The sequence below is a fragment of the Eumetopias jubatus genome, unplaced genomic scaffold, assembly GCF_037043125.1.
Source record: "Eumetopias jubatus isolate StellerSeaLion01/CBP00866 unplaced genomic scaffold, mEumJub1_p1.0 scaffold_9, whole genome shotgun sequence".
Classification (NCBI taxonomy): domain Eukaryota; kingdom Metazoa; phylum Chordata; class Mammalia; order Carnivora; family Otariidae; genus Eumetopias; species Eumetopias jubatus.
In genome coordinates this window covers 84,267,858-84,379,764 of record NW_028274815.1, presented here as the reverse complement: position 1 = coordinate 84,379,764, position 111,907 = coordinate 84,267,858, and the positions used below count along the sequence as shown (strand labels likewise).

At 45.2% G+C, this 111,907-nt stretch overlaps 3 protein-coding genes across 5 annotated transcripts; 1 reads left to right on the top strand and 2 right to left on the bottom strand.

The window, feature by feature from the left end:
* Positions 1 to 8,642: 8,642 nt before the first annotated feature.
* Positions 8,643 to 17,845, bottom strand: TSLIG2 (tRNA splicing ligase complex subunit 2). 2 transcript variants are annotated; one of them, XM_028104036.2, is made up of 5 exons: positions 17,537 to 17,845; positions 14,951 to 15,117; positions 11,628 to 11,754; positions 11,379 to 11,501; positions 8,643 to 9,229 (listed from the first exon to the last, which is right to left on the bottom strand). In XM_028104036.2, exons 1-5 carry the CDS (start codon positions 17,633 to 17,635, stop codon positions 9,173 to 9,175), a joined length of 573 nt encoding a protein of 190 aa, XP_027959837.1. In that variant the 5' UTR covers positions 17,636 to 17,845; the 3' UTR covers positions 8,643 to 9,172. The 2 variants fall into 2 exon arrangements, with proteins under 2 accessions (XP_027959837.1, XP_027959836.1); XM_028104035.2 differs by having other exon boundaries at positions 11,379 to 11,754.
* A 6,571-nt stretch (positions 17,846 to 24,416) lies between these two features.
* On the top strand, positions 24,417 to 105,316 carry TGFBRAP1 (transforming growth factor beta receptor associated protein 1). 2 transcript variants are annotated; one of them, XM_028103952.2, is made up of 13 exons: positions 24,417 to 24,483; positions 47,626 to 48,326; positions 58,030 to 58,224; positions 60,549 to 60,703; positions 70,424 to 70,506; positions 73,368 to 73,709; positions 75,578 to 75,635; positions 77,463 to 77,606; positions 79,722 to 79,865; positions 80,404 to 80,563; positions 83,503 to 83,936; positions 98,542 to 98,582; positions 101,938 to 105,316. In XM_028103952.2, the coding sequence occupies exons 2-13, from the start codon at positions 47,639 to 47,641 to the stop codon at positions 101,957 to 101,959; spliced, it is 2,466 nt and encodes an 821-aa protein (XP_027959753.1). In that variant the 5' UTR covers positions 24,417 to 24,483; positions 47,626 to 47,638; the 3' UTR covers positions 101,960 to 105,316. The 2 variants fall into 2 exon arrangements, with proteins under 2 accessions (XP_027959753.1, XP_027959752.1); XM_028103951.2 differs by lacking the exons at positions 98,542 to 98,582; positions 101,938 to 105,316 and adding an exon at positions 86,682 to 89,291.
* GPR45 (G protein-coupled receptor 45) lies at positions 102,054 to 103,175 on the bottom strand. Its single transcript, XM_028103953.2, has one exon. It carries the CDS (start codon positions 103,173 to 103,175, stop codon positions 102,054 to 102,056), a length of 1,122 nt encoding a protein of 373 aa, XP_027959754.1.
* Positions 105,317 to 111,907: the final 6,591 nt, after the last annotated feature.

Sequence of the window (111,907 nt, the reverse complement as noted above, 5' to 3'; positions counted from 1 at the left end):
AAAGTCAGAAAGAAGTGACTGCCAATTGACACGAGTCAGACCCAGGTGCTCGGTGGCTTCTCAGCCCCTCCCCTGTCCACGGCATGTGGGAGTGTAGCTTGCCTTCCTGCTCGTGGAGGATGCTCCAAGGACACAGCCTTGAGACAGTGATGTGGTGTTGAGAACACCTGCACAGTATACGTGAATGAACCCAGTTAAGGCCACTTTATGAACTTTTAAGATTTGGAGGGCGGGTACAGGGATCCATTCGTCTTGGGGCCACCCAAGATAAGCCTCGTGTGTAAGCTCCCTCTGCTTATTAAAACTGTCACCTACCCACCTCGAGGGGCCTGCCTTTCTCTTTTCAGTCTGCCCTAGCCCTCCTAAGGGGTAAGGTTTCAGATGACACCCGGAAAGCTCTCACTCACATACCTTGCATGGACCTGGAACATAGCAAACAGCTCAGTAAATGTACCTGCTCTGATACCAGGAGCCCCGGAACTAGGCCAATGACTACAGTCTCAATACTGTCCTTAGTGTCAGCTTTATCTCTGGTAAAACTTCAAAGAAGTGTCTGCAAAAGACCTCAGCGCTGTTGGTGAAGCAAAGAAAAGAAAGGAGCAAAGAAAGCGATGTCATCAACACAGGTGAAGCTAATGTATATTTAGAACACATCAATGATGACTGGCCACAAATGGACACAACCCAATCTGTCAGCAGACTGCCGTCCTCACGTCATAAATCAGCCAAAAAATAAGTCCTAATTCCTTTTTTTTTTAAAGATTTTTATTTATTTATTTGACAGAGAGAGAGAGAGGGGCAGTGAGAGAGGGAACACAAGCAGGGGGAGGGGCAGAAGGAGAGGGAGAAGCAGGCTTCCTGCTGAGCAGGGAGCCCGATGTGGGGCTCGATTCCAGGACTCTGGACCATGACCTAGCCGAAGGCAGACGCTTAACGACTGAGCCACCCAGGGGCCCCAGTCCTAATTCCCTTTGAGAAGATTTTTTTAAAAATTAGCTGTACTAAAGCAGAATAGAAGTGAAATTAACTTGTGTCTCAGTTCATCATATTCCTTTGGGAACTTAAAATACATAAAATATAAAATCAATTTTCAATCATTCTTAGTGATGCCCATTCAGACCCAAGGGCCCCTCTCATACGCTGACAAGAGGAAACGGAAGTGCAGAAAGAATCAAGCTTACTCAAGACTACGCAGAGGCCTACAGGCTAGAACCCGGGTCTCTTGACTCCTAGCTCACCGCCCATTCTGAGAATTTTCTGATGGCAGTAAAAAACCAGCTGTTACACATTTTTGTAGTATATCTCTTCTCTCCAGCAGCCAAGTTGACTGTCTTTCTGAATAACTGCTTTTCTAAAAGCTGGGACCATTGTGCACCTGATTCCCTGGGCAGGGTAGGGCGTGGCTTCTAGAAAGGGACCTGTCTCTGGTTTCCTATAGAAGAGCAGATCTAGGTTTTAGTCGCTGATCTGCCACCAACAAACTGCACGCCTTTAGAGAAGTCACTCTTCCTCTAGGCCTCAGCTTCCTCTTTTGTAAAATCAGAATGTTGGATTAGATTGTATCTACAGTCTGAATAACCTCCACTGGAGAAGAATTAGAAAAATCCATAATGTGACTTACTTGATAAATTTCAGGACAGGTATTATATCTAAAATAAAACACAGATTATTTTCTTACATGTAGAGAAGATTATGGGGGAAATGCCATCTCTGAATAGAGGAGTTTTTCTGAAATACTGAGGAAATGTCCAGGAATGCATATGCCGAAATGTACATAAACTAAGAAACTGACCTTTTTAAGATTGGCAAAGAAACGGAGTAACAAATAAAACCCTGTTACAAAATAAGAGCAGTGTAACTTCATCCCCAGACACCTATTAGCAGTGACACAATTAGAAGCCTACGAATAAAAAAAATCTCCCAGGACCAAAACCAACGGCCAAACAGCAACAAAAACCAGCCACGGACTCATAGATCCCAATGGGCAGTTGCCAGTGGGTAGATGGGGAAAATAGGTGAAGGGGACTAAGAGGTACAAACTTACGAAGTTAGTCAGTCATGGGGATACAATTACGGCACAGGGAATATGGTCAATAATACGTAATGACTTTGTATGGGGACTATACTTATTGTGAGTGTTTTATAATATACATAATTGTCTATCACTATGTTGTATACCTGAAACGAATATAGGTCAGCTATCAAAAAACCACACACAAAACCTGAGCCTCTCTTGCTTCTGCCCTTTTTCTCCTCCCCATCAGAGAGGTGGCAGGGAGGTCAGAGAACAGGAGAGGCTCCTGCTCAGGCCTCGCCCCTCCCCACCCCGTCCCCGCCCATGCACGGCCACACCTGCACATGTGGGGCCTTCAACTACCCAATCCAACACTGTCCTATATTTTTATCTGTTTCAAATAAACAGAGGTCATGTAAATTAATCTTTTTAAAAAAATCCGCCAGGTTCTGAGGAGATCTTCTAAAAGAAAAATCCATTCTGTTTTGGGCTGGCTTCCTCAGGTTTCAAGGAATTAAAAACATAACAAGTAAATTAGTACATAGATACTGTTGACTTAAATTATTCAACGTTCTTCAGATTCCTTCTCAAATTATTTGAATATTTAAACTCAAACAATTGAGATTAATAAAAGGATAAAGCCCCTTGAGAGCAGGGACCATGTCTTATTCCAATTCCTTATTAAGAATGTGAAAATACTATAAACACCTATTGAATGAAAGATGTTTTTCCAGGGAGTTTATTTTGTTTGTGATTAATAGAGAAAAGCTATCATGACATTCTCTTTTTCATTAAAATGGTAAAACTGCAAACATATTTTTTAAGCCATATGACTTAAATGACACTAGAAGTGAGAGGAATGTGTAAAAATAAAGGCAAAAGGAATCATACATAAGCACTGTGCTCCAGTTGATAAAGTTTTTGGTACATGGGTCCAGGTTAACAGTTCTAAAGTTGCTGTACTTGTGTACTGGGATTGAACAATGAAGTAAGTGGATGGTGGATTGATGGGGTGGGAAGTTACAGACAAGAAAGGGAAGTCTAGAATGATCCACATGGTAATGGATTTGACTTGGAGACACCAATATGAACTCACATTTAGCTTACTGTAGATAGTTATGTATAGAAATATTTACAGACGTGTATATATAGGGTTAGTATACACACATATATATTTCCTTGCTCTGTCAGTTGAGATCTAGAAGCAATGACACCCCCACTCCTAGCTTCCAGATCTTGCTTTCTAATACCATTCTTCAGTAAAAGGAACCAAGGCTCTGTGGAGAAGTGGCTGGGTTTAGGACTGGGGCAGGAAATATATAAGATGAACCTGGAGCATCTGGAAGTGCTAGAAAGTAGGGAAGTGCTCCAAAGAAACCACAATGATGAGGTAAGTCAAAGGGACACAGGAGCCAACTTGAGTTTCCAACGGCCAAAACTGGAACAATTTGAGAAAAAGGCATCAGATTATAACCCAAAGAATAAGATTCTGAGTCCACACTGACATAACTTATTAATTAAATAAAGGAAAATAGATAAATCTGCACAGAATTACAAGTAATTTATGTAGATACTTGGCCCATAAGGTGGAGCGTAATTCCCTACTCAAGTCTTCCTTCCAAAGAATACAGTGGAAAGAGGAGGAAAAAGAGTAGCTCTATATGAACCTGACTGACACAGTACCTCAGCCAGGTGACCCTTTGTACGTTGTAAGCAGTAAGTCACGTTGATGGTATGTACCCTTAATATGGGATGAAAGTCGCATTTTACCTCTGCGATGTTCCCTCCAAATTCCATAACCCCGGTCTAATCATGAAAAAAACATTAAGACAAATTCAAACTGAGGGACATTCCATACATATCTCATCAGAAGTAAGTGGATGGTGGATTGTTGGGGTGGGAAGTTACAGACAAGAAAGGGAAGTCTAGAATGATCCACATGGTAATGGATTTGACTTGGAGACACCAATATGAACTCACGTTTAGCTTACTGTAGATAGTTATATATAGAAATATTTACAGACGTGTATATATAGGGTTAGTATACACACATATATATTTCCTTGCTCTGTCAGTTGAGATCTAGGTCATCAAAAATTCAAGGAGAGTCTGGGAAACCGTCACAGCCAAGAGGAGTCTAAGGAGTTATGACTAAATATAAGGTGGTGTCCTGGATGGGACCCTGGGATGGAAAAACAACATTAGGTAAAAACTAAGGAAATACAAGTAAAGTTACAGACTTTGGCTAACAATAATGTACCAGTATTGATTCACTTCCATTGAACGTGCCATACTAATGTATATCAGTAACAGGGGAAAGTCGGTGTGTGGTATATGGGAACTCTCTGTACTATCTTGGTGATTTTTCTACAAATCTCAAACTTCTCTAAAATAAAAGGTTTATTTTTTTAAAGCTTATTTTAGAAAACTACATAGGACAGATTTAACAAAAAGCTTAGCTAGATGTAGTGTTTCTATAGTTATGAAAAATATCTTTTGGCATAATTGGTGTTTTAGTCTCCTAACATTTGTCGAAGAAATATAAAATTTTAGTTCAAATAAACTGAAAAAGAAAACGAAAAAACTTGGATAATCTTACTAGAGAAAAAAGTTCAGGGCTATCATATACTTACTTAGCTAGTCTTACTTCTGTCCTATGGTTAAACTAAATGCTTGGTTAAGTCTGAACATAGTTAACAGCTTCCAACTGCTTGTAGGATCAAATCAAAAGTCCTTACCATGGCCTAGGTAAGATCCTAAATAATCTGGCTCCTGCCTCCCTGCTTTGGCTTCATTTTATATATTCTCCCGGCTCTTTTCACTGACTGTGGAGCCACACACTCTTTCTGTTCTCAAATCCTATTAAGCCGTAGGGCTTTCACTCTGTTCTTGTCTGGTATCTGTTATCTAATGCTGGGTAGGGTAGCAAACCATCCCCAATACTTAGTGTGGCTTAATACAACCCCTATTCTGTTCACTCAGGATGTTCTGAGTCAGATATTTGGTCTGGCCTCACCTGGGACACTCATGGAGCTGTGGTCAGCTGGCAGCTAGTGTGGGGATGAGGGGCTAAGTCACATCTGGTGGTTAGTGCTGTTTGCTGATGTTTTTCTAGCAGGCTTTTTCAGGTGGCTGCAGGAAGGGTTCCAGAGTGAAAGAAGCATTTATTTGATGAAAGCAAATTACAAGGCCAGTCCATATTCAAGCAGTGGGAAACAGACTCCATATCTGATGGAAGGAGCAACAAATTATGTAAACGTTTAAAATCTACCATATATATGATGCTTTTCCTCATAGCTTTCCAAAACTGTCTCCCCTTAAAAATAACCTCTTCAAAGAGGCCTATCCTAACCACTACATTTAAAGTAGCTCTTCACCCTCCCTTCCCTATCTCTATTTCATTTCTTGGTTTTTCTGTCATTACAATTATCCATTATTTCACTGAGCAGGAACGTAATTAACTCACATCTTTATTTTTCCTGCCACAATAGGATAGACAACTAGGTTTAACAAAAACTGGAAGAGCAAAGCACTTCAAGTAAAAAGTGCTTTAGTAAAAACAATGAAAATAATTTTTGTCCAGACAGAAAAAAAATGACCTATTTTTTTAAATTCAAGGTAGAAAGTAAGCTGCAATGTTTCCAAGTCAGTAAATTTAGGGCTTCAGTCTCCAACATTAACATACCAGTTTAGAAGTATACTTTTTAAAGACCACCCCAGACACAAATAAATAATCCTTCAACTGAACCTCTGGTTTGCTCCAGTGTGTAAGAGAACTCACTCGGGATAAGGTTCGAGGGACTTGTTTCCACCCATCAAAGCATTGTGGCAGTCAGTGTGGCAGTCCCTGTGGCCTCAAGCTATCCAAACCCTGGGCCACTCTAGCCCATCACCGCCTCACAGTGGGGGCCCTGAGACGTGGCCAAGACGACTGGCATCATGCCTGATCCCAATCAATCCTGGTACAGAAGGTTGTACTATAAAGCATAACACTTTTCCACCATATTGTCTGCTCAAATAAAAAGAGATCAAGTCGCTACAGAATGTTTTTCCATTTTATTTTTTTATGAATGACAGATCTACTCAATAATTTTATTCAGTTTATTTAAATAAGGCTAAGGCTACTTAAAAGACCTTTTACATACAAAAATGTACATTACAAGGTTAAACTTTCTGTACTGAATTACAAAACCTGCACAAGCATTTAATAAAAGAGCACACTTAAAAACATTTTGACCATTTTGTAGCCTCTAAAAATTACTGAAGTGGCACAGTAGTAAATAGAGGAAGCTCTTAGATACATATGATTTAATCTACTGGCAGTTTTACTTAATGTAAGTTTTTAAAAAGGTCATTGCTATTGAGTGAGTCTCTAGACCAGTTTTAGAATCCTCGCTCAAAGTTTAAGTCAACCAAAATATTATTTCAAATAATAATTACAATTCTGAAGAATTTTAATACTAGCAAAAATATTATGGCCCCATAGTAGTAGTTGAACCAACTTTCCAAAGTGCCTGGTAGCTGTCGAGATTAATAAAGCTATTTTGGTAAACTGTACTGCCTTTACAGCCACTGGGAAGCAATTTAGGGCCCCTGGTGCTGCAGGGGCTTGAGATTTCCAGAATTCACACAGCAGTCTATGATCCCTCAAATGTAAGAGGACCCGGGGTCATCCTGTCTTCACTCCTCAATGAATGCATAGGGCCAAGCATTAGGATGTACAAACCTAAGCCTGATGCTTAGGGTCTGCAGAAAGGAGGATGGAGAATGGAAGCAAAGAAAGTCAAAATATGGGAGAAGGGAGTAAGAAAAAAGAAAACGGGGGACGAAGAAGAAGGGAAAGAAAAGAACAAGACCACCTGCCAATGGCAGGAAGTAGTAAAGTGCCTGTAACTACACCTCAGAAGCCACTCACTCACTGACTTGACCATTCAGTTGCCTACCGAGATAATAAAAAAAGGTGGCTCTGTTGGAATATGAAATCAGTAGCAACAACATTAACCCATGCTAGTGAGTTGAGGGTATTCCAAAGCTGTTTGCCATTCAAATCGAGTCCTTCTAAACTTCAAAGCACACCACAGCAACCCTTCAAAACCTAAGATTCCCGACACTTCTGCTTCAGAGTCCCATCATTCGGGAGGCTTCATCAAGTGGAGGAAGACATTTCAAGACAAGCTCTATCTATACACCTGGAGAAGGCACAGCGCTCTAAGATGTCGGTATTACGTACTACACAGTACGTGGTTTAGCACTTCTCCACATTTCAAACGCAAAATAGCTCAAGAATATGCTGCTCTATTAGCATTGATTCTGAATGTTCATAATATAAACTTCAATTTGAAGCAACAATGTTACACAGTTCAGCTGTTATTACCAACCTACTCTGTAAGTTAAATATACAAATTAAAAATTAATTTTATTGAGTAACTAAAAATAAGTTTCCACTGACGTGAAACTGTCAAATGGCTAACTCTCTCTTAACTAAGAGAGAAATGCAGATGAAAGCAGAAGGGACAACCGAATTATCAAATATAATTTGTCATCCTACCCTAAAATCTGTACTTTTAAAATCTTCCTTAATATACAGTTCTGTAGAGGGTTACAGTTGTCCTTCAGTAATATCACACATATCAGCACTGCAGATAACTACATATTCACTCATCTGGCATAACATCAGTAATTTATGCAACACAGAGTATGTATCAATTTTGTCTTATCTGTACAGATTTATAGTCTGGATAAAGGCAGAATGGGTAAAAACTGTAGGGTTCAAGTTTTAGTACAGTACTTACCTGACAGGCTGAATGAATTTTTTGTAAGGCTATTTAATAGCTGAACTAAAATACTTGTTTTAACAAATCAAAAGAATCATGAGACTGCTGTAAAAAGTTAATGAAAAGGCGAACCCCAATTTGAAGATCAGTCATATAAGGAAAAAAGTATAAAGTATCCTTTGCACTTAGAAATACAAGGCAAAAAAGTGGACAGGAGGACGTGTGGCTCTAAGGTATATCCTATGTTCCCACTGACTTCCATCATACGACTGGGATGATAACACTGCTTTAACCCAAGACCTCAGTGGGTACTGTGTGTGTGGCAGCCCTGTGGGAAGCTGCCTGTTACCCCAGCAGGGAGCCCCGTCTGGCTGGTATTCGTCTCCGACGCGGTCATTCTGCAGTGACTGCTGGCTTCGGCCATCTTCTCTTCTGCCTACTCCAGATCATGCTAAGCTTCCTCTCTCCCCACCGCTATCCCTCCTGGACTCTCTCAAGTGCTGGAATTTCATCCCCCTCCTCCTAGTCTCTAAACCTTCTGCCATCAGGTACCACCTCAGACATGACTACCTCACCTGAAGATTTTAAAGTTGGTTTCTTTTTGAAAGGATGAAGCTCCTAGGAAGGAGTGACACCTGAGCTCCCAGAGTGGGATCACAGACTGCTCATGAAAAGAGTAGTGAGGACTGCTGCATGACAAGGACATCTTAAAGGGTGGACCAGCTCTGAGACTGACCAGTCGATTCCTAATAGACCAATTCTCCTATGACTTCAAGGGAAGGAGCAACAGCGAGCACTGATTTCCCTTTTGATTTTTATGGGAATAAGCAATGTAAGCACTTAAAGAACAGCAATTTCATCTGTATATTCTGAATAGTTTATTGGCAGCACTACAAATATGCTTTTCTTGGTGAACCTTGAGGAGTTTGGCAGTATTTACTAAAATATTGGGATAAACTGTTAAATTCTTTTGCTAGGGAAAAGAAATAAAAATTGTGAACTTCTAAAATATTTTGAGTTTAAACAAAATCTCAAATTTCCCCAAACACTGAAACAGAGTAATGAAAATAATTCCTAAAATTCATCAGATGCTTTATATCAGACTTGCAGCTAATGATTGACTAGGATCAATATAAATGACTTATACTAAGTCATCTGTTTAAAAAGAAATCCTTTCCTAAAAAGGGCACAAAAGGCAAAAATTTAAAAAAAAAAAAAAGAGGAAGGGAGGAAGGGGAAAGGAAAGACTATTATTTTAAACCTAATTTTAAACCTCTTAAGAAAATTCCACAATAATCAGGATCTCTGTAAATACTGTCAATATATGTGAACTTGCTTGAAAAACTACAGTTACAGTTATATTTACATTTTTGGAAACTTTCCTTCAGGGCCATGTAACATGTTGTATCTTCCTCTTTGCTTCTGGGGGCTTCAGGTTATTCTGAAAAGACATGAACAGAGACCAGTTTATACTTGCAGAAATGTCAGAGGATAGCTTGAAATGAGCAGTTTAAACCACCAAAGTTTACTACTAATAAACGAATGGTAGATCACTGCTGCCATCTGGTGGGAGATTTTAGGAGATTAAGTGAAAAAGCAAGTCTCCCCCGCTACCCATTTTTTCCAACTGTGGTTCTCAAATGTTTGCATATTAGAATCACCCACAGCACTTATAAACATGCCCAGACCTGAGCCTTATCCCAGAACCAATTAAGTCAGAATCCACACAAGGTGGCCGGGTTGAGGCTCTGACTTCTGTCTGGGTTTGAGGGGGTTGAGGCTCTGACTTCTGCCTGGAAGCTCCCCCAGGTAATCCTAAAGTGCATTCAGAACTGAAAACCACTGAGGACTCCAGATCCTGCTTCTTCCCTGCCTACCCCATCGCCTTCCTCAACCTCACAATCCAAGATCTTACTACTAGTAAGAAAACAGTAAAATCACACCTCTGAAAGAGTAAAATGTTTCTGAGTAGAAAGATGTGTTTTAAGAGACCGAAAAAAAGATCCTCGAGGCTCTTATTTTAATATTTGAGGTCTAGGTTATTCTTCCTTTTTTTTCCCTTCCCCACCGACACCCTCCTCCTCCTTCCCACAAAAGTGACTGAAGTAAGTAGAGAGGCAGCTTGGTGTCATTAGAAGTTCATGCACTGAGGTCAAATGGGTCCGTATTCAAACTGCAGCCTAGCCACTTACTAACTCTGAAACCCTGGACAAGTTTATTTAAACTCTGAGCTTCTATTTCCTCATCTGTGAAATAAGAAAAAGTACTGTGCCATGTCACAGGGTAGCTGAAAAGATGAACTAATGGAAGAACTAAGCACTGGCCAGATTTACAGTAGTCCTCTTTCTACTATTTTAGAATGTCTGAACTACTCTGAGTTTTGATCCCTTTGACACACAATTCTAAGAGGATAATAATGTCAAAGTATACCATAGAAATACTATAGACTGAATGCGTGTGTCCCCTCAAAATTCGTATGTTGAAACCTAATCCCCAACATGACGGTATTAGGGGGTAGGGTCTTCGGGAGGTGCTTAAATCACAAGGGAGGTGCTCTCATGAATGGGTCCTCAGAAAAGAGACCTCAGAGAGTTTTCTTGCCCCTTCTACCACGTGAGAACACACCGGGAAGCAGCCAAGTATGAACCAGAAAGTGGACCCTCACCAGACACTGAACATGCCAGCACCTTGATTCTGGACTTCCCAGCCTCCAGAACTGTGTGAAATGCATGTCTGTTATGCAGGTCATCTAGTCAGTATTATTTTTGTTATAGCAGCCTAAACAGACTAAGACAAGGAATAAAACCTATAAAACCGCTGGATGTTTAAAAGTAAAAATCATTTTCTGAGGAGCATAGGGAAGAATCAAGTAGGTTTATGTGTGTGTGTGTATATACATATAATACATACATGTATACACATGTATGTATAAACACACACGTATATATACATATACATATATATACCATCTCATAAATTAAACTCTAAATAAACTCTAAATTTATTGCCTATCTGTACCAAATTTGCCAGTATATGAAATCCAAGCATCCAAATGCTTAACTATAATACAGTCTAACACAGTACATCTCCCAAATTTCCCCTATCCCTCCAAGGACAGGTAAATTTGAGGGGAAGGGGAGGTCCATGATAAATCCTGAACACTCTAGTGTGGTTTTAAGGTAAATGTAAAACAGACAGACTGAAGGTCAAGCTCTCAAATGCTACTTAATAAATATATGACTCAACAAATCGCTTAACATTCTGAGCGTTACTAACAAGAATTATTTTTCTCTTTTAGTTCCAAAAATGGTTAAAGGATCGAAATGAGAAAGTCTAGGAAAAGTGCCTAAGACATTTTAAGCAGAAATAAATTGAGTGGACTTGAAAAAACGTTAACTTATCATCATGGATTTTATAATTGCCAAAGTCAACAGGAGAAAGGACACGAAAGAGTCAGAAAGGACACGAAAGAGACCATTTAAGAGTTCAAGACCTGCCTGTGGCCCAGCTCGCCCACCCCGGCTCCGCTACCCGCTCAGAGACTCCTCCATGCCTCTCTCTTCCTAGCACGGAAGCCGCCCCGCACTTACCACAGCCTCAGCTTCTTCTTTAGGGGCCGCTCGCTTTAACTTCACGGGAGTAGCTCCAACAGGGGACAAAGGTGGGGACTTCACAGGACCCAAAGGACTTTTCCTATGCGTTAAGTCATGGTTCTGTTTAGTGTCATTATTATTGTGTTCCATTTTATTGTTCATAGGCAAATTGGAAGACAAAATTAGGGGTGAAACACTTGAAGAGGAATTTGACAATTTTCGAAAGGCATTACTGGTAAAGCTTGCCTGAGGGGGAGGCCTGAGTCGGTCATTATCTCCATTCTCTGTCTTTCTCACTTTGATGCTTGTACTTGTTGAACTTCCATCAAACACAATGAGGGGTCTTTTTCTTAACCCATCTACAGTGCTAGTCCTGAAATCAAAGAGATGCATTCTTGAAAAATACCATCTGCAAAAAATGGCAAACCGTCTGCAGGAACTCAAAGCTAAAACAATGACGAGAAAACATTTATTGGTAAGACTGATCTATTTTAAGTAGGACTACTGGGAATGAAATATTCTATGTTCACCCTAAATGAAATGATAATTTTCTAATGCTTCAAAGTATAAGATACTTATTGACAAGAAACTTAGGTTAGCTTTAACGTACACACAAGATAGATTATTTTTAAAACATCAACTAATTAACCCTAGAACTTAAAATAAGATTTCCTAGTAACTAAAAAAAATTTTAAGTTTTAAAAACCACCCCATCTAATTGATAGGGTTATCCTGACTATGTGTATCAGTTATTATTTAAAAAGGATAATGAACTATAAAGCTATAGCAAGACTACCACAGTCATAGTCTACAATGAAAACATTCTATTCTATTTATCAATGGTCTCTAAAGCCAAGGCACTCTCTAAATTCTACCTATAACATTTGTGTAATGTTAATTTTAAAATTTGGCAAGTCTTCATTTTAGCTTCTGAAAACGTAATTTCCACTCTGAATCAGAAAGATAAATAATAAAAGCATTCACTTGTCCACTATTCATTATACCTCAAGTGAAACAACAGATTTATGGGGGGGGGGAAAACCTTTTAATTAAACATGTAACAAGAACTTGAGCAGTCAGTTATTAGGAAGAACACTTCAGCCTTGCTACTCAAAGTGTGGTCGACGGACCAGCAGCATAATCATCACCTTGGGAGCCTGATAAGAAATGCAGAATCTGGGGCTTCAACCTGTATTGACTCAGAATCTGCATTTTAACCAGATCCTGGGTGACTGGCCAAACTCACCAATTCTTAGGTCACCACTGAACATCATCTGGTAGAAGATATAAAATGAGTTTCCCATATACACACTGCCGCTATGGAAGGGAAACAGAGGGCTCATCAGAGAGAGCAGGGCTCATCAGCTTGTAAGAGTTCAACCTAAGATCCCAGAGGCACACTGAAGTTTGAGAAGCACTGCACTGTTGATCTGGGCCTAGCTCTATGTGACCTGGGGCACATCACAACACTTCTCTAATTCAACAATACCTGACGATGTCTTAGATCCTTCCAGCTTTAATGTTTTGAGTCAAGAGTCAAATTTGTCATTTTTTTCAAAAAGTCACAAATCCGGGGTGCCTCAGTAGCTCAGACGGTTAATAAGCCTCTGCCTTCAGCTTGGGTCATGATCCCAGGGTCCTGGGATCAAGCCCCACGTTGGGCTCCCTGTTCAGCGGGGAGTCTGCTTCTCCCACCCCCTGCCGCTCCCCTGCTTGTGCTGTCAAATAAATATGTAAAATCTTAAAAAAAAAGTGTCACAAATCCTTTCCAAAAGGATACTGAGGAGCTTAAAGGGACTGTCATATGAAGTAACAGATTTGAAGCTTTGCTTAGGACAATGTGCCTGAATGTGCAGATCAAGAAGAAAATACTTTATTAAGAATCAACAAAAGAAAGAGGTGCCTGGGTGGCAAAGCCGGTTAAGTGGCCAATTCTTGGTTCCAGCTCAGGTCATGATCTCAGGGTCCTGGAATGGAGCCCATCGGGCTCTGGGCTCCGTGTTCAGCTCAGGGTCTGCTTCAGGATTCTCTCTCTCCCTCTGCCCCGCCCGCCCCCCCACGCTCTCTCTCTAAAATAAATAAATCTTAAAAAAAAAAAATGAATCAACAAAAGTAAAATGAAGATGTATTTGGCATAATCCACAGATTTACAAAAGCTAACACTAATATGTAGCCTGTACCAATATATAACCATCAAGCTAAAATGATGCCCAATCTGAACTGAATGTGTTCCTGATCAAAAGACACTTTCTTTTCCAAACACCTATGAGCATACATGTTATATTCTTCAACTGTTTTCATACTTGGGGAATACTCTATCAATAATGGGTTCTTCTTTGTAACTAGAGATTAACACCCCTCATCAACTCAGAGCCAGCATTCTCCCTTACCCTCAGCCCTCATTCCACCTTCTCCCACAATCACTGGTGCGCTGCCAATGACAGTACCTTACAAACAGAAGGCTCTAAAAATAAATTCAGTAATTAATCAATAGCACCCACTTGTGATAAAATAGACACAGGAAAAGCAGTAACTACCCCACCCAGGGATCTTAGGACACTTTGTCCTCATTAAACCATTTATCACTGTTAAAGAAACATAACCTCCTTTTAAAAAGGAAATTCATTTGCTTGTGGTTTTATGAAAAATTTTCTGAAATTTAAAAATCTTAGTGTCCCTGAAGCCATATGACAGTTACTTCATTTCTTTATTATTCAAAGACCTTTAAGTCTTGACTCCACTTTTTTCTCACAATTCAGCAAATCTTTTTGGTTCTACCTCCAAAATACATCCAGACTCCAACCACTTCTTACCAAGTTCACTACTTCGGTCGAAGTCCCCACCATCTATCACCTGGATCACAGTACAGCCTCCTGAATGATTTCCCTGTTCCCCTCACCCCACCTTAAATCACTTCTCAGTACAGCAGCCAGAGTGATGCTGTTAAAATGCACATCAGATGATGTCATCACTCTGCTCAAAATCTTCCAATGGCCTCTTATCTCAGAGCAAAGCCGAAGTTCTTACAATGACTAACAAAGCTTTACGCGATCCAACTAACAATCTCCCCTACTCACCTCCAGTAAACCTCTTTTCTCTACTTTCCCCTTGATTCTCTCCACTTTGGCCTTGATGGCCTCTTGTTGTTCTTAGTTTATGATGGGCACACTTCTGACCCAGGCTCTTGTATTCTGTCTGGAATGCTAGCTTGCTTTCCACCATCTACAGGTTTCTCTACTGAACTGTCATTTCTCAGTGAGGTTGTTCCTGACCACTTTACCTAAAATGGCAATCTGTATCCCTGTTTTACTTTTCTCCTTAGCATTTATGTTTATCACTATGTAACATACCATATATTTTACCCATTTTTTTAAATTATGTTTCTCCCAATTAGAGTATGAGCAGGGAATTCTGTCAGTTTTATTCATGCTATAAGCACAGTGCCTGGTGCTCAATAAATAGTTACTGAGTAAATGAATTTTTCTTACCTAAGTTTACCTGGAGAAAAAAAAAAGAAAAGCAAAATTGTTAAGTCATATAAGATAAAAACCAGAACTGCTAAAAATTACCTTTTAGTCTCATTTTTCATCTCATGTTGCTCTCTTTTCTTTTCCATCATTTTCCCCCACCTATTCTTTGGCAAATCTCTTTGAGGCAACGGTATTGCGTGCTGAACATAAAGATCAGTGAGATTGTCTTTGTTTATTCTTATGTCACTTTCAACAGCTATGTTCTTCTGTGGAAAAGGAAACAAAAGTAATTTCAAAATAACAAACTTCATAATTACTACCTACCTAACAGGGTAGAACATTCCTGCTTAAGTAACAAATTTTATAATTATAAAGTTTAATAATTATATATTTTATAATTTATTTGCAACTATACAATTTAATAATTATATAACTTATTTACTTATAATTTATATTTAAAACTTAATATAACTCATAATTTACATTTATAATTCTATTATACAATTATTATGTATTTGCCATAATTATAGAATATGTTATTTAAATGAGTTTGTTATTTAAGTTGTATAGGGACTTATAGGGACTTCAAGTACACTGCAGTCCTACATGGTCCAGCAAGAAGCAGTATCACAGAGGTTAACCTCTGCAAATATTAGGTTCAGCCTCATCTTAAAAGACAATGTCATATGTTCTCAGCGTGACAACGACTGTAGTCCACAACTGGTCAGCCAGTGATCAGGCATGGAGACCATTTCCAGTAGCATCATCTTAATCCATGAAGTAAACTGAAAATGGGAGACTGCCTGGGGAAACCAGACAAAAAAAAAAAGCCAACAACGATAACAATTACTACATGCTGTCAAAAAGTTACCCAGAGTGTGACTATCATGATCAAAGTAGTGGGCTAGAGGTCTCACCCTATATATTGTTTCCCATGTCTCCCTAATAATGCTTCTGAAATTGAAGTCAACTACCAAGATTTCAAATGGCCCTACAGATGGACACTGCAGTCCCCTTACTTATGACCGTACTGATAACAGTGCATCATTACAACCTGCCCCTCATGTTTTCACCAGTCCTTTCAAGTAGCTTCCAGTCACTGTCCAACCATCCCTGTCTAAATTACCTCATTCTCCCACACTTTCCAATTTGCTCTCAACATAATGGAAAACACGTGGCATAAGGAAAAGAAGTAGTTATGGATAAAGAGTTTGGATTTAGGAAGGAAAATGAGGATGGAAATAAGATCATGGACTCTTCATCTGCAATTCAGAAAGGCTTGGAAACATTTGTGTTGAGTTTAACTAGCAAATCAAGCCCATCTACGTCCTCTGATAAACTTATCCCGATTACTTTCTTCTTCAAAATTTAAAAGTACAAATATTACTTCTCTCTCTTATACTTGACCACCATTTGTTATCAGTTTTCACCCTCTATTCACTCAGAGATATGGAAAAACCCTGGAGAGAACCCTGGATAACACTCCCAGAGAATTCATAGGCACCTTAGTTTGGGAAGCACTGCTCCAGGGTGGTGGTTCTCAAGCTATGGTCCCTGGGCTAGCAGCAAGAACGTTGAAAACGCCAATTTTCAGGCCACACCCTGGACCTACTGAATCCGACACTCTGGGGATGGAACCCAGTAATCTGTGTTTTAACAAGCCCTGGGGGTGATTCTGACATACCTAAAAAGTTTGAGAACCGCAGGTGAAAGGTAACAGACCTCAACAAATTCTACTTAGTAGGGCTTAGGGAAATTAGAGAAAGAGTACTGAGGGGTAAACACAAGGAAAGCAACAAAACATGCTATTTAAAATCACAAGGAGGAGCGCCTGGGTGGCTCAGTGGTTAAGCGGCTGCCTTCGGCTGGGGTCATGGTCCCAGGGTCCTGGAATCGAGCCCCACATCGGGATCCCTGCTCGGCGGGAAGCCTGCTTCTCCCTCTCCCACTCCCCCTGCTTGTGTTCCTGCTCTCGCTATCTCTCTCTCTGTCAGATAAATTTTAAAAATAAATAAATAAATAAATAAATAAATAAATAAATAAATAAATAAATAAAAATTAAAAAAATAAAATCACAAGGACACTTTCAGTAATTCTCTACCACTTTAAACCAGTTTCATCCTTCTTTTGTCTTATTTTTTGTTGATTATCTGAGGCCACATTAGCTCGAAAAGAGGAAATGCTGCATCGAGAGCCGGGAGTCCGGAATTCTCCTCCTGCCTGCACCATTTAGCGATATGGTGTCACCTTAAATAAGTCACTTTACTTCTCTGAGACGCAGTTTCATCTTTAAATGAGGTGAGAATATAAACAAAGGGCGATTTCTCCGATGCTTTCCAGCCCTGACAGTCCCTGATTACTACCCTTCATTTCTACTACGACTTTTCCCCCGGCCCTTGCTCACATATAGGCCCCGGGGGTCGCCTAGGACTCCTCTGTAGGAACCATCAAAGACCCAAAAGGGTAAGTCCTGATTCCCAGGAATTCCTGATATCGTAAGGACGTCTCTTTCCCGAATAGGGACGTGGGGAGACCTAGTCGGTCCGTGTGGAGTGGAGAGTGACACAAACCGGGCGGTACGGGCGACGGCGGCGGGTGTGTCCGCTCTCCACTAAGGATTACTCGGGGCCAACTCAAGCCCGAAGCCCTTTCCCAAAAAGGCCCACCCACCCGGGCGCGCCCGACCTGCTCCAAGGTGAGGAGAAGGAACTCCTGGGACAGCAGCTCCGGGTGCAGCAGCAGCTCCGAATCCGTGCAGCTGCGACCGCCCACATCCCCCGCCATCGTCGTCGCCAGGAGACCCCGGCCGGCTACCCACAAGGCTCCACGAAGGAAGCGTCCCGGAAGTGACGTGCGAGCGGAGCCTTAAGTGTGTCGTCACCCCCGTTGCGCCGCGCGTCCCCTTCCGCCTCTGGTGGCGTGCCGGGATGCTGGAATAGATCTTGCTGAGGGAAGACTCCCGTGGCCTAAAGAAGTGGAAGGGACGTCTGCAGAGAAAACGATTGGCATTTGACGTCTTGCAAGAAAAGACAGGAAAAACGAAGTTCCCAAAGCGGGCCACGATTGGTCGCGCTTCCTGTGACGTCTAGTGGCAGAGGCCAAAGGGATTTCTAGGGCAGTCTCGCGGGAAAGAGGCGGGGCAGCCAGATGTCCTTTACCCTATAAATGGCACTGATAGCGTCTGAAACTGTTTTGGTCTTTTTTCAACCTGCTTTGTCTTCTAGTCCTCCTTAAAGACGTTGAAGATCTTAGGCCTGAGACTTGAAATCCTTGTAACCCCATGGCCTCACACATAGTAGGCGCTCAAGTATTCCCTGAAATAATACTCCGACTTAACCTGCTCACGTATGAAAATAGTAAAACCGCCAGTGAAACAGCCAGACATTTGTTAGACATTAACGATGTGCCACGTACTGGATTTAATATGTATAATCTTGCTCCTCAGAACAGCACTCTGAGATATATGTTACGAGAATGCTTATTTTCCAGGTGAGGAAACCGAGGCATAGGATAATTTGCTGAAGATCAGAGAATGAGGAAGTAAAAGACTGGCACTCAAGTGCGTTTTCTCTGCACTTGTAACTACTGTGAAGTAACAGTTTTAAACAAATTCTTGTAGGTTTCAATGATGATCTAATCCCTGGTAATTCACCAAGAAATCTCTTCTACTATTCTTTCATCTTTTGTGGAAGAGATATACATCCCAAAATATTCACATTTAAAACTTGCAGGCATGTTCTAAGTGCTTACTGTTTGCAAACTGTATGATGTATCATCTTACTGGAAATTATTGCAGTAAAACATGTGAACAACTCTGAGGATGCTAAAAGAAACCTTGAAGAAGCATTGGAAAATAAGTGAGATGCTAAATCAAAAAGATAAGGTAAAGCTGAGAGGTGTTTTGCAATTTTTCTTAACCATTTATGTATATGATACTTTATCTAGAAATTGAATTTCAGAACTGGGCAGAAACTTCAGTTAGTCCAGTTCTTTCATTTTAGTGTTGAGGAAGCTGACCTGAAAGACATTTAAATGACTTGCCCAAAATAGAACAGTTTTAGACCCGAGCTGAGGCAGATATTTGGATGTTCTAATTTGGAGTTAAGTGCATTAACTTCATGGTATTAGGATCATGGTATTTTATATCCAAAATCTGATTACCTTTTCATAACAATAGTGAAATTAGTGTGACTGGTATCATCCTCATTTCCTTCTCCAGAAGGCACGTTGTTTAATTGGCAAAAGCAGTTGTTTCGGAAGGAGTCTGGGCTTGAAAACTAGAGCTAAGTTCAAATTTTTTTCTGCTGCAAAAGGAGACCATGGATGAGTTACTTAAGTCTCTCAGCCTCAATCTTATCAGAAAAAAAATTGCTATGCTAACATCTGTGAAGAATTATCAAAGGAGTACAAGATTATATAGAAAGTATTCAACCATAATTATGAGGCAGTTTAGAAAACTGGAGAAAGGGCAGGCTTTGGAGTGGCCCGGACTTGGATTCTGACCTTGGCTCCAGCACTGACCTAGGACAAATATTTCATGTCTCCCCACTGCAGTGTCCTCACCTGTGAAATGGACATTGTAAGGCCACCCCACAATGTTGTGAGGTTGGAGCTAAAGTATGTAAAGTGCCTCCTCTGTTGCCACTATCTGGAGATTTGTTGTAGCCTATTGACTGTCATCAAAGGAAGCAAGTGGTAGGATGGTGGTGTAGGTGGGGAAAAAATTGAGTTTAAGAGTCTGAAAATATGATTATACATCCTTGCTGGGCTCTTTTACCCTGTGGTTTTCTAGACTAATCACTTAACCTAAAGCCTCAAGCTTTTTATCAGCAAAAATGTTTTGTGGCAGGTAAGAACTGTTCTTTTTCTTCTGTTTTTCTTAATTTCCCAGAAGTACTACTCCGGTTTAAAACTGAATCCATTAAGATAATTCCAGTTGCCTCTGAACCAAAATTCTCTAGAGGGAGTGTCCCCTCGGGCAGGGAAAAACATCAAGATTCAGAGAGGAGGAAGTAGAATGAGATTCTAACACTCCCCAAAGGAAAGAGACTATTTGGTAAAGCCTGTCCCACCCCATCCTGGGCAGAGCCTGGGAGAGTGGAGCCTCAGAGAATTTGTGGTCAGGTGACTGTGCTTTAATCAGAGTTCTGATGTAGGAAGTTGGGGTGGTGGAGAATTTGCATTTCTAACAAGTTGTGAGGTAATGTTTCAAATATGTCTGGGGAGAAGGGACACCTCACAGAGATTTCTGCCACATCACAGGGCAAGGAAGCCACAGACATTTCCCGACCCTCAAGCTAGGCAGTCGCCTGGATTGGAAGGACCAGGCCTGTCAGCACTGAAACAATGAGACTGAAAACCAAACACTAGAGTGGACAGAGAACATCTCAGAATCCCTGTGGGGACCAGTGTTGCTAGGACCTGACATCTCCTGCTTCCTATCTTGGTATTTTAGAAATTCCCCAACCTGATTAACACAGCCCAGGGAAAGAGAGAGGGCCTCTGTTGATAAGATCATTGTCACTGCAGCTGAGTGGGGGCTTGAAAAAGAAATAAAACTCAGTTACAGAAAAAAAATTCTATTTGTTACACATTTGAGTTTGTATACTGAAGTTCATTCCTGCTACCCTGTTACCTGTGAGTATTCTATTGTAACCAGCAGTTTTTATGTTCAGTATTATAAGAATTTTCCCTTTACTCGAAGATCATGAGGTCTCATTCTTTAACATTTTTATTTGGTGCCTATAGTTGACAAAAACAAACTGAGGGACACCAACAAACACTACCATGCCTGGCATCATCACCTCACTGGTTTATGAGTTCCTGTAGGAAAGGGTCCATACATTTCCTTGGAATCTCTCACCTGGTCAGTAGCACACACGATGGTTAGTAGGTACTCAATAAACATTGAATGAATGAGTCATGAACAAAATATGTACTGAAAACTTTGGGTGTTGATTCTTCTTGTTGGTAGTGTAATATTCAAGATACTTATGTTACAAATATTTTAGCATTAGTTGTCAAAAATATATTTGAGCATAAATAAAATTAAGGAGCTTCAAAGTGAATATAACAGTTTAAAGAGTACTTCACATTTTGACCTGTGTTTTTAGGTGTTTAGAACCACAGTTCTGCTTTGAGTTTCAAATAACTACTTTTGGTACCACAATAATAATGGTTATATTTTTATTGTCATTTCTTATTCCTTTTACAATCATATCATAATAAAGATGCATTCACCAACTTCAGCTACCCATCCCATAGGTCACCCCTTCATGAGCTCTTTGAAATGGGTTTTGTCTTTGAGTTCTCGGTACCCAGCACAGTGCCTGGCACACTGTATAAGACCAATAGCATGTGGTGAATGAATATGAGCAAACCTTTCCTGATTCCCAGGCACTTCCTAAGTGAGCTCTCCTGTGACCAAACTTCTAGAGCACATTATTTTTTGCCTTAGGATCTGATTAGGTGGGTCTTTCTTCCACATATTCCACTAAATCAGGGGTTCTCAAAATTGAGTATTAGAGTCACCTGGAGAGCTTATGAAAAACTGTTTGCTGGGCCCTACCCTGCAGTTTCTGATTTAGGAAGTTTGGAGTAGGGACATGGGAATTTGCATTTGCAGGTTCTGAGGTGATGTTGATACTGTTGATTATCAACCATACTTTATAAACCACTGCACAAAATTAAGTTGCTGGGGGGGGGGTGTATTCCTCATCTCAGGATCCCCAGCAGCCTCTGCCATAGTACCTGGGACATGGGAGTAGCTCAAGAAATAGTTGGCTTGAATAATAGTTCAAAAAGTTTATTTTACTGAATCTAGATTACAGGTATATGGATATACATATATATATATCCTTAAATGAGCTAATACACGTAAAAGCTCTTAAAACATGGCATGTAGTGAGCTAAGTTTGCTTAAAAAATAATAAATGTTAATCTTTCTTTGCTTAACTTCATCTTCTAAAATGATACCCAAACATTCAAAAGATGTATTCTCAACAAGACTGCTTATAAATGAGAGTAGCAGAATGTTAGCATTAAAAGCCTCTTTTAAAGATAACCTGGTTTATTAATATTGAGCATCAGGAATTTTCAGAATTGGTTACATGCTTCCTACATGCAGATAGACACAGCAAGAACATGGTAGACCCACACTTTGCCCTCAGGAGCTTATAGCCAGTGAGGAAGTGAGGAACCCAGAGGAAGTATGAGGAGGTCTAAGTAGAGGATATTAAGTTTGGGGAATGGCTAGCAACTACGGAAGTATTCACGTGTATCTGTTCAACTCCTAATCATCACTAATCTGTTAGAACTCATCTTTTGCACATTCTATAAAATACTCTTAACATGTTCAGTATGGGCCCAAGGGATATTTACTAAATATTAATAAATGAAGTTGAAAATTCCTTTGAAAAACATATGACTTTGATTATTTCTTCTTCAGTGTAACCAATCAAAACAGCATGAGGAATTTAGAATTATCCTGATGCAGATATTTGCACGTTTATGGAATAGTTATTTACACCCAGGTGTCTGTCATATGTGAAACAGACTTCTCAGAAAGTTCCAGGAAGGACAAATGTTTCTAGGTGGAATCATGTGCACATGTGGAACTTGCCATTTTAAGAATCCTATGGGAAATCCTTTCACAAAGGAAATAATTATTTCTGAATTATCTTTTTTCCCCTCTTTTTTGTTAATACACATTTTGACTTCTAGATTGTTTAAAGCAGAACACGAATGCTCCATCAACTACTCAATAGAACGTAACTTTATAAAAAAATTCACTGTGCTGTTGAATTCTGGATTCTTTTTCCTGCTCTATTCTTACCACCAGAGAATTTGGGACAAGTCTTTGGGACTTTGCCTCAGTCAACTCACCTATAAAACAGAGACATTACTCGTGCCTACATAAGGATATGGCAAGGCTTAAATGAGATCATTGCTATAAGACCAGCATCTGGCATTGGGCAGATGGTCACCTCTGTAACCAGTTTTGCATAGCTCTCCATGTGATGTATAGGGTACTAAAATGGAAAAGCACAAATTCTAGGCCCAGCTGGGTCAGTGATTAGCTGATGACCACTCACATATTCTCCCAGGGCCTGGGTAAAATGAGGAGACTGGGCTGGATTTGCTCTGTCTTTCTGCTCCCTGGCTCCACTGGCTGCTGGCCTCCTTAGATTTGAGTCCATTCACTACCACTTGCCCTTGAAGGGCAACTGCTGGTCATAGCTCTATGCTTCTGGGAAACCCATTCCCCATCTCGAGGCTAAGCTGGTTCCACTGGGCAGAACTGAAGCACTGTTTCGGGGTGGGGCATGTGTGTGGCCATGAACTCACAAAGGAGGTGGGGTAAAGGACAGGACACAGAAGATTGCTTCTTCATGGTTCTTTATTTCCTTCATTTAACTTTATTGGGGTGTGTGTGGGGGGAGGTCATTTGTTCTTCTCCCTTTGAAACAGAAGACCACAGAGTAGAATCCAGTATTTGCCTCCAGATTCAGGATAACGTCTTTGTTTTACAATCCCTTGAGGCGGGGAGAAGAAAGCTGAGGCCACAGGTCACTGGTGGGTTCTAAAGTCTGGGAAAATCATTTAGAAAATTTGCTGTTTATAGGCTGACAACCCTGGAGGGAGCTTCCTAATTGTTTCATCTTAAAATTGGATTTTGAGTATATATTGAAAAGAGAGGTTCATGGATTCATATAGTACCCCAGGATTCTTCACTGTGGCTGGTGACTCAAAGCAATAGCTACTGATGGACTTTTACTAAAAAGAGTAGGTAAAATAAACCCAGGACTCCCTTTTAAAATAAATACGTCATGCAAATATACAACTCTCTCTAGGGATTCCTTTCCGCCCTGGGGGCTCTGGATTAGCCTTGGGCCTGGGGGTGGTGGGCAGCGTCCGCCCAACGGGATATTTCAGCCCCAGAGCGACCACCACCAGCTAGTCAACTCCCGGAGCCCAACTTTGTCAGATGGCAGCATGGTCAAGCCTTTCCAGGACTCATTGATTGATCGGGTCATTCATTCACTCAGCAGGTATTCCCGAGAGCCCACACACTGCCCAGCGCCGGGTCGGTGTTAGAAATTAAGCGGTGAGCAAATCAGGCAAGGCCCCTGTTTTCCTGAGGCTCTGCGTGCCAGTGGGGGAAGAGAAAATACATTAACTACAACAGTCCCCGCCAGCATTTCTGGAGCACCCACCCGGTGCCAGGCGGTGTTCTAAGTGCTTTACATGAATTAACTCATCTGACCCTGCGCACCGCCCCGAGGCTGGCGCTGTGGTGATCCCGGCAGGCGGGAGGAAACTGAGGCCGAGGGGCGGCCCAGGAGGGGGCGGCCCAGGAGGGCACCGCCCGCAGATCAGCGTCGCCCCGGGCCCAGGGGCAATAGGGCGGCGGCGGCCGCAGGCCCGGCTGGACCGCGCGGGGACCGCCGCCCTCCCGCCCTTCACCGGCGCCGGGCGGCCGCCCCACGTGACGGGAAGCGGCGGCGGCGGCGGCGGCGGCGGCGGGACCCGGCCAGCCCAGGAGCGGCGGCCCGGGAGCCGGCGGTGGGCGGCGCGGGGCCCCAGGCCGCAGGGCCGGCGCGGGACGGCGGAGGCCGGCGAGCGCCGCGCCGGTGAGTGCCGAGGGCGGTGGCCCGGTCCGGGCGCGGGGCGCTGGGGGCAGCACGCGGAGGGGGTGGGCCGGAGGGCGGGGGCCGTGCGGGGGGCGGCCGGGGGCGGGGGTGCCTGGGGGGCGGGGCGCGAGTCGGCAGGTGTGTGTGCGCGGGGAGGGGGACAGTTGTGTAGGCGTGGGGGGGGGGGGTCGGGGGCTTGTTGGGCTGAGGAAGTGTGCACGTGCGTGTGGGCTGGGGCAGGTGTGCCCCGGCATGGGGTCAGCGGGTGTGGATGGTGTGGGGTGTGTGTGTGTCTTTAGGTGGGTTAAGATCCAAGAAGACCCAGTCCCAGGTTTGGAGTAGGCTTTCGGTTTTCTGGGGGGAGGAGCCCAGACTCCACCCCTGCGCCCCTAGCCCCGCCACCCCGTGTAAGGAATGGTTTTGTTGCTGTAATTGATGTTTCCTGGAGCTCTTGGGATTTCAGAGTTCAAATTCCGGGTCACGTTCGGGCCTGAATTGTTGCCCCTGACCTGGGAGACTGGGCAGGGGTGTGCCGGGGAGAAGGGAAGCGACCTCAAGGGCTGGAAGCTGCCACCCCTATGGGATTTTTCCTTTCCATTGCCTTCTGGAGGTGCAGATGGAAGTTGGGTTCTCCGCTTGCCTCCTGTGGGTCATATGAGTACGACTTTAAAGACAGAAGCTGTGGTCTCCACTTGTCTGCACCTGCCATTGCTTCTGCCCAGGGGCTGTTGGGTGATCCTTAGAAAGCGCCCCCCCCCCCCCCGGCTGGTGGTCCTGGGGATTCTATGTGGCTGCTGGAAATTGGGGTTCACACAGCTTATTGCTAATGGACTGTATCGGGCGGGCGCTGGGTCAAAACCTGTCCGAGCAGGGTTTAATCTTTGATGAAGTGCTTGTGGGTAGGCGCCTGTCCATCCGGAGTGAGGGCAGGAGGCTGCCGGCGTGATTTTAGTGACACGTTAAGGAACTGACACAAGTGTGTGAGGAGGGCCCTAGGGCAGTGTGAACGGGACGACCTGAGTCAGAACTGAGGTCGTGGGTGGGCCTGCCTGTGCCCACTGCTCCCTCCTGGTGGACTTGCTTCTCTCTGTTGGTCAGGAAGCTCCCAGCGCTATGGTCAGATAGGAAGGAACTTCTGGCTGGCTGCTTTCTTTGCTTTTTCCTTCTATTTCTGCTAGCCGGGCAGATTCAGCAGTCATCGAAGAGGCCTCTTTGATGTGTGGCACCAGAAAGAGTACTGACCAGAATCTCTTGGAACTGTTTGCAACGAGCCTTCCCGGTCTCCAGTTCCCTATAAAACCGGAGGGTGCTGCTCCATGATGGTGATGAGCATTGAGTGGTGGGCTCCTACCCTGCCCCTGCCGTTTCCTAACTGTGAACCTTGGGCAATTTACTGAAAGTTCTGCGTCTCGATTTCCTCAGTCAAAATAGTGGTCATATTGGAAATATTCTAAAATAGTCTAAAATTTTGTAATAAGAAAATATGCATTTGGCACAGGGCCTGACACTTAGTAGGTGCCCAATAAATTATTAATAAATGTAAATGAGGCTCTAGAGCTGTATCTCAGCTCTGAAAATCAGTCGTTTTATGCTCTGAGAAGTTTTTTTTTCTTTTTTTAAGATTTTATTTATTTATTTGTCAGAGAGAGAGCAAGCAAGCGGGCACAAGCAGGGGGAGCGGAAGGCAGAGGGAGAAGCAGACGCCCTGCTGAGCTGGGAGCCCTATGCAGGACTCCATCCCAGGACCCTGGGGTCATGACCTGAGCTGAGGGCAGACACTTAACAGACTGAACCACCCAAGTGCTCCTGCTGAGAAATTGTTAACCCAGTGAATATTTTAATCTGGAGTTAGACTTCTAGTGAGTTCTGAATTCCAATTTGCTGTATACATTCACAGTATACATTTCACAAAGATTTCAGGTGAGAGGTTGGCAGTGCGCCTCGCTTTCAGCTTCTCTGCCTTTCCTCCTGCGCTCATGATGGGGAACAACAGCCCTTGGTCCGGAGAGCCGGTGGAGAGCTTGTCCACCACCGAGGACCCAGGCTGCTTCAGTCTTACCCACCGTCCAGCGACAGCGATTTGTAAGAGGGTGTCTTCCTCTAGTTGATGAGTTTTAAAAGCACAGAACTCCCTATTTTAAAAATGCTAAGTTTTCTAGGCCTGATTTGCAGCTAGCATTTCTGTTCAGGGAGGAAGAAAAAAAAAGTAGTTATTATGGTTTCCTCATTCACACTAATATTAAACAATGTGTGATCCTTTAAGAAAGAGTGAGGAAGTTTTTTCTTACTGGGTTAAACCTCTTCATCTTGGTCTGAATCCAGTCCTCATTAGATATACATTAAAGTAATCATTCGTGGCGGCCAGGTGTTTGGCTACTGCTGGAATAATTTGGCCGGGACTCTACAGCTAATCTCCTCTGTGGCAGACCTGACCCGTCTTTGTTTATTAAAAAATACATAACTCCTAAATGAATGTAGAAGTAACAAGTTAGTTTGGGGCCACCCCAAACGAGCTTGAGTGTTTTATTCAAGAGAACAGGAGCACTGATTGAGCATGTTGTGAAATCTTGCAGAGGATTTGAGCGCAAGATCTTTTCTTGATAGTCAAGCAACTGCTACTGAGTAAATCAAAGACTCAAGAAAATACTGAATGTAAAAGAGGACAACGGCCTAGCTTCCAGCAGGCACTTGACAATTCTTTGTGGATCCTTTGAAGATCCAGTATTAAGGAGACGCTCTAAAGGAGATGCCCTTGAGACCTAATCCCCGCTCTGCTCCTCTTCCACCCCCACCTTCCCTTCCCAAATCCCTTCAGTTATAACTGCTGGCAGTACTATTATAGGATGTATATGATATATACATATGTAGACATACTATGTATATGCATATGGTGTGTGTGTATGTAACTGTATACATACATGGTATATACATACTTGTAGACATCTGCATATCATATATATGCATATGGTGTGTGTCTGTGTATATATGTAGTATGTATAAGTAGTGTATGCATTATCATGTGTACACTTACATATGTATATTTGCATGTATTTGCCAAGGGAAAGGATACCAACCATGAATAGTCACATATAGGTATGCGCCAGGCTAATGTCAAGATGACAAAGGAGACGTTAGACATTAGCTGTGTTTTTTCTTCTTTTTTAAGATGCACATTTGGGTCACTGGAGCAGATTTACTGTGCTATAGCTAGTCTTAACACTATTTCTGTCACATGAGAACAAAGATAACATGAAGTGCTTGTCAGGTAGTGTCCTAATCAAAAGAGGGAAATGTTGTCCATGGTACAAGTCAATACATTTGCTGTTGATTCCTGGCAAATTTCAAGATTGAGTCATGAGACAGATGGCTGTGAGAAAGTGAAGAACATGGGGACCAGCATGGGGTACCGTTTCGTAAGAATTTAAGTCACGTAAGCGTATATTCTGTTTTGATAAAGTTACTAGGTTAGTGGGGCAAAGTGTGAGCATATATATCATTTCTGTATCTGAAATTCAGTAAGGTGGTGCTGACACTGAATCCCATTTGGTCAGAGGCATGTATTTGTGACTAAAGTTGTTTAGGGGGCAGCTGTGCCGGGGGTAAGCCGTTTGGCAGCGAGGGGGTAAGCTGAAAATGATAATAGCGTTCCTCTTCTGGACTCAGGAGGGGAAGGCGAGGGCCCTGCTGGGAACTAGTGTTCCGGAGCTGGAGCTACAGCAGGGCATCGTCTGAAGGCCTCGTACCGTGATGGCCTTGTGTTTGGAGTCGTCGCTTCCTTCAGGAGGACTGAATTCTAAGAGAGGATCTGAAATCAACTTGCCCACTTCTGTCCTTAGAGTGGAAAGAATATGGCCATGGAGTCAGAAACAGGAGCTGGGGTTGAAGCCGGTTTCATCACCTTGTAGCTGTGTAACCTTGAACAAGTCACTGAAAAATGTCTTTACGTCTGTAATAGTATCCACCTCTCAGAGAACTGTGGGAGTGGAAGAAAATCATTTACATCAAGTATGTGTTATCCAAAGCCAGTGCTTAGGGACTTTCAAGGGGTGGCCATCAAGGCATCTGCCAGGGCTGTCTTTGATTGGTGCCCATACTTGGAGCAGTCTTCACCCCTGGGCAGGCTGTGTGTGCAGTGCTTAAGGGTGTGGGTGCTTCAGTCAAGCTACCTGGGTTGGAATCAGCTCTCCATGGTCATTTAACCTTTCTAAACCTGTTTCCTCCCTTGCAGAATGGGATAATGATAGTACTCACCTATAGGTTCCTTGTGAGCCTGGAGATAGCACTTAATACAGAGTCTGGCACACAGTGAGTCTGGCACACAGTGAGTCTTCTAGCAGTCATCGCTCTCCTATGGTAGTGTTATTAACTACCCTTCCTCCAGAGGAGCCAGAGAGTAGTACAGGGGAGGCTCGTAGTCCAGTCCAAATATCTATTTTACAAGGAGGCAACGGGTGCAGAGGCTTTAAGTGACTTGCCCAAGTTCATAAGCAGGTGTCCAAGCTGTGAGAGCTCAGGATCCCGATTAATATTGAGAATGCCTGCTTTGGACCATTCCTGCTTACCATGGTTCACCCGGTTAGCTCTGGGGCCTGAATCCTTACATTGGAAGCCTTCATCTCTGCTCTTTCCCTGCTCTGCTGACCCAAAACCCTACTGTTCTCCATCAGAGCCCTTTGCCTGCGTGCTTCTCCTGAAGCTCATAGTATATCAGATTTTGTCCTAGCGGGAATCAGCTCACATTTACCCCAATTCATTCTGAAGTTGTCTGTGGGAAGAAACACCTCAAATGAGCAAAAGTCCCAAACTCTCCTCTTTGAAATGCGTTCTCAGGAGGAAAAAAAAAAAAAAAAACAACAAACTTAATTTGTAGGTATTATTCATACCTGTCATTTTAAGCTAGGACACCAAACTTGAGAAAAATCACCTGCTAAAGTAACTCAATAAAGCAGCTAGTAAAATCGCCCCAGTGTAGCCTGAGGCTCTAGGGACATTCTGCTGGACTGCTGGTCATTGCGTGCCCCCTCCGTCCTTCTCGGTGAGTGACACCCAGATCATTCTGAGCATCTCCTTTCCTGCTAGCAAAGGAGATTCTTGGAGCTCCCTGTTCTCTTTTCGATTACTTGAAGGCAAGATCATAAACCAATAAACTGTGATTACATTTATCTTTTTAACTTTCTGTTTTTTTTTAAAGATTTTATTTATTTGAGAGAGAGAATGAGATAGAGAGAGAGCATGAGAGGGGGCAGGGTCAGGGGGAGAAGCAGACTCCCCTCTGAGCAGGGAGCCCGATGCGGGACTCGATCTTGGGACTCCGGGATCGTGACCTGAGCCGAAGGCAGTCACATAACCAACTGAGCCACCCAGGCGCCCTTTAACTTTTTGTTTTGAAGTGGCTGTGGGCTTACTAAAGAGTTGGAAAAGAGTACAGAGCTCACATAGACCCTTCCCCAGCTTCCCCTTTTGTGAACACTTTGTGTGACCATGGTACAGTGATCAGAACTAAAACGTTAGCATCAGTACTGTTAACCAAGCTACACACTGTATTCATTTTCAGTGGTTTCTGATCCAGTTTCCCCACATGTGGTTGTTACATCTCCTTGGCCTCTGATCTGTGACACTTCTTAGCCTTCGTTTTTCATGACCTTAGTAACTCATGAAGAGAGTCAGGGATTTTGTAGACTGTCCCTCAGCTGGGGCTTGGCTGTTGTTTTCTCATGATTAGGTTGCAGTGCTGGATTTTTGTCTAGAATACCACAGTGGTGACATGTCTCCATTACATTTTAATTTAATGTTGGGATGCATTCCATATCCCTGCCTCCCTCCCCCGAAACAGCAGGAGAAACTGTGCTGAAACTTTGCCAGGCCCCTAGCTCTGCCTGAGCCCCTGCTGAGCCAGGACAGAAATGACCTCTTCTTCCCCATCACTTCTCTTTTTTTTTTTTTAAAGATTTTTTATTTATTTTTTAACAGAGAGAGACACAGCGAGAGAGGCAACACAAGCAGGGAGAGTGGGAGAGGGAGAAGCAGGCCTCCTGCGGAGCAGGGAGCCCCATGCGGGGCTCGATCCCAGGACGCTGGGATCATGACCTGAGCCGAAGACCTACGCTCAACAACTGAGCCACCCAGGCGCCCTCCCCATCACTTCTTTTGCTTCCATGTGCCCAGTCCCCTAAGTACCCCATTACATTGCCTGGAGGATTTAGGGGAGATTTTTCAGAGGACCCAGTTGCAGTTTAAGAAATAAAAATGTCAAGCTTTCTTATCATTAAGAAATATTGTCTGTGACCACTGAGCCTTTAAGCCCTATCAAATCTCATCTGACTTTCAAGTGGTAACTAAGATAAGTTAATTTTTTTTTCTTGATCTCGAGATTATGTCAATTGTAGTTATAGAATTTATATTCCTAAGAAGAGAGCTGATTGGCTTACAAGGCTCCCAGGATTCATCTTTAAGGTGTGAACTAAAGTTTTGAGACGCTGGTGACGTTAAATGTGTTATTTCTGCAGACTGAAGGCGATTGATTGTCAGCGCCCAAAGGAATTGGGGATGTTTAGCACTTTGTGTTTAGTAGAGGGCTTTGATTAACATTTTATTTTGCTAATTTAGCGCAAAGAAACCATCCGAAGGTAGCTTGCAGTGGGAGAATTCTTGCTAGCAAGATTTTCCTCTTTACCCGAGAGCGAGGTTTGAGTCTGTGACTTGGCTATTCATTCAGTCAGGAACATAACATAGGAAATAGAGATTTCCAGACCAAAGGAAAAATGGGCGGAGAGTTCCACCTACCTGTCCTGCTTGATGCCCACAATGAGCATGTGGTGGGAGGGAGGAGAACGGGCAGGCAGAGTGGTGTTCAGGGCCACCAGGTACAAAGACAGGCTGGAGACCGGGCAGCAGGTCCCAAGCCACTGCCCACGCTGTTTCTGCTTTCTGTAGTAAGCTGGCCCGAGCTGGGCTGGTACCACCTAGCCAGGTCCATCTCCTGACGTTTCTGGCCGGCCCAGTGCAGGCATTGGTCAGCCTCCGTGACTGGGACCACAGAAAATGGGCCTCCTGACTGTCTTCTAACTGTTCCCACCTGAAATGTCCCTTGGGACCAGCCTGAACCAGCATGGTGGTCCACAGAATGTTGTGCTTGCTGCGGAGCCCTCCCTTCTGGATCGTTCTTCCCCACAGTGATGTGCTGTCAGCTCTGCCCTCTGCGTTTCTACTGCCCCACCTGATCACAGGGCACCATGTAAAAACCCGTTGATGTGGAGCTCAGGAGGCTCTGTGTTCCCTCCCACCCCTTTCCAAGAGCGTGAGGATGGATGACGGCTTTGCTTAATTCCCTTCTAGGTTTGGTTTTTAGAGCTGGGGTTTTCAGTTTTCACAAAGATTTTCCCCTGTAATGGGTATTGGTATCTGCTTATGGCTTCATAGTCTCGATAAGTATGTTTACCCAGGGTAAGTGAGAAACTTCTTAAGAAACATTTTTTGGGGGACGCCTGGGTGCCTCAGTTGGTTAAGCGACTGCCTTTGGCTCAGGTCATGATCCTGGAGTCCCGGGATCAAGTCCCGCATTGGGCTCCCTGCTCAGCAGGGACTCTGCTTCTCCCTTTCCCTCTGGTTGACACTCTCCCTGCTCTCTCTCTCTTAAATAAATAAAATAAAATCTTAAAAAAAAAGAAACTTTTTTTTCCCATAGAAATCCTTTATTAAAATGGCAAAAGACAAACTTTTTAAAAGTCCTTGTTTTGTATAGAAATACTACGGGTCACAGGAAGATTCAGGAACAGGAACTCTTCCCCTAATGCCCCAATTCCTCTGATCAACCAGTGTTGGGGTTATGGGTAAGTCTACAGTGTCCTCCCACATGCCCACCTTCGACCCCAGCTTTGACCCTCACACATTACTTCTTTCCACATGTACGCGTGACTAGGGTTGGCAGATGGGCATGAAGCGGTGTTTTTTACTTTAGGGATTATTATGTTGTTAAATTCAAACAAACCATTGTAGTTAATGGTAACTATTTCCTGACTCGTGGTTTCAGACCCTTGAAAAGGTGCTCAGAGAGTAGCTTTGGCTTAGGATCCCTCTTCACAACTGGTGGGTTTGTAGAGTTGCTTGGACACTCGCAGACTCAGATCCTGGCACTTTCAAACTCAAGCAGCTGGCGGACTCAAGAATTTGGAACTGAATGTAGCCGAATAATCATGAAACGAGGGACTCCCGGGGACTGATGTGTTAGGTCAATAGCTATAACTGTCTTCATACATTGGAGTGGGAAGGTTGGCGGGCTTGGATTTTTAAGGGCTGCCTATCTTATGCTGAGTTTGGAGTTTATCTGTGAGGCAGTAGCATACTTTCCAAAGCCTTTTAAGGACGGTGACAGCATGATGGTGTTTTAGGCATGAGGCCCACGTTCCTGCTGGTCCTTGTGTATGGCTTTGAACGTGGCTGACTTTGGCCCAAACATTAGGATGACCGTTTGATCTCTGTTCGCTTATAATGGATTATCAGAAACTCAAAAGAAATTAATGTAAATTGAGAAAAATAGCAAATCTAACTTTCGGTAGAGTGTCCTTTTTAAAATGTAGATGAAGAATTAATCCTCAGCTTGTCATAGGAAGGCACCTCCTGTTAACCCTCTGATGTGATGGATCTCTGGCGCACATATAGCTGATAGGACTCTGAAGAGTTTGTTTCATTTTAAAGTGTTGCTGTAATTCTCCGGTGGGAGATTTTTTGCAGATGCATAGGACACCGTGTCCATCTTGAGGTTGCTCTCATATTCTCTGCACATTCTGTGACAGCAGATAACAGAGCGTCATTCTTTTGGTTCAAGAATAATAATTAGGGGCGCCTGGCTGGCTCAGTTGGTTGGGCGACTGCCTTCGGCTCAGGTCATGATCCTGGAGTCCCGGGATCGAGTCCCGCATTGGGCTCCCTCCTCGGCGGGGAGTCTGCTTCTCCCTCTGACCCTCTCCCCTCTCATGTGCTCTCTCTCTCATTCTCTCTCTCTCTTTCAAATAAATAAATAAATCTTTAAAAAAAAGAATAATAATTAGTGGTAAAGATCTCATCTTAATCAATGTCACTTTGTCATAGCATTCTTACAGCGGAATGTATTCTGTCTCAGATCAGGGGTCCATATATATGTTTTTTACATTGTACACACACACACACACACACACACACACACACACGTACGCACACACACATCTGTATGTTTTTTACTTTAATCTTGTAATGTTGGATCTACAAGCCTCTTTCTACATGAAGATAATCTCTTTCAAACATTGTCTTAGTCCATGTTTATTCTTTCTGTATGACTTTTTTTTTAAATGAGGCCTGGCCTTGGTGGGATTTAGTACAGAGAAAATGAAGAGGGGAACAGGCACTTAGTAATACCAACCTCAAACTGGCTGAAAAATAAGAGTGGAGATACAGATGACTTGAAAAACCCAGGTTTGAACTGGGTGGGTCCACTTGCACTTGGATTTTTTTTCTATAAACACAGTACAGTACTGTGAATGTATTTCCTCTTCCTTATGATTTTCTTAATCATATTTTGTTTTCTCTAGCCTACTTCATTGTAAGAATACAATATATAATACATGTAACATACAAATGTGTGTTAATCCACTGCTCATATTATTAGTAAGGCTTCTGTTTAACAGTAGGCTACTAGTAAATTAAGCTTTCGGGGGGAGTCAAAAGCTATAAATGGATTTTGGATTGTGTTGGGGGTTGCTCAAGGGTCAGCTGTGCTTGTGTGGAAGGTGAAGCTGGGGAGAGGTCCAGGAGGGAAGAGGCTGGCCTCCTGAGAGCTGGGACCCCTGAAGATTTAAATGCCCACCCTGTGCAGGACGTTTACCTTCTTGGGCATCCCATCACGTGTTAGTATTTTCCTCTGTCTTCCAAGAATCTAGGGGGATTTGTGGAAATCACTGATAGGCTGCCCTATATTGGACTTTGTATATATGGGTACAATGTAAAGTAAGCACTGGATTTAGATGAACTGAGAAAATAGAAGTAAACCATTTACATCTATGATATGTTTTCATTAAATGAAATTTTAGACAAGGAACGTGCATTTTGTGAATCTTACCAAGTTTATTAGGCTGAGGTTCTGTGTCTATTTCCACAGTAAGCTGGTTTGGGGAAATGAGTAGATTTTTAGTGTGTGTATATGTACACATATAATTTAATTACTATTCAATACACTTAAAGGAATATTCTGATATAAGATATAAGGAATAATAAAAGCAACCTCAGTTTGGGGCGCCTGGGTGACTCAGTTGGTTAAAGCGTCCAACTCTTGATTTCAGTTCAGGTCATGATCTCAGGGTCCTGGGATTGAGCCCTGCATCAGGCTCTGTGGTCAATGGTGAGTCTGCTTCAGGATTCTTTCTCTCCCTCTGCCCCTCCCCCCCAATAAATAAATCTTTAAAAAAAAAAACAAAAAACAAAGAAACAGAGCATAAGAAACAGAACATTACTGGGTGCCTGGGTGGCTCAGTCATTAAGTGTCTGCCTTCAGCTCAGGTCATGATCCCAGGGTCCTGGGACCGAGCTCTGCATCAGGCTCCCTCCTCCAAGGGAAGCCTGCTTCTCCCTCTCCCACTCCCCCTGGTTGTGTTCCTTCTCTCGCTATGTCTCTCTGTGTCAAATAAATAACATCTTAAAAAAAAAAAAGAAACAGAACATTACTAATACCTTTGAAATCTAGCCTATCCTTATTCTCTATCCTGTCTCTCTGGATTTGTGTTTTTCATTCCCTTACTTTGCTTTATGATCTTAGTATGTATGGCTAAAACCCTAAACATTATATTAGATGGATTGTTATGTTTTTGAGTCTTACAGAGCCTTGTATATCATTCAGTGTAGAGTGCTCTGCAATTTGCCCCTTAGCTTGAGATCCGTCCTTGTTGGTAGCTGCAGCTTTTCTCTCTTGCTGTTTAGTGCTGCATCCTGTCCAGTGATCATGAGCTGCTCCCAGTTTCCCCGTCTCAAACAAGATTGCAGCCAACGACGTTCTTGCTTATGGCCTGGTGAACATAAATTCTGTAGGGCATGTGCCTAGAAGTAGGATCGCTGGCGTACTCCTAATGTCGAGGGCTTCTCCATAGCACCAGAATGGTCTTGCCAGTGTAGAAGCTTCCACCAGCATTGTAGAGAGCTCTCATTGCTCCCATGTTCTTGCAAGCAGCTGATGTCATCGGACTTCAAATGTCTTGTCAGTTTCATGGTATAAAATGAAGTCTCATTGTAGTATAATTTGCAATTGCAGATGATGAATCAGGTTGAGCGTTCTTTCGTTTCTGTTGGCCGTTCATGCTTCTGAGAGACACCTGCTCACGTATTTTGCCATTCATCTATGAGATCATTGTTATTTTCTTTCTGCAGGGGTTCCCTGTATCATCCAGGGATCTTTTTTTGTCAGATATGTGATGTCAGTGTCCTTTCCCATCTTAACTTGTCACTTTCTTCACAGTGTCTTTTGAAGAACGAGGTTTTACATTTTTAACGTGAACAAAGTTATCTTTTTTCCTGGCATTTGTACTTTTTCTTGCACCTTATTTTAGAAATTCTTCCCTATCCGAAGGTCATAAACATATTTTTTCCATATTTTCCTCTCAAAGTTTTGAAGTTATGCCTTCCATTCTTAAGGATCTTAATCCATCTGGAATCATTTTGATACATGGTATAAGGCAGGAATTGAGTTTCTTTTTTCCTTCTACGTGAGTATCCAGTTGTCCTGCACTGATTATTGAACATGTATACCGTATGGTATACAGTGCCGCTCTTGTAGTGCGAGGTTCCAGATGTGCACATCTGTTTCTGGGAGACCGGACGTGTTCTCTCGGGTTCGCCTTGTACCAGTACCTCCTTATCTTAATAACTGTAGCTTTATGTTACATTTTATCTGTTGAGTCAAGTCTCCTTACCTTATCTTTTCCAGAAGTGTCTTGCTTTCTTTGGCCCTCCTCTGCCATATGAATTTCATAATCTGCAAGTTGAGTTACACACACCTGTGACAGTTTTCACTGGAATTGCGTGTATAGACCCTAAGTGCACACCCCAGTGAATTTTGACAAATCTATACACCTGTGTAACCAGTACCCCAAACAAGATCTAGAACATTTCTGTCACCCCAGAAGGTTTCCTTGTGTCCCTTTCCATTTGGTCCTCCTTTCTCTCCAAGGTAAACACCGTTCTAATTTCTGTCACTAGAGATGAGTGTCGCCTACTTTTGAATTTCATATAAGTGAATCTATACCATATGTACTCATTTCTTTCATTCAGTATTTTTTATTTCATTCATATTGTTGCTTAGCAGTAGTTTATTCCTTTTTACTTCCAAGTTGTGTGAACACCCCCCCCCACGCTGAAATGGATACAAATGAGTAAAATTGAGCTGTTTCCTATTTGGGGCTATTATGAATAAGACTGCTGTGCACGTTCTGGTAAAAGTCTTTCTGCAGATACTGATATATACGCAAGAGAACTGGAAACATTCAGAATGGAATTATGGAGTAACAGGATAAATGCATGTTTAACTTAATAAAAAAAACCACCAGATTTCCACAGTGATGGCACCATTTTTTTTTTAATTGAAATGTACTTGACATACAGTGTTATTAGTTTTAGGTGTACAACGTTAATGATTTCACAATTTTATACATTACTCAGTGCTCACCAGGACAAGTGTAGTCACCATCTTTCACCACACAATGTTATTATGATATTTTTTTTTAAAGATTTTATTTATTTATTTGAGAGAGAGGGGGGGAGCAGAAGGGGAAGGAGAGGGACAAGCGGACTGCGTGCTGACTAGGGAGCCAGATGTGGGGCTTGATCCCAGGACCCTGAAATCATGACCTGAGCCGAAGGCAGACGCTTAACTGACTGAGCCACCCAGACGCCCCTACAGTATTACTGACTGTATTCCCTACGTTGTACTTTTCATCCATGTGACTAATTTATTTTATAACTGTAGATTTGTACCTCCGAATCCCCTTCACCTGTTTCTCCCATCACTCCAATCCCCTCCCCTCAGGCAACCACCAGTTTGTTTTATGGTTCTATCTATTTTTTGTGTTTTGGGGGGGTGTTTTTTGTTCTTGTGTTTTGTAGTTTAGATTCCACATGCAAGTGAAATTGTACGGTATTTGTCTTTCTCTGACTTATTTCACGTAGCATCATACTCTCTAGATCCATCCATGTTGTCATAAGATATCATTTTTTATGCTGAGTAATATTGCAATATGTATATTTTATATAGATATGCACACGTGTACATGTAACATGTGTACATATCGTGTCTTCTTTATCCATTCATCCATCAGTGGGTGCCTGATTGCTTCCATATCTTGGCTATTGTACATCATGCTGCAGGAAACATAAGGGTGCGTATATCTTTTTGAATTAGTGTTTTCATTTTCTTTGGGTAAATACCCAGTAATGGAATTACTAGATTGTGTGGTATTTTTATTTTTAATTTTTTGAGGAACCTCCATGCTATTTTCCATAGTAGTTGCATCAGTGTACATTCCCACCAACAATCCATGAAGGTTCCCTTTTCTGTACACCCTCACCAACATTTGTTATTTCTTGTTGTTTTGATACTAGCCATTCTGACAAGTGTAAGCTGACATCTCATCGTGCCATGTCTGTTGGCCATCTGTATGTCTGCTTTGGAAAAATGGCTGTTCAGGTCCTCTGCTCATTTTTTAATCATATTATTTGTTATTTTGGTGTTGAATTGTATAAGTTCTTTATGTATTTTGGGTATTAGCCCTTTCCTGGATATATCATTACAAATATCTTCTCCCATTCCTTTTCATTTTGTTGATGGTTTCCTTCACTGTAAAAGTTTTTTATTTGGCATAGTCCCAATAGCTTATTTTTGCTTTTGTTTCTCTTGCCTGAGAAGACCTATCTAGAAAAATGTTGCTGAGGCTGATGTCCAAGAGATTACTGTCTATGTTTTCTTCTAGGAGTTTTATGGTTTCAGGTCTCACATTTAGGTCCTCAATCCATTTTGAGTTAATTTTTGTGATTGGTTTAAGAAAGTGGTCCAGTTTCATTCTCTTGCATGTAGCTGTCCAGTTTTCCCAGCACCATTTATTGAAGAGACTATCTTTTCCCCATTGTATATTCTTGCCTCTTTTGTCATAGATTAATTGCCCATGTAAGTGTGGTTTTGTTTCTGGGCTCTCTGTCCTGTTCTGTTGATCTGTGTGTCTTTTTTGTGCCAGTGTCCTACTGTTTTGATTACTACAGTTCTGTGGTCTGTCTTGAAATCTGGGATTGTGATACCTCCAGCTTTGCTTTTCTTTCTCAGGATTGCTTTGGCTATTCCTATGTCTGACTGACTGTGGTTCCATACAAATTTTAGGATTATTTAGGATTATAAATAATAATAATATCTTCCACATAATTCTGTGGAAAATACTGTTGGTATTTTGATAGGGATTGCAGTGAATCTGTAGATTGCTTTGGGAGACATGGACATTTTAACAATATTAATTATTCCAATCCATGAGCATGGTATATCTTTCCATTTGTGTTATCTCCAGTGTTTTCCATCAGTGTTTATGGTTTTCAGAGTACAGGTCTTTTACCTCCTTGGTTAAATTTATTTTTCGGTATTTTATTTATGATGCAATTGTAAATGACATATTTTTTAAAATTTCTCTTTCTGCTACTTCATTATTAATGTATAGAAATACAACAGATTTCTGTGTGTTAATTTTGTACCCTGTGACTTTACAGAATTCATTTTATCCTAATGGTTTGTTTTGGTGGAGTCTTTAGGGTTTTCTGTATATAGTGTCATGTCATCTGCAAACACTGACAGTTTTACTTCTTTACCAATCTGGATGATTTTTATTTCTTTTTCCTGTCTGATTGCTGCAGCTAGGTCTTCCAGTACTGTGTTGAATAAAAGTGGCAAGAGTGGACATCCTTGTTTTGCTCCTGGTCTTAGAGGAAAAGCTTTCAGTTTTTCACCATTGAATATGTTGTCAGCTGTGGGGATGGTACCATTTATACATCTTTCAACAGAGTATGAGATTTTTAGTTGTTCTGCATCCTCATTAACATGTAATGTTGCCAGTCTTTTTAATTGTAACCAGTCTAATAGGTGTGAAATGTTATTTTATTATGGCCTAAAATAAAATTTTCTGATGACTAATGATGGTGAACATCTTTTCATGTTTTTATTGGTCACTCATAAATAGGGTACTATTTATTTATTTATTTATTTTTAAGATTTTATTTATTTATTTGACAGAGAGAGATACAGCGAGAGAGGGAACACAAGCAGGGGGAGTGAGAGAGGGAGAAGCAGGCCTCCTGCCAAGCAGGTAGCCTGATGTGGGGCTCGATCCCAGGACCCTGGGATCATGACCTGAGCCGAAGGCAGATGCTTAATGACTGAGCCACCCAGGCACCCCTACCCTCTTTTTTAAAAATTTATTTTATTTATTTTAAGTAATCTCTACACCCAACATGGGGCTTGAGCTCATAAGATCAAGAGTCACACGCTCCTCTGAGCCAGCCAGGAGCCCCTTGTATACCTTCTTTTTTGAATTAAAAAAAAAAAAAAAAGTTTGTCTTTTTTGTTATTGGTTTGTAGAAGTTTTTATATATTCTAGATATGAGCCCTTTGCTGCATATATATTGCAAATTTTTCTCCCAGTCTGGGGTTTGCCCATTCATTTCCCTAATGGTGTCTTTCAGTGGATATAAGTTGTTAATTTTTATGAAATCCAGTTTATCAACTTTTTTTTTTATGGTTAGTGCTTTTTGTATGCTAAAAAGTCTTTATGTACCCCAAGGTCTCAAAGGTATTCTTCTGTGTTTTCTTGTAGAAGCTTTAGAAGTTTTAGCTTTTACTTGTAAAATCATTTGAGACACCTCAAATTAATTTCTATATATGGTGTGAGGTAGGAATATTTCAGGTAAATTTTTTCCCCCTCATAAGGTTATCCATTTGTTCCAGCACCATTTATCAAAATGACTTTTGGTATTTGATACTGGTGCCCTTGTCAACAGCCAATTGAATGTGTATGTGTAGGTCTGATTTTGGACTTGGTCTTCTGTTCCATTGATCTATTTGTCTTTCCTGATATCTTAATTACTGCAATTTTATAGCAGTTTCTGAAATCAGTTAATGTAGGTCTTCCAAGTTTGTTCTTCATTTTCAAGATTGTTTTGACAATATAGGTACTTTAATTGCCATTTCAATTTTAAAACCAGCTTGTCAATTTTTGCAGGAAAGTCTGCTGGGGTTATAATTTAGTTGGGCAATAAGATTTTATGTATTTCAACATAAAGAGCTTTTACATCTTTGTTAGATAATTCCCTCATATTTAATTTTTTAATACTATTGTAAATATCTTTTTTGAAAATGAAAATGTCTGTGGTTGGAAATGCAGATAACTTTGATATGTTGATTTTTTAAATTAAACAATATTTCTAAAATTTTAGTAATTCTAATAGATTGAGTTTCCATGTAAACAGTAGTAGCATCTGTAAATAATTACAGTTTTATGTCTTTGTTTTCAGTTTTTTATAAATGTTCCTTAACTGGCAGAAATTCCCAGTACAGTGTTGAATAGAGATGGTACATTAGTGTGCTAGGGCCGCCATAACAAAGTACCATAAACTGGGTGGCTTAAACAACATAAATTTAAAAATATAAATAAATGAACAACATAAGTTATTGCCTCACAGTTCTGGAGGGTAGAAGTCTGAGGTCAGAGTGTTGGCAGAGTTAGCTCCTTCTGAGGAGTGGGGGATGCTTTGTTGTGTAGCCCTCTTGGCCAGCCTTCTGGTAGCCTCAGGCATTCCTTGGCTTGTCGATGGCCATCTCCCTGTGTTTTCATGTCTTTCTGCTATGTGTGTCTATCTTGTAGCCAAATTTCCCCTGTTTTATAGTGACACCTGTCATATTGGATTAGGGCTCACCCCAGTGACCTCATCTTAACTTATCATCTTCAGTGACCCTGTTTCCCTGTAAGGTCCTATTCACAAGTAGGGAGAATTAGGACCTTAATGTATTTGGGGGGATACGATCTACCCATAACAGATGGTAATAGTCTTGTTCCTTGTTTTGTGCTTTTTCTCTTTTATTTTGTAAATGTGGTGAGTTAAACCAACAGATTTTATTACCTTAAGCCAATCTCACATGCCAACTTATTCATACTGTGTGTGTGTGTTCAGTGTGCTAATATTTAATACTTTTGCATGTTGATTTATAAGTAAGAATGATTAGGATTTTCTTTTCTCCTACATCCTTACCAGGTTTGGATAGTAAAGTTGTACTTTATACTGGCTTTATAAAATGAAGTGGAACGTGTGCCTGCCTCCTTTTTTTTTTTTTTTATTCTCTGGAAGATTTATTATTTAAAATTGGTATTATCTGATTCCTAAATGTTTGGTAGAACTTGCTAGGAGAGCTGTGTGGACATGGTGCTTACTTTCTGGGATAGTGTCCACAAAAACAGAATATAGCTGGTACTCTTGCATTGCTTATAAACTCATCCGAATCAGCTTTCCTGGGCCTCTAGAAGCCTCTATAACTATTGTAACTGATCTTAAGTCAAGAACACGGAAAAACATTTTTGAACCTTATGGTTAACCTCAGAATCGCTGCTGCCCAGCTCAGTATGTAGCAGAAAGAATGGAACTGTCATTTTTGAGCCAAGGTTTAAGAAACGTAAAGAATCTGAGGGAAGATGCCAAAGCAGCAAGAACTTTCCACAATGGCTACAGCCGTGAACCAAAGATGTTTCTGTGCATGCCGGCAAAAGAAAATTCGTATTTTTTCATTAGCATTTTCAAAGACACTCACTTAGATTCTAATGTCACCAGTGGGGGTATGTAGGCTATCAAGGTGCTGGAAAGTTATTACTAGTGTTTTAACTTTGGTCCTTAGTACATACTGCTTTACTACACTGTCATTTGCTTATTTTTCTAGTCCTTTTTCCTTAATGAGATTGGGATACTCTTGGGAAATGGAACAGTGCCTTTTTTTTTTTTTTTGCACCCTTAGAAGTGCTTGTTGCATATGTAATGTTATCCTTATTTAAACTCTTGCCTGTGAGTGTACTAATAATTTTCAGTTTCTTTCCCTCACTAGGTCTGTATTTTGCAGTTTTGAGAAAAATATTAAAATGTTGCCCTTTCAAATGATAACCATGCTTTTAAGGTGACGTTCTATCAAAAAGTATAAATTTCGGTTCAGTTTGAGATCACATAATAGAGTATGAATTGTACATCTTGGAGAAATTTTCAATTTTATTACCATGTTAAAACCTCTCTGACTTCAGACCCTGCTAAGTTGGACTTAACGATAATACAGAGAGAGGCATAGCCTACAGTTTATCTTTTTATGATTCATATTGTCTCTAAGTGAGTTTATCCTATGCATTAGATCATGGAGAACATTTCCCTGCTGCTTAAAGCTTAAAGGAATAAACCACTTTTAAGTACCAGAATGTTATTTTGTCAGCTTTCAATTACCCCTGTGTGATTCTGTTTTAGCAACTGTGAAGTTTATAATACATTGCTGATAATCGGGAGGCTGTGCATTAGCTCTCCAGGACTTATTTATCCCCTAGTTCCAAGTTGGTGCCCTAGACAACATCTCCCCAGTTACTGTCACCTGGCCTCTGCTAAGCACTGTTGAACTCTATTTTTACGAGTTTGGCTTTTTAAGATGCCACATATAAGTGAGATCATGCAGTATTTGTCTTCCTATGTCTGTCTGACTTATCTCACTAACATAATGCTCTCTAGACACATCCATGTTGTTGCAAATGGCAGCATTTCTTTCTTTTTCATGGCTGAATAATATTCCATTGTATATATGCACCACACCTTCTTTATCCATTCCTCAGTGGAAAGACTCTCCTGGCCAGTGAGAGAAAAATGCAAAATCCTTGGATAGCCTAAGAGGGTTTCTTTGAAAGTTACAATGCCCCCCCCCCCCCCCGCTGCTTTTAGAATTTTCTTTATCTTTGATTTCTGACAGTTTCATTATAATGTGTATTTTTGCATTGAGATAATAGGGTGATCTGTTAGCTCTGTGAACTTGGATGTCCAATTCTCCCCCCAGGTTTGGGAAGCTCTCAGCTATTATTTCTTTAAATAATTTTCTGCCCCCTTCTCTCTCTCCTTCTGAAACTCCAGGCATTCCAGTATTTGTTCTTTTGATGGAATCCTAGTGATCGCTTTGGCTTTCTTCACTCTTCATTCTTTTCTCTTTGTCCTCCCCAAACTGGGTTGTTTCAAAATCCCCATCCTCTAACCACTTATTCTGTCCTCCGGATGCTTTACTCTACCGCGATGCTCTATTGCATTTTTCATTTTACTCCTTGAGTTCTTCAGCCTCAGAATTTCTGTTGTTTTTTTTTTTTATGATTTCTTTCTCTTTGGTAAAAATCTCATTTTGATCATGTATTTTTTTCAAGGTTTCATTGAATTGGCTGCGTCTTCTTGTAGCTCACAGAGAGAGCAGCTACTTGGAATTTTTTATCAGCTAGATCACAGATTTAATGCCTTTAAACTCAATTTTGGGGGAGTTTTTAACTCTTTGTGATGGCACGTTTTCTTGGTTTGTCACGTTCCTTGTAACTGTGTTGCTGCATTCACATCTGTGGTAGCGGACAGCTCCTTAAATCTGTGCGAGTTGCCTTGAGATGGGGTGTTCTGTGCTACGGTGCGGGTATGCGGGTTTTCGCTCTCTCTACCTGGATGCGTCCGCTCTGCTCCCTTGCTCTCTCTTGTGGCGGGATTCTTAAGCTTTTATGTCTTTGGTTCTTAGAACTCACCAGCTGGCTACTGGAAACCTCTCCTTTGTTTTCCTGAAGGTGGCGCTGTGGCTCGCTTGTGGTTTCTCCCTGGCCCACAGACCTAGGCCTGTTGTCTGAGCGGCTCTCTGTCTACTGAGCTCTCTCCAGTGCTGCACTTCGGGGCAGGGACAGGAGCTGCTGCATGGTGGGAGAAGGTGTGGGTCTAGTGCTCAGGCATTGGGGGTGCCTGGAGACACACTGGTGAGATCCCCGGGTGTGGTGCTCCCACAGGCTCCTGGTGGACTTTCTGCTGCACACCATCCCCCTAAGGTCCCCTTGAAATTCTCATTGGCCTCTCTCCCAGTCTCCTTCCTTCCCACAGTCATGGACATCCAGCCTCAGTACCGTGGGTCCTGCTGGAGAGCAGTGGAGTCTGCAGCCGCATCCCACACCGCTGGGGTAGCCAGCACTCCTGCACCCCTGTCCTCCGCCCCCCCCCCACCCCCCAGTCTGACAGATCAGTCCTCTGCAGTGTTTCCTTGCAGAGCATGGCTCTGGGAAGGTTTCTCTTAAGGCCACCTCTGCTGGGATTGGCCAGTCTGCTCAGATTGTTTTTTGTGTGTATGCTTTGTTGGCTCCAGTGGCATGCTGGAAGCTCCCCTTGGGAAGACTGGACTTGTGCACATTCTGTCTCTTGTGTGCGTATCCCTGCAGGTCAGCATTCTGCAGGTCTCTCCCCGTTGCAGTGAGAGGGGTCTGGGCAGGTTTGGTGGTGGTTTGGTGGCTGCACTGGTTCCGCAGCCCACACTGAGTTCTGTCTGTCTGTTGCCGGATGTGCAAGGGGGTGAGGCTCCCCCGGGCCCCTTGGTGTATGTGCTAGGTCCCAGCAGCCAGCATGGGGCTTTGGTCTGTGGATGGATGTCTGATTCGTTGTGAAAAAGGGGGATAAAAAGGAGGAACATCTTAGCCACCATGATGCTGACATCAGTCTCCTTCTGCTTCTTACAAACATTTATTTATTTTTTTTTAAAGGCCTGTAGTAGGGAACTTTAGAAAGACTTGAGTAGTTGTAGTTACCACATAGTAAAACAGTATTGCATTTCTTCTTAAATACTAGTAAGTATTGCATTTCTTCTCAAATACTCATACTATAAAGCTTTTTAATAAACCAGATGCTTTTCTTACAGCTCTACTTCTCTCCCTCCTTCTCTGTCCACCCAGCCCTTAGACTAAATATGAGGTATTTGCGTATATTCTTCACCACAGACGTGTCTAGTTTATCTCTTGTGCTTGCGAAGACACCACACCTTGGAAGAGTTAAGTAGGAATTTGCTTATGAGTGCCCGAAGCCTGTTTCTCTGTTCCTTCTGCAAAGCGAGGGGTACAGTTCACACTTGGAACAGTAGTCACTCTATCATGTGATTCTAAAAGCCTTTATTGATCAATCAGTGAAAGCAGAAGTATTTCATAATACTTTGCTTTCACAGACTGAGGATGTCTCAAAGCCTATATTTCAATACCTGTGTTTTATTCTTGGGCACTTAAATGGGAAAAAAAAAATATATCGTCCAGGTTGAGTTTTGTGGTTCAGTTCGGTCATAACAAGTAGATGGTAGTGTTTAAAAACGGTTGGCGTCAGACATTGAAGCTTCCTTTTCCCTCAACCCTGGGCTTTTCCTGGGACCCTGCAAGTTCCTGAGGCCCCAGAAAGATGGACAGGATTCCTTTTCTGTGATGCCTTCGAGCCTCACACCTCACTTTCTTGCCTCTCTTCCACAGTCTTTGTGAGGACGGCTCATGTAAATGAGTATGACAGTGGCCAGGGCGGGGGAGCATGTGTGTGAGTGCGTGCCTGGCTTATGTTTCAGTCTGTCCTTCAGTGTCAACAAGGTGGACACAGGTTACCTAGCTAAGGGCTGAAGACAGCATTATTTCATCTCTTGGTACCCAGCTTGGGAAATAAAGACTGAAAGTAGGCTGGGGCTTTGAGAGGGATGTATTGAAGATTAGATCAAAAACTTTTATCGGGTACTTGCTATGTCCCAGATTTTAAGTATCTTACATGAGCAGACTTACTTAACCCTCATCAAAGTATTGTTATGAAGTAGGTACCATTATGATGCTCATTTTACAAATGAGGAAACTGAGGCATGGAGAAGCTGAGTGACTTTTCCAAGGTCACATAGCCAGTAAGTGACAGGAAGGAAGTCCGATGGTGTCCAGTGGAAATACCTCATCCCCAGACCTGAGATACCTTCCTTCCTGGGGATTTTATTGACTCAGGGAAGGAGACTGGCATTCTCCTTGTGTAGCTGTTGCTGCCCCAGTGTATAGGGAGATGTAAGAAATTATAGCATTCTACATTCTTTCTTGAATATTTCCAAGAGGTCTTCTAGCCTTGGCTAGAATGCCTCAAAGGATTGAGGAATTTAGTCTCTCTAGAGGCGACCTTACTTCTGGACAGCTCAGAGTGATGGAAAAGTCCAGCTGGCCTCCCGTAACTTCCATCAGTCTTCTGCAGACCTCTTTGGAGCTACATTTCTCCCTCCTGCTTGAGTGGATCGGGGAGCCTGTGTGATTGCCTTCCTGCAGGCTGAGAAATCAGGGAAAGGCCATCTTGCTCATTTCTGCTGCCTCTAACTTTGTGGTGTGTGAAACCAGAGTCCTCTTCAGAGGTTGAGGCAGTCGGTCTTCTAGCGGGAATCGTCCATTAACTGACGTGTCAGTGACCTTCTCACAAGTCCACTAGATATCTCCTCCCCTGGCAGACGTAGAGATCTGAGGCACGTCTTTACCACTCTGCATGAACACATTTACTCGGAGAGCCAGATATGGTGCTGGGAAGAACACAGCGTTTAAGGTATGGCCTCTGCCTCAGTGTTTCTGACAAGATCCAAGGGGCAAGATTTAACCACCTGAGGCAGTTGTGTTCCACTGTTCACTTAAATGCTAGAGACACTCAGGGGATGATCGGTGAGGATCATTTTTGCCTTTTTCCCGAACGTTTCTATTATGTTGTCTCTGGGTGGATATGTGGGGTTGTCTTCTGCGTCCAGTTACATCTCCCAAGAACAACATGAGGAAACTCCATGTACATCTCAGTGCTGTTGAGAATGGGCAGGATGGCCTTCATCAAAAGCCCACGCGTGTGCTCTCCTGCTGGGGTCTCCCATTTGCCTGGTGGAAGGAGACCCAGAGGGAGAGCTTTTCTTCCTGGTACTGTTTCTTAACAGCGTCGAATGGTGTCCTTTCCCCGAAATCATAACTGGGGAATGAGGTGTATTCATGGCGATCTGACATGGTTCTGCTTGTTGTTCATTGCCCTGACTTAACTTCCCTGTCCCTCTCCCCGCAGAGCAGCGGCAGACATGATGAGCACCAAGGCCTTCACCTTGGTCTCTGCTGTGGGCTGGGAGCTGCTAGCAGGCGACAAGGAGCGCGTGCACGTAGAATGTGTGGAGTGCTGCGGGAAGAACCTCTACGTGGGCACCAGGGACTGCGTCGTTCACCACTTCCTGTTGGAGGAGCGGGCGCTGCCCACCGGGACGGCCACCTTCTCTGCCGCCAAGCAGCTGCACCGGCACCTGGGCTTCCGGAAGCCAGTGAATGAGCTGCGAGCGGCCTCGGCCCTCAACAGGCTGCTGGTGCTCTGTGACAACTCCATCACCCTGGTCAACATGATGAGCCTGGAGCCCGTCCCCTCAGGGGCGCGCATCAAAGGGGCCGCAGCGCTGGCCTTGAACGAGAACCCTGTGAACGGAGACCCATTCTGTGTGGAAGTCTGCATCATCTCGGTTAAGCGCAGGACCATCCAGCTGTTCCTGGTGTACGAGGACCGGGTTCAGATCGTCAGGGAGGTGTCAACGCCGGAGCAGCCCCTGGCCGTGGCTGTGGATGGCCACTTCCTGTGCTTGGCTCTGACCACACAGTACATCATCCTGAACTACAACACGGGCTTCTCCCAGGACCTATTTCCTTACTGCAGCGAGGAGAAGCGCCCCATCGTCAAGAGGATCGGGAGACAGGAGTTCCTCCTGGCAGGTCCTGGAGGACTGGGTGAGCCTCCACCAACCTCCGCCTCCCATCTGTCCATTCCCTTTGCCTTCCCATCTGTCCATTCCATGCCCAGATCTGGGAGAATTTAGCTGTGAAGATAGATACTCGTGAAGAGTATTCGCCAACACCGAGGATGTGTGGCAAGATGTAAACAGAATGCAGAACCAGTGTGTGCTAACGTTCCCTTAGATTGTCCAGTGAATGTAGGGTCAGTGGAACAAAAATAGGCCAGTCATAAAGGAAAGCCAGCTTTATTCCGTGCTAAAGAGGAGCCTTGAGATGGCTCTGTGGAGAAAATTCCTTTAAGTAAATAACTACAAAATAAAAATCCGTAAGACTTCCTTGTAAGATGTTCGCACGTGTGGGTGGGTTTGTAGGTTGTTTTTACTCTTCGTTATGAAAGGGAGTGGAGCTCACTTAGGCATATTTTCAAGTGTGGAGACTTCAGCGTTCTGTCCATTATTTATTCAATTGACTGCAGTTTCATCCCACCACACTGTCTTGTCTCTAGCCCCCTGAAAGGGCTTTGGCTCTGTCGTATGGCCTTGCGAATTCCCTGTGCTGCCTTCTCGAAATTAAGACTCAGAGCTGTTCACGGCATGGGTGACTTGTACTTTCTTTCAGTCGTGGATGGCTCATTTTAGGGTTTGTGTGTGTCTGTGACACACAGCGGGTGCTGGGGAGGGTGAGCCTACCTCACCACCGGTATTTGTTAACCGTAGTCTGTGTGTAGGCATCTCATCTCAGAGTGAGGGGTAGAAACGTATTTTCCGCTAATAACGAAAGTTGAGGTCATGAACTCTAGTTAGTGAACACTTACTGATTTTTACTTTTTTAAATCATTTTTGTTTTTCAGAGCAATTTTGGGCTCACAGCGCAATTGAACAGGAAGTACAGAGTTCCCATATACCCACTACCCCCAAACACGCACATCCTCCTGCACTATCCACATCCCCCCAACAGAGTGGTACATTTATGATAATGGTTGTATCTACAAGGATACTTTGTAATCTCCCAAAGTCTGTAGTTTACATCAGGGTTCACTCTTGGAGTTGTACCTTCTTTGGGTTTGGACAAATGTATAATGACATGTATCCATCATTATGGCACCATAGAGAGTATGTTCACTGCCTTCAAAACTCTTGGTGTTCTACCTGTTCATTCCCTAAACCCCCAACCTCTGGCAACCACTGATCTTTCCCGAGTGTCATGTAGTTGAAATCATACAGTATGTTACCTTTTCATATTAGTGTCTTTCACTTAGTAATATGTCTTTAAAGTTCACCCGTGTCTCTTCATGGCTCAATAGCTCCGATTTTTACTTTCTGGACAAAAATTCTTTACCCCAACCACCTTTTTCTTTAACAAAAATTCCTGGTTTTAATAAAGATTGGTATTATGGAAAATATAGAGAGAGTAAAGAGAGTATTATAATGAACTCAAATGTACTCAGCTCCAGCTATTATGAATTCCTTGCCAATTGTTTGATTTATACACCTAACCATTTCCCCTGCTCAATTAGCATAGCATCGTGGGCATCATAGCACTTCTCTTATGAACCGTTCAGTATGTAGTTCTAAGTTCCTTAAAAAAAAAAGCAAGGAAGAAAAAAGAGAAGAAAACCACAATACTATTGCATACCTAAAAAAAATTTAACAGTAATTCCTTAATATCACCAAATATCAAGGCATGCCATATTTCTCCTGTTATCACACATAAACAGAGAGACATATGTAAATACCTATCTACGTAAGTTTATGTTTAAGGATATGTGTATTTTTCAGTTTTAATCAGATCCCACACGAGGCGTGTACATTGCAGTTGATCTGTTAAGCTTCTCTGGGTCTGTAAGTTCTCTTAAGGTTCCTTCTCCTTCTCTTTTTATTTTTCCCTTTTTGTTGAAGAGGTTGGATCATTTCACCTGTAGCATCCCACAGTCTGAATTTTGATGATTTTTTTTAAAGATTTTATTTATTTATTTGAGAGAGAGAGAATGAGAGATAGAAAGCACGAGAGGGAAGAGGGTCAGAGGGAGAAGCAGAATTTTGATGATTTTTATCCCCTTATATTGTTTACTATGTCAGGTTGACCTTTGTGTTTCCTGCCAACTGATAATTAGGATGCCAGCTCTTATCAGATTCAAGTGTAGGGTGTGTTTTTTGTCTTTTTGGGTTTTTTTTGCTTGTTTTGGGGAGAGGCAAGACTTCCTCGTTGGCAGTGGAGGACTTCCATCAGGGTTGTGTAATTTCTTTTTCTCTCTGTGATGTCAGGAGCTATTGATGAGTGATGCGTAGAGCCTTTAAATCATGGTGGGCTGCCAAATGGCAGCGTTCTGTTTCTGTCCCTTCCTCCTTCATAACTGGACTGGTTCAGTGAGGAGAAACTTACTGTATTTGGCTGCCCCCAGGTCCATTGTATAAGAAAGGCAGCACAGGATGGTTCTCAATAAGATGATCCCTTCTGTCTCCCGAAGCGACTTTTAAAAGATACCAGGATGCATCATGGATGCAAACACATATGGTGCGTTTCCATCTATTTGTGCTTGGCGGGGGGCAGGGGTTGTCCAGGTTGACTGTCACACCCCTTTCACATGACCCTAGAACTTGGACAGCTTCCTCGCCTTCTGGTGTGGAAAGTGTTCCAGGTTCATTTTGTGCTTTTCCTGCCCTAGATCTGGTTTCAGCCATTTCTCCAAGGACCCCTGATGCTTAGAGACCACGGGCTGAGTGCTAGAGCTGCTTGTTGCCTGTTGTGTTCAGGACTCTTCAGTGGACAGAGTTGGGAAGGATGTGTTTCTGTAAAGGTAAAATCCATTGTGAGACCATACTGATAGAATCAGTTCACGGCTGCAGGGCATTGACCTCATGGGTCTTTCTGTTCCTATCTGCCTTAAACCACACCCAGAGTCTTTAGTAAACCACTGCCCGACATAATTGTTCCTTTGACTAATCCCGCAGTATGCAGAACAACAATACTGACACCACTGTTCCCATATTGCAATGACTGAAAATAGTTTGTTTATGGTTCTTTTTGTCTTGAGGGTAGGGTGTACATAAAACCCATCAGGAATGTATGGTCACATTATTGTGTTTTAAAGTCACTTGGAAGAGTCCCCCTCTGTTTGGTTATGCCACCACCTGGATATACAGTTAATTTGTCTTATTTTACTTTTGATTTTTAGGAATTGCTTTATTTCATTTTATATTTTTACTACATAAATATGTACAAGGTTCCAGGTCAGGTGGGCTACAGCAAGCTATTCTCAGAGAGCTGATATCCTGTCGTCTTCATTTATTTTCTTCTTCCCCCTTAGGCAACCTTTATTTTTATGGTATTTTTATGGTTTATCCTTTCATTTTTTAATAAAAAATATAAATAATATGTAAATATTTGTATCTCTCAGTGCTTTTTTTTTTTACTTAATGTATTATGGAGACCCCTTTGTAATATAATTCAGAGATATTCCTCATTTCATAGCTGCATGCTACCCCGTCGTGTGGAGGTACCATGGTTTTTTTAAAAAATCAGCCCTATTGGTGGGCATGTGCGTTTTTTCCAGTTTTACTAGGGACTTATTTTTTTGTATTTTCCTGGTGGATCTATGGAAAAGCCTTTTATAGGTGGGATTGTTGAGTCAAAGTACAAATGCATGTGAGTTTTGCTAGGTATTGCCATATTCCTTTGATAAAGGTTGTACATTTTCTCTTCTCCCCAGCAACATATGACAATGCCTGTTCCCTATGTTGTTGAACTTCTGTGTTGTCTGCAATCCCGTACATGAGGAAGTGGTATCTCAGCGTAGCTAATTGCATTTCTCCTGTGATTAGCAAGAGGGAACATTTTTTAAAAAGATTCATTTATTTATTTCGGGGGGTGGGAGGAGGGGCAGAGGGAGAGGGAGAGAGAGTCTTAAGCAGACTCCTCTTGGAGCCCAACGTGGGGCTCAGTCTCACGACCCTGAGATCATGACTTGAGCCAAAACCAAGAGTTGGATGCTTAACCGACTATGCCACGCAGGCGCCCCAAGAGTGAACATTTTTTCATACATTTAGGAGCCATTTGCATTTCTTTTGATGGGGATTATCTGTTCTTTTCTCTTGCCGTTTCTTTTAGTGTTCTCTATGTGTTTGAGACACCAACTTGTTGCCTGGTGTAGGTTTCAAATATTTGTTTCCAATTTTTACCCTGCAAAAGCTTTTCTTCAATACTCCTATATAATCAAATGTATTAACCTTTTTACTTTATTCTGTCTTGATTTTGAGTCATAATTACGTGAGAATTCTACCACTGCATTGCCTGTGCACGTGATTTCAAGTCATAATTAGGGACGTTTCCCTCTCTTCTGGTTATAGACAAATTCACCCATGTTTTCTGCTGGTACTTTTATGGCTTCATTTTTTTATAGTTTCACTTTTTATAGTGTAGAGTATAAGGAACGGATTTGGTTTATCCTTTCTTTATGGCTGTCCGTTATCCCACCCAACCGACTGCAGAGCCCACCCTCTGTCACTGATGTAGGCGGCTGCCTTTAAGGCACACCGAATTCCCTTATGCCATTGGGTCTATCTCTGGATTTTCTGTTCTGTTCCGTCAGTGTGCTTGCCTGCTTATGAGCCAGTACCTTACTGTTTTGGCTTTATAGGGAAAACATTTGACTCCAATATCACTTGTAAGCTGTCTTATACATTACCTATATACAGGTTCTGTGTGCAGCATAGCAATCACCAGCTTTATTACATGGCTTCAGCATTAAGTTCAAATATGGGCGCCTGGGTGGCTCAGTCGGTTAAGCGTCCGCCTTCAGCTCGGGTTGTGATCCTGGGATCCTGGGATTGAGCCCCCCTACCCCATGTCGCTCAGTGGGGAGTCTGCTTCTCCTTCTGCCCCCATCCCTCCCCCTACTCGTGCCCTCTTTCTATCCCCCCAAATAAATAAATAAAATCTTTATAAAAAAAGAATTAGGTTCAAATAAATTGCTGTAATGAATGCAAATGCAACTTTAAACATATGAAAGCTATATATTTTCGTTTTGCTTTTGTTTCTCCCTGAAGATTATACGTGCTCACTCCTGTGTCATGAGGAACCACTCTCAGCTTTTTGCCTTAGCTTAGAGTTTCCTATTCTCAGCAATACTTTGTTGAAATTTTCATAATGTGATTGAGTCTTGTGACTTTAAACTCTGTCCTTTGATAATACTTCTTGAAAAATGCAGATAATTAAGCTCCTCCTGACTCCACATGGCCCCCTGTCTTCCTGGCCCTCTCCCTTCCTCCCTGCTCAGATAAGGGGTCCTCTGATATTTAAAGGGTGCACAATTGAAAATAATGCTTTTTAAAGATGTACCATTTACACATTTGTTACATTTGCACATTAACAGCACTTGACTGACAATTCAGAAACAATAGAGTTTGTCACCTGCTCCGCAGGCATATAATTAATTGGTGGGTGTTAATAACAGTAGCTTTGTTCCTAAGTTGTTCTGTGGCACCTTCTAATGCCTGACCTGGGCCCATCAGCTGCCAGTTACTGCTTTGCCCTTTTATTCCAGTGTCATCTGCTTTTTGGGTGAATAGAAGCCTTTGTTCTTGACCTCTGGTTTCTGCCCATTTCATTACGAGAACATTCATGTCAGGGCCTCTGCATTGCACACCTCCTGGGCCAGGCGATACCCAGCCTTAGGTAGGTAAAGGCAGTCCACCAGATTTAATTCCAGGATGAGGCTGGACAACGTCTTACTGTCCATGTTCCCGGGAGAGTGTGCTATACGTGGTTATTTGACCCAAAATTTAGCAGTGTCCTTGGGCTTACAGTTTACGATTGCCAGGCTCCCAGGGGAGGGGCATGCAGGCGCCCGTGCCTTCGGGTTCTTTTCAGCTGGCTGGCTCTAAATGCGCAGAAGAGTCAAGATAGTGTTAACCTCATTTCTTCCTCCAAAGCTCAGTCCTCATTCCAGATTCTTAATGCTGCCCAAAGCTTTGCCCCTCGGTTTTTCTCGAGCAGTTTCTAATGCTACCTGAATACTTTGGCGATGCAGTTGGTAGGCTAGTTCCGATTGTATAATTACGTCCTCTCTGTTACGGTAAAACACCGGCAATGCCAAACCCAGGGCCTTCGGTCCCATGCATTGTCTGACTGCGGCGACAGAACCAGACTACCCTCATTGTTCAGTCCTGCCTTCCAGCTCTGAGTCATCTTGGTGGAGTTTTCCGCGTTTTCATTGATTTCTTACCTACTTTGGAAAGAGATGAGAACGAAAAGCCCCCACCAGCCTCAGGCGCAGTCCTGGGTTGCACTCTGTGGAGACCGTTCCTCTCGGGTCATCCTGTACTCTACTGTGGCTTTTGGTGTGCTCTGTAGAAGCATGCTGTCCCCTTCAGGAAGCATGCTACTACCACCCCCTGAGAAAGTCTGTGACCTCCAGTTCCGGGAAATGCAAACACTGACTCCCAACCAGCCTTGCATCCTAATCCATGTTTCGTTTCAGACTCCGTGCAGTGCTGTTCAGTCCTGAGGCTGGCAGCTGCATGGTGGCCCTTAACTCACCTTCTCTCGCTCCCACTGAGTCAGCGGCCAGGTTCCCCGATTCACCCCTGGAAGTGGCCGCCCCCCTCTGTTGTGCCCCAGTTCGGGCCTAGCCAAGGCCGCCTCCTTGGTGGCCGGCAGCTGGCTGGCCCTCCCCTGTGTGGCTCCTTTGCACGCAGCTTCCACACTTCCGCCCGACTGGCCTTCGAAAGCCTCCGTGACCTGTAACAAGTGCAGGCCACACTCCTCAGCCTGACTAGAGGCCAGCGCTGTCCGTTCCAACGGCAGCCTGACTTCCAAATAGGGTGTGTCCTGTTCCGGGGACACGTGCCCTCCCCGCTGCTGCCCTCTGTGTGTGTCCTCTTTCCTGTGCGGGCTGGGGTCTGATCGCTCAGCTCTGTCCAGACTTGACCTCCATCAGCACTCCACCTGCTCGCCACCTTTCTATGCCCTGGTCTTTATCTCTTGTGTGGTCATTGTTTACATATTTCCCTTAACCCCTTCACCACCCTGAACCCTTGAATCCATTGTCCGTCTCTTGATAGCGAACTCTGTGCTCCACACAGCGAATGTTCAAACTGAAATCACTGCTCAACGTGCTAATTTATAGTAGTTCTTTTTGTCTGTACTCATTTAATAGAGGAGCCTTCTTTTCTGTTCGTGGTGCGTTCACCCAGAGCCACATCATCTTTTCATGTGTTCTGCTCAATTTTACACTGTTACTAAAAATATCGCAGAGACCACCCTTATACTTACGAGTTGGCAATAAAAGTAGAATCAACTAAAGAGGGTAAGTGTATATTCAGTTGTAGATAATACCCAAATCATTCTCCAAAAGGTGTTTACTTATACCATACCAATACTTGGTATTATCGGTCTATAACCTTTGGCCAATTTGATGAGTAAAAGTTGTGTTTTTACTGTTTTTCATTTAAACTTGTGCCCTTGGTTATTGATGAATATGAGACTCTCTTCATGAATTTATTAGCCATTTGCATTTTGTCTTTTGTGAATTACTAATTTATAGCCTCTCTTTCTGTATTGAGTTGTTAGTCTTTTTCCTAATGAGTTTTGGAGACTTTGCAGGGCCAAAGGGAATAGTCAAAGTCAGAATGGTTTACATTAGGCAATTGTGACTCCTTAGTAGAGGGGATACACACACACACACACACACACACACACACACACACTCGGCTTACTGTTTCATCATCTTTTTTTTTTTGATTCAAGTTAGCTAACGTATAGTGTAGTTTGGTTTCAGGAGTAGAATTCAGTGATTCATCAGTTGCATATAACACCAGTGCTCATCACAACATGCCCTCCTTAATGCCCATCCCCCATCCAGCCCATCCCCTATCCACCTCCCCTCTGGCAACCCTCAGCTTGAGAGTTCCAGTTGTTGCTACCACATGCCGAGAACCCGTATGTAAAGTGTTAAGCAGGGCCTAACAGTGCTCTGAGCACAGTGTTGTTTCAGGGAGAGCCTCGCGTGTGTTAGGTAAGAGCGGGGCGTGTACGCATGCGTGAGGTCCCACGTGATACCCAGTTTCAGGAACAGCCTAATTTAGAGGCTGTTGTAATTGATGAACCGCAGTATCTTTTAGTCTTTGTAACTACAGAAAATTTAGGTGGGTTGATGATTTCACAGGTTTAGGAATTTTGCTTGAATGATATAGTTGAGATACTTTCCCTTGTTTTAATCGTGAAGTTCTCTGCATATCTCTGTGTGTTCTCTCCCCGTTCTCCATCCTATACAGTAGAAACCAGTTGTTGCAATAGCAGCTGATGGTTTGCAGGCAACAGCACGCTGGGTTTTTTTTTTGGCAGGGGGGACAGCAAGCAATTTTTTTTTATTAACATAAAATGTATTATTTGTTTCAGGGGTACAGGTCTGTGATTCATCAGTCTTACACAATTCACAGCACTCACCATAGCACATACCCTCCCCAGTGTCCATCACCCAGCCACCCCATCCCTCCCACCCCCCTCCACTCCAGCAACCCTCAGTTTGTTTCCTGAGAAATACCATTAAGAGTCTCTTATGGTTTGTTTCCCTCTCTGGTTTCATCTTGTTTATTTTTCCCTCCCTTCCCCTATGATCCTTTGTCTTGCTTCTCAAATTCCTCATATCAGTGAGATCATATGATAATTGTCTTTCTCTGACTGACTTATTTCGCTTAGCATAATACCCTCTAGTTCCATCCACATCGTTGCAAATGGCAAGATTTCATTTTTTGATGGTTGCATAATATTCCATTGTGTATATATACCACATCTTCTTTATCCCTTCATCTGTTGATGGACACCTGGGCTCTTTCCGTAGTTTGGCTATTGTGGACAATGCTGCTATAAACATTGGGATGCATGTGCCCCTTTGGATCACTACATATGTATCTTTGGGGTAAATACCTGGTAGACAGCATGCTGTTTTTAAAGGTGTTTGACATCAGCTAGTTTGAAAACTAAGTTCCAGTGGATTGACTTTGCAAATGTATTAATTTTGGTAAACCCCAGTATCTGTGGACTATATATAGCTCTTTGAGAAATGGCTAGTTTGGTACTTTATGCACATGACAGATAAGCCGTCAGTTGGTATGGAAGTTATTGGCAAACACTCAACAGCAGTGTTTCTTGAAGTGCAAAATTGGTTCTGTCCCTGCATTAGAGGGTGCGTGTGTCCAATATTAGACTTCAGCTCTGAGCAGGGACAGTTCCTGATAGGACGCCTTGTGCAGTGCCTGGCACATAGTAGGAGCTCAGTAAATGTTTGAGGGGATGTATTCAATATTCATTCAACAAGGAAGGGCTGTAACTTAGAGACGCTAACCAGTTGGAGGACTGGATTTGAGAGAGAGCTTGCAAAGCTGCTTAAATTGCTGGGAAGTAACTTTTTCTGCACAGGTGAGGACGTGCACTTTATAAACTTTCAGGGGGGTACATGTAAACTTCTTTTTAAGCTCATCTTTAATTGGAAGCAGATGAAAGGTACACATTCAGTGCAAAGTAGTTCTCTTCCTAATAAAGTTATGTAGGCTTCTTCACACCTGTAGCATATTATATTATCTTTATGATCTTGAAATATAAGGCAGGAGGGGATGGTATTCTGCACCCAGACACATCTACAGAAAGGAAAAATGCCACAGTTCTTTGGAGGTCCACCTGACTCTTCCTATTTTTACAGGCATGTTTGCCACAGTTGCTGGCATATCTCAGCGAGCCCCTGTGCACTGGTCGGAGAATGTGATCGGGGCAGCCATTTGCTTCCCATATGTCATAGCGCTCGATGATGAATTCATCACGGTGCACAGCATGTTGGACCAGCAGCAAAAGCAGACCCTGCCCTTTAAGGAAGGCCACATTCTACAGGATTTTGAAGGTACTACTTTGCCCAGAAATCTTAATGAAATTTATTTATCAACCCATTTGTGATATTTTTTCAGTAAACATTAGTAAGGGTCCATTCGAAGCTGGACCTCATGCTAAACTTTGAAGCTACACAGTTAATGGTATGCAGTTTTGGGGCTCCAGGGGCTCCAAGGGTAAAGGGGAGATAGACATTTGGACAGATAGTTGTAGCAGTTGAAGAGCTTGATAGGCATGAAATAAGGCCAATCAGGAGAGCAGAGGAGGAACTGTTTCCTGGAATTAATCAGGGAGGGCTTCCTGAAGGAGATGGTATTTGAGCCAAACCTTTAAGGATGAGTAGGAGTCAGCCAAGCAGATTTGGTGTGAAAGGACCTCAGGTAGAGAGAAAGGTGCCTGCAGATCTGCACAAGAGGGAGCCCTGGTCTTCGGGCCATGCAAGCAATTCAGGGTGACTATAGTACGTCATGTGTGAGGAGGGCTGGCCTGAGATGAGGCTGCAGCAGACCAGGGCTGTCAGGAGGGACTTCCCCTTGTGTGCAGCAGTGAGCCAGGTGAGGGATTTCTTTTACTTTTCCTGAATTTTATTATGAATATTTTTAAGCGTACTGAAAAGTTGAAAGGAAAACAAAGTGAAGTACCACATACCATCCAGCTAGACTCAACACTTGTAAACATTTTGCCAAGCCATTCAGAAGTAAGTAAAAGACATCATGACATTTAATCCAAAATACTTCAACACACATCTTCTAAGAATTAGAGCATTTTCCTATATAACTACAAAGCCCTTTCGCCCCTTAGAAAATGAGCTGACCATGTTCAGATTTCCTCAGTTGTCCTAAGAAGGTCTTTTATGATATTTTCTTCAAACCGAGAACTGATCTAGATTTTTACATTGCATTTGCCATTTAAGGATTTTAGCTCACCAAACATTGCCCTTCCTGTTCTAGATGTGAGGGATATAAACTTACTAAGACTCTTGGCCCCCACATTAAGGGTGTCACATTCCAGTCAGGGGCCCCGACACACACATCAGAAGAGTGTGTCTCGGAACAATGTCACAGTGCCGCGGACGAGTGGAAAAAGTGGGCACGGGGTCATGGGCACACAGAGACTGCCTGTGTAACCCCCACCCCACCCCCAATGCAAACAAGGGGAGGCTTCCCAGGAAAAGGGACACCCATGTAGAGAAGGGACAGAATCTCAGTATGAGAAAAATGACCTCGCTTGTGATATAGAAGGCAGATAATCTGGGCAAGAGAGCAGAGCAGGAAGACTAAAAGGGAGATGTCCAGGCAAGGAAAAATGAGGCCTTCTGTGACACCAGACAGTGGGGCTGGAGTGGAACGATGGGATCCCAGGAGAGAAGGGCGGGGAAGCCCGGAAGGCTTGGCTGACACTGAGTCATCCTTCAGACGGGAAGGAAAGATTATCCCATTGCTTTCTGCATACAGGTGATACTTTGCTTAAAGAGTGTCTCCAGAAGGGAGCAGAACTCAAAGCTTTGTAGCAGGAGTGCGCGTTGGAGTACAGCTCCATTTCTGTGTGCTGTCTGCACAGGGTCTCACAAGTACCACGGGGATGATGGCCACCGGTCAGGTGAACTCATGGGGCTGCGGGGAAATGAATAAGGCCAGGCTGAGACTTGGGTGTTTGGATGGTACGTGAGAATGAAATATCTCATGGTTCAGAATATAGTATTATAATCTTAGTTTCCTATAAACTAACATGGAAAGAAAAGAATTCTTAAAAAATTTTATAGGAAGTATCTCGTAATTCTCATAGATCGTTTGCCATAATTGATCTCTACAACTTCTTTGGACTATATATTATGTATCTACTCAACTGTTTTATTTTATTTACTTTATTTTATTTTAGATTTTATTTATTTAAGAGAGAGACAGAGAGAGCATGAGCAGGGGGAAAGGGAGAGGGAGAAGCAGACTCCCTGCTGAGGGTGGAGCCTGACACGGGGCTCGATCCCAGGACCCCGGGATCATGACCCGAGCTGAAGTCAGATGCTTAACCGGCTGAGCCATCCAGGCGCCCCAATACTCAACTGATTTTAAATTTATCAGCACTTTCAAATAAATGGCAAAAAAAGCATATTTTGTATTTTGGAAATGTGGTATTAGCGCCCATACTTTTTCTAACAGTTGCCAATATGGGAAGAAGAAAAGAAAAGCATTGTAATTTATAATTTCTGTAGGAATTTTGTGTTGGGAGAACTACGATGAAATCAGCCATCAGATTGGATGACAAGCCCGTTTCGGGGAAGCAGCGTGTGTCTGTGCAATATGTTCTTTCTCTTTCCAACACTGTTGAATTTTTTCCCAGGAAGAGTGATTGTCGCCACAAGTAAAGGAGTTTACATCTTGGTTCCCTTACCCCTGGAAAAGCAAATACAGGATCTTCTAGCAAGCCATAGAGTGGAAGAGGCTTTGGTTTTAGCAAAAGGAGCCCGGAGGAATATTCCAAAAGAAAAATTTCAGGTTTGTAATTAAGTTGGTCACAAGAAAGCGTGCCGCCAAGCCACCAGCTAGAAAACATTCAGATTTCACTAACATACGTCAGCCCTCCCTGTGCGCCACGATTTGCAGATTGCTTTTGGATCTGTTGTCTCATTTCCACAGCCCATCCACATCACACAGATATGGAGGCAGGTTGCAGAGCAGTCCAGGACAGCTGGCCTGAGGTCTCACTGCCAGCAGAGGCCAAGTCAGACTGTGAACCTCTGGCCTGATTCCTGAGTCTGACATATATACCAAGTGGTATTTCTTATCAACTCTCTTCTTTAGTGGGCTTCCAGGGAAGAGTCAGGAGCATAGTTCTCATAAACCAACAGAGTAACAATAGCAGCTTAATTTGTCTCCTAATTTAGAATTTGTATTTGTTGGGATGGGGTTAAATGTTAAAAGTTTAGACTTCTAGTATCGGTAGGAAAAGCTTTGTTAGCCATACTGATAAATGGCCTAACACTGCAGAAATCCATCTAATTATTTCTGGAGGAGAAAACTTTTAATGCACTTGAGACACCAACTTTAATATAGTTGGGGTGATAAATAAAACTGATCCAACAATCACAAGTTATTCTTATGTCCAGTGAAATCAGGTTCCCTAAAAATTGCTGCTTGATCAGTTGTTAGCTTAGTTTGCCTTACTCTATGTATTTGAAAGTAATGAAACATCCTATGGATGTGTGTATGCTTCACTGAATATCGAAACTGATCATGAAAAGTTCTGTGACTTAATCATGATCCCCTGATGGTTACCAATCAGTCAGATTTCCACACGACTTAGTGATTGTTGTGGAATGAAATAATGCCTTCTGGCCTCAGTTGCTTTATGCTGCCAAGTGAAAGAAGACCAGACATGTAATTTATGGTTATGGATATGAAAGTAGGCATCTTTTTTTGTAATTTTTTTTTAGTATAGTTGACACACGATGTTACATTAATTTCAGGTGTACAACATAGGGATTCAACTTCTCTATAGGTTATGCTATGCTCACCACAAGTGAAGAGGGTGTCCTTTCTGTATTTAAAGATTGATAAAGTGTTCCTCTTTGTTCCTGATTTTTTTAAAAGTGAGACTGATCTATTTGCGTTCAGCAGGGGGCAGCAGAGGCAAAAAGAAGAGCTGTTCAGGAGCTGTGCTATGCTGAGCACACTTTCTCTGCAGCCTGTAGGTCAAATCCAGGTGGGGTGGCCGTGCCTTCCATAGGGTCTGAGGCCTGTCCTTGCCCGGCTTGCTCTCCACCCCATAAGCTGCCTCCTGTGGATGTGTTGGATGTCTAGGTGCACCACACATTGTGGTGCCCCCTCCTTGCACACACACACGTGCATATGCTTTAAGTGTGCAACATTTTCTTACAGAAACGTCCGATGTTCCTTGTTTGATCTTAGCCCCCTCCCATCCTTTGGTTGAGTAGCGAGTAGGGATATACAGTCAATATTGGACCATATTAGTCCTCATCTTGCTCAGACGTCATCTGAGTGTCATCTTGATATCTCAGTCGGAGTCTTTTCCTTTCTCGCATGCTCCCTGCCTTCTCCCAGTTGCTGCAAACTCCTATATCCAGACCTGGAAATACACCCTCAGAATGATCTTGAATTCAGCCTTCATTCCCAGCGGCCATTGCTGTTGCTGTGCAGACCTGTTCTGCCTGAGTTGTTATTTTAACAACCTCCTTGTGTGTGTGTGTGTGTGTGTGTGTGTGTGTCCAGCCTCCATGCCACTGTGGGAATGTGTGTGTGTGTGTGTGTGTGTGTGTGTGTGTGTGTGTGTGTGTGTGTGTGTGTGTGTGTGTGTGTGTGTGTGTGTGTCCAGCCTCCATGCCACTGTGGGAATGTTCTTTCTGAATGATAGACGGACTCCTTTGCTCAGGGTCCTCCGACGCGCGCCTCACAAGCGCTCGAAGCCCTTCGAGGTCTGGCCCCGCCCACTTCCATGACCCACTTCCGCCTCAAAGGCTGGAGGGCAAAGGAGCCCACGGCTCCCGAGCCCAGCAGCGTGCAAGCGCTCAGTGAGGCATTTCAAAACTTGTTTAATCCTCAAAACGATTGAGAGATAGCCAGCACCATTGTCCGAAGACGGGAAGGCAGGACAGCTGCGCTGGTTTCGCTCACGCACGCATGTCCGGTTGCATTGGTGCCAGCCCTCGGAAGCGGCGCGTCCCCTGCATGCCTTGCCTCCCCGTTAGCGGAAGGCGCCCTGTGCTTTCACGCGCCTCTCCGCCCTCCCCCTTTGCCCGGCTTGTGATTTATGCTGGTTCCCGTTACTGGGGTGTGCTTCCAGACTCGACAGTATGGTTTCTGTACTTTGCCTACCCCTCTCCTCTGAGTCCTCCCCGTACCCCCCAGGCAGAACCGATCCTTCCCCTGCGTTTCTGCAGTTTGTGTGTCAACACTCAGCACATCAGTTTGCACCTCCCTCAGGCTTTGCCCTTCCGAGTTCCTAGGTAGACTCTGCCCTCTTTCTGTCCCTTGGCACCCTGGTTCCTCCTGGGCCGAAACTCACTGCTCTTCAAACAGAGCAGGTACATAATGGACTGCAGAACAGAAGATTTGTGTTAAAAACAGAATAGTAAGGGAAAAATAATAATGACAGAAAGGGTTTAGGGAGAACTTTTCCTGAACATGTATGTGTTTTTAAGGATGAGATGTAACGCTTGTTATGATGAGGTACATTACTTATTTTAACTTTCGGATGCTTGCGACCAAATGCTGGACCCTAGGCTTAGAGAAGCCAGAAAAGGAGAGGAAAAGGGACCACAGTCCAGAGGACAGGCTTGTCACTGTCCTGCAACCCCCTCTCTTCATTTAAAGCAAGTATTGGTTTTGGGTCACTGACTTCTGAACTAGGGAGGGATTTATCATGAAGTTTAATTCTGGGACCCGGATTAAAAAAGACTAGTGCTTCTAGAGATTCCAAAGGGCCAGAGAGTTTAGATCTTTAAGAAAGCTGGGCTTCCATTATATTAAGGTGTAAGACGTTACAAAGAAAGCGGCAGTATGGAGACCTCTTGCGTTAACAAAGGCTTGTGTCAGAAAGTTCTCCTTATTTGTGTCATGTACTATAGGTAGTATTCATATTTAAGCTTGAACTCTGATACTTGTGGGGTGTTTTTTCTATTTCACCTAAAACTATTTGAGTATGTATCTTTAAAAGGCAAGATGTCCCCTTTTCAGTGTAACCACAGTGCGGTCTGTGGAACTCCCCAAAGTCATCCCAGAGTCCTTCAAAGAACAGAGTCCCATCAATGTTCACATTTCCCAGTTGTCCCGTGACTGCTGCCTCTTGCCGTTCTCTCTGTCCTCCTGGGAAGTCCCAGGCAGGCCGTGCAGTCAGGTGACTGTGTGCCCGAGCCACTGGGGAACATCCTCTGTGCAAACCTGCCACCACTTCTTTCATTTATGTAGTTAGGGTCCTTTGTTTTGTTTGACTTTTGTTTTCTAGGAATCGCTCTTTGGAATTTAATTTTGTTTTATGATTATGTAAAATATTTACAAAGTTCATTCAAAGGAGTCTTTCCTCCCTTCACGTGTCTTCCCCCCTGCCCCCTGGGTCTTCTTTTGGCGTGAAACTTGTGATTTTTGTTCTAGTGGTTACCCTCATGTTATTAACTTTACAAAAATCCTTTGGTTTTCTCTTTTTCTTGCTGGGGGAGAGCTCCTATTGTCTCTTGGTTCCCCCCTTTGAGCAGCATTTGAAATTAGCTGGTGAGCTCTTAGCACCTTCCCCTCCTTTTTCCCAGCAACCGGGTGAAAGTCACATCCCTTTATCCCCAGCATGTCCACGAGCATATTGTACTTCTGTGTCACCTCCCCACGGCCCCCTGGTTTTTGATGGTCTCTACTGTTTGCACGCATAGAGCCATCTCCCTTATATTTACCTGTCTTTGTTCAGGGCAGTTGTGTACTGAATGCTCGGGAACATTTTATGCTGCTGACTCTCCAGTCCTCTGGTTTTCGGCAGCGATCGTTCCTCCGGCAGATGTCCCAGCATGGGCGTATGGGAACACTGTCCCCGCATGTCGATAACAGTTCCTCTGCAGTCTTTATACTTGAAGGCCAGTGTGGCTGGCTCTGAATTCTTTGACTTACATTATCTTTCAATGAGAAACTTAAATAAGTTCCACCATTATGTTTTGCCATCAAGTGTTGACAAATATTGGATGACAATCTGAATTCCTTGCCCTTCTAGTGACTTGGCCTTTACCTTGAATGCCCAAAGGAGTTTTTCCTTGTCTTTCAAGCTCAGTTTCTCACTGTTACCACTTACTGGCCAATTGGAGCTGGCAAAAGCCCTTTCCCCTGCTATCTGTAAACGGCCTGCCAGGCTTTCCAGCGGTTCCTGATAGTGGTTTGGGAACTCTGGCTTTTGTGGCCTCAAAGCCCCTTTTTCTCTGTCCACTTCTCCCCCCCCAAGTTTCTAACACCACCTGGTTCCTGTAGTTGGTGGTGGTGTGTCCCCAATGGCTTGCGCTTTTGGGTTTGTGGGCGTGCCGAGTCACTTCATGCTGTTATAAATGTTGGCAGCGAGTTTTTGGTTTTGTTACCCCAATTGGTTTGTCTGTTTGACCTGTGGTAAAATACACATTAACATAAAATTTACCATCCTAACCATTTTAAGTCTACAGTTCAGTGGTTTTGAGTGCATTCACTTTGTTGGTCAACCATCACCACCATGCATCTCCAGAACTTCTTCTCATCTCGCAGAACTGAAACTCTGTCCTCATTAAGCACTAACTCCCCATCCCCCTCCCCGTGGCATCGTCATACTTTCTGTGTCTGATTTTGACTATTCCAGGAACCTCATGTAAGTGGACTCATGCAGGATTTGTCCTTTTGTTCCGTGGCTTACTTGACTTAGCATAATGTCATCAAGTCTCATCCATACTATAGTACCTGTATGTCAGAATGTCCTTCCTCTCTAAGGCTGAATAGTATATTCCATTGTTTGGATATACCACATTTTCTTTATCCATTAATCCACTGATGGACACTTAGGTTGCTTCTACCCTTTGGCTGTTGCAAACTGCTATGAACTAATTGTTCTGTTTTTATGAGGAGGCTGCAAGATTAAAAAGGCTGCATTGTGACTCTCTTCCCAGATACCTTGGTTTTGAAACATTTTAAAGTAATTTTTAAAATTTTAATAAATTTACATACATACACGAACACATTCTACATGGCAAAACCTACTATAAATAAATTAAAAACATAAGTAGCAAAAAGTACTTGCAGTTTAAAGCACGGAAGGTAGGCTGATTTCTCTAAAATGTCAGGACCTCCTTCGAATAAATAAGAAAAAAAATGAACGGCCCAATAGAAAAATGAATATGAACAGCTATTTCATAGAAGGTGAAATCACCTGTCTTAAAATGTTTGAAAAGATATTTTGTCTCACTTATACAGAGATGTGCAAATTGCAAGTTCACTAAGTTATTTTCCATTCAGATTGTTAAAGATCAGAGGGTTTGAGGATACTCTCTGAGGGTGTGGGGAAATGGACACCCTCAGATACCACTTCTAAGAATGTAAATTGCCTGCAGGAGGGCAAACGGAAAATCTCTCTCCAAGTTACAGGGTATAATTCTGCTCCTAGAGGAGTATTCTACAGGTCTAAGCACAAAAATGCAAAATAACCAATGGAGAAGACTCTTCACGATCAAATTGTTTGTTTAAAGAGAAAAACAACGACCCAGAGGCTGCCGATGGAGGAGTGGTTGAATGCGCTGTGGTCTAGAGGTCTGTTGGGACGCCGCGGAGACAGGAACGAGAACCAAGGATTTTGTGTGTCGAGGCAGAAGGATCTGTGAAAGACAATGAATTAAAAATGTAGAGAGTGCAGACAGTGGGTGTAGAGCTACCAAACTGAGGGAAAGAGTTGGCTTATAAATATATCATGTATTTCTGCAGCTGCAAAGAAATTCATAGCATCCATTACCTCTGGAGCGCCACTGGCTGGGAACTGCCATGGGAGGGAGACTCTTCATTAAATCCCTTTGAATGCTTTGAAATTTGAGCTATATGAATGCATCACTTCCATTATAATCTTAAAAAATACAGGAGGAAAAAATACATGCATGTGTGTAAAGAAAAAAAATCAAAGAGCAAGGGGGCTCTTGCCCTTAGAATGTCATTTTTCTTCCTAAACAGCTATGTGTTCCTATTTCTTAGTGTATCCTTTTCAAGAGTTTGGACCTGTGCTTTGGGTAGGTTTCCTTATGCATGCTGAGTTCCTCTAGCCTCTTCTCTGGCCCCCGCGCCCCCACCATCGCCACCTGTGGAACTGACCACTCTTCCTGCTTTGCATGCATGTCCATCACATGGCTGATTCCGGAGCAGGGCTTCTAGTTTGCATGTCACCAGACCCTGGCTCTGGGATGGGGATGGGCGCACGGTGGAAAGGTTCTGTTTTACACGGTTGTATTAACTGGGTTTCTTAACTGGAGGACTTCTCAGAGCTTTTAATACACTAATACCTATTGTGATCCCTGAGAGGCCATATATCATGTATTATATTTTTATTACTATCTTTCTGTGAATTCTCAAGAAGGGGTATATGTCAAATACATTATTTTATACATTATGGATTTGTATTATATATGTAGGAGTGTGTATATACGTGTGTGTGTATGTATATGGCATGTAAATACTTTTTATGTATATATTTTATATATCAACATTTACAATAAACAGACACACACACATATATATACATACACATCTGTTTACAAACTTAATCAGGATGGAGAATGTCATGGTCGCTTAGGTGGGACAACTGATTCACCCAGTGTATTTTCAGAAAGGTGTTTTTACTTAGGCAATAACTAAGTGAGAGGAGTTTTAAAATAAGTTTTTAAGACACCTAAAACCCACCACTGAAGTATGTATTACAGGAAGAGGTATAAATACAGTTAAAAGTCTAACATTCGTACCAATTTTTGTTTAAAGTTTGGTTGTACTCATTTTACAGAAATGATACGTATATACCCTATATTCCCAAGTCTTCTTGGTCTTACAGGGCATTATAACCTGAATCTTATTTGTAGTCTCATGTCAAGAGTAGGCTGTCCTCTGGATTTATAATGGTTTGTATCTGGTTTATAATGACTGCACCTGGTGGTTTGTCTGCAACAGATCTGCATCATTCTTGGTAGGAAGGGGGGTGTGCCTGTCGGCCCTGCTCTCCTGGAGATGAGCCCACTGGCAAAGCCAAAGTGCTGAGCCCTTGAGGTGGGAGAGGGATCCAGGCCTGACCCTAGAAGTGGGCTTTTCTGCCCTTAAAAAAGCCTCTTTCTAAATCAAATAGAATAGAATCTTCTGCTTCACAATATTTCTAGTTACCCAAAGCATGACAGTTTAGAAATCTCAATTCAGAAGCAGAATAGTAGGAACAGAGGGTTTGACTTCACTTTCACCTTGCTCCCAGAGTACATGTGACCTCTTACACCTGGCTGGTGGGGGCCCTGAGTGGCACTACTTAGAGCTCAGTTTTGCTAATTTACACTCCTGGCCTGGGACTTCTGATAGCTGCCTCACGCCAGGGGACAAATCAGTAAGTTGAAAAGACAGCTGAAGACTCCATTGTGTTAGCTCTGATGCTGGGGAGATAAACAGATATGCTTTGTTCTCTCTCCTCTCATGGCCATCCTTCTTGTCCTTCTGCTGGCTGACCTGGCTCCAGATCTGCAGCTCCGCATCACCTAAGCGGAGTGCCAGGGGCTGTCGGTTAGAGCGGACAGTCTGGGAAGGAGGTGGTCACTTTCAGAGCACCAGGAATTGGCTGTGCTTGCCAAAGTTTCTGATCAGGTGTTTGTAGGTCTGAGTCAGTGGTGTGTTGTGTATCATCCGTGGTTTCGCATCTAGGTGCTTATATTCAGGATGATGGGATCTCTCTGCATGCTTCTCCTAAGTCTGCCTGTAGTGTTTGCGGACTAGAATATAGAAAATAACCCCATGTTCTTGGAGATTGGGAGTGTTCGCAAAAGTGGTTTTTATTTCCCTTTAGGAAGGGAAAGAGTAGATGGCGTTTGAATCCTGCAACCATGAGGAGTAAATTGTGATTCGGCTGATCTTGCATCGGCAGGCCAGGGCATGAGCAAGAATTCTTCTACTGAAGCTGATGGGTCCTTTTTATCTTTTTTGCTAAGTGGATGGTCTTCATCATGTTTGCTTCCAGAAATGGAGCTGGCATTCCCGTACAACAGAACCTTGACCCACTCCCGTGTCTGCTTATTGTTGGGGGTGTAACTAGGCCAGTTTTTAAGCCACAAATGACTACTATTAGGGAAGAAAGGTAAAGGCAGAGATGAAAAAGCAACCTGCCTTTTCTGACTTCTTTCAAGGAATTTCTATGGGGATAGGGAGGAAATGCTGTACTTTTGAGAACTCTTCAAAACTACAGCGAAAGGCCCTGTAAAAGCTGATGTGAGGGAACAGGATTGATAGCCTCTAGGTGACGACTGTCTCCACTTCCCTCACTTCTTCAATGGGTAACAGCCTGCTGTGTATCTGGGCGACTCAGCGAGTGGAAAGAATTGGACTTTAGAATCCGAAAGTTCTGCTTTTTAAATCCTAGCTCAACCACTTACGACTTCACTAACTTTGGGCTAAGATCTTAACATCTCTGAGCAGACTGTCCCTCTGTGTGGGTTCACGAATACTGAGGAGATTGCTCTTCAGATCCAGGAGCCCTTCCTGAATGGCAGGTGTTATGCTGGGGTGTGGGGTTACAAAGAGGAATAACATATGCACCGTGCCGCCAAGGAATTCATGGCTCACACGACAGCACAGTGGTTGGAAGGTGGAAGAATTGAACTCACAGGGTCTGAAACGTGATTGGAGCCTTTGATCGTGAGGGGGTGACAGCCTGACTGTGGGATGGCACCAGCATGAACAGAGCAAAGAGGCATGTACAAGGGCTACTGCAAGCAAAGGAGGCTTGGACTCCAGCACTGACCAAGTTGGACAGCGACAGGGAAGGGTGGAATTAAGACACCACGGGAGAGCTTTCTATAGCGCGCTTTGCTCTTGCTGGGTGTCACGAGAAAAAAGTTCTGTGGTCAGGGAAGTCTGCATGAAGCAAAGATCACCGGGCACCTTGACGGCAGGAATTGTGAGTGGAGTGTGGCTATGGGTCATGCAGCACCAAGAGAGGGAATGCACTGCATTTCCCCAGCTTGGGCTAGGAAAGCATGTGGCTTTATCTATTGATTGATTAAATGGCACTGGCCCTGTGTTCTGAGGGATACTCAGAAGTGAAGTGTCAATTCCAGAGGAGTGGAAGCAGGGTGAGCAGCTTCTGGGCCTCCAGAGACACTGGAGCTGTTGCTCTCCATCTGAACCACCAGAAGTCAAAGCCATCCCCACAGTCCTGCGAGTTAAGGAGGGGGAGGACAGAAGATAAAAGAATGCACTGGGGAAGGAAATGAGATTTATGGGGAAGATCTGTGGAGAAGGTGAGGGAAGAATAGTCAAATAGAGAACAACTTTATTTCAGGAATGAGGAGTGGATTGCCACACAGACACACATAAATGTATTGGAAATAATTTCATATATGCCATGTTTTTTCTTTAGCTTGTAACTTCCAATTTTTATGTAATCACGAACATTTGGCTTGGGTTCTGATCAGAAGGTTTCTCCCCATTATGTTGGTTTTATGGTGTCTCTCAGAGATGAACTAAACCTGTCTTTCCTTGCAGGTAATGTACAGAAGGATTCTGCAGCAGGCCGGGTTTATACAGTTTGCACAACTTCAGTTCCTGGAAGCTAAAGAGCTCTTCAGGTAATTTGAGGTGTTGGTAGCGAGCCTTCCCAGGCGTCCCCCTGTGGCCAAAGCCCTCATCTCGACCGTGAGGCCGTGGAGGGAAATGTTGCCATGCTTAGATTGTGCTTCAGGGAGAAGTGGGGAGGCTTGTTGACAATAGCACCCACCACCGGTGATCATTCCTCGCTCCCACCCCTTAGCCTCAGTTTACATGCCCTGTGTCTCGAAGAGGGCGGAGGCTGAGGAGGAGGAGGCGCCCATAACCGTCCCATGAAGAGAGAAGGAAATCCTAGAGGGAACTCGATAACGCAGAGGATTCCTAGGAAAATGCTATTCTTGCTCACTTTTCCTTCTCTTCAGAGATTTTTGCAGGAAATTAGAAGTTTAGGACTAGAACAGGTGCCCCTGGGAAGACTGGTGGAAACTGTGCTCCTTCCAAAGACTTCACAAGGAAACGTTCATAAGGACAACTTAGGACCTAAGTTTTTACACCATCTAACTAGACTAGATCCTGTATGTTTTGGAGCCATCTCAAGGATAAAGGGTATATAAAGCATCCGAACAGATCCTTCACATCCAAGTAGCGGCCGGAGCAGAGCACGGCTCTGTAGCACACCGTCCGCCGCCTGTTCTCTAGGCCGTAGGGCTCACCCCTGCTCCGGCCTCCTGCTCTGTCACATGGCTGGCTGAAGGAGCAGGCTTCTGAGTCAAGAACGGGTCACTTAGTGAATAGCAATGCCCCGTATAACTGACACTTCTGTCAGTTCTGTGTGCTCTTCTCGTCTGTTCCTGGGGGACTAATGCAGATTCTTTGTCCCTGTGGACATAACTCTTTCCTGTCCTACCCGTTCTGTCCCTGCAGTGTCAAAACCTCCTCATTTGGGTCCATCTTCTCATGGGTTAATTTGGGACAGTGGGCGAACGGTCACAGTCTATTCCTAGGAGAGTTCACGGATTCTGTGACAGAGTAAATGTAGGGCCTGTCAGTCATTAACACAAGGTTCCTCCTGTCTTTCATGCTTCAGCCCCTTCATAGCGTAAATTGACGGCTGTTCCGTTTTTGTCAAAAATGTGACTGAGAGAATCGGCCCTTGAAGCGGCAGGCCGAAAGCAAGCGAACTTCCACTCTCCCTTCCTGTGCCCACGGCAGATGTTGCTAATAAAGTGGGATTTTTTTTTTCCTCATTGATGTGGGACTTGTCCTCGGATTCCTTCTCAGTTCACTACTAGAAGCCACAAGTGCCAACGCGTCGTGGTCGGCACCCGAGAGAGGACCTCTGTGTGCCTCACGCTGTGGCCCCTCCACTCTGTCTGCTCCCCTGGACGTGGACGTGAGCCTGTCCTCATGTCCAGTCAGATCAGCACGCCTCCCAGGAAGCAGGCCTGGCCCAAGCATCAGAGCAGGAGTGCCAGGGTGACACCGCCGCCTGCGTTCATGGCGTGCCCGCGCGAGTGTGGACGGTGGCTGTGTGCCCGGCGAGTGGGTGCGCAGGGGCTGCTCCGCAGTTGGCGGGGGGGGGGGGCGCACTCTGGGGGCAGGCGCCAAGCACGGGCTCCGATCGGGGTTTAGCTGCATCTTCAATGATGAGAAGCTTCCCAAATTGAGAACTATACAGGCCGGACCTTTTGGGCTGGATAATTTGTTTAGGGGTGCTCTCTCGTGCCTTGTAGGAGCCCTGGCCTCTACCCAGTCAGGGCCAGTAGCACCCTCCAGTGGTGACCGAAAGTATCCCCAGACATTGCTCAGTGTGCCCCAGGGAGCAAAACTGCTGCCCTGGAGGGCTGTTGCTTTAGGCGGAAGGGACAGGGCAGCAAAGGCTGAGGCATGCTGTGTGTAACCTGGGGGTGGAGGGTGGGGGTGTGGCTGAAGCATCAGAGTGTGGGAGGGACGGTGGAAGCCGAAGCTGTAGGGCCTCAGGAGCGGCCGCTGTGCTCAGAGGTCTGGTGTTTATCCTAGAGAGGCCCAGCACCGTGGACGGTGGGGAGAGGGCAGGAGTGGAAGGAAGGAGACCCAGAGGCCAGAAGCTGGGGAGGAGGGGAGACTGTCAGAGTTTGAAAGAAGATGGATGCAGTGAACGTTGCAGGAAGTGGAGACCCCAGGCTGGACCTGGGGTTCCCATTCACGTCTGGGGGCCCTGCATCTGTTTTCATAAGAGGAGCCCACAGGTGGGGCTGCTGCAGGGCTGGCACTGCGGTCTGCAGCTCTATGATGCTGCCTCTGTCATCATGGTGGACATGACGAGCAGGCCGGAGGGCAGCATGGGGGGGACGTGGCCAACAGGGAAGCAGAGGTGGATGTCACCAGATGGGCTCCCTGGCCTGGCGAGGTTAGGACACCGTTGGAGTTGGGGGTGTAACCTTATGCTCCGAGAGGCCATTGAGAGTCACTGCAGAACCAGCCTCATGAATGCTCCCACGGCTCCCATCGTAGGATCTTTGATGAGGAAATTGTAAGTCGTGTCCTGGCGAAGCCCCTTTGTGGGCCAGTGAGCAAACTTCTTCACATAGTTCGGTGCCAGGAGAAGTGTTGGCTTCGGAAAGACGGCACTTCACCTTTGACCGGACAGTGCTATGTTCCCTCCGCGTTCCTTTCCTGGCCTTGGTTTCCAGGGAGTCCGCTGCTCCGCCGGTGGGGGGACCACGTCGGGTGTCTCGATACTGCGCGTCAGCCCTGGCGGTGTGTGTGTCTTCCTGTGCGGGCGCATGGTTGGCCATGCTCTGCTGCGCCCGCCAGCTGGGACAGTGGCTCTGCCGCGCTCACCCGCACATCCAGCTCCCCGTGAACGGGTGCGGACGGGCCCGCCCCCCGTGTTGTTTTGTGCGCCTATGTGTACTCTTTCTCTCTTTTTGCTTCATTTAGTTTGACACTGTAATTGCAGAAGCGGCCAGCTTGACGTCCGGGAGCTGATCTCTCTCTACCCCTTCCTGTTGCCCACCTCCTCCTCATTCACACGGTCCCACCCTCCTCTCCACGAGTACGCAGACCTGAACCAGCTGACCCAGGGGGACCAAGAGAAGATGGCCAAGTGCAAGCGCTTCCTCATGAGCTACCTGAACGAGGTCCGCAGCACAGAGGTCGCCAATGGCTACAAAGAGGACATCGACACGGCCTTGCTCAAGCTGTACGCGGAGGCCGACCACGACAGTCTGCTGGACCTCCTGGTCACCGAGAACTCCTGTCTTCTGACAGACAGCGCCGCCTGGCTGGAGAAGCACAACAAGTGAGTGTTCACTTCCCACGTGCGGCCAGGGGCCCAGTGAAGGTGCTGCAGCCACCGCATGAGGCCCCAGGAGACCCCTCATGTGACAGCCCGGCACCCCCGCAGGTTAGACGCCCCCTCAGCGTGGTGTGCAGACGACTGGAGGGCCCTCGGAAGGCGTGCGCTCACAACCTGTCCTAGGCCCAGTCAGTCAGTTCTTAGCACTCCTCTCCATGCCGTGCCACGTAGGATTCACCTGTGCATGACACCGCCTGTATTTTGGTAAAGTTCATAGCGTGCTGTAGTCACTGATGACCAAACACGATGACCTCCATAGATAGACATCTGGATAAATAGATTAAAAGGGGGACTTCTTGATCTCGTTGATAAAAGTGTATGGCTTTAAACTCTGCCTTCGTTATGAGCACAGGTTGGTAGACAGCTGCCCCCTTGCCTTATGCACAAGGGCAGTTAACCACAGTGACTGGGTAAGAGCCAGTAGCTCCTTTGTTCAGGGCAGGTACGTGGCGGGGGGCAGGGGGGCAGTTCTTTAAGAGTGTTGGATGATCCCTAGACTCCTTTAGGCAGTAAGATTCATCTGTGATTTTTGTTATGTAAAATGGATTAAAGGACTGACGAAGTCCCATGGGAATCATGGGGGTTACAGAGCCAGATCCTGTTCCGATTGAACAGGGGCTTGCGATGGGTCTCCATGTGGGTATTGGCTCTTCCCAGCACTTTCCCTCAGTTTCCCAGATAGGCTATGGAAGGGAGTTACTTTGTTTAGGACCAGAAAATACGCTAATGCCTCATGGTCGGGACGTGGAATGGTAGGGTCCAGAGAGTCAGTGTCACTTCCCGAAAGGCTAAGGAAAAGAGGAGGGCGCCAGTGAATAGTTTGATACCTTGAGAGTTCGCTCTCAGAGGGAAGAAATCCAACATGCCCCTGGGTCAGCTTGCTGCAGTCATCAGCTGGGGCGGGGGAGGACAGTGAGAGGACACCCCTGTGGAACTCGGGGAGGCTGGAGCAGCTCACCGCCCGGGCGGTGTCAGTGTTATCACTCACGCTTCCCATGTACAAGTGAGGAGATGAAGGGCCTGGCAGGCATTCCACTTGCTCAAGACCATACAGTCCCTAAGTAACAGAACCTGAATTGAAACTCAGGGCCTAGAAGCCTGGGTACCCTCCCCGGACCCTCCCCAACCTTGTGTTCTCCGTGCTGGCTAGGCACTGTGGGCTTGTGTTGCTGTCCATGTTCAGACTCCTGACCCCGTCTTTCAGTAATAGCTCAGGTGACCCACCTTCCTAATATTCTTCTAACACTCTGTGATGGGTTAACGGTGATCATCTGAAGAGATACAAAATTATATTAATATTTGAGGAAATTGCAAAGCAATTCCAAATAGGATTTTCTCTAACGTAATTATGATTTTATTTTTCAGCTTATCTTAGACTTGAATGTGATCCTTTTTGGAAATTGATAGGACATACATTTTATTTATTTTTTTAAAAAGATTTTATTTATTTATTTGAGAGAGAAAGTGAGAGAGAGAGCACGAGCAGGGGCAGAGGCACAGGGAGAAGCAGACTCCCCGCTGAGCAGGAAGCCCGACGTGGGACTCAGTCCCAGGACCCTGGGATCATGACCTGAGCCAAAGGCAGACACTTAACTGACTGAGCCACCCAGGCGTCCCTAGGACATACACTTTAATATCGGAAGTAAATAAACAGAAATGAGGATCTCTTTGTCATTGGAAATTTGTTGCTGAACTCTGAGTTGAACTGAATATGGGAGACCAGAGGGTAATCTGGGGGCTGTCTCTGGGTGGGTGCTGCCCACAGCAGGTGGTTGGGGAGAGGGTGTACTTACTGCCTTGTTTTCTTTCAGGTATTTTGCACTTGGACTGCTCTATCATTATAATAACCAAGACGCTGCTGCCGTTCAGGTGAGTTCAAAAGTATTTTAGCATGACTTAAAAATCAGTGTCCTTTAACTCAGTATTACTTGGGGAAAAAAATTAAAGTTGATAGAGACTACTTTTGCCTGACCTACAACCTTTCTTACAGAATGAAAATAATACTGTTTTAGAAAGTGAATTCCTTGAGAAATGTCAGCCAAGGGTTTTCTTTTCTTTGTCTTTACATCTCTTTCAAGGACATTATCAAGATTGAGTTTTTGAAAATTTAAGAAATAGAACTAATTGATTTCTTACTGAGCCACAAGGCATATGACGTCACTGCCTTCCTGGGCAATTAAGCCTATGGATAACAGTTTGCTTGTAGCTTCCACTGTTGATGACAGTAACTGTTGCCAGCAAGCAAGGTACATCATTCTCCCCATGTCCCCTGAGACAGAACGAAAGCTGATCGAGGCCGGTCCCTTGCCCAGGGTCCCAGCCCTGCTCAGCGGTAGAACGGGGATTCGAACCACTGTTCCAGGGGGTCCTGGCAGAGATACTGCGCTGGAGATAAAATGCCACCCATCTCTCGTCTCGCCTCTCGCATCTCATGAGGAGACATTCGCCCCTTCTGTCACTGGTTATCCACTGGTATCCATGTTACAATTTCCTCAGTGGCCTTTTTGTTTTGTTCTGTGAGTGGCCGAGAACATTAGCAGTGGTCATCGAGCTAAAGTCAGCCTCATGACTTCGGCAAAGCCACGCATGCAGTCACTCTACGGTAATGTGATTGCAGATGAGCTTAAAAAAAATGGGTTTCCATCAACATGCACCGCAGTGGCTTAGAGTAGATTTGGATGTCAAGGGCAACATTTTTGTACTGTAAAACGCACAACTCTATGACTTACGGCTTAATGTAAGTGCAATAGTAACATCAGCAACATCAGCAGAGCTAGAGAGAGAGGAGGGATTTGCAAAATCGAAGTGGTATGAAAGAAATCTTTATATACAGCAAAATTCTACTGTAAAAAAAAATGACACCTTTCCGTGTGTGATTAGCTTGTTTGGTTTGAGGAATTCAGTGTTAAAGAAACTGATACCATAAGAAAGGTTCCCATGCCAATACCAGAATCACAGAGTTGACACTGCCAGCCCTGTTTCTTGGGCTTCTCTTGGGTGGCGTGGTCCTAAAGTGCAGTGCGGTGGACAGGCGGGTGAGGTGTGGGGGATGCGGTATGGGCTGTGGGGCAGCCTCCGTCTCCCCTGCCCCCATGTGATGCGGCCTCATTCTGGGTTTCTGAAAGGAAGCTTTGATTTACAGAGCAGGGAAGTTTCTGGATGAAATAGCAAGGGACTGTTAACTGTTAGCAGCTCTCATGAGCCCCCGTGCACCAGACAGAACACTAGGGGACAGAATGACCAGTATTTTTGAAGGCACAGTGTCTGACTATCACAGTCCACAAGGGACTTCAAAGTCAAGGATTCCCGTGGCGGGGAAGGTGGAGACAGCCCCACGGGTCGAGGCAGGTAAGTTTCTTGTTCTGTGTCAAGATGCTGTCAGTGATCGTTTATTTCACGAAGAAACATTTTTAATACATCTGCCTCTTCCTGTATATTGTGTTTCCTACTTGTATTACTGCGCTGTCATTAGAAAGGAAAGAAAAAGAATCCACGGCTTTATCTCCTTGATTTCCTGGGCCACATCCACTACATGGCTTTATTTCTCTGAAAACCTTAAAATTGACTTCAGCATTCAAAATTTGTCCTACTACTTTCAAGTATCAAAAGGCCAAATAAGTAAATGTATGCACCTCCTTAGCTAATTCTAGAAGGTATGTAACCTTCCGTTTCTTTTTCTTCTTTCCTCCTCTCCAGCTCTGGGTGAACATTGTGAATGGGGACATTCACGACTCCACTCGCTCAGACCTGTATGAGTATGTCGTCGACTTCCTTACCTACAGCTTAGACCAGGAACTTGTGTGGAAGTATGCTGATTGGGTCCTGCAGAAAAGCGAGGAGGTTTGTGCATCATAAGTGCCCTTTTTTGGGGGGGGGGTGGTTGGCAGCTGGCAAAAACAGAAAGCTTGATTTCTGGTGAGAAACAAGCCGCCAGGCTACAGCCGCACCCTGCCTGCAGTTTCTCCCTTCTAATAATACCTCTCCTTGCTCCACGGGAGTGCCAGCTCTTAGGAAAGTTCTGCATCTGTCCTTCTGAGATGTACTGTTCTGCGTATGTGTCTGGGGCAGGCCACGTTTATAGCAAAGCCAGAAAGCATAGCCAGGTCACATTCTTAGTGTCTTCTGAAAAACATGTGCGTGTCTGTGTGAATCCCCACACCTGACCAAGTGTGGCACTTCCGTTTTTGGTGGACTGTCGCCTTGCGGGGTGTGGGGCCCTGCCTGGGCCACACCAGGCCCACCCTTGTCCTATGTCTGTGCCGCACCCCCTGGCGTGGAAGTTGTGGGTCTGGAGGAAGGAGGGAGCCCAGTGTGGGACTTGCCGCCCTAGGGGCTCAGAAGGGACAGCAGGGAGGAAGTGCCCTGAGGAAGTGCCCAGTGGCTGCTGGCTGTGGGGGGTGGGTGGGGAGCAGCAAGCTCAGGACTCCTCAGTGAAGCCCCAGGATGATGGGAAAAGAGATAATAATAGCATTTCAGTTCTCACCATTGAAAACATACATATTTCCTTGGCTCCCCTTGGAGAGACAGACTTAGCTTTATGATGCAGGACCTTCATTATAAATGTAGAGTTTTCTCTGTGTCGCGTCTACCGTTCTAAGATCGCCGCTAGCATATGTTCTCCACGGTGCTCTCTGACCCGGAAGGTCCGAGCCCATGTGCTTCATGTACTTTTTACTCCATCTTTACTTTGCCTCTGTGCACACGCTCATATGACATACAGACCCAAAGCTGTTAAAAGCCTTGGGCTCTTCCCAGTGCTGATAGATGGTATCAGCGAATCATTCCCAGACCTGTGTGCTCCTGATAATGTGCCAGGCACTCAACGTATGTTGAAATAAATATCACAACAGCATCATGAGGTAGAAATTATAGGCAAGGAAACCAAAGCCCAGCTTTAGAAATTTCCCCAAGGTCATATAGTTGGTACAGCACAGATCCCAGCTTACAGAATTCAGAATTCACACTCAGGATTGCTGTACGGTGTGTGTGTGTGTGTGTGTGTGTGTGTGTGTGTGTGTGTGTTAGAGTGAGCACACGTCCGTGAGCACGCCTCACTGTGCAGTGAGCATGTGTGTGTGTGTGTGTTAGAGTGAGCACACGTCCGTGAGCACGCCTCACTGTGCAGTGAGCATGCCTGCCCAGGGCAGCGACGACATACATTTACTTACCTACTTGACCCATTAGCATTTCCTTGGAAGATGGAATTACCACAGCGTTATGGTAAGCCTGTGGATTACAGGCTTACCATAAAAACTGTCCATTCGACAGGCATAGGAAGGCAGTCTGGAAACTTGCCCCGGGACCGGCCTTGGATCTGCACAGATGAGCCACATAGTGGATGTCATGTCAGCGTGCTGAAAGTGGAGTTTCCTGGATGTTCAGGACTGTACATATTCTGTCACTTACTGTTCAGCAAGTGACCATCCTTGTTCTCGGATGATCTTTGTAGTACAAAGGGTGTAGCTTCTTGGGTAGTCAAAACCTGCTACCAATAAATGTTTCTTTCTTTCATTTCTGACCCTTCGAGAAGAAATTCCGGCTAGGTGGATGAGGAGGTTTCAGAGTTTAGGTCACCTTTCCTGTCTTTGTGTCATGCTCTGGTCTTTGTCAGTGTCCCACCCTGCACCTTTTTTCTGTATCCCCATGTTTTTGTTTCTTGGTTTTTTGTTTTTTTAGATTATTTTAGAGGTGGGGTAGGGGCAGAGGGAGAGAATCTCAAGCAGACTCCCCGCTGAGCACGGAGCTGGACACAGGGCTTGATCTCACGACTCTGAGGTCATGACCTGAGCCAAAATCAAGAGCCGGATGCCTAACCGACTGAGCCACCCAGGCCCCCCACCGTGTCCCCATGTTTTCGACAATGATTTTCCCCAAACATAAATGGGCAGTGCTCAGAATAAAGATAAGATGGTGTCTTTGAAAAAAGTAATAGTTACATTGCTATTCTTCTTTCAGGTTGGAGTTCAAGTTTTCACCAAGAGACCTTTGGATGAACAGCAGAACAATTTCAGTCCAGACAGTGTAATCACTTACCTTAAGAAATACCCTAAAGCCCTTGTCAAGTACCTGGAACATCTAGTCATAGACAGGAGCCTGCAGGTGAGCTCTTCAGAACTTAGACTAACGTGTGAGGGCTGCCACATGACAGCCATGATTTTGGAGATAGAATTGGACTAGAAAGCTTGTTGGCAGTTGGTTCTAATGTAATGTTTTAAAGGGAGATGTTTTAAATGTTCTAATGTAGTGTTTTAAATGCCCTGCCTCCTGGATGCTCAGCCTGTACTTGTGGATGGTCTAGGGCCCTGGAGGTTTCTGAAGGAGATCGCAGATTAATTATCCTTAAGGGAAATGAGAGAACTGCACCTTTTTGGAAAATACCTAAATCTTGGGGCCCTCACTTCTCAAAGGAGAAGTGACCTTTTTATATTTTTTCTCACGGATTTGAAGTCTACCTTCTCTGTGTTGCGGTTTCTGAGATGTTTTCGATCCAGTGACCGTGTTCTGTTAACTGCCCCCAAGACCCTGCCCTGGCTTGCCTCGGTGGTGGTGCAGCCCCAGTCTCGGGAGCACCCGCAGGCTGGGGGAGCCCAGCTTCCTGCCTGCAAACGCTGTCTGCTTGGATTCCTGTCTCCTGCAGAAGGAAGAGTACCACACACAGCTGGCCCTCCTCTACCTGGACGAGGTGCTGCAGCAGAAGTCCGGCGCAAGCAGCAAGGCTGAGGAAGCCTCAGAGATACAGCTAAAGCTCCAGCACCTGCTCCAGAAGTCTGATTTGTACCGCGTCCACCTGCTGATAGGTGAGGAGCAGCTCACCAGTCTCTCCTTGACCTGCTTCTCCCAGCAGGGACGGGGAGGAGCAGATGAAGGCTCTGGTGGAGCTCCTTGTCTTGAGTCCACAGGGTCAGGGGGAGATTCCTTGAGCCTCTTTTGGCACAAAATCAGCCTGCCTGGAGGGTGGGGCGAAGCTTCTTAGGCCTCTACCCTCTAGAAATGGACACAGGGCCTTTAGCCGATGACACAGCTGCCCAGGGGGTTTGGAAGTCTGTGTGTCTGTTGAGCATGCCTTCATTTAAACTGCCTTATTCAGCTTCAGTGTGCTTGAATCCCAGTTCCTTCTGATGGCACCAGTGTTTGGGCAAGGCTGTGCTAGGAGCACTGTCCCCAGTTCAGGGCTGTCTTGGAGCCCTGAGCCCTGAGCCATAGGAAAGTGGGCAGGTATCTTGGACGGGAGCCTGGTTTTCATTTCCTTGGAGTGCAGAGTCCATGGTTTTTCTGTTGTGTAAAGCACCACAAAGCAGCACCGTGCTCCCACCTGGTAGAATTAGCTAGTTTCTTGGTGTGTTTGACACCATAGAGTTTTCAGATTTGTTCCTACTGGGATTAATAATGTATATCTCTTTAACGGCATTGACACTGTTTTTTGACCATTAACTATAGTCAGTTCTCATTATTCACCATAGTTATGTTCTATGAAGTCTCCACGAACACTGAATTACTGAATCCTGAACATTGCTCCCAGGGAAATAGAGGGTCAGGTTCCTGCAAACCGCTGATCACAACATTTTCATCAACCGATCAGTACATAACCTTGTTTTATGAGTGCTTCTTTTTAAAGACACTTATTAGGTATTATTGTTGATTGGTTAATATTGAACTCAGAGCCAGCAGAACTCTATCTAGCTCAGGCCTGAACGAAGCTCAGCTGACACACACAAAGTTTTCTCCGTAAGGCACATCACAGCACAGCCCGCCTGTGCTTGGAAACAGTAGGCCGCACCTCAGCACTGTGTTTGGGGTCCATTTTAAATGGCAATGTCACCAACAAAAAAGCACAAAAATGCAAAAACTGTGGCACTAAGTAAACCACGGAGAGGACTGTTTACAGAATGAGGGCTGCGCATGGATTGCCTTACGGGGCCTCAGCTGGAAACGTGCGTGGCAGGTGGCTCAAATTTTGTGCAACCCTGCCCATGTCCGCAAATAATCATAAAAGCACCGTAACTGCTGATTTGGGGGTGACACAGGAATTTGGGCAAGCAGGCAAATTCATGAATGTAGAATCTGAATAATGAGCACTGGCTGCATATGCCAGGCCCAGGTCAGCATGCTTAGCGTGCATTATGACGCTTTCCACGACGACCTTGTGAAATAAGTCCTATTTTTAAAAATTATTTTTATTATTATTTTCTGGCCCATGTTCGCACCAGGGCTAACATCCAGCTGTGATGCTCGGCAGCCCCCTGGTCACTCCCAGCCGACGTCCGTGCTTAGTGGTGGCTGTTAAAATGTTTTCACTGTCACCCCCGACTTACACCATACTTTACGCTTTATAAATCCCTTCATACGGATCACATGCTAATCATGGGTTTGTTGATCAGGTTCTTGCTCAGCTTATGTCGTTGAGCATATATAGAGTATCAGACACTGCAGCAAGGATATACAGGTGGATGTGACTTGGTTCTTGTCCTCAGTTTACCAAGAATGTGGATAGGGGCTGATGGGAGTTCCATGTGGGATGGAGGGGAGGGAGCAGGGAGAAGGTGCTGTCTGAGCGGTCACAAAGGATAAGTCTGGGCTTGCAGGTCAGACTGGGGAGCTTGCAGGCAGTGGGGTGTCTGCCAAGGCACTGTGGGAGAACACTGGAAACTCAGGGACTAGCTCTTTCCCCTCATTAGGTGACTTGGCGGTGGTCAGCCGGGCACATTTTGATAACAGTTCTTGTGCAGCCTGTCCCCTCGGGGTGGCTGAGAATCTCCTATAAATGGAATGAGCGATGTGAAAAGTGTAGGTCACTGCAATGACCTTCCCTTTACCATCTTTGCACCTCGCCCATGCCTTAAACCTGGTGGCCACTTAGTAATTACTTGGTGACCGCTCCTCATGAGGATGACAAACATGCATGCCGCAGCTTCTGTGTTTAGTGCCCTGGCTGACATATGTGATGGAACCGGCCCTTCGCTGCAGGCCTGAGTGTGGTCAGGCTCCAAAGGCAGAAAGCCTGTAATCTGAGGATTAATGTTGGCCCCTGAAATAGGACTTGTCCTCTGAATATCTTTCACGGTAGGAAAAGACCTCACGTTATCTTCCTATGTTCCAGAGGGAGTGAAAAGCAAAGGGCCTCTACCAGTGAGACACAGCCCTCTAAGGACAGGGCCTTGGTCAGATCTTTCTGTGGTGGTGTCATTTTCCTTATAGCCGAAAAACTTAAATTGCTGGAGAAATAAAAGAAGAGCTTTAGAGTAATGTAGATCAGGATTTTTAACAATACGAACCCACACTCCTTCACATGAAATATAATTTAAATTGGAATAAAGGGGTTCAATGCACTTTTTTGCCAGGGAGGGTTAGTGTCTGAATTTAAATCAATAAAGTGTCTTTCTGCTGTAGTTGAAAGGTCCCGTACTGGGAAAATAGGAACAATGCTGGATTAATTGGAAGCCTGCAGCCGTGATACTCATGTTTCACCATGCCGGCTGAGATGACAGGTCATTTGTTTTATTCAGTCGCTAAGCATTATTAAAAATGTGTATTCTGCAGTTAGGTTCTACCTAAAAGTAGGGACTGGCTTCCCCTTTGGGAAGGCCCAGCTCTGCAGCACGGGGGCACAAGCAAGCCTTGTGTGAACCTTCGAGGTAGCTGGCTGCGCTTTGCCCTTTCTTAAGTGGAGAGCACAGGGGAGGTGGGGGGCAAGCTGGGGCTGGCTCTAACCGCCGGCTGCTGCCGCACTGCCGCACAGATAGAATCCGGGGCGCCGGGCTCCCCATGGAGAGCGCCATCCTGCACGGAAAGCTGGAGGAGCACGAGGAGGCCCTGCGCATCCTGGTGCACGAGCTGCGGGATTTCGCGGCGGCCGAGGACTACTGCCTGTGGCGCTCGGAGGGCAGGGACCCGCCGTACCGGCAGCGGCTCTTCCACACGCTGCTGGCCATGTACCTCCAGCCTGGCCCCGCTGCGCCTGAGCTGGCCGTGGCCGCCACGGACCTCCTGAACCACCGCGCGGCCGACTTCGACGCCGCCCGCGTCCTGCCGCTGCTGCCGGGCACCTGGTCGGTGCAGCTGCTGCACCCGTTCCTGGCCGGGGCCGTCAGGAACAGCGTGCACGCCCGCAGGACCGCTCAGGTGGCTCTGGGCCTGGCCAGGTCCGAAAACCTGATCTACAAGTACGACAAGGTGAGAGCCGGGCCCTTCTTGAACCCCCCCCTCCCCGCCCCTGGGGCCGTTTTATTTCAGGTAGTTACCGGGGAAAATTATTCCTTGTCAGTTTTTTTTTCCTCTGCACCTTCAACACCTCAAATATCCGATTCCGCTCACCTAGAAACCGAGGTACATGGCAGCAGAGGCGCGAGCGGGGCTGGCGGGTGCTGTTCTTCTCCACTGTTAGCGATGCTCTGGAGAGGCCAGCATGGCCTGAGCGTGGGTGACGGTCCAGGCAGCGTGCTACGCCGGGCAGCACCGGGTCAGCTCGTCACCTCAGCTGTCTCCTGCAGTGTCTACCCCGTGTCACAGAAGGGGACACTGAGGCCTGGGGAAGTCACACAGCACATGAAGAGCCCAGACGTGGATTCCAGGCCAGCTCAGAACCCCACACTCTTGGTCCCCGGCTACTGAGCCGGGGCTGCGAGAACCAGTGCCACAGACGGCGTGGCCGCCTTTCACCAGCGCTGGTGTCCTCATGTGGCAGAGAGGGGTCAGGCACTGGTCTCTCTTCCTCTTCTCCTTTTTTTTTTATATCAGTCCCAGGTGTACAGCACGATGATTTGGTATTTGTGTGTGTGGTGACATGATCGTCACAGTATGTCTGGTTTACCTCTGTCACCGTACATAGTTAACAGGTCTTTTTCCTGTGATGAGAACTTCAAGATCTACGCTCTTAGCTACTTTCAGATATAAAATACAGTGGTATTAACTGTAGACACCGTGCTCTACGGCACATCCCCAGGACTTAACTTGTTCTATAATCGAAAGGTGGTACCTTCCGACCCCCTGTACCCATTTTGCCCATCCCTGTGCCCCCTGCCTCTGGCAGCCACCAGTCTCTTCTGTTTCTATGAGTTGGGCTTTTTTTTTTTTTTAGATTCTACATATTAGTGAGATCACACAGTATTTGTCTTTCTCTGTCTCACTTATTTCACTTTGCATAATAACCTTCTAGGTCCGTCCATGTTGTCACAGATGGCAAGATTTTTCTCCTTTTTATGGCTGAATAGCATTCCATCGTATAAATACACTGCATTTTCTTTATCCAACAAGGGACACCTAAGCTGTTTTTATGTCTTGGCTGTTGTGGATCATGCTGCAGTGAACGTGGGGGTTAGTGTTTTGAGTTAGTGTTTTCATTTCCTTCAGATAAATACCCAGGAGTGGAATTGCCTGGTCATGTGGTAACTCTGTTGTTGCTTTGTTGAGGAACCTCCATGCTGTTCTACACAGTGGCTGCACCAGTTTGCATCCCACCAGGAGTGCACCAGGGTTCCTTTTCTCCACATCCTAGCCTCCTCTCTTCCTCTCCTTGTAATGGCCCCAGTCCCGTCCCGGGAGCTCCACCCTCTTGGCCCCATCCAACCTCAGTCACCTCCCAAAGGCCCCAAATACCATCCCACTGAAAATCAGAGCTTCAACATAGGAATTTGGGGGGGGGATATAAACATCCAGTCCATGATAGTCCCCAGTGTATATCCCCTTCTGGAGACTTCTTTCTGTGAGGCCCACACTCCATGCAGCCAGTCCAGGGATCTTTCCAGAGTGGGAACCTGACGTGGTCCTCCCACGTGGAAGCCTTCATGACTCTCCAGGGGAGGAGTTGAGGCCTGGAAGGTCCCGTCTCTCCTCCTTCGGCCTGGCCCTCTCCCTCTCTCCTTGCTTCCCGGGACATGTGGAACCTCCCTGATGTGACATGTTGTTTCACACATACAGCCTTTGTACCCGTGGTTCCCTCTGACGTATTAACCTTTCCTTTTGGGCCTGGTGACTGCCTACTCAAAATGCAGCCTTAGTATTGTTTCCTTTGGGAAAACCTTCATATCCCTTCAAGCAGGCGAGCCCCCTCCTTTGCCCACCCACACATTTCCGTGCACGCATCCATCATCATCTCCCATCACTCTTCAACTCTGGGTTCTTTGAGGGTAGGGAACTTCATCTGTTTATCTTGGTATCCCTAGAGCCAAGCCCGGCGTCTCAAAGGTGTTGAAGAAATGTTTGTTGAAGGACTGAGGAAAACTGAGGAGTATAGGGTGACTTCACTAAGTTGCTGGTTGATACTGCCGGTAGGCCGGCTTACCTGGGCTGACAAGTGAACTGTGCAAAAAGGCTTCTTAACTTGCAGAATTGTAGTCCTGTTTATCAGATAGGGTCTAAGGGGGGTACAGCCGGTTTTGTTAGTAACGTTTAAACAAATGAAATTATGTTTCCCAGCACCAGGCAGGACGGTGCCACTAATCAACCATATGGCTTTGATGGAGTCCCTTATTTGTGCCTTACCTTTCTTGTATGTGAATGAGAGGACCTGGGAATTGGATCATCGAAAGGGCCTTACTCCGCTCTGACATGACGTCACTTTCCGACAGGCCTTGCTCAAACGCAGAGCTCAGAGAACGTTTGGGAGAGGGTCTGGGTAGAAATGCCTTGGCCAAGCAAGCAGCTTTCACTTTTTGTGAAATAAGCAAGCAGTTTTGTAGCATTTGAAAACAGTTTTCTTATTACTATTATTTTTTCCTTCTCCAGTTGCTCAGGATGTTTTTGTTTATTTTTGCCTCTAATATTCTGTTTTGAGAGGTCGACGTGAAAGCATTCCGCCATGAGTAATAATAATCCATGGGGTAACGCATGTCCGCTCCGGTATAACTCTAGGTGACAGGGTCCTCAGTGTTTCTTTCTTTCTTTCTTTCTTTCTTTCTTTTTTTTCTTTCTTTTTTGCAGATGAAGTTGAAAGGAAGCTCAGTTCAGCTCTCGGACAAAAAGCTCTGCCAGATGTGCCAAAATCCCTTTTGTGAGCCTGTGTTTGTTAGATATCCAAATGGTGGGCTCGTCCACACCCATTGTGCCGCCAGCAGACACACGAACCCCAGCTCCCCCGGCCCCGGCGCGCGGACTTGAAGAGGCCCAGGCGAGGGCGCGACGGGGACCCTGAGTTCTTTACCAAGCCTGCTGGGTGCAGAGGGCAGAAAGCCACTGCACTAGTGTCGGCCAAGGGGTGACATCTGGGCGCTGGGGAGACTTCAGTCAATGTGAAACTGCTCGCCACTCCACCCTGAATGTACGCCGAAAATCCCGGAAACAGACGCACGTCAGGGTTCGCCCGTCCCGGGACACAGTAATCCCAAACAGATGTCTACTTTGAGAGAAAAATGAGCCTTCCCCGTGCCGTCCAGACAAGCTGGACCCCCCCACCCCGGCGCCCCCCGGTCTTCAGGCACGCATTTGCACTGGAAACATTTGCTTCAGGGCGGCAGAGTCGGAACTCTCGCTGGCCAGGGTGAGGGGCTCGGCCTTGGGGGTTGGGGGGCTGCTTCCGGCGTTACCTCGTGGGCTCTGCCTTTGCCCTTAGTAACGGCTGACCTTGAGGCGGGGGGCTCCTTCTGTTCTTGCCTACTTCCCACCTGGCTCGCAACCCCTGACGGCTTCTGCCTTGTGTCCCCGAGCGCCCCCTCTCGGGGAAGTCGAGGACCCACTGGAAAGTGCTTAAAGCCCCAGGTGAGAAGCTGCTGGCTCCACGTGCAAGACGGCAGACAGCAGGCCTGCGGCACCTGAGGGCCCCGGTGTCGCCGGTCGGGCCCGTCCCATCCCATCCCACCACCTGCTGATTTGAAACTCCACGATTGACACGACTGACTAAAAATGATTATTTGAAGTTCTGTCATCTCTGCCGTTTTTCTCTGCTTTAGAAATTCATCTGTCATCCGTTAGGGACATTTTTTTTTTTCCCTGTTAAAATGTACCTCCTGCTGACCCCTCGGGAAATGAAAAGGGAGACGTTATGAGCACAAGCCACGCGGAAGTTCACGAGAAGCCGGTTTAGCCTCACCCATACACACGTCAGGGTTCTGGCAGCGGGTGACAGCTGCCCTGGCCTGTGACGAGGCGCCATCTTGCCTGCCGGGCGCTTCTGCACACCCCGATGAGGAAGTCCAGTCAGGCTGCCTTACCTCCCAGCACTTTACACGCCTGCTCTGAGGTTTCCTGAACACACAGGAGGAGTCCCTCTTGTTCACCACAGACTGGGGATTCACTATGTTTCTGCCAAACATCGCGGAGAAGCCGAAGCCGTCCTTACTTCACTGCCCTCTTTTGAATTTCCTCGCTGGGATTAATGATTCTATTAGGAACTGTACCCCCTGCCGTCACGCTGGGAAAGCAAGCATCAGCTTGTATGTGTCGCAGGAGAGGACCCTGGAATACCGCCTCTCTGTCAGCCCAAGCCTTACAGGGTGGGGGCTGAAGATCTCATGGTCCGTTCCCGAAACAGTGCTCTCCTGTACTGATAATGGCCAGTCTTCTTCTTCCTCCTGTGATTCTAAGTGGCCCAAGAAAGCAAAGGCACCCCTGCATTCCTCCCTAGCCGTGTCTCCATCTAAAGAATCAGTGATGAAGAAATGCTCCTTGTAACTCAGCCACATACTATGTCAGTGGGGACAAAGTCGAAGCCCGGTCATGAGTTGACCCTGTGGATGACTGGTGCAGAATGGTCCTCTTACCGTGCATGGTACCATCACGACTCGCGAGCTTGCGTTTCCCCCTCAGAGAACAAGTCCCTAGCGCGTGCAGGACCACACTGCTGAAAGCACTGTTTCCCCGGCCACATTTTGTGGTCTGGAGAGCGCCTTGTGATTGCTCATTCCTAACTTGGGGACACTAGTCTCCGCTCTCTCTGAACATTGGTCAGTTTTTTGAAACGTTTGTCATCCTTTAGAATGACGGGGATTAAAGTCGAGTCGTCTTCTGTGTTCAGAACCGTACCTTGCTCTCCTCTTTCTCTGACTCCCATGGGCCCTTTTCGCAAGTCAGATTTTTAAAATAAATACATGGTTCTTTCTAAAGGCCTGCTGTTTTGTGACTATGGCGTTGACTAGAACAATTAGAACATTGCTCAGCCCTTTCCTCCCCTCATTAAGTTCTGTGTAATCATTCTAGTTAAAACAGCATGAACTGAGCCCAGTTGGCGTTAATATTCTCTGGGCGATACTGTTGGATTTTAGGAACTCTTTCTCTGCTGTTTCCTGTCAGGTATTAACGTGGCAGCGTCCTGGAGGGTGTGCAGCACTGGGCCTGAGTTCAGAGCTGAAGAGCTCATGCCCACGAGCTTGCTAAATGTGCTTGCTGAGGTCTGGAGCCCAGAGCGGCTCGGGTGGCTGTGGGGTCACACCACCAAACCGATGCCCGTCACACAACGAGGGTAGCCCTTGCTTTTTGCTTGCTCCCCTGTGGAAACCTTTGTCCTTGCAACTTTATCCTTCACCCCTGGTCAGGTTCCAGATACACAAGATGTACAAATGTAAACTTGTTGATTTTATTAAAATTCTTTTAATTCTTTGTTCTTTCTGTAATTTTTCTTATATATAACACTCATCTTGGCGAGGTGACGGCTCCCACCTGCACAGTACCTAGTCGTAAGAGTTCTGGAACTTACTCACCCGGACCTCATGGCTCCTCCCAGCACCTGCAGCCAATGTGCATTGGCCACCCCTTAAATTCTTTGTTCTTACTTTACTGAATTTTAAACGCTCCACTTCTGAATGTATCTCCTGCATATTCTCAAAGTGCTCCTTGACATCTGTTACCTTCACATCAGCCGTACCCTAAGGACTTTAGCAGAGGAGATGTCTGGTCACTTCTTGCATACCTCGCCTTGTAGCCAAATGCCCTTTAAGTAGGACTGTGGCCCTTGGATTTCTAACTCTGAACATAGTCAAGGACTAGAACTTTGTTTCACCTTTTAAATTTTACTTCATCCCTTAGAATCTTGTTCATAGGAGGTCTTTGAGAAACGCTGTTGAATGAATTTCACAGCATGTGCCCGTGTTCCTTTTTTCATTCTGGGCGCTGTGCCAGCCCTGAGGAGAGCCCCTGACAGCTCTCACCCTATTCTCCATGCCAGTCAGGCTGGTGGATTCCAAATGCATGTGGGTGATAGTAGAGGTGAGGAGTCAGGCGGCGGCATCCATATCTCAAGTTGCAGGAACTGAGGCACAGGTTGGTGGGGTGGTTTTCTTGGGAGGACAAGACCGAGAGCTCTAGTCCCCACCGGCTGAGTTCCCCTCCTGGTGCTTCGCCAGCCCCTAAAACTAGCAACCATCCCAGGGTGGACTGCATTATTCACACAGCAGTGTTGCTGTTTTCAGAAAGTCACGAAGCAACGAGTTTAATATCCTTTTCTTATTCTATTATATTCCTGTGGCTCGTTAGCATATTAGAGATTAAAAGGGGGATGCTCAGTCGATTAAGCATCCGACTCCATTTCGGCCCAGGTCATGATCTCAAGGTCGTGAGACCTATAGCTCCACGTTGGGCTCCACCCTGGATGGGGAGCCTGCTTGGGAGTCTCTCTGTCCCTCTCCCTCCGCCCCTCCCCACCCTGCTCCCATGCTCTCTCTGAATGAATGAATGGGTGCTTAGGCTTATAAACCTGACTAGAAAGGGAAAAGTGATAGAGTCATACTGCCTACCAGAATATTACAAGGCCAAGTCGCTGAGAGAGAAAAAGAGTATAAATTGATGTCCTGAATGTGACTGTTGGTAGAAGCAAAGACTGGGGCCTGACTCCGTGAAATGGGCTATGACTCGTGTTAGATTAATTAGATACCGACTAACACCCCATTTGCTCCTAGCAGATCTGTCAGCCTGAGCGTCTGAAATGAAAATGTACAAGAATCTAGACCATATGGACCAGGGGCCCTTTCACCTCAAGAACGCTAAATGGCTGGAGCGCCATCTAAAAGCTTGTTAATACCTTGTTCAGTGATAAGCACTGGAATTAATGAAGCCTGCTTTCTTTAGCTGGCAGCCAGGAAAGGGAAACAAATAGCTATAATTCAGCCTGCAGTCCAGAGCTGTAAATTAGTTAAACAGGGGCTTGGAAGTGCCACATGCGACTCAACAGGCCAGGAGAGAGAAGGAATGTGTCCCCACTAGATGTGGGGAGCCTAGGTCTCGTCAGGCTGACACACTCAGTGGGGGGCCTGGGCCAGTCACATCCCCTAGACCTTGGGTGGTGTCCTCTGTAGGCTGGAGCTGGAGCTGCAAGGTATCTGAGGACCCTTCAGGAAATCAGCGCAGAGGAGTGGAGTGGGTGTGGTCCAGCCTTTGAGACCAAATGCTGCCCTAGAGGATCGTGGGTCTCAGGCTGTGTCCAAGCTCTCTCCCACAGCCCTTCACTGTTAGGGTCATCTTCCTCTAGCGAATGTTTTCCATTTGTCTCACTTGACCAGTTTTTCGTTAGTGTCCCCAGCTGAGCTGGGGAGGCAGAGACCCGGCCTCATCTCATTAGGTTTGTGGCTTTGTTGATACACAGCACATGGCACCACTAGTACCCATCTGACTGACTCATTCTAGCCTCTACCTCTTTTATCCACACATGGCAGTGATTTACCTGAGCACGTAGTGTGCACCATAAAATTAGCATAGTGGGGCTGCCCCCACCCCCTCCCACCTCTGCTGTCAGCACCGTATCAACCCCCACAGCCATTCTAAAGTGTTTTTCAATACATTGCCAATGGACCGTCAACTGTTGACTTCAGCTTACGAATAAACCATAACGCTAAACTTTTGCTTTCTTTAGAATTATCATTTCTCCAGTTGTTGTACATGTCTAAAGGCATTTGAATTTTTTGTGCTTTCACTTAATTTACGAGACTGTGTTCCCTTTTTTTATATGAGGGATAGTCAGACTCAATTTTCTGTCAAAAAAACGTTACCATAGTACTTTATGTAAATATATTTTCTGTGTGTTAGTCTGCTTGCCATTTTCATGGTTTTTTTAATTATAAAATATACTAACGTAAAATTGGCCATTTTAACTGATTATTTTCCATTGTAAGTTCAGTGGCACTAAGTACCTTCATAGTTCCCTCACCACTATCTCCAGAACTCTTTCCTCTTCCCAAACTGCAACTCTGTGCCCATTAAACACTACCCTCCCCACCCTCTTTCGCCCAGCCCCTCAGAACCCCCATTCTACTTTCTGGCTCTATGAACTGGATTACTAGGGACCTCCTATAAGTCACAGTATTTGTCGTTTTGTGACTGGTTTATTGCACTCAGCATAATGTCCTCAAAATTCACCCATGTAGCATATGTTAGTATCTCCTTCCTTTTTAAGGCTGAGTAATACTTTCATAGCTTTTATATAGTATATTTAGTTATACAAAGTGTGAGTACATAGATGACCTGCTGATATGTATTTTATATAAAATTAGAATCGCTACTTTATATATTCTTAGCAACATGTAAGATATAACCCTGTACCAACCATCAAAAAGTCATCATTTATTGTCCTAGTCTCTCCCACTAGGTTAAAACAGACCCACAAACAGAGCTTACAGACGGCCTTATGGGGACTCTTTCAAAAATGGGTTCAAAAATCTGCACAGATCTTGTCAACAAGGAAAGACACAAAGCTTTCCCCATCATGAGGTGACAGTGTTCATCTGCAGGGGTCCGCAGAGAGCCGATTCAGAAACAAGGGCGAGACTAGCTTATATGAGAAAGTGGCCCAAGCAGGCAGCTTCCCTACGGGCCGAAGCCTGTGCCAGAGTCGTCAAGGAGGGCTGTGGGGGTTTCCCTAGCAGGCCTCCGAATGGAGGTGTGCACGTTATCCACAGTTTTCCCAAGCCCTCTTTACACAGCCTCTGGAACGTCAGGGAGGAAGGAGGTATGCCTGCCCCCAGGCCCCTGGTCATGCCCCTTCTTAGGCCCTTGCCCCAGGTATATGCTTCCAGGAGGTCCCGGACTGTGGAGTCTGATGACACCGAGCGCTGGGTAGGAAGGGGGCATTCTCCTCCTCACTTCCCTGGGGGAGCAAGAAAGTGACAGCGGGCGGTGTGGCCAGTGTGTGCAGTGTCGGTGTCTGGGGTGGTGCAGGCTGGTATTGCCTACTTCTGCACACGGGCAGCAGCGAGACTACCACAGCAAATGGCAACCAGCCTGTTTCCTTCAGTCAAACTCCTTCCGCTGCCATGAAGAGTCTTGGGGCTGGGGAATTCCAGCAGGTTTGTGCACCCGCACTGCAGACCTATGTTCTGGGCAATCCACAGCAAAGGTTATGTCGCTACAGGGGAAGGGACGTCGAGACTGCTCCCAGGGTGGCAGTCCGTGCAGCTGAACGGTGGCAACGTACAGGTGCTAAGCCAGATTCCGATTGTGCACCTACTGATAAAATTTCCAGATACTCGTGTTTATGGCAATACTAGAAGATGAGCTGCTTCCTCACAGCTGACAGGGAAGGTCAGCTATTCCCAGCCTGCCAGGGCTGGGCCTGGATGCACATCCAGTGGACGGGAGGACGGCTGGCTCTGTGCGTGGGAGCTGTCCAGCACCGTCGTCTGTGCGGCACGCCTACGGCCCCTCCTGGGGCAGCTACTGCCGCGGTGACTCGCTCCACGTTACTATCATGTTCAAGCAACTGGAGAAATAGAACCAACCTGGCTGGAGAGGAAGGCAGTGCACGGGCTAAAGGACTGGAGTTACCAGGGACTGTATTTAATGCCAATTTAATGCGGTTTTCCTGTTTCAGTTCATGCTTTCATGTAGTCATATAGTCAATCATCCACAATACCTGCTATGATGCCAGGTATTGTGCTAAGTTCTGTGGATAAAATGGTGAAAAAGGGGCACCTGGGTGGCTCGGTCGATTAAGCGTCCGACTGTTGGTTTCGGCTCAGGTCATGATCTCAGCGTCCTGGGATCGAGCCCTGCGTATTAGGCTCAGCGCTCAGCAGGGAATCTACTTTTCTCCCCCTCTCTCTGCCCCTTCCCCTGCTGGCATGTGCGTGCTCCCTCTCTTTCTCAAATAAATAAATCTTTTCCAAAAAAAAACATCGAAAAAGACACATTTGGTCTCGGCCCTGCTAGAGCTCACCTTAGAGATAATGAGAGCGCAGTGGGACAAATGCCTAGAGTACACCCACGGCACAGCCGAGGAGCCCTCGGTTGGAAAGGAAGTGCTTCCGGCAGAGGGACCAGCAGAGTCCAGCCCGGAGGTGGGTAGGATGGTAGAGACTCAGTTTGACTGCAGCCTGGACAGCAGGCAGGGGGTGGTGACAGATGAGGCTGGGGGCTGAGGCTTCAGCCTGCTTCTCAGCAGAAGACAAAACACAAGTGTTTGTGCTGTGGAATGACCCACTGCCCCCACATGCCGGGGCAACCACGGCCAACAGTTGCATCTAGGATTTTGCCTCTTCATCTTTACATAGTTTTTAATGATACAGGAAAGGACCCCTCCCCTCCCCCCACCAGAAAGACACAATACAAACTGTGTTAGCCAGTTTCCTTGGAGAATCCTTTGCTTTAAAATGTAGTGTATTAATAGACAAGTTGAGGTATAGGAAAGCTAGCAGACCAGGAGATGATTGCTTTTGAAAAGATAGTTTTTATACTCAGCTCCCAGGAGGAGGGGCCATGCCACAGGGATCCGCACAAGGAATCCTGGGGGCGGGGGGAGTCGAGATCACAGGGAGAGGGTGGGTAGTGTGGGCAAGAGTCTTTCTTGTGGTTTCCCAGGGCAGAAATGGGTGAGGCAGGGGAAGCAGGCTTAGGGGTGGGTAGTTTGAATGATTTCAGCAGGCTCTGGCGTGTGTCGAGGCTGTCTGGTTGTCTGGTCCCAGGTCCCCCTCCCCAGCAGGGGAGGTGGATAGTGGCCAGGAGTGTGGGAGCCTCAGACGAAGTGGTGGGGTGCAGGCCCTGGATCGGTGTCTAGTATTTATGTGAGGCACTGGTAGGTGAGCTGTATACTCTCTCCAGGAGTTAGCTAGCCCTGGGAGCGGCATTCTCTTCACGGGTGGCAAGGCCACAATGTCAAAGCATCGGAAGACAGAAAATAAGAGAAGTGGTTAATACATCCTTTGGATGAGGCCACCAGCAAAACCACAATTACAGTCTACTCTGCTTCCCAGGTCAGAGAATTGAACTTAAATACTTAATATGCTTTGAACAGCAGGGTAGAAAATGTTGCCTCAGAGTTGCAGAAGCGTGAGACACGGAAAATAGAATGGTCTGGAAATGCTTCCATGGCCCAGCCCGCCAGCCGGACTTCTGCTGTCTTCCAAGGGCTGGCTGACTCCAGTTGGCCTGCAGTTGCCACAAATAATCCTCTCAGCCCAAATTGGTTTCTGGAGAGGTGTAATATCTTTAACGGTTATTTCTGTGACTCCATTCTATATGTAATCAGTGAATATATATTAAATGGCCTTAGCTTTTGCAAAACTGCAGAGCTATTCTATAATGCCACCTTGGTCACAATGGCTGCCTGTTTTCTCCCCCAGCTACCTCGATGCCCCAACTCATGATCCCACTAAGGCCCAAAGGAGGCTCTGCCCGACTTGTTGGCAGAGGGCCCGGCCCATTGGTGGTTCATAGGAAGTGCTTCATGACCTGCCCATACACTTTCTCAAGTTGTTGGTAAATTTTTTTTAAGATTTTTATTTATTTATTTGAGAGAGAGAGGAAGGGAGAGACAGAGCACGAGCAGAAGGGGGAGGGGCGGCGGGAGAAGGACAAGCAGACTCTGCACTGAGTGGGGACCCCTATGTGGGGCTCGATCCCAGGACCCTGGGATCGTGACCTGAGCCAAAGACACATGCTTAACCAACTGAGCCACCCAGGCGCCCCTCAAGTTGTTGGTAATTCTTAAGTACAACTGGTGAGAGAATAAATTTCCACAGGCTTTCTTAAAAAGAATTATATATAAAATTTCTCAGCAAAGAAATTTATGCCAAGGATATTCATTACAGCATTTTTTAAAAATGATGAAAAATGTAAAAATAAATACACAAAAAACCAGAGAGTACTTCAGTTACTTAGCTTGTGGTGCATCCACACAATGGAAGAATTTCAGCCACCAGAAAGCACTTTGAAAAAACAAAAACAAAATTAAAAACAAAACAAAACAAAAACTAGGCTATGAAGTTGTGGTGTGGTGTAGTATGATCTGAACTTTGCAAAAGAAAATATCCATTTTTTATATTTCTTACATATAAATACAATTGTGGCTTTTTATTATGAAAGTTTAGAAAATGTTTAATTTTTTTGTGTTGGGGTTTTAAAAAATCCAATTATTGTTTTCATTTCTATAAGCAGCAAATTATAATTGAAAAATATATAATTGAAAAAATGAGTAGATGTGATCTTTACTTTTTTTTTTTTTTGAGAGAGTGAGCAAGAGTGGAGGGAGAGAGGGAGGGGGAGAGGGAGAATCTTAAGCAGGTCCCATGTCCAGCGCAGAGCCTGATTTGGGGCTCAGTCTCACAACCTTGAGATCATGACCCGAGCTGAAATCAAGAGTCAGATGCTTAACTGACTGAGCCACCCAGGCGCCCTGCTCTTTACAACTTTTCTTAAGATTAGACAACATTCATTCATAAGGATGGAGAAGAATTTAGATTCTTTCACAGAATCTAAATCTAAACTTCAGAGGCACCTGGGTGGCTCAGTCGGTTAAGCGTCTGCCTTCAGCTCAGGCCATGACCCTGGATCCCTGGGATGGAGCCCAAGCATCCAGGCTCCCCACTCAGCAGGGAGCCTGCTTCTCCCTCTGCCTCTGCTTCTCCCTCTGCCTCTCCGCTCCGCTTGTTCTCTGTCTCAAATAAATAAATAAAATCTTTTCAAAAAATAAGTGCTTCCAAAAGTGAGCTTGGCTACTTTTCCCCTCAACTGCAATGATGGGCAAAGGGGTAGCAGTTGCCAGAGGGTGGAACGCACAGATCCAGTGTGAGGGATCTTTCTACCTACCCGGGCCTTGGGGAGCACCTCAGAAGGCTGAACTGGCTTATCAGTGTCCTCAGATTGGTGATCACAAAAAGGTAAAGTTCTGGTCACACAGGTAAGTTCTCTCTGTTCCTTTCAGACTAATTAGAAAAAAAAATCTGTCATAGCCACAGCCGCTCCTGGTTGGCTCTCTGAGCCAGGCAATCTCCGGCATTCCTCTTGTTCCTAGGACACCTTGTCCCCTGCTTCTCAAGGATGAAAGACAGGAGAGCAGAAGGTAGGCCGGGACTGTCTGCGAAAGTAAGCTTGGATGCCTGCCCGAAATGATGCGGATGCACATGCACGCACACGCACACACACAGACACACAGATACACACAGACACACACACAGACACACACACACACACACACAGACACACACACACACACACCATGCTTTTGCATTCAAACTTCTTTATTCTTGCAGAATCCAGATGTCAACCTCCCAGCTGGGGGCCCCAGGCCCTCCCTTTTCATGAATAAATTGCCTCAGCCTGGCCGAGCCCCCTCCCACACTCCCTGGTGGTCCACCTTGCCATGGGCAACCAGTCTCCACCGTACCATAGGCAAGACTTTGAAATTATACTCTTGCCTTGAACATAACTAAATTCTTGGGCAGAGTTGGTCTCAATCACTGTTGACTGTGTTGTTTTAAATAATTTTTTTTTTATCTAGGCCAAATTCATTTCTTTGTGACTGCAAATTTTCAAATAGTTAAACTTTCCGGTTTCCCTTCTGCATCTAAAAGATTAAATGTGGCAGCTTTATCTCCTTAGCCCAGGCATAAATGTGAGCAGTTTTTCTCTGTGGATGTAGGTCCCTATATGTTGAGGGCTGGAGGTGGAGAGGCAACCCTCTTGGGTTGTTGGGATAGAGGTGTGTTTATTTTACAGTGAGCAAAGCCTCACTTATGAAATGTGTGCTTAGGATTTCAGAATTGGTACGTCTGCTAGAATCCCTTGTTTTTCAAAATCATGTCGTATTTCGGCAGAAACTGCTGGGAATCCACCAAATCTTTCTCTCCCCTTCCATGCTAAGAAAGCTGTAGCTGGGCCCAGGGTCCCCCAACTAGGGACTCTGTTTCCAAGCCCCCTTTGCAGCTGACTATGAGGTCATGTGATTTGGCTCTTGGCTGCCGAAGACCAGGGGAGTGTGGATGTGTCTTATGCCACCATTCCTTTCCTCAGGAGCCAAACACAGCCCTGGCTGCAGCCAAAATTCACCACAAAGATGAAGACAGTGCCCTAGAAAGTTAATGGGAAACTGGATGAAAGGAACCTGAGTTGAGCAACCCCATGAGCAGAGAGCCCACCTAGCTGACGTGGACCGCAATAAGAAGGAAACAAGCTTATTGTTTTAAAGATTTTATTGATTGATTGAGAAAGAAAGAGAGTGAGAGTGGTAGGAGCAGAGGGAGAGGGAGTGGGAGAGAGAGAACCTCAAGCAGAGCCCAATGTGGGGCTTGATCCAATGACCTTGAGATCACGACCTTAGCCGAAATCAAGAGTTGGATGCTTAATTGACTGAGCCATCCAGGCACCCCCAAGAAGTTTGCTCTTTGACATCAAACCCATGCTCCCGGCTTCCATGGATGCTGCGTTCTTGTCAGCTGAACCCTAAAATCTTAGGATATGGCCTAGACAGCCAGTCTCTGAAACATATTTCTAACATATTTCTACCCTTGCCCATAAAGGACAGACCTTAGCCATAAAGCAAGTTGGCAGTACAACTGTGACCATTATTGCCTCCAGATAATCAGCCTCTTACCATGGACCAGGCCTGCACTAGATGCTTTAAACACACTATTTCCTTTATTCTTTGCAGGGCCCCCCGCCCCTGGCTGGAGGAGTTCTGCCATTTATGAGGTGAGGACGCTGAGGTGCACAAATGCTCTGTGGCTTGCCCAGGATCACACAGAGAACAAGGCGGCCCTGGGACTTGGCCTGTCCCCTTCCAGAACACATGTCCTTCCCCTCCACTGCTTCCAACCTGACCCGCAACTTCAGAGGTTCAGGGCCGCACTGCTTTTGGACACAGCCCATATCCCCTCCATCACTGTCTGCTGAGGTAAACAGAGCAATGTAGGAAATACTTAACATGGTGTTTTTTTGTTTTTGTTTTTGTTTTTTTTTTAATTAGGGAGAGCGCATGAGCCAGGAGAGGGACAGAGGAAGACAGAGAAACCGACTCCCTGCTGAGCAGGGAACCTGACTCAGGGCTCAATCCCAGGCCATGAGATCATGACCTGAGCCAATCCACTGAGCCATCCAGGAGCCCCCACAGTGGGGTTTTTAGTCCAAAGCAACATGTGCTGTAATTCACGTTGGGGAAATAGCAAAGTAGGAATTGATCTAGAATTTTGTTGCTCGGCTTGGTTGTCAGAATGTCCTAGAGAAACTTTGTTTTCATTTCACCCCAGCAACAGGGATCAAGATTCAAGACAAAAAGGTAGTGGATTTTTAGGGGTAGTCAGAATTAGGATGACACTTCTGAGGCTTATTTGTGTCTCATTTTCTGAAGCAAGGCTCTCCCAAGGAGTTTCTGGAACAGTTATTACCATCGTCACTGCCCAGGCCCCACAGAAAAAAATTCAGGGGCCCCAGGGCTAAAGAGAAGATGTAAACCAAAAGCCAACAAGCACCACTTTCCCTGCAGACCTCAGGGAAGGAGATAAGAACTTGGTAGTCATGCATTGTCTTAGGAAAGCTAAGTTCATTATAGGTTCGGGGAGGCTGGAGAGAATTCTGAAGGTGACGGATTGGAAGTCAGAGGTGAAGACTAACTGGCTGGAGTTACTTATTGGGGCCATGATTGTTTTTTAAAAGTGGGCGACCCGGTTGTGACCCCCATTGTTCAAATGGTCTCCCCGTTGTCATCATTAACTTCTTGTCGTCATTCCAGCTTGGTTAGTAAAGTCAAGGTTCTAGTTTTCCTGAAGCTGTTATGTCCTAGGAGGTGTTAGACACTAGATTCGCGGCTTACTCTTCATGGGCTTGGTGCTAATTTTGGTAAGAACATAGTCTTGTACACTGAAAGAGCAATAATACTTTATTTAAAATATATACAAAATTATTACTTTAAAACATATATATTACTGTCCAACATACATCATGTAACACTGATTAATAGAAATTTGGATACTTTCATTCATTCAGTTTGTGATTTCTCTTTTGCGGCTGAAGAACATTCTCTTAAACGCCCACCAGAGGGGAGGGCCCGGTGGCCTGTTACCCTGGGTGGTCTGGCTGTGCTTTTGGACACCACTGAAGCCATGCAACTTGTCTTGTGGGAACTGAAGGCAAAACCTGACCCTGCCTGGTGCACTAGGGACACAGAGCTGACGGGAGCCCCCTCAACTGATCACATGCCAACTGCCAGTCTTTGGTTTCTCTCTCTCTCTCTCTCTCTTTCTCTCTCTCTCTCTCTCTCTCTCGTCTGCTTATAAATGGATGGGGGAGTTGGTGAGAAAGTGGCAATTATTTCCTTGACAGACCTTCCTCTGGGCTTAGGTTAATGTAAAGCATGTTCTCTTTCTTTGCCTCTGTCAACAGTACCATAGGAAGAGAGCATTAGAATGGGGAGTTGGCCTCTTAACACAATCTTGGAAAGGAAATGAGAAAAGAGACAAAAACAGAGCTTCTGTGCTGTTAGACCAAATTCAAGTTACGATTATCCGAAATAAATTGGACAACTGCTTTTCATCACAGCACATGCCTTATTCATCACTATTCCCCACAGTGCCTTGCACCTACTAGGCACTTAATAAATGCTCATTGCATGGATAAATAAACGCAGGGGACTGGATGACTCTGAGTAGGAAACATACATACTTGGCATCTGAGCGTCTGCGAAATGGCAAAGGACTCTAGAGATCATCTAGACCTCTTTCCTCACTTGGCAAATGGGGAAACCAAGACCCTGGACAAGTGTGGTGAAACAGGACTAGCTGTCGACAGAGTTAGACTTGCAATCAGATTTTCTGAATCTCTCCTTGTATTTCCCACTCTCTTCAGATCTGAAACTGTAACAAGAGCTCAGTGGCTTCAGTGGCATGCCTGAACTTGAAAATCATTCCCTGGCATCAGAAGCTCCTGGTGGTGATGGGTGGTCCTGGGCACAGTGGCCGAGTGGACGGCACAAGCAGAAAGGTCCCCTCCAGGCAGCTTTAGTCCTGGGGTCCTGGTCCCAGCTGGGGTCAGAGGCCCCAGGTTCGGGCAGGTGGCCCAGACAGCAGCAGTCAGACTGTGGATCTGAATGAGGTAGGAGGAAGGCAGAGCTCAATGGGGAACCACTCAGCAGGTCGGGTGTTTATGATGCCCCCTGCCCCACCCCAGCCCCAGTGCTAAAGTCCATGCCGCAGCTCACCAAGCCTGTAGCCTCAGGGAGTTGAGAGGAAACATAAACCAAGCCCACTGGCCACTTCTGAAACTGAAAGCAAGTCACTATGGATACTTGCTGAAAAGAGGAATTATAGGAAGAGTGGGTTTCTTCTGTGCATGGGAAGGATGGCATGAAACAAAGGAAGGCACGGGGAACAGTGGAGGGAAAGAGAGAAGGGGCAGGGGGACTGTCACGGCCGACAAGGAGGGCTTCAGGGCCCGGGGACAGGGCTGGGCCAGGTAGGAGCGGTTGGGTACATGCAAGGACACTTGGGTGGGCTTCTCATTTCAGCTGAGCTACCCCTGATCATTTTCTGGGCTTCGAGCCACTGACACCTCCCATGTGTCCCACTGGGCAACTGAAAAGTACAGGGGCTCACTCTGCTTCCTGGTGCGATTTTGGTTTATAGAAAGGACGATTCGGCATGATCAGAAGTGCACACCCGACCAACATAAAGAGCCTTGTGTATTTCCCATGCTCCACAAACATAAATACCTGAAGAATGCTGGCATCGAATGAAGTGAGTGGTAACCCATGAGATGATCCCTATTGGGCTTCCCATCTCAGAGCAGGCACCACAGGACTGCTCGGAAGCAGGTGCACAGGGGAGCTCTTTAGACAGAGCCTTCCTCCGGCCCCACACTCAAGTGCTTGCTCCCTGCACCCCTCCCTAACTATCCGCCCCCATATGCCCACCCCATTCCCACTTTGTCTCAACTACCTTCCAGTTTCCATCAGACCCAAATACGGCTCTTCTCCAGGGAGGAACAAAAATAATTCATCTTGCAAACCTGGGAGCTGCCACCTATCTGGTAACAAATGGTACCTTTGTGCTTACAGGGAGGGCTACCAAAAATGCTGACTACCAACCACCAAGGCGCCAGGACCCAGAGCAGAAGGACGCATGAGCTGTGCCCTGGAACCAGTTCCCCATCCTCCCCTCACCCCCCCATGTCCTAAACGGCGGACTGGTTTTCATTGCACACGTAGACCGTGCTCGGCTGGATTCTCCGCCGGATCCGCTCAGGCACTTTGGGGAGGATTTGGACGGTCTGGGGCAGCAACTCAATGCAGGCCTCGCGGAATTTTTTGATTCTCCAGCAGTAGACGATGGGGTTGAAGACGGACTTGAGGTAGCTGAGCCACAGGACGCAGGAGCTGGTGGTGTAGAAAGAGGAGCTGCAGTAGAAGCCCCGGCTGAACACCGACAGAAGGCTGTAGACGGAGTGCGGCAGCCAGCAGAGCGAGAAGCCCACAAAGAGGATCAGGATGGTGGTGCAGGCCTTGGTCTTGAAGCTCAAGTCCAAGCTGACCTGCTGTTGCCGCTGCAGCCGCCGCAGGCCGGCCCTGGTGAGCTGTCTGAGGTCCAGGCTGTCCGACTGGTTACGCACGCGGATGGCGTTCTTGCGGACCGTGTGCAGGATGCACAGGTAGGAGCACAGCATGACGCCGAAGGGCACGAAAAACACGGCCACCACCAGCGTCACCACATAGGCGCGCTCCGCCGGGAACTCCGTGTAACCCAGCACGCACTGGGGGGCCCGCGCCGGCACCTCCACGAACGTCCGGCCTGCCAGCGAGGGCGCCGACACGCAGAACGACAGCGCCCAGGACACGGCGATGATCCTCTTGGCCCGCCGCGGGTTCAGCTTGTCCTGCCGTTGGACAATGATGAGGAAGCGGTCCACGCTGATGATGAGCAGGATGGCCACGCCCTCCAGGACAAAAAACCAGTACAGGGTGGCCGAGAGGCGGCAGAAGTAATCCCCAAAGTGCCAGTGGACTGTGATCAGGGTGACGGCGGTGAAAGGCATGCAGCATAAGGACAGCATGATGTCGGAGAAGGCCAGTGTGGCCAGCAACAGGTTGATGGCGGAGCGCATGGCGGGCCGCTGATACACGATGATGCAGACCACGGCATTGCCGAGGAATCCCACCACGATCATCAGCATCATGATTATCGCCAAGGATATCCTGAGGGGGGCGGGTGGTGTGGTGACCCCAGAGTCCGACACACTGCTCCCGTTCAGCAACAAGTACTGGTAGGTCTCGGGGCTGGAGCTGTTGCAGGCCATCATGGAAAAAAACCAGGAGCCGGGGCAGAAAGGACAGGAAGGACTCCCCTCAGCGCTTTGGTGGCTGCCATTTTGTGTCTGCCCGTTGCATGTCTGGGATCTCTAGCGCATTGGAATGGTGGTGAGAAACGTCTTTCTTTGGGAACAGTAGCCAGGATTTGCAATTCAGTCACAGCCTCATCATCTGCATGACAACTGGATGCTCTCTGTAGCCTAGAGCAGAGAGGAGCAGGGGAGAGAAGGGAGTGAGACTTTCCAAGCACGGTTTGCATACAGCAGCATTTAGATTTTACAAGTATTATAAACATTGCGGTGGAGAGAAAGAATGACTCATTGATTTACCATTCGGGACAAGGCTAGGCACTCACAAATACTGTGAGCCTTGTCAGGTAGCCCAGGGAAATCTAATCAGACCTACTTTGTGTGGAATGAGGAACTGAATAGTCAATATTTATGTCATGAACATGCATTTGATACATTTTATTGTAAGGAACCTGACCAAATGAAGCTTTGGACAAGCCAGCTTCCTCTAGAATGCCAGCTTCATGAGGGCAGGGATTCGTGTGTGTGTCTTGTTCTCTGCTGTTATCCACAGCACTAAGAATGGTGCCTGACACAGAGAAGATGCCCAATGTTGAGGGGAAGTTAATGAATACATGGTAGTTGACGCTGTTGCTACAATATTTGTTTAACTTTATTTTTTTAAAGATTTTATTTATTTATTTGACAGACAGAGAGAGCACCAGCAGGGGGAGCGACAGGCACAGGGAAAGGGAGAAGCAGGCTTCCCACTGAGCAGGGAGCCTGTGTGCCTGGATCCCAGGACCCTGGGATCATGACCTGAGCCGAAGGCAGATGCTTAACCAACTGCGCCACCCAGGTGCCCCTTAACTTTATTTTGAGGTAAGTGTAGATTCACATGCAGTTGTGAGAAAAAAAACTCAGCGAGATCTCATAAGCCCTTCGCCCGCTTTTCCCTAATAGTAACGTCTTCAGTTACCGTATGCCCTAGGATTACTTTTGGAAATGCTGACGGAAAGGAGGAAACTCTCCCTAAAGAAAGTTCTTTTAAAAGATAATGTTAATTTTTATTTCGTGTCTCATAGGTGTGGTAAGAACGGTGACCGGTAGCTCATGTGTGGAGTCAGATTGCCGGGGCTGGGTAAAGTCTGCATCCACTACTTATCTATCACTGGGCACCCTCTGGCAGGCTGCTTAGCCTCTGCTGATAGGACCGCCTCCTCTGTAGCCTATGAGTGATAATTAGGCCTACGACAGAGGAGCAGCACAGATTAAATGCGAGAATCCCCACAGAGTGATTTAACCACACCTAGATCATAGACACTATTCAATAAATGTTAACTGTTATCATTGGAGCCCCAAGGGAAACCAATCACAATGTTACAATAGCTATTGCTTCATTTGTATGTTATACACATGGGCGCATTTGCATCTGTTCTAGACCTGCCGGCAGGTGAAGTGGCTCTTGGTACCCAGGGTGAGGATGTTCATTGTACATTTCCAGTTACCTCACCCCTCCCCATTTTCAATACAGGCATACCTTGTTTAGCGACACCCTCTCTTTATTGTGCTTTGCAGATGATTGCGTTTTGTTTGTTTGTTTGTTTACAAATTGAAGGCTTGTGACTATCCTGTGTCGAACAAGTCTATCAGCACCCTTTTTCCCACAGCGTTTGCTTACTTTGTGTCTCTGTGTCACATTTTGGTAATTCTTCCAATATATCAAATTCTTCATTATTATTATATTTGAATTGCTGCGATCTCATGTTAAAACATTAATGCATGAGGAGTTGCTTCTTACGGATGAGTAAAGAAAGTGGTTTCTTGAGATGGAATCTCCTCCCGGTGAAGATGCCATGAAGATTGTTGAAATGACAACAAAGCATTCAGACTATTACATGAACTTAGTTGATAAAGCAGCAGCAGGGTTTGAGGATGGACTCCAATTTTGAAAGAGGTTCCACTGTGGGTAAACTGCCACCAAACAGCGTCGCCTGCTACAGAGAAATCGCTCGGGAAAGGAAGAGTTGATCCGTGTGGCAAACTTCATCTTTGTCTCATTTTAAGAAATTGCTACAGGGACCAGCATGGCGGTGGTGGGGGACAAGGAGAGAAAAAAAAAAGGAAGGAAGGAAGGAAGGGAGGGAGGGAGGGAGGGAGGGAGGGAGGAAGGAAGGAAGGAAGGAAGGAAGGAAGGAAGGAAGGAAGGAAGGAAGGAAAAGAAAGAAAGAAAGAAATTGCCCTGGCCCCCAGCCTTCAGCAACCACCACCCTGATCAGTCAGCAGCCATCAACATGGAAGCAAGACCCTCCCCCAGCAAAAAGATTACGAATTGCTGAAAACTCAGATGATGGCTAGCATTTTTTAGCAATAAAGTATTTTAAAATTAAGGTATGTACATTGTTTTTTTTTTTAAGATATAATGCTGTTGCACACTTAATACACTACAGTTTAGTGTAAGGATAACTTTTATATGCACCGGGAAACCAAAAAAGTCATTGACTTACTCTATTGTGACATTCACTTTATTGCAGTGGTCTGGAACGGAACCTGCAATATCTCTGAGGTGTGCGTGTATAGCTGATTAGACGGGCAGCCTTCACAAGGGCAGCTAATGCATAGCCTGGCCAATGATGGCAGAGCCAAAATGCTCTCCTTTAGTTCAGCTGGAATTCTGAACTAGGAAATACTGCGCCACTAAAGCAATTGCCCTGAGGGATGTAACAAAAGGGTTTATAGAGAGAAGTGTCAAGGCCACGAACGTATGGTGGATACTCTGCCTTCGCTTCTCCAGATCTTCTGGCTACTTTCTCTGGAGACTGGGCCCCCTTGGCCTCTGGTGGGAGGAGAGGGTGGGGAGGGCTTTCTTGCTCTGGCACCCTCCTACCTGGTGTGGTTGGCAGTGGTTTATTCCTCTCCAAAGCTCTCAACACCTCCAGGCAGCCGCCTCTACAGCCCAGCCCTCTCTGCAGATTCCCTACTGCTTCCTGCCTCAACGTGAAGGCTTAGGGGTGACGGGGCTTACTGAGGCTGCTAGCCCAGGATGCCTCTCCAGCCCTCCTGGGTTTTCCTTAACCTGACATCTCCTTTGACGAGAATCAGGGGCTGATCTCATTCCTATCTACACCCTGACTGATACAAGGGGTCCTGGCAGACCAGAGTTATGAGGAAGCGGAAACTAAGAGTAAGTAGCTATGAGGAGGTAGAGAAAAGTGACATGTGTGTGGTATAAGGAAAAGAAACACAGGGAAAACTACCTCAGTTCCTGACAGGTTTCCAATTAAAGTTGCATTTCCAAATGTATATCAATATGTATGCCTTTGTTTTTAACTGCATTTTTAGCTTTTTGCTTTCATGTAGCTGTTGGCCATTTGTACGTCTTCTTTGGGAAAATGTGTAATCGAGTCCTTTGCCTATTTTTTTTCATCGGATTGTTTCTTTGCTCTTGGGTTGTATTTCTTTATATATTTTGGCAATTAACCCCCTACAGATACACGGTTTGCAAATATTTTCTCCCGTTCTGTAGGCTGCCTTTTCATTTTGCTGATGATTTCTTTTGCTGTGCAGAAGCTTTTTAGTTTGACATCATCCTGCTTGTTTTTTTTTGCTTTTTGTTGCTTGTTGATGTCATATCCAAAAAGTCATTGCCAAGACCAATGTCAAGAAGCCATTTTCCTATGTTGTCTTCTAGTTGTTTTGAGTCTTACATTTAAGCCTTTAATCCATTTCAGGTTAATTTTTTGTGAGTGGTGTGAGATAGGGGTCCAATTTCATTCTTCTGTTTGTGAATACCTGGTTTTCCCAGCACCATTTATTGGAGACTATCTTTTCCCCACTGAGTATCCCTTGTCAAATATTAGTTGACCATACATGTATGGGCTTTTTTTTGGGCTCTCAATTCTGTTCCATTGATGTATATGTCTGTTTTTATGTTAGTACCATACCATTTGGATTACGATAGCTTTGTAATAAAGTTTGAAGTGAGCAATTGTGATGCCTTTAGCTTGACTTTCTTTCTCAGGATTGCTTTAGCTATTCAAAATCTTTATTAGTTTTTTGTTTTGTTTTGTTTTGTTTTTTGCTGCTGTCATGTTTCCTTGATTTTTATGATCCTTGTGGTCACAGATTGGTGTCTGCCCATTTGAGGAAGTAGGTACTTCTAGTCTTTACAGACTGGCTTCAGCAGGCAAGCTGGTCTAGAGATTCTAGGTGGGTCATCTGGTGGTGTCTGGGGCAATAGGTGGGTAGGCCTGATGCTTGGGTACAATGGGCCAGGCTTGGGGTTTCAACCTGCAGTTATAGGCCTGAGACCGGGTATGTGTGGGTGGGCCTGGATCCTGGGTCCACAGGGGCCAACCAGGCTCTAAGGACCACTGAGGTGGGCCCCAAGTCTGGGTTCAGAGGGCTGGGTCCAGAGGCTGGGGACATAGGGGTGGCCTATAACCTGGGGCTTCAGGGGCAGACATGGAGATGGGTCTGCAGGGGCCAGTCTAGTGTTGGAGTAAGCCAGGAATCTAAGTCCGTGAGAGCTGGTTTAGAGTGTGAGTTTATGGGGGCTGATTGGTGCTGGGATGGGCCAGCGGCCTGGGTCAGTCCATAGTAGTTGGCCTGGACCTGGAGCTGATTGAGAGCTGGAGGCCGCAGGAGCTACTGGGTCAGCAGGAGCCAGCTGACACTGGGGTGAGCAGAGAGCCTGGGTTCACAGGAACCTGCTGGGAGCTTGGTACCCTAGGAGCCACGTAGAGCCGCGGGAATTGTCATGGTACTGGGGGTCCCTGGTGAAGTCAGGTGGTCACTTTTCTTCTCCCATGGAGACAGTGTCTCTCTCTGTGCTGGGCTGTCAGGTTTGGGGTGGGGGGTGATGGAAGGAATGTGAATCTGTCTTTCCTTGCCTCCTTTGTTATTTCCAGGATAGAGGATTCATTTAGCTTGACAAATGTTTCCTTAAGATGGTACACACTTTTAAATTGTTAAACAATATATCATTCCTTATGTACTTCATTTTAAGTACATAAAATGTACTTAAAATGGCGCCTGGGTGGCGCCTGGGTGGCTCAGTCGGTTAAGCGACTGCCTTCGGCTCAGGTCATGATCCTGGAGTCCCAGGATCGAGTCCCGCATCGGGCTCCCTGCTCATCAGGGAGTCTGCTTCTCCCTCTGACCCTCTTCCTTCTCGTGCTCTCTGTCTCCCATTCTCTCTCTCTCAAATAAATAAATAAAATCTTTAAAAATAAAATAAAATAAAATAAAATCACCGAATAGTGGGGTGCCTGGGTGGCTCAGTCAGTTAAGCATCTGCCTTTGGTTCAGGTCATGATCTCGAGGTCCTGGGACTGAGCCTCGCATCGGGCTCCCTGCTCAGTGGAGAGCCTGCTTCTCTCTCTCCCTCTGCAGCTCCCCCTGCTTGTGCTCTCTCTCTATCTGTCTCTCTCTGTGTCAAATAAATAAATAAATAAATAAATAAATAAATAAATAAATAATCTTTTTTAAAAATCGCTGAATAGTTAATATAAAATAAACATGCAGAAGCCTGTTGTATATCTATACACTAACAATGAAGCAACAGAAAGAGAAATCAAGGAATCGATCCCATTTACAATTGCACCAAAAACCATAAGATACCTAAAAGTTTACCTAACCAAAGAGGCAAGAGATCTGTACTCTAAAAACTATAGAACACTTATGAAAGAAATTGAGGAAGACAGGAAGAAATGGGAAAAACATTCCATGCTCATAGATTAGAAGAACAAATATTGTTAAAATGTCTATGGTACGCAAAGCAGTCTACACATTCAATGCAATCAATCCCTATCAAAATACCATCAACACTTTTCACAGAGCTGGAACAGACACTCCTAAAATTTGTATGGAACTAGAAAAGACCCCAAATAGCCAAAGTAATGTTGAAAAAGAAAACAAAGTTAGAGGCATCTCAATTCCGGACTTCAAGCTCTATTACAAAGCTGTCATCATCAAGACAGTATGGTACTGGCACAAAAACAGACACATAGATCAATGGAACAGAATCGAGAGCCCAGAAATGGACCCTCAACTCTATGGTCAACTAATCAACAAAACAGGAAGGAATATCCAATGGAAATAAGACAGTCTCTTCAACAAATGGTGTTGAGAAAATTGGACAGCCACATGCAGAAAAATGAAATTAGACCATTTCCTTACACCACACACAAAAATAGACTCAAAATGGATGAAATACCTAAATGTGACACAGGAATCCATCAAAATCCTAGAGGAGAACACAGGCAGCAACCTCTTTGACCTCAGTCGCAGCAACTTCTTGCTAGACACATCTCCAAAAGCAAGGGAAATGAAGGCAAAAATGAACTATCGGGACTTCATCAAGATAAAAAGTTTTGCACAGCAAAGGAAATAGTTGACAGAACCAAAAGACAACTGACAGAATGGGAGAAGATACTTGCAAATGTCTTATCAGATAAAGGGCTAGTATCCAAAATCCATAAAGAACTTATCAAACTCAACAAACCCAAAACCAAAAAATCCAATCAAGAAATGGGCAGAAGACATGAATAGGCATTTCTCCAAAGAAGACATACAAATGGCCAAAAGACACATGAAAAAGTGCTCAACACCACTCAGGGAAAAACAAATCAAAACCACAATGAGATACCCCCTCAAACCTGTGAGATTGGCTAAATTAACAAGTCAGGAAACAACAGATGTTGGTGAGGATGTGGAGAAAGGGGAACCCTCCTACACTGTTGGTGGGAATGCAAGCTGGTCCAGCCACTCTGGAAAACAGTATGGAGGTTCCTCAAAAAGTTAAAAAGAGAACTTATCCAATGGGGCCCAGCAATTGCACTACTAGATCTTTATCCAAAGGATACAAACATAGTGATCTGAAGGGGCACATGCCCCCCAATGTTTATAGCAGTAATGTCCACAATAGCCAAATGATGGAAAGAGCCCAGATGTCCATTGACAGATGAATGGATAAAGAAGATGTGGTCTATCCATCTATCCATTGTATAGATATACAATGGAGTATTACCCAACCACCAAAAAGAATGAAATATTGCCATTTGCAATGACATGGATGGAACCAGAGGGGGGTATTATGCTAAACAAAATAAGTCAGTCAGAGAAAGACAAATACCATATGATTTCACTCATACATGGAATTTAAGAAACAAAACAGATGAACATAGGGGAAGGGCAGGAAAAATACAATAAGACAAAAACAGAGAGGATTCCAGGGGCGGAGCAAGATGGCGGAGGAGTAGGAGACCTGGATTTCCGCTGGTCTCAGGAATTCAGCTGAATAGGGATCAAACCATTCTGAACACCTATGAACTCAACAGGAGACCGAAGAAGAGAGTAGCAACAACTCTCTGAACAGAGAAGCGACCACTTACTGGAAGGTAGGACGGGCGGAGAAGTGAATCCGAGGTGGTATTCAGGAGAATAGACGGCGGGGGAGGGGCCCTCCGTCGGCCGCTTCTGGCAAGTGCTAGAGCCGCGGAGCACAAAATCGGACCTTTTAGAAGTTGGCTCCGCTGAGGGACTTCGCTCCAGTGGCTAAGCTGGGGGTGGAACCCTCGCGGGACAGTGTGGTCTCAGGACCCTCGGGGTCACAGAAAGACCGGGGGTGCCTGAGTGCAGCAGAGCTCCCAGGAATCAGAGCGGGGAAGCCGGCTGCAGAGACGGAGCCGAGGCGTGGGCTCTCAGCTCGGGGTTGCCATAAACTGTGATCCGCGGCCCAGTCGGGCCACTGCTCCTCCAGCAGGGACCCAACAAGCGGCAGAGCCGGGGAGACTCCCCTTCCTCCCCCGGGAGGAGCGGCGCGGGAGTGCACTGCAGGGATCTGCTGGGTTTGGAGACTCCACACGGGGTCGGGTGCCAGAGATAGAAATGCTCGGTCACAGGCCAGGTGAGCACGGAGTGCGGCCGGAGACCAGGGAGACGGGAGTGACTGCTTTTCTCTGGGGGCGCACTGAGGAGCGGGGCCCCGAGTTCTCAGCTCCTCCAAGTGGAGATTGGGAGGCCACCATTTTCACCCTGGTCCTCCAAAGCTGTACCAGAGCTTGCAGGGAACAAAAGCTCCTGAGAGCAAACCCGAGCAGCTTGCTTAGCCCGGACCGACAAGGGCGGGGCAATTCCGCCTCCGGCAAAGACATTTGGGAACCACGGCAACAGGACCCTCCCCCAGAAGATCAGCACGAACAGCCAGCAAGCCAAGACCAAGTTTACCGATCAAGGAGAACGGGAGAACTCCAGCGCTAGGGGAATACTGCACATAGAATTCATGGCTTTTTTTTACCATGATTCATTAGTTTTTCAAAGTTAATTTTTTAACTGTTTTTTTAATCTTTTCTTTTTCCCTTTTTCAACTAACATCTCATCAATCCCTTTTTTTAAAGAAACATTTTTTATTTTTCATTTTTAGAGTCATATTTTATCCCTTCATAGTACTTACCCTTATTTTTGGCATATATATATATAAGTTGTTCTCTCTTTGAAATTTTGAGATACAGTTTCTTCTAACAAATCAAAATATACCCTAAATCACTAGTGTATGGCTTTGTTCTAGTCTCCAGCCTGATCTCATTCTCTCCTTTTTTTCCTTTTTTTTTAATCTTTTTCTTTTTTCAAACAACTTCTTATCAATTCCTTTTATAAAATCTTTTATAATTTTCATCTTTACAGTCATCTTCCATCCCTTCATTGTATCAGCC

Coding starts and splice junctions, on each gene's coding strand:
- GPR45 (XM_028103953.2), bottom strand. CDS start 103,175: ATGATGGCCTGCAACAGCTCCAGCCCCGAGACCTACCAGTACTTGTTG.
- TSLIG2 (XM_028104035.2), bottom strand. CDS start 17,635: ATGGCGGGGGATGTGGGCGGTCGCAGCTGCACGGATTCGGAGCTGCTG. Junction 15,118..17,536: donor TTCTCCTCACCTTGGAGCAG/GTCGGGCGCGCC, acceptor CCTTTTCCACAG/AAGAACATAGCTGTTGAAAG. Junction 11,755..14,950: donor ATGAAAAATGAGACTAAAAG/GTAATTTTTAGC, acceptor CTTTGATTTCAG/GACTAGCACTGTAGATGGGT.
- TGFBRAP1 (XM_028103951.2), top strand. CDS start 47,639: ATGATGAGCACCAAGGCCTTCACCTTGGTCTCTGCTGTGGGCTGGGAG. Junction 48,327..58,029: donor GGCAGGTCCTGGAGGACTGG/GTGAGCCTCCAC, acceptor CTATTTTTACAG/GCATGTTTGCCACAGTTGCT. Junction 79,866..80,403: donor TCATAGACAGGAGCCTGCAG/GTGAGCTCTTCA, acceptor TGTCTCCTGCAG/AAGGAAGAGTACCACACACA.